At 44.1% G+C, this 131,789-nt stretch overlaps 3 protein-coding genes and 1 long non-coding RNA gene across 7 annotated transcripts in view; all 4 read right to left on the bottom strand.

Annotated features, from left to right (window-relative positions):
- The window catches only part of FAM219B (family with sequence similarity 219 member B), a 14,276-nt gene extending 9,055 nt beyond the window's left edge, over window positions 1-5,221 (bottom strand). For both annotated transcript variants that reach the window (XM_066592399.1, XM_066592400.1), the window contains exons 1-2: window positions 5,066-5,221; window positions 1,111-1,198 (exon numbers count right to left, since the gene is read on the bottom strand). In XM_066592399.1, coding sequence (XP_066448496.1) covers window positions 1,111-1,198; window positions 5,066-5,125 — 148 coding nt within the window. In that variant the 5' untranslated portion in view covers window positions 5,126-5,221. The remainder of the gene's footprint in view (window positions 1-1,110; window positions 1,199-5,065) is intronic.
- An 8,007-nt stretch (window positions 5,222-13,228) lies between these two features.
- COX5A (cytochrome c oxidase subunit 5A) lies at window positions 13,229-35,821 on the bottom strand. Its single transcript, XM_066592407.1, has 5 exons — window positions 35,604-35,821; window positions 30,645-30,755; window positions 29,560-29,681; window positions 26,693-26,810; window positions 13,229-13,400 (listed from the first exon to the last, which is right to left on the bottom strand). The coding sequence occupies exons 1-4, from the start codon at window positions 35,686-35,688 to the stop codon at window positions 26,697-26,699; spliced, it is 432 nt and encodes a 143-aa protein (XP_066448504.1). The 5' UTR covers window positions 35,689-35,821; the 3' UTR covers window positions 13,229-13,400; window positions 26,693-26,696.
- Window positions 35,822-42,484: 6,663 nt separating this feature from the next.
- On the bottom strand, window positions 42,485-50,141 carry LOC136612205 (uncharacterized). Of its 3 annotated transcripts, none has more exons than XR_010790369.1 (5): window positions 50,112-50,141; window positions 49,136-49,163; window positions 44,663-44,700; window positions 43,379-43,538; window positions 42,485-42,747 (listed from the first exon to the last, which is right to left on the bottom strand). It is a non-coding gene; the product is annotated as an uncharacterized lncRNA (long non-coding RNA). The 3 variants fall into 3 exon arrangements; XR_010790370.1 differs by lacking the exon at window positions 42,485-42,747 and adding an exon at window positions 42,884-43,094; XR_010790368.1 differs by lacking the exon at window positions 42,485-42,747 and having other exon boundaries at window positions 43,113-43,538.
- An 806-nt stretch (window positions 50,142-50,947) lies between these two features.
- Window positions 50,948-61,731, bottom strand: RPP25 (ribonuclease P and MRP subunit p25). Its single transcript, XM_066592398.1, has 3 exons — window positions 61,441-61,731; window positions 60,069-60,583; window positions 50,948-51,308 (listed from the first exon to the last, which is right to left on the bottom strand). Exons 2-3 carry the CDS (start codon window positions 60,580-60,582, stop codon window positions 51,241-51,243), a joined length of 582 nt encoding a protein of 193 aa, XP_066448495.1. The 5' UTR covers window position 60,583; window positions 61,441-61,731; the 3' UTR covers window positions 50,948-51,240.
- Window positions 61,732-131,789: the final 70,058 nt, after the last annotated feature.

The raw sequence follows: 131,789 nt of genomic DNA, 5'->3' as shown, positions 1-131,789 counted from the left end.
GTCCCAAGCCCAAAACCCTTACCACAGGGTCTTAAGCCCAAAAGCCATCCGGTGTGGGTACTGCAGGTAAATGGAGCATGCTGCGATTTTTCATCCGCGAGTGGAAGCCACAATTGGTTTCCGCTCGTATTCGTGAAGAATCCTTTTTCCGTAGCATGCTATGGAGGGTTATTGCTGCAGAACCAAGAGGCAGACAAAAGCTCCAGATTCCGCAGGAAAAATCCACCAGTGTGCAGTCGGCCTTACAATTTTGTTCAGCCATTTCTTAGTGTTTATAGGGAAGCCGGGTGACAAACAAAATGGCCATTGTTACAGCTCCATGAGGGGTTGTCAACGGGCTTTCCCGCCCTCCTGAACAGCAAGCATGACCAATTACATCAAAAACAGAAAGGGAAAGGATCACTGCTTAAAAGTGCTTGCAGGCTGAAGACATTTATTCCCTATCCGCAGGTTGGATATAACTGCCCAACTGCTGGAGTCTGATGGCTGGAACCCCCTGCAATCCTGAAAATGGCACACCATGAAGGCCCCATATGAATAGCCTGGCGGCACACGTGTCCCCAGCATTCACATCTATGGGAGAGCGGGAGATCCTGGTGCTCTGCTACCTCCGTCAGTAACATAGAAGTGAATGGAGCAGCAGTCCAACTATTTATATGGGGTGTTTGTGGTGCAGCATTCTCAGAGTCACTGGAGACCCAGCAGTTGGACCCCAAGTGATAAGACATTTATCTCCCATGCACAGGATAGGGGATAAAGGTCTTTTGTGGATCACCAGTTCACTCGCTCGGCCAAAGAAGAATCTTGGGTTTCTCGTCCCGTGTAAAAGGGGCATAAGCTGGGTAACTAGTTCTGCTGGAGCCATATACAGCACATGGCCATTGTGGTGGTTACCCAGCTTTCCAAGGCACAGAAAACTACTACAACATCCAGTGGCTTTAATTAAATCTCATAGGTTTCAGCTCTGCAACGAATCTACCTGTGATCTCCAGAACTGCGATTGTTTATTAGTAACTACAACTTCGGACGTTCCCAGAGATCAGTAGATTTCATGCAGCTTTCTATACCCCAGCGGATAGCTTCCAGTCCACCGCGGCTCTAAATACGTACGTAGCTTGGCCTGGATGGTGGGCCCCTTGCTCATCAGATACGGCCCCTTCTTCTCCACGGCAGCTCCCTTGAACTCCATCGTCCATCCCTGTAAAGAGGATTATTAGTCACTAGGAATAGTAATTCCATCAATCTCATTAGTGGTAAGAAGCTCCTATAGACACAGCAGACACGACGCCTCCGTTGTCACAGCCCCTATACACAACGATTACCGTTCGGTCTCGCTGGATCGTGGGAGCCCCAATCGTTCAGTGTAGAGGTTTGGCAGCGACTCAACGGCCAACGATAATTAATTCCCTTTATGCAGGCATAAAAACTGAATAACGGTCGGGCCGTGGAAACAGACAGTTGTTCATCTATGAAGGTCTGCCTGTTTACTGTAGAGGCGGGTGGGCGACAAACTCCGGCATGCTCCACCTCCATTCACTGAGTGATGATCACTCCAGGTCCCTTCAGACCTGATTCGTTCATTGGCCCTTAGGCGACTTTCACACAGGAGTTTCTAAAAATGCCGCGTTTTTAAACTTGGCGTTTTATAGTGTTTCAGAACAGCGTTCTTAAACGTGTTCCACAGCCATTTTAATGCACCCATCATTACAATGGGTGACGAGGTGCATTAAAAAGCGCTGCAATGCATTAAAATAGAGCAGACAGCGTTCAAGAATCATGGCGTTAGAACGTTCGTCTGAGAAGCCTCATCAAAATCAATGGAGCCTCAGTACAGCGTTTTTAGTGGATGTTTTAAATATCCGCTAAAACACTATAACCCCCCTGTATGAGGTCACCCTCTCAGGCCATTTTTTACAGAGTTTAGCGCAGTTTCAAATGCCACACCAAACACTGTAAAACCCCTCCATTGACATCAACGCTGATTCTTGGCGATTAGGCGGGTCCGTGCAGGGCTGATTTCCAGTGGAACGCCTGCGGTGGGCATTCTGCTGCAGATCGACCTGCCTCCCAGCTTGCACCTTGTGGTGTGGGTGTCATCACGAATTCCTGTATGGAAGTCATCCCCCTCATTGAGAGTAAGCGAGTTCCACAGTGAAGACAGCGATAAAGTTGACATGTCGCGGATTTGAATTCCGGTTTCTGAAATCGGTTTCTGCACAAGTTATTTCTGTAGCTTGTGGATGAGATTTTCAAAATCCTGTCCACTTAGCAGCTGCTGCTGTAGATGCTGCGGAACCTCTGTGCAGAGGGTCCGAGCGGAAGTTCCACTCTGTGTGACCCTCATCTTAAAACGCAGCGTTTTATCAGACGCCTGTGTGAGAGCGGCCTTAGTAATACAATGCAGCTGTGTTATCAGTCTCCTTAGGACCCCTGCAGGCTGGAGCGGACCCCCGTGGGGCAGGACAGCTGATATGCAGCAGGTAATCCATCCTGCGATAACCATGTTTGTGCCCTTGGGATAAGAAACAAAGGTCATTGTGATCAGAAGAATCACTAGAATGAAAAGACATTTACCCAAGATTCTAAGGATTTGCTAGGGCCATGTACACGGGACAATCACCGCACAACATGGTTCACATGAAGGAATCTGCGTGATGGTAGTCGCTCCTGAACACACAGCCGTGGTGCGCCATTCGTGTACAGTTCGTTGGTCGCTCACTTTAAACCAGCATGGAAATCATTGCCAAACTGCCGCCTTCTTGCTGCGTGTAAACGCTCCTCGAGAACCCAGTGCTGATCTGCTTCTCTAAATGCTCTGCACAAGCGCCATCAACCAGCGGTGACGTCAGCGCTCGTGCAGAGCTGCCGTTTTGCCGCAGCTATGTGTGAGAGCGGCCGTAGACATGCATCATAGCAGTGATGATTGCGCAATCGCTAGTCTTTCTGCCAGAGCTTAGATCACAGAGGACAGACTGACCCCTGGTTACCTGAGGGGGGCGCACTGCCAACACTGATCTTCAGGTCAGCGTAACAATTACATCAACAATCCGCCACTTATCCCTCGGTGTTGGCAATCCACAATCATTGGGCACAATCAGTAAGGGTCATTCACCCGGGGATCACCTCCTGCATGTCGCCACACCTGCCCTCACACCTCGCTGGCGCAGTACGCCTTTTCAAAAAGTTGCAGCTTTCACTGTAATGTTGGAACAGCGCACCAATAACTGTACTGCGTGCACAGCCCCGACGGGGGCGCTCCGCTGAAGTGGATTTCACCACTGGAAGTGAATTCCAATTGAAGGCGTGAAATCTGCACAAAATCCCCGACAGATCGGCTACCTGCGAACCAGAGAGATAACTGGGGATCAGAAGCTTTTACGTAGGGCAGAAAACAATTGTGCTGATATACTTGTCAGCAGCTCCTCGGGGCTCATTCACACGGCCATGTGTTATGTGCGCGGGCCACAACAGACTAGACTCAGACTCCTCATCAGGCTGGTCAGACATGCCGTCGCTCATCACAGCAGGTCATGTCCTGGTCTGTCTACAGAGATCAGACGAGGCCATGAAATGTGAACACGTACCGGCACTTTAACCTCCGCAGCGCTTCTGCTCCATCCGCTGTTTTCGGACTGCCCCATATAGCGCCCGAGCGCTGTCTGAGGTTTCATGCGGACAGAACATTGGCACGGCCATGTTACTGAAGCCTTAGGTCATACGAATGGCCAAGATACCGGGGTGGATCTGACCTCCATGGCCCAATACCCATTGGCAGCGAACTCTGCATGTCCGATTCTGGGCTGCGAATCACAGAATGACATTTTGCGGTTTTTTTATTATTATGCGGCCCAACAATCGCTCGTGTGACTAGCCGTTATTGGTAATAATGGGTCCAGGAAAGACATGAGCTGCACTCAGACCGCAAAACTGGCCATGTGAATGGGCTCCAAGTTAAGGGTGCCACCCCGATGACGGGCAGCCCCTCTGCACCTCTTGTTAATTCAAGACTTGTCCCCCAAAGTGACAATCACTAGCGGCCGCCATCACACCCCCTAACAAGGTGCGGCTTCCTCCTAGTCCTCATCCAGCAGCTGGGACCCTAGGGAAGCTGGGCGCCAAGCAGGTAACAGCAGGGCTGGGTATAACAGGACCAGGCAGTGCCCACCCGGCGTTGGGGTCAGTTCAGGGTTCCCTGCTACGTTTTAAGGCTCAGTTCACATGGGACGGATTTGCTACAGAATTTCCGTGCGGATCGTCCGCGGCTCCTAATCCCGGGATTAGCCAGCAAAGTGGACGAGATTTTGCAATAATCTCATCCACACGCTGCGGCCAAGCCGTTGTGGAGAAACGGACATGCAGCGGAAATCAAAGCTGCAGCATGTCGATTTTTTTTCCGCAGCGGCCTCTCTCCTCTATATGGAGAGCAGAAATGCAGACGGTGAAGCCGCTCCAAAACCTGCAGCTGCAATTTTCCAGCGGAATTCTCGCAGATTTTTGGTGCGCCCAATCCATGAGAATTGCGCAGTAAGTCCGTACCGTGTGACCCCAGCCTTATAGGGAGAAACAGAAATATACCAAAATCGGCTTGTTCTACCATTAATTTCGATGGCGGTTTCAGTAAAACCAGAAGGCTTCAGCTGCTTCCGTTCCGCAGGGTTTGGGTTATTTGGCCCAGGACGCCGGCGCCGGCCGCAGGGTTATGTATCTGGCCCCAAAAAACGGAACAGAAGCAGATAGAAGCCTATGAGATCAGAGGGGGAACAGATCCGCCTTACTGCAGCTGCTCCAGAGCAGAAAGACCGAAACCCTGAAGTGACCCCAACAACAGTGGGACCCCCGCCGAGGAGGAGAGCTCCGGGGGCAGCCCACAGCTGACGGCACCTGTCACACCAGCCACAGGGACCGCCGGACGGCTCAGCAAGCAGCGGGACGGCCGCGGGCGCCACCAGCCACACACTACTAGTCAGCAGCGGCCATCACTGACACAAAATGACAAGGTTCAGCCGCCTGGCAGCGGTCCCCGCCGTGTGCTGCCGGCTCGGACATTACTAACTCCCTGTCTTACCTGCGCGCTGTCCCCGGCAGAGGAGAGCAGCTCGGGATCGCTCCCACCGCCAGCCTCCATCCGGCCGTCACAGACCGGCGGCTCACAGCACGGGAAATACTGGAGAGGAGAGGGGTCACGTGATCAACGGAAAAGGGCGGGGCCTAGGAGATACAGGAAGAGGTGCTGCTGACAGATAGCTGAGGCCAGAGAGGGGCCACGGGGAGCAGACTATGCGAGGGGGAGAGGGGCCACGGGGAACCGTCCGTCCGTGCGGGGGATAGGGGTCACGGGGGAGAAGTTTGTGTTGGGGATCAGTTAACGGCTAGGCTGCTCTCGCAGTGTAAAGCCGCCTCCATTGACTTCAGTGGGGCTTCTCAGACTAGCGTTAGAACGCGGCGTGTCTCGGGCGCTGGCTGTTCTATTTTCGGGCTATTAATAGTTTTTGAACGTGATGCGTCGCCCATTTAAATCAATGGGGAGTGTTTTAAACGCTGTCATTAACGCGATGGCGAGCTGTGTACGGTGTTTGTGAACGCAGCGTTCTCTGACACTGAGAGGGAAACTAAGTGCTGTGTGCGGGATAAAACCATTCAGGCTCCCGTCACAAACACATTAATGTATCCATATAGGGGGAGGTTACAAAAATCACTACAACTGCTTTCATATTTCAAGCACTATTTAGAACATTTTTACAAAATTTCTCACCCTCAAATTTTCTAAATGACATCAGTTTTTCCCTCTGATTTGCTGCTGTTTGCACTGTTTCAGGTCTGTGAGTTCTGATTTTCAGGTTGGCTCCTCAAACTTTCTGTTGCTCTGCTGTTTGCAATCCATTTTCAGGGAGAGGGCGTGTAGCAAGCCTAGCAATCCACCAGTAGTTCACTGTCTTGCACTTCCTTGCCCTTACTTCCCATACTGCATTGCTGGTCCAATCATCAGACAGGCAGTATCTCAATGCTCACCCCTCTGCTTTCAAGGGACGATCATACATTTAGAGACATTTGGTCCAGTGGTTAGTAAACCCACTATGATATGTGTGTAATGTGTAAACAACAAGAGAGGTTAGCACAGTGTCTGCTGATCTGTCAATCTGCAGCCTGTGAGTGCAGGAGAGCCAACTGTGAAGATAGGCCCCTCCCCTGTTGCAACACAAACCTCCCATTGTCCTTGTTACTACAGAAGCTCTGTGCCTAACGTCAGAGAGTAGATCACAGAGAAGCTGGAAGGGAGACCCCTGGTAACAGCCACTTCAAACTTGATTTATGGTGGTAAAGCAACAACATTTTTAAAGCAAGTATATTACAGAAATGATGAGACCACCACAAGCTAGATGAGCAGAAGTTGTCTGAAAAGTTAGTGCCGCTCTAAACATTGACATTTTCAAAGTGCTAACGACCATTTGTCCATGAGTTATATGCTGCACCCCCGATCATATGATGGTGATGTCATCGCAGGTCCTAAAACATGTAGAGCCTAACAGCAGCCTTGTGCTGACAGTACCTATGATAATGTCACCATCATGTGATCACTCACCTCCACCCCTTTCATGATGTCACTCACCAACTCTTTGCTCCATCCCTTATTACATGACCATGACCTCATCACGAATCCTAAAGCAGCAAAGGCAGATGACAAATGTATGTAGCAGAGCTGTGTGTGCTTTGTGTGACACGTGCATGTAGCAGAGCCGTGTGAGGTCTAGTGTGTGTGTCACATGCGCATGTAGCAGAGCTGTTTGTAGAGTGTGTGTCACACGCACATGTAGCACAGCTGTGTGTGGTGTTTGTCACATGCAGCAAAGCTGTGTATGTGTGACACGGATGTAGCAGGGCTTCATGTTTAGATGTAATGGTTATCACGCACTTTTGTTTGTTTGAGCTACAATCATTAGATGCAAATGGGCCTTTACAGACTAATATGGCTGATCTGGACAGTGTGCATGCAGGTCCGTCTAATTGTTTTTTTTGAATGATTGTTTGTGCACTGAATGCTAATTAATCTACCTATGAACGACAATCATTTCATAAAGTTCTGTTTGTGATAGTTCACTGGAAAAGATAAATAGTTTGAGCACAATGTAAAGGCTCTTGTACATGCAAAGATAATTTTTCAAATAACTGAAAGATTTTGCGACCTATTTGCATAAAGTATTAATGGCCATTAACACTTTGGGTAAATGCCCACGAACGGAAATCCACAGCTATTAGGTTCTATTGATCCTAATAACTTTGTCTGCCAATGCTCACATACGGAATTCTACTGCGGATTTCCGCAGAGGGAAATAAATCGCGGCATGTTCTATTTGCCGCGGGAGGTCTCCATTAATATAGCGGTAATGGAGACCGCAGAATTCTGCGATCACCAGTAGGCACTTTGTTTTTAATCACAGGACTGCTGCGGCATGTATCCGCAATGCTCGTGGGCATGAGCCCTTAATCATCTTCATTTGCATGTAAAAGAACCTCCAGGAGTTGTTTGCAGAGCTCAGTTTGTATTTAAACACACACCCAGCTGTGTAAACAGCCGCCTGCAGACGAGCGGAAATCCCGCGGCGGGAGTTCCGCTGCTCAAAGCCTGCATAGGATTGCGTTAAACGCAATCCTATGCAGACGGCCGCGGTTTGGCCGTGCGAAATCTCGCGCGGCAAACAAACCGCGGCATGTCCTATTTTTGTGCGGGGCTCAAACGTCACTCACGCAGCCGGCGGCTCTGGTCTGCGCATGCGCCGGCACATGAAAGAGCCGGGGCCGCCGGGTGCGGGTGAGTACGCGCTCGTCTCTGCAGGCGCTCGGGTCGGGTCCCGCGGCGAGAATTCTCGCCGCCGGATCCGACCTGCTCGTCTGCAGGCGGCCATACCCATGGTTAGTGTAAACATGCCATGAGGAGAACATCCTGCAGTCTATTGAAAGATGAGTGAAATATATTCAAGTGGAATTATTTTGCTCAGTCTTTCAGCTGCTGAAAGATGGATTTTAAGTTTAACTAAAATCCATCATTCAAACAAAAAGTGCATGCCCACATTTACATGTAAAGATTATGGCTGATTTTCATCCATTTAACGAATTTTGAGCTGTAATCGTTGCGGCTTGGCTGCAGCATGTGGATGAGATTTGTGCAAAATCTCGTCTACTTTGCTGGCTAATCCCAGGATTAGGAGCCACGCGTGGAGTCGCCACACAGACTTTCCACACGGAAATTCCGCCCCGTGTGAACCCACCCAGCCTTAGGGAGGGACAATGGCTGAAAGGACTTTACATTCAAAAGGTCTTATCATCGTTGGCCACAACATCTCATCTATAGTGTTTAGAAAAAGTGTAGATATTTTCCTATGTGGCCGCCCTGCCAATCTGTTTTTCAAAGGGCTATGCTCTTTTGGCCTAGGAAGCCAAGACTGCTCTGAGAACTGGTCTGTTCTTAGAAGAATATGCTTCTAGAACGGCCAGTTGGATCCAACAAGGAATGGAACTTTCGACTACTTTTTTTGCCTTGAGCTGAATATATTTGTAACAATTATCTAACTCATCATAGCTTCTATATACTGTAAAACTTTCCTTCTGACATCCAGGCTATGAAATTTCCTTGATCATTTTTTTGGACCATCATAAAAGTACAATTTTGAGATTCTAGGAAGGAATCAAATTTTTAAATTTGAGGTCTAATTCTTACAGAAGCCCTTAGGAATTAGCAAACCAGCTAATAGACTATAGTATCATAGTGCACTCAGCTGCAATCTTGACAGCGTGCTCTGAGCAAGACTCTTGTCCGGGCCAACCTGCAAGAATTCAAGTACAGATGGGTCCCCTACTTGCGAACAGGTTCCGTTCCAGGAACCTATTCACAAGTACATTTGTTCGTATGTCCGAACAAATGTTTGTACAGAGCGGGATCGCGGGTCGATCCCGCTCAATACAACATCGGGTGCCGGCTGTTCTTACAGTGGACACCAAGCAGCAGTTCCGACGAGCGGCGCGGGGCTCGTCGGAACTGCTGCCGCCGGGTACCGGCTGTAAGAAACAGCCGGCACACGACGTTCAGGGGGCCCGTACAGTGTCCCGCGATATGACCGCAGTACGCTGTGCGGTTGCTAGGCAGCTGGGGGCCTTCTTCTGAAAGGCACTCTGCATAGCAGCCCTGGGGTCTATCAGGTGCACAGCTTGATAGGCGCTCTGCATAGGCAGCCCTAGGGCCTTTCAGAAGGCCCCCGGCTGCCTAACAACTGCACAGTGTCCCGCGATCTAACTGGACAGGCCTCTATCAGGCTTGATAGAAGCCTGTCCGGTCTCTGCACAGTATGATGTAATGCTATAGCATTACATCATACTGTGCAGGACAGATTGTTCGTAACTCGAACGTTTGCAAGTAGGGGACTATCTGTATAGAGAGGAGGTTTAGCTTTGCTAGGTCTATAGTGAAGCCCGTCTCCCCCTCCCAGGATTTGAATTTTCTCCATAAGTTAAAATACATTTTTAAAGTCGTAAACTTTTTCCCGATAGGCGCTTTTCTAGGAGGAGGAGCTTCTCAGTATCCATGCTGATAATTGTTCGGTCTTGAGGTTCTCATAGCTAAAAGGACCCTGCATCAGCTGTATTATGGGTAGAAGTACTGGGTCTTGGATATTCATTTTTAGAGGAAAACCAGCTCCTCTTGGGCCATGCAAGTGTTTCCTGAACTACAGCACAGATCCACACAGCAGACATATCATTATCAGTACTTTATGCTGCCCTGAGGTGGGTGGGTGCAAAAAGATGGTGACAATTTTAAAACTTCACAAGATTCATAAAAAAGTATATCAAGTTCAAAATGGAAGCTTTAAAATTAGCAGTAAGGTTGATAAACAGAGGAGCCATAACAGTCACAATGGATTTTAGAGAGGCTTACTACTATGTAGGGGCAAGGACCATCGTGTTTTAATCAAAGAATCCCTGTGGCAGTATTTGCCAAAACAGCGGTACAGGCAGCTAATTGGATAGACACTGCAGTAACAGCTGCAAGAAAACTGGTTGCATGTTAAAAAGGGAAGCGATTCCAGAATCTGGTCTGTAGGAGTCTTGGTGTGGAGGTGTAACGCTAAGGCTGGGTTCACACGGGGTGGAGATGTCATGCAGATTTTCTGCACAGAAATTCTGCCAGCAATTTTTATCCCAGAATAAAGCAGCAAAATGGACAAGATTTGGAAAAAGCTCACCCACACACTGCGGCCAAGCCGCGATGAAACGGACATGCTGTGTGGAATTCAGGGAGTTGGAGGTTTGGCTTACTGACTCTACAGCCCTGGGCACAACAGACTTCGAGATGGAAGTCCCAATCGAGACTCTTTTCCATCAGAGAGGTAATGCCTCTTAAGACGCCAGGGAATGAAAAAACTTTCAGCTAAGCGAATTCTATCAGGTTCGTGCTACCTGAACCGCAGGCAACATGAGCCCATGGCAGCCATGGGCGTTTTATTCTGAAGTGTTATGGCTTTTCTGAATACATTTTGAAGTTTGACTCTGAGGTGAGCGGCAAATCATAGGTGACGGGAAGAGTCTGGTATGGTTCAGCTCCAAGTCAAATGTCATATATACTATATTTTATTTTTAGATTAGGTCCCCATGGCAAAAATAAACCAGCTACTACCCCTCTCCCAGCAAGTCCCATCTGCAGCTCTGTTTCTCCCCATGTGATGTATTGTTTACAAGCTACATCAGCCAATCACAGAGCTCAGAACAATGACTTTGTAGGAGTTCACCTTTTTGTGTAATATTGCCAAGTTGAACCTGATCTGCCAGCATAATTTCCTATTTAAAGGTGTGAAGAGTCACCATATGTAGGCATGTAAATTGTGTTGTAGTAACGCATACAAAACATGATGCATAACATTGCTGGCAACCACTCCTAAGGAGATCCACCATGCTGACAAACATGTAAAGTGTGTCAATCCAGCTTTGCCAATTTATGTGTTAACCCAAAGAAAAAACACAAAGCAAAAACATGTAGTGCCTTTTGCCATCCCTAAATTATAACGAAATGACAAAGCTATTCAACCCCTTAGTGACAAAGCCTGTTTGCTCCTTAGTGATGGAGCCAAATTTTGGAAATCTGACGTGTCACTAACATAGAATAACACTGTAAAGGTTTTGCATATCCAAGTAATTCTGACATTGTTTTTTCACCACATTGTCCTTCATTTAGGTGGTAAAAATAGACAGAATATAATCTGTAGATTTATTAAGTGCCAAAATTGGAAAAAATTAAAAAAATGTAATTTTCAAATTTTCAATAGCAATCTCAAATATGTGCAAATATCCTATAGTAATTTTTGTTATATAGGTTTGCTTCTGTTTACTTTATTCTGGACGCACATTTGAAAACGTTTTAACCATTTAAGAACTGCATAATTTTAACATTGACATTTCAAGGAACATTGTTTCCCTACACGAGGCCAAGATTGCCAAGGATCATAGGTGTCAGAATGACCACAAATGACCCCATTTTAAAAACTATACTCTTAATATATTCACTGAGGAGTGTCATGAGTATTTTGAACCCAAAGTTTTTGCTCAGAATTTAAAGCAATTTAGGGGAGAAAAAAAAATACAATTTGATATTTTTGCAAATATGTCATTTTAAAGACAGTTTTTTTCTATAGTACACATGAAAATGAGGATTTGCAACCCAAAAAGGATACCCGTTTGTCTTGTGCCCAAAAACCTACCCATTGTGGCCCTAATAGTAGGTCTGTATGCACAACGGGGCCCAAATCGAAAGGAGCAGCCGGTGGCTTTCAGAACATTTTGCATGAAGGCGATTTAGGCCCCATTGCACACTTGTAGAGCCCTTGAGCAGCCAAAACGAGAGAACCTTTACATATGACCCCATTTTGAAAACTAGACCCCTTAAATTCATTGAGTGTACTGTGTATTTTGACCCCACAGTTTTTGAATGAATTTAAGCAAAGCAGAAGGAAGGGGGGGGGGGGAGGGAATTTAAAAAAAAATAAAAATTGATTCTTTTTGGCAATTGAGTCTTTTAAAAAAAGTATAATTTGTACAGCATATATATGAATGAAGACTTGCACCCCAAAATGAATACCTGTTTGTCCTGTGTTCATAAACATATCCATTGTGGTCCTAATCTTATGTCTGTGTGCACAGTGGGGCTCAAACCGAAAGGAGCATTAAACTTCAACTGTTTAACTTGTATGTGATGGCCATTATCCGTTGGCGACAGGCACGCACAAGCCACGGTAAGGCCCCCACATTTATCCGTGGACCTTAGGTACATAATTTCATCTTTCCTCACAGATAGGATTCAGCTACCAAAGTAATTTTTGCTGTGTTTTCTGACATAGAACTTTTTTTTTTTTTAGTATTTCACTGACTTGCTGTGTTTTCTGACATAGAACTTTTTTTTTTTTTTAGTATTTCACTGACTTGTTTTTTTAGTTTTATTGGGAGTAAAAGTCTAAAAAGTGATTTTTTTTAAACATAGTTTTTTTAAATTAGTATATTTACGCTAAAATAAAGCATTGGAATGGGTTCCTCATTTTGTTTCAGATGTTTTGATATATAATATGTATGGTTTTGGGTTACAGGGCGTATATGGCGACGTTTTTTTTCCCAAAAGATCAGGATCTGCTAGGACCCTGTAGCTCTGCTGTGCCAGGGGATTCCGGTCACGTGACCACCAGCTCGCATAAGGCAGAAGGGGTTAAAAAAACTCCTGCTTTCTCCTTGGGGTTCCCAGCTGTGACTAACATCTGATTGATTGCAGAAGCAGGGGCTTTAATCCCCCACCGTATTTTTACAATCGCCTGGGATTAAAAGCCCAGGACCAAGAACCGTAAATTTACAGTGGGTTAATGGAACAGAGTGAACAATAGCCCTATAAATAAACACAAGAACAGTCCTTCGAACACTAAATCGCTTTAGCGACCATTTCAAATGGCTATTCAGACACTAGTTGTCCAGTGTAGAGCCACCCTACGAAGGCATACAGAGGAAACAATGGATTTTCAAGGTATGCATGCATTGTACACCAGTGGAGTAAATGACCCAGATGTCTTGCAGATGTTTATTGCCATAAGGAGAAAAATAAGCACATATCCTCAGCTGATCTGAGCATGTATGTGTATGGAGAAGGCGACAGCTGCAGGCTGATCTAAACACAATGCGAATCTTAATAAAAACAGAAAATCAGCAGTGAGATCAAACAACATCCCTTTATTAGGTCCAACATAATATTACACAGACTGGTTCTCAATAAAAGAACAGTGTTGCATTTTTCTCCAAATAAAGGTAATACGTTAACATCTTTGTATTTCTGGATGGCTGTGTACAATCAAGTAGCATTGCTGAGGAAACATTTGGATAATCTGTGGGAAAAAAGAACAAAGAACATTTTCAAAAAATATTTACCACGCAGGTAAAATGCCATAAACAACTTAAAGTGCAATACAAAACCCCTTTTACCAACATAGGAGCACAGCTAAATGCAAACGCACGCCAATGCTTTCTGGCAAAACCGCCTCCCATAACTTCTGTGAAGTAGCGATCATCCAGGACAGCTTTCAAGCACGTTTGGGAAACACTTGCCGATCCTGTTTTCAATGGGAAACTTCACATTGCATGGCGTACGATATGTTTTACTGTCCCACTGAAAACAATGGCCGATGCATTCCGAGGAATGTGGAAAAATAAAACATACCACGATTTTCTCCTGGACTGCGATGCAGGAAAAAAATCATCGCTCATGTATATGATTATATTCAAAAGGACTGGGGTTCATATTCGCACAAGTTTTGCAAGTCTCGCAATACTTTAAATTCGCACAAGATTGTAACCGGCCTAAAGGTACATCCAAAGGGTAGAATTCACTGTGGAAGTATTCCACTTAAATTCCGCCCTTAAAATATACATCTTTTTGGGGGGCGTGGCTAGCCAGCAGCGGGAGCACACGCTGAATCCAGAGCTCCTGGCAGCATCATCACGCCGGCGGCTTTCTCGCTCGTCCAAGGGCCCCCACGGAGCCGAAAACACCACCGCTGACACCTCCGGCCCTAGACCAACAAAAAGAGACCTTCCGCGGGTCTCTAGCCGGAACCGCGATTTTGCGGCCTACACTTCCGGCCGCATCCCCGGACTAAATTTCTGGACGCGGCCGACCGGAAGTGAGGGCCGGCCGCGGAAGACAGCACCAAACCCCTGCTAGAGAGCAGCAGGACCGGGGGAACAGCTGCAGAGACCCAGAACACGTCGGGGAACGGGCAGAAGAGGCAGGAGAGAAGGCGGCAGACTCCTAAAAGTAAGTGCTGCCCAGTGCAGACCCCTGGAAGCCTGCACCAATCCTGTGCTGGGGAGCAGAGAGATAAAGTGAGCCCTGTAGCTCAAGCAAACAGAGGAGATACCCCAGGAGTCTGCCCCCAGAACCCCCCCCCCCTTCTCTGAAGTGAAGCAGCCTGCAAGAGGCCCAGAGCCAGCACAGCATAAAGTCTGCCTGCACACCTCCCCTGCAGCCCCAGACCTGCAGCACCAGCCACTCATAAAATCTGCACCCTGAACCTGCAGAAGCTAACCACACAACAACTGCTATAAAAGGCATCCTACAAACGGCCACAAACGCAAGCATATATTTAAGAATATTCACAAAAGACTTCCGCTGACCTGCAACCCCCCCACAGGAAAAGGGTCATACGCAGTTAGTGGAATGACTACGGCCTACCCATGAGCTGCGCTCTGACCCCGTCCCTCTCTTCAGAACAGAAGCAACTTTTAACACCAAACTAGAAGACCTCACAATCTGAAACATCTATAATGTCCAGGAGGACCAACAGACAAAGCAAGGGCCAGCCTACAACATCACAGTGTACATTACCAGAACTGTTCTCGGGCAACCAATATACCCCATTAACGCAGATGGAGCAATCACCCCACAACTCCGAAAACGGAGACATCCCAAGCACCGGCCAGAACATCGACCCACCAAGTATGCACCAAGCTTCTGATCTCTCCTCCTCAGACTCGAAGCTCCTTACACACATCAAGAAACTGTTCCGAGAGGAGCTACAGGCAGCGGTGCACGACATATCCAGACAAATTAACGATCTAGGCCAGCGAACCAACGATCTTGAACACAAAACGGACGACATCATAGACGCGCTGGACCATGAAAGAGCGAGATGGGATGACTGTGCTGAAAGAGTAGAAGCGCTTGAACTAAAATGTGAGGACCTCGAAAACCGGAGTAGGAGAGCTAACATACGCATCCGAGGCCTTCCAGAGTCTATCATCAACCTGAAAGAGGCCGCTACGAATCTGTTCTCCGCTCTCCTCCCCCAAGTAGCGCAGGAATCCCTACGGATAGACAGAATACATCGTGCCCTCTCAAGACCGACCAATACTGACTTACCAAGAGATACTATCCTGAAGCTCCATTACTCAGAGATGAGAGATCAACTCCTAACGGCTGCACGCAACCTAGACTCGCTGCCGGGGGTCCCCACCTCAGTCCAAATGTTTGCAGACATTGCTCCGTCCACTCTTGCAAAAAGAAGAGCTTTGAGGCCCATAACCCTAGCCCTGCAGCAAGCGAATATAAGATACCGCTGGAACTTTCCATTTGCCTTGTTGGTCCGCATCAACCAAAGGTCGTACTCAATAAGAAACTTGGAAGAAGGAAAACGCATCTTAGAGGAGGAACACATCCCCTATGTGAGCGAACCGAGCAGATCCCCTAGACAACAACGACCAACGCGTTCCTGGACAACAGCGGGAAATCCACGCCGCAGAATGAACATCAACGAAAACCGAACCCAGAGCGCCTGATTCAGATATGTATCATTTAACTAGTAGTGCTTGTTGGCCCCGACGGGGCTGGCCCCCCCCAGGCCCTCCACAGGGGGGCGTGGGGTGGCTCAGCTACCACATGACTACTCCCCAACATCCACTAGACACTACCTACTGAAAAGGGACCTTCCCTGTGATACACATGGACAAACGAAGGTGGACTTGAGCGATGCCAATAGACAAAGGCACTACACCCACGGCGAGACCTGGCAACCCACCTACAACCCATGAGTGGCTTGTCCGCCTGGGGCCCCCGCATTCTATAAAATATACATAATTGACCCCCTCCCCCCCCCGTAACGGGTTGAGGAGACGTAAGCTTAACACCAACACAGGTGGTGTGCGGGCCCCACGTGGATAGGCACAAGGAAACTTAAAAACTGTTTCCTCCGGAGTCAAAAGGTCAAAATGACCTGGTAAACCAGATTGAATTGTTTAATTGTTTCTGTTAAATGTTATGATAAATTTTCGCATTGGGACGGGGCGGAGAAACTTGACGCCCAATCCTCACCAGACTTTGAGTGTCCCCTTTTGATGTTCTTAAGGGAACACTCAGTTTGGGATTTCTTGGGTTCCGAAAGAGACCCAAACCCGTTCGAAACCTTGATATTTGTTTTAACTGTTATTTCTACAATGCCATTGTATGTACTGAAAGGTAATTCCACACACCACCTGCCTAACGACTACCACCACATTACTACCCAAAAACACCAGTTACACTCTAGAAACACTCAGCCTCCTCCTACCCCCCCAACAGGGCCACACCCCAGAAATATTCAGCCTTCTTCTACCGCCCCAACATGGCTACCATAATCTCACACAACGTTAAGGGATTCAACTCCCCACTCAAGAGAAGGAAGGCATTTACACAATACCTTAAAGTCAAACCCGACATCATTTGCCTTCAAGAAACCCATTTTTCCACCACCTCTGCCCCTAGCTACCTACACCCACAATACACCAGAGTCTTCTCGTCGGTTGCATCCAAAAAACACCAAGGAGTTACAACTCTCCTACATAATTCCTTCCCCCTCGTAATAGACAAAACAGAAATAGACTCACAAGGGAGATATGTCATACTACACGGTAAGCTCAGGGAACATAAATTAGTAATAGTAAATTCATACGCCCCCGTGAACAATCCTTGCAAACTATTTACTCAAATCGCCAGAAAACTAAGAGAGATACCGAAAGCTTCTATATATTGGATGGGAGACTTCAACATGGCCCTCTCCCCGGCCCTAGACCGTTCCTCCCAAAGTCCAGACAAATTAAGCCCTTCACAAAGAATTTCAATAAACAATACACTGAAAGACTTAGCAATAGCAGACTGTTGGAGGGAGATGCACGGCACGAGCAGAGGCTACACCTTTTTTTCGGCCCCGCACAAAACATACTCGCGCATCGATTGGGCCCTGGTATCGACCCATATACTCCCCATACTTGCCCAGGCTAGACACATCCCATGCGCCTGGTCAGATCATGACATAGTCCTCACCCAATTTATAAATACTACCCCGCAGCCTCTACCAAGAAAATGGAGACTCAATGAGTCCATACTGAAAGACCCCATAACGTTGGCACAAACAACAGAGCAACTGACGGAATTCCTAGCAACAAACGACAATAATACGTCCGAACCTGTCTGGGTATGGCTGGCTCATAAAGCCTTCATGAGAGGCCAAATTTCCAGAATTTCTGCTACCAAAAAGAAGGAAAAAACACAAGCTCTACAAGCACTAGAAAGACGCCTCGCCCTGCTAGAAATAGCAAACCAGCAACGCCCTAGTATAGCCCTGACGAAAAACATCCGAGATACCAAACTACAAATCGACCTTCTATATACAAACCAGGCAGAAAGGGCCCTCCAATGGACTCAATCAGTGTACTTCAAACTGGCCAATAAACCTGACAAACTACTGGCATCACGCCTTAGAGCGAAAGAAAAAATTAACATAGTCCACTCCATTAGAACACAAAATGGATCATGCTCAGCGGACCCCGATAAAATTGCTAACACGTTCCTTGACTTTTACAACAAATTATATACATATAAACCCCAAAAATCGCCTTCTGCCCCCCAAGAGTTTCTAAATAATCTAATGCTCCCACAGCTCTCAGATCACCAAAATGACCACCTCAACCAACACATCTCGGTAGAAGAAGTGGAAGAGACTATCAAACTACTGAAACCAGGTAAGGCCCCAGGCCCAGACGGCCTTACCGCCTTGTACTATAAAAAATTTAGCACCGTCCTCTCACAGCCCCTAACGCGCTTCTATAATGACATTCTATTAGGAAAAACTGTTCCAGACGAATTCCTTAAAGCCCATATAACTGTCATCCCCAAACCTAATAAAGACCATACCTCCCCAAAAAACTACAGACCAATTTCACTATTAAATATAGACTATAAGATCCTGACCAGCATATTAGCGAAACGACTAAACACATTTCTCCCCTCACTGATCCACAAAGATCAAGTAGGCTTTATTCCTTCCCGTCAGGCATCAGACAACATTAGAAAAGTCCTTAACCTCATACACATATCAAACACTAATAAAACACCACAACTAACCCTATCCCTAGACATCGAAAAAGCTTTTGATAGCTTATCCTGGGATTACCTATTCGCTGTCCTTAAAAAAGCAGGTATCCAAGGGAACTTCATTACGGCACTACACGCCCTATACTCAACCCCCTCCGCGGAATTAAAACTTCCCACCTCAACAGTAAATAAAATATTAGTTCAGAGGGGAACCAGACAGGGATGCCCCTTATCCCCAGCCCTCTTCGCTCTGGCGATGGAACCCCTTGCACAAATTATTAGAAATAACCCAAACATAACGGGGGTGACCGCAGGAAGCAAAGAATATAAAGCTAGCCTATTCGCGGACGATATCCTGCTCACTCTAACTAAACCCCTCACCTCACTACCAAACTTAATGAAAGTCTTAGACACCTTTGCTGAAGTCTCAGGACTGATAGTGAATATGGGCAAAACGGAAGCCTTATTCCACAATATCCCCTCACACTCACAAAAGCTCATTGAACTAAATTTTGGATTTAATGCATGCCAACATCATATCACATATCTCGGTATCAAACTCACCCCCAAACTAGACACCTTATACAAAAAGAACTACCCCCCCCTGTTCGCAGAGTTGAAAGCAGACTTAAAGAAATGGAACCACCCCTCCATTTCATGGATAGGACGCATCAACTCTATTAAAATGAACGTTCTGCCCCGTCTACTATACTTATTCAGATGCCTCCCCATTGGAATCCCCCCTAAAGACTTACAAGAAATGCAAAAGGCCATATTTCAATTTATCTGGAGGAACAAACGACCCAGAATCAAACAAAAGGTAATGCACTATCACAAGAGAACCGGAGGCCTATCAGTACCCAACCTGAAAAAATATTATATAGCAGCGCAACTATCACAAATCCCCCTAATGTTCGCCGGCAGGAAAAGACCCCTGTGGGCAGAGGTGGAAACTGCCCTTCTGGCCCCTTTGGACCTAGGTATCATATTCTGGGATAAAAACTGGAAACCCACAAACATACAACACCTAGCCCCACTAACCCACCACCAATTTTTGATTTGGAGAAAGAACAGATTTAAATATGCCATGATGTCACCCATCCCACAACTACTACCGGTGATCCCCAATCAGGCGTTCCCCCTTAGCCTACAAGAACAAAATTACCAATGGTGGCGAGCCAAACACATCACGACCCTACACCAGTTCATGCCCTGTGGGAAACTATCTATGCAACAACTGATAGATAAATACACAGTCCCAGAAAACCTATGGTTTGAACTAAGGCAAATATACAGCTTCCTACGCTCCCTACTGAACACTACTAATCCGCCAACCGCCCCTACACCTTTCGAGAGAACCTGCTTACGGTCACCACTTCAATCGGGCGTAATATCTACACTCTACGCTTCCATGAATAAACCCCCAGAAGGCACAAAACTCCCCTTTATGACACGCTGGGAGTCAGATCTGGGTGTTACCCTCTCTCTACCACGATGGCATCATTGCTGCACATTCGCAGCAAAAGGCAGTCATCAAGTAACCTTAGCAGAAACCGCAGTAAAAATACTCCACAGAGCATATCTAGTCCCCACAACGATAAATAAGTACTCCCCTACCACCTCCCCGAACTGTTTCAGGGGATGCAATAACCTAGGTACAATCCTACATACATGGTGGACCTGCCCCATAGTGGCCGCCCTCTGGAGAAGAGTAACCAACCTCATATCTAGAGTACTGGGTAAGACATTCCCCCTCACTCCATCTGTATGCCTCCTGGCTGACAAACCCATGGGATACAATAACCAACAACACAAACTAGCACAGCAGATCTGTATGGCAACCAAAATCTACATCGCATTCCAATGGATGAAACCCACCCTTCATATAGAACCAATCATAACTAGAATATCAAGAATGATGCTTTATGAAAAACTGTCGGCCATGAGGGATGACAAAATGGACCTATTTCTCAAGACCTGGACGCCCTGGGCCATCTCATTAGATATACCAGGCTTAACCAGACCCCTTAGTTCATAAGCTACTAAACCGATAGAAGAACAAATAAAGACTGATAACAGGAGGGGGAAGGATGTGGAAAAGAGGAGTGGGGCGGGGGAGAGGGATATCAAAGGCAACACACAATGGTGGAATTAAGGGACACAGAAGAGGAGAAAAACTTGAACACTTAAACCAGTCCATTGCCTACATTAAGAACATGGTGGAATCCGAACAGGAAAAAAAAAAAAAAAAATAAAATAAAAATGTTATGTTATTGTTATATGCTTTTCAACATTATTGCACCCCCTGCGTGGGGACTCAAATAAGCTTAATGCAAATGTTATCCGATACTTCAATAAAACCTTTTGGAACTAAAATATACATCTTTTTGATGCAGAATTTACCTAGTCACTGAGCAAAATTCCAACATGAAAACGAACAGTTATGCATGAAAACTGGATTCTTATCGTTAATTTCTTTTCCATGAGTTCATCATGGAAGCACACAGAGAGGTTGCCCCTCCTGAGCTCGTTGGTACAAGGCGTTCTTAAGACCACCTCCTTCCACCATCCATTTCCAGTGACTTCAAATAATTACAATGGATACATGGCTCAATCTTTTATTGTTGCTGAAAAAAAAACACCACAACGTTACGTTTATATGCACAATATACATTTACAAGGGTGGGTAAGCATGTGCTGTCATAAGGGACTCATGGAAAAGGAATTAACGGTAAGAATAATTCCAGTTTTACCATAACGTCCATCCTGACAGCACACATGGAGGCAATACCAGATCACTAAGTTTTTAGGAGGGGGACACAACACTGCCTGGAGGACCTTCCAACCGAAGGCCAGCTCTCTATTGGAATGGAGATTCAAATGATAGTGCTTTGAGAAAGTATGAACACTAGACCATGTCATGGCCCTACCAATCTGCTCCGCCAAAGCTCCCCCGTGTTCAGCCCATAAAGCAGCAAGAGCCCTTGTGGAATGTACTCTTATCCCCTCCGGGGACGACAGGCTCCTAGAGTTGTAGGCTTCCTGCACGGCTATACTAATCCACCTTGCTATGGTGTCCTTTGACGCTGCCTTCCCTTTGTTGCATCCCTGGAACTGAAGGGGGGGGAAGAGAGAAAAATCAGACTTCCTAAACGCTTGAGACCCACAAGTACGACAGGACTGCTCGACGTACATCTCGATTGTGTAGGTGCCGTTCTTTATCGTTTTTAAAGTTTTGACAGAAGGCAGGCAGAACTATTTCTTGCTCCATATGAAAGGATACAACCTTGGGAAAAAAGGAAGGGCCTATCCTAAATACTACACGATCCTCCAATACCTTCAAGTAGGGCTCTCTACATGATAGTGCCCATAATTCGCCAATCCTTTTGGCGAATGTTATAACTACTAAAAAGGCTACTTGTATGGATCAAGTTTTAAGTGAGATCTCGTGAATTGGCTCAAAAAGAGGTTCACACAAAAAACTTTCTAGCACCACATTGAGGTCCAAGTGGGAAATTATTTCTTCACAAAAGGCTTAAGTCTATCTGCCCCTTGCAGAAACCTTTTCACCCATCTGTTCTTTATGAGACAGACATCAAAAAGGGAACTGAGAGCCGCTACCTGCAGTCGCTAGGTTCTAGGGCTAAGCCTCTTGTCTAGACCCTCCTAAAGGAAATCTAGGATTTCTGGCATTTTGAATTTGTTCTTGCGAACAAATCTATTTGGGGGTTGACCCCACTGGGATATAAGACGACGAAACACTGCTATATTCAGGGCCCATTCTCCAGGGTTTTTCTGCTCAGAAACTCCATATAGTTCAGTGACCCTTTTGGTGTATAGCGGATAAGGACGCTACGTTCTCTGCCCAAGAGAATATTTTTTTCGCGACACGTTGCAGATGATACCGGGTGCTGCCCTCGTGACGAATGAAAGGTACGGTTCTCATATCTGATAGTATCCTTGCAGTACATCTTCCGCCTGAATTCAAGTCTCCCAGACCGCCCCAAGCTCTCTATAGTTGGAAGACTAAGAACTGACATTCTGCCCAGGAGCCCTGTAAAAAAACTTTACCCGCTACCTGAGCCCCCCCAGCCAGATTCGCTAGCATCAGTAGTAACTTATGCATGGGGACAGAGATCACTGGACTCCTTTTCTAAGTCTCGGTGACAACCACCAATTAAAGCCTGGTTTAGACAGAACGATTATCGCTCAAAAAAAAGTCTTTTCAGCGACTTCTCAGCAATAATCGTTGTGTGCATTCAGTGCAAGGCGATCTCTCAAACGTTGAGCGATCACTTTACGCTCTGAGTGGAAGATGCAGAAGACAAGCGGCCGCTTATCTTCTGCATCCAGCTGTTCTCTGCTCGGAGCGCCTGGCTGTTATACAGCTGAGCGCACTGAGCAGGGTATGCAGAACACAGCTGGACCGCTGTGCTCTTCATATCCCGGCTGTGTTCAGGGAACAAGATACAGCTGAAACAATAGTATCAACTGTATTCCGCTGTAAATTCCTGATAAGGCTGATCGTCCTCTTTCAGCATGCTAAAAGAACGATCAGCGATCCCTTAACGAAAACTGGACGATGTCAGTGCAGCTAGACAATGATTATCGCTCAAAAGACTGCTTTGAGTGAAAAAAAGTGTCTGAACCAGCCTTTAGGGACCTTTTCACAGAGTATGATATTTTAAATTTCCTATCTATGGAGGATTGTTTTCTATCCCAAATAGATAAGATAGTTTGCTGCAGGGGTCTACAATGAACTGTGCCTATGGCACCATGGGGGCAAACAAGCTGTCATTTGCCCAAGGACCCTCATTGCCTCTCTTGTGGAGACTGTTTTTCCTTTTAAATTTCTCAGTTAAATAGATATATGCGCTATTTTAGATTCTGGTAGGAAGGAACAGCCTTTTGCGGAGTCTAAAAGAACCCCCAAGATGACTTTCCTGGTATCCGGATTTAGGCTGGACTTCTCATAATTAATAATCCAACCTAAATTCAAAAGGAGATTAAGAGTCTGCTCCCGATGGCGCTCCATAGACCCAATATCTTTTGTGATAATTAAAAGGTCACCCAGATAGGGAATTATGTTGACGCCTATTCCTCTAAGGAACCCAAGGGGGTGGGGGGTGGGGGTGAGATGAAAACTATTTTATACCCCGATGCAATCACCCTCAGTACATGGGGACTCTCAGAAATCTGGTCCCATCTCCCCGAGTACTGGGAGAGTCTATCCCATACCAAACTTTTCGTTTTATCTAGATTTGGGCCTAGGGGTAAAACTGGAAGCTTTACCCTTGCCTCTTTTTGAGTATGACCAGCTACCCGTTATTCCCTTCTCCCTCTGGGTTTGTACGTTTCTTTCCAGATGGACGAAGATTTCCTTGGCAAATCTGTCAGAAACCCCCTTTTCCTATCTGCTGCCTTCTCCAGGATCTTGTCTAGAATCGGGCCAAACAGATATTCAGCCTGAAAGGGGATTGAACATAATTTGTTTTTTGACATTGTCTCCGGACCAGGCACTGAGCCACAATGTCTGTCTGGCGGAGTTTCCTAGCCCTGCATTCTAGCAGCGAATCTCAGACTGCACTGATGCGTCAGCTAGGAAGCTTTCTTAACTAAGGGAATACATTCCAGAATTTCCTCCCTAGACGTCTTCTGTTGTCGTTTAAACTCCAGCTGAGCAAGCCATAAACATGGACCTTGCTACCAATGTAGCCGCTATGTTGGATTCTATCACAGTAGCTGCTGACTCCCATGCTTCTTTAAGGAGCCCCTTTATTTTTCCAACCATTGGGTCCTTTACTTGAGATGCGTCCTCAAATGGCAAAAAAGGCTTTAACAATGTCTACTTTTGGGACTGCGTCCTCTAGTGCGAACAGGAGCCTATCGTTATCCTTGAATTCCCTAGGAATGGATAGTTCCCTTTTTGCTCTATGCCCTTCTTCCGTAATGAGCTTTTTAGAATTCTCATTTACTGGAAAACACTTTACACGCCGGGATATTAGACCCCCAAACATTTAGTCTTGTATTGATCTGGGTTGCTGGACCTCAATCACTTCCATAGTATTGCGTACCTCTGTAACCCCTCAAGACCCTCGTTGAAGAAACAAGATTTCTTCTCATTATCCTTCATTCTAGTAGAAGTTGAAAAAAAAATCAGACGATTCCGCTTCAGAATAATCTTCATCAGAACTGTCTGAGAGAGACACATAATCCCGAGTATGGGCTCTTTTAGCCTGTCTGGAAGGTCCTGGCTGGGGTTTGGAGATTTGCTCCGACCGCATCGCCTGAACTTCTTCCCTCACCATTAGACGGATGCCTTGCAGCAAATTTTGTTCATCTTTTACAATCTTTGCTGTACAATCGGAGCATATTGGCTTTTTTGTATGGTCATACAGCCTTATTGTACATAAAGCGCATCTCTATTTTTTTTAATCATTTTTGTTTTTAATGCTTCCTCCTAAACTAGGAGAAGCCATTATACCAACATACAATAGTCATTCCCTTCCTGGATTTGTCCAAGTGGACTACTTATAGCTGGCACCCATCCCCTTGTCATCATCCTCGCTGTTTATGGCGTTCTGGAGGTGAGGTGGAACTTGAATCCCGCAGGAAAGCTCTCTGGGATTCACATTTGGTGCCTTTTGACGGTCCAACGCTGCTGGCAGCGTGTGTCTGACGTCATCATGCAGCGCTATCACAGGGAGCCAACTGCCGCTAGATGCTGAAACCTAAGTGCAAGATGCAGAAGCACTTGCCGTGACCTCCTGACCGCCTGCCGTTTCTCCACCGCTGCCGCTCTCCCGAGCAGGCCGGATGCTGAATTCCTGGTGGTGAGTAAAAACCCTTGTCAATCCTTCTGCGTCCATTGGGACAGGAAGAAAACACTGGAGATGGATGGTGGGAGGTGGCCTTAAGAACTCTCCTCTTCCTGTCCCAACGAGCTCAGGCGGGGAAACCTCCATGTGTGCTGGCAGGATGGACGCTATGGTAAATAGTGATATGATCTTCTGCATCAGAATTCCGCACTCAAATTTTGCCCACTGATGGGGCAAGAGCTGCATCTAAAACCCCGACACACTAAAAATTGTTCAGACATTGACTTTGCCTTTAAATTCCCTGATCCCCATTCGATTCAAAAAAGGCCTCTGCTCACAACCTCCAGGACTTAAAGGGAACCTGTCACCTGTTTAAGGCTAACTTCACACGGATGAGTGTGAAATTGAGCCACGATTTCCCAGCGGATGTGAGTTTTTATATCAAAACTGCCTCGCATCACTTCTGGGAAGTAGCGATCCTCAGCTGCAGCTGTTCTCAATTGGGAAACCTCACATCGCACAATGAATCTCTGATACGCATGACCCCATTTGAAAGAATGGGGTTCATATTCGTACGTCTCAACGCACAAATCTCTTGCGATTTCGTCAGCCATGTCTAAACTGTCTAAAGCACCGTAAACTAGCCTATGTTGCTGTTAGGGGAGGTGACAAGGAGCCGGGTGCTTTTTTTCCCCTCTATACGGATCCACTTTTTGCTGCAGTCCACACATCAGACGAAAATCTGAGTCTTCAGAGTCTCATGTGCACGCGGTCCTATACAAGCCTATGAAATGTGAAGATTTTCATGCAGTGTGCAGACTTTTGTGGCAGGCACCATGTGAACCAGGAAGCAAGAGAGTAAAGAAATAAAAATACATCACTCTGCTCCCAGTCACCTTGCCTAGAAGTACCACAAGTTAGTTTATGGTGTTTTAGACAAGTGACAGATTCCCGCTAAAAGACCTGCAGCTGCTCCCATTGTGTCAGATACCAGAGAACACGTTTACAGCTCTTGTGGAGTGAATGCCTTGAAAGGTTAGCACTGTTTTGGTGGCACAACAGGCACCTACACGATATTAGGCCTTTGGTTTTAATGTTGTGCCTAAATCGATGAGTGCCTTATCATTAAGAACATTTAGTAGAGATACAATATTTTTTCCAGACAAGTTTCACAATGCCAACAATATCTGAGAACTCAGCAAAACTAGGGAGAGATGGCTCAACTATGAACGGTCTTTTTTAATATAATTGGTGGATACAAGTATGAATGCATCTCATACACCATTAGCATTCAAAGACCAGGCGGCTCCTCATGCATCATTCCTTCTCACAAATGGTCTGTTTAGCAGAGAGTACCCAATGTTATTTTTCAAATTAAAAGCTGAACTGATTGCTATGGAGAAGAGGGCTGCTTCCAAGATAGTTTTGATATAAGGCTCAATGTGTTACAACTTGCCTTTTCATGCTTTATCCAAGCCCAGCTCTTCTGGGGTGGAAATACCAAGCTCATCTAAAGTTGGTCTGAGTTCCTGAATGACGTAGGGATAGATTTCCTTATGAGGTCCGGCTTTATCCTGGGAAAGAAAAAGAAAATGCAGACAAATGATAAAACCATTTCGCCAAGGAGGTCAAAGAAGCAACCAATAGTAATGTGGAACTATGTTCAACCACTATAGTTTTCACACATGGTTGTAAGTCACAATAGTTGATTATATTGTTTTCCAGTTTAGTCTACAAATGGGATCTACAAATATAAAAAAAAAACAAAAAAAAAAAAAAACACATGAAGTAAGGTTTTTTTTTTTGTAAGTCGCAGACAATTGGGAATCCAGCAGAAAGAAATCCTCCTTCCTTTAGATTTCCAATTCTTCCCACTTTTAGCTTGGAAAACTGCAAGTGCAATTCCAGACCGGACTAGGGAGGCATTTAACCCCTTAAGGACGCAACAATTTTTAAAACTTATTTTCATCTCCAGCTTTCAAAAGCCATCATTTTTATTTTTCCAACAGCTCATTGTGTCGCAAGCTGTACTTTTTATTGCAACCCTTTTGGGGTATATATATAATATACTGCCATAACATTTTATTTTAGAGGGCAGGGTGAGAAAAAAAAACAAAAAAAAAAACCAAATTCTGCCATTGATTTTTTTTTTGCACTGCATTCACCATGCAGTATAAAGGACTAAAAAAAAATTCTGTGCATTAGTACGTTTATGACAAGAGATTTTTTTTAACATTTTTCTACTCTTGCATCGCTGTCTTCAAAAACCCAAGGAGAAATGAAGGGGGTGGAATTTTTTGTGTTTTTCTTACACTTTATATCCCTATAGGAGACCTGAACCTGCGAACTTTGCTCAGATGATATTCTGCAGTACTTCTGTACTGCTACGTATCACTATTCATTAAGACTGCAAGCCATGGCAGACCTGAAGGCCACTGCTGAGCCTTTCGCCTTCTGTTAACACCATATTTTCCACATCTGTGATCTATATTGATCACAGCATGTAAGAGGTCAATGGGAGTAGGGGAAAAGCAATATTTTTGCCGATCCCTGACATTGTTAATCTTTCCATCCCAAATAAAGGACAAACCACATTGTTAATGAAAAAAACCTTACAACTATTTGCAGACGGCCCAACCATCATTGACTGAGTAGAGATGAGCGAGCACCAAAATGCTTAAGTCCTCGTTATTCGAGTCGAGCTTTCGTAAAATTCTAGAGCTCTATTTGAGTAACAAACCCCATTGACTTTAATGGGAGACTCAAGCATTTTTGTATGTGACCCATCGGTTGCCAAGCCCCCCCCCCCCCCCACACCTAATAGACAGAAACCCTAACAGAGGCTGGCTGGACAGCGTGATAATCTTGACTGCACTTCTCCCTACGTCAAAATATGGTAAAATAGGGAACAGTACAATTCTGGATCATGCTGCTGTACATGTGAAGCTATCATTAAGCAACCTACCTCATGGAATGAATGAATCACTATTAGGTACGGAGCCGCATATTCAGCAAATAAAGGACGATCCTCCAAACCTTATTCCATATAAATTGCATTGCTGACACCAGTCACCCACTGTTGTAGGAAACCCATAAAGCCTACATAAGGGGAATTTTTTATTGGCCCGGGCTCAAGGGTTAAAAACGTTAAGACAATGGCCGCCTGTATTGTGATAGCATAACAGCAGCAAAAACCTACACTCACTTGACTTATTTATCATATGAATAAAATACTTTTCCATGCGAAGCTCATGGCCATACAACTTTAAAGTTAGCCAATTTGAAAGAGTGTGGAATTCCTCGATCACTTTCATAAGTGTCCCTAAACTAAACTATTATGTACACCTCTAAAACGAAAATGCAATCTCCCCACCCCCCCAAAAAATACACACTAATAGATCTATAAAAGTTTTCAAAGAAAAAAAAAACAAAGGCTTTAAAGGGGTTGTCCCGCGCCGAAACGGGGTTTTTTTTTAACCCCCCCCCCCCCCCCCGTTCGGCGCGAGACAACCCCGATGCAGGGGTTAAAAAAACAAACCGGAGAGTGCTTACCTGAATACCTGGTCCCTCCGTGGACCGCAGCCCTTCTGTGCGGTCCATTGCCGATTCCAGCCTCCTGATTGGCTGGAAACGGCACGTGACGGGGGCGGAGCTACACGGAGCCGGCTTCTGCACGAGCGGCTCCATTGAATACAGCAGAAGACCCGGACTGCGCAAGCGCGGCTAATTTGGTCATCGGAGGCCGAAAATTAGTCGGCACCATGGAGACGAGGACGCCAGCAACGGAGCAGGTAAGTATAAAACTTTTGATAACTTCTGTATGGCTCATAATTAATGCACAATGTACATTACAAAGTGCATTAATATGGCCATACAGAAGTGTATAGACCCACTTGCTGCCGCGGGACAACCCCTTTAACTGTTACAAGGGGATTCAAAATCCATGTTTTTTATTACAACGACCTCTAGAAAATAAAGAAAACAAGAAAAAAAGATCAATCTTAGGCTGCCTGTTGTCCTTGCGTTATCTGCAGCGATAATCCGGCCGTGGGTAACGCAGCGAATGCTTTCCATAGGCTTACTATGGAAAGCACAGCCCGACGTCCACAGAGAATCATAACGATTCTCTGCTCGCGTGATTCAAATTTAGCGGCATGCTGTGATTTTATGCGGTGAGTTTATCTGTTAGATAGGCTCACTGTGGAGACCTGTCAGTTCGCTCCTGCTCCGTCATGGTGGAATATCACTAGCAATATTCCGCTTTGGCCGTGGACAGGCAGCCTAAGACTCACAGTATCTACATGACAAAGTTATTCTACTCACCTTCACAGCTTCCAAAATACGGACTGTACTTGCAAAGTCATTTAACCGTCTGCAAGCACGCAGTGCAGCGTCAATGATTTTTGGTTCTGGGACTAAATCATAAGTAACGAGTGTGTTCACACCTGGTTCAAAAGGAGAGAAAAAAAAATGTATATATCTCCAAGATACTGAAACACATTTTCGCAAAATTTTATACCCCTTCTACCTTATACCCTCTGCCAAAAACAATATAGTTGTAATATACTCAACATGACGCCGGACCACCATTTCAGCTTCGTGGCATCTGACACCTGTTGTCAGCCGGGCAGAAGGTCTGGTGACGGCCCACAAACCTGTCACGTGGACTTCTAATGTAAAAGCCTCCTAGCAGGTTAACAGGACATCATTGATAAGGTCTCTTCTGGCCTCCTATTGGCTGCAACAGTCACGTGGGTAAGCAGCCCAAAGTAAATAGGAGACCAGAGCAGTGGCAGCCACACCACAGGAGACATTATAAATTATCTATATAATGTGTCAATTATAATCTCTCCCGTTGCTGCTTGCCACTGCTTCATACGCCCCCGCCACCTATGTATAGAAATTGGACTAACAGGACAGAGTTTATCAATCTAAAACAATTATAGAAAAGTTGCAAACATTTAGCCCCTTACATTTACAACAGTTTTTTTTTTTATGGGCCATTTACATGACACGATTATTGCTCAAATTGGTTCAAAAGAAGTCCTTTGAGCGATAATCGTGCAGTGCAAATGCATGAAAAAAAAACTCACAGGCTATCATCGCTACAGCATAAAAACCATTGTTTGCTAGTGCTTGTTTTTCAGTGTAAACCCCCCCACTTCACTTAGAAGGTAAAACGCTGAGCGAGAAGGCCACAAACCAGCAGTGAAGTCTGTCAGTGTAAACACTCTGTTTGAGCGCTAACAACCTCAGCGGTAACGTCAGCGCCTGTGCAGTCATTTACCTGACTGTCAGCCCATGTAAAAAGTCCATTAGATGCAACAAATTGAGATCACAATGGAAGTGATTTTTCTCTCTATACTTTCCTTGATCACATCAGTTGTAGCACCCCTTAAACCACTTACCTCTTCGCAGCTCCCAGGCATCAATATCTGGCTTATTGAAATAAGTCACCCAACGAGCATCAAACTCCTCATCGGATTCCTGCTTGCCATGAGAATAGCAACGAGCAGCAACTGCAACAATGACAGAAGAATACATGTGAAATCAAACAAAACGGAGCTCCTTATGTCATTCTATTAGCAAAACATTCAGTGTCCACTGCAGATATTTCCCGGCTGAGAGACGTTCCCTGTGCACAGCAAGAATTCTAGAGCGTAAAATTAAAGGAGATGGAAGGAGATACAACGCTTGACAAGTCTCTGAAGCTGGCTATGAGAATTCTTATTGTATTGTCAAAATAGTTCCAAGAGTGGTCTAAAGACCCATTTACATGGCACGATAATCACCTGAGCTGACGTTCCCAATTATTGCCCAGTGTAAACACGTCCAGTAGTCTAATAAGTCGCTCATTTGTTATTGACCACATCTGTTGTGCAGACATAAAACAATTGCTGCGTTTACTGAGGTTTCAGCAGCGCTGTCATGCATTTTGTCAGCGTTTTCAGCACAGCTGAAAATGCAGCCAAGGAAGCTGAATGCCAGAACTGTGAGAGGAAGGCCTTTATACTCACCTAGCAGGCGCCGTCCGGGTCCCTCCTGCTTCCGGGCACTTGTCATCACCGACAGAACATTTCTTGATGATAACGGGGTTTGAAGACCCTGCCTCCAGCAAGAGATTGCTCTGATTAGCTGAGCCGTAGGTGGCCTGCGGCTCAGCTAATCTGTGCCAGCACTTGATGCACCAATCACAGCCATTCGAGTGCTGGTTCTGATTGGTTCATCGAGCGCTGGTTCAACCAATCAAAATAATCTCTTGCTGGAGCCGGGTTCTTCAAACCCCATTACTATCAAGAGATGCTCTGTCAGCGATAAGTGCCCGGAAGCGTGCCCAGAGCTCCGAGAGCAGCAGGAGAAACCTGGACGGCGCCTTCTGAGTTTTTTTTTTCTTTTTTTCCCATGTAGTGTATGTACCTTTTGGGGTAGAGCTTATATTTCAAGCACCCTCCTCCCCCCTGAAAGTCAGGGTAGCAACCTGCGTTAACGCTGCCAAAAACACGGTACCAACTTGTGCTGTGTTTTCAGCAGCACTGAAAACGATGCCCATTCATTTCAATGGGCGACGCAGAGCTAAAAACGGCCAAAAATAGAACATACATTGCTTTCAAAATGCAGGGTTGAAAATGCTACATTTTGACGCTTGTGTAAGCAGCCCTATTGAAATGAATGGGAGCGTTGTATATTGTTTAGCGCAGCACTAAGCGTCTGTGAGGGAGACCTTGGTGTAAACAGGACAGACTGTTAGATTTCACAGCAGATCAGGCAAAATTTACAACATTGTCAAATTTCCAAGCAAAATTTTTCCACTACAGATGGCTTTCCAAAACCCCATATACATGTATTGCACAAAGCCGTGGAATTACAGTGCCACAGATCTGTGGCCTTATAGAAAACTATCAGCAGGTCGACATGCGCCACCTGCCCCGTGCCCCCCTACCATACATTGAGTGGCATTGCAGAAGGTATCCTATTTGTTCTTTGTAACAGCACGGAGATCTGTGGTATCCTCTAGTTGACAAACCCGTTAACATGCAGCCAGACGACGTCCTCACCTTGTACATTTATACTAGAGATTCAGAGAGTAACTACTTAAATGCAATTTGCCATGGTGCTGTTAGAAAAAGGTGACGGGTAGCTGGGTGATGCATTTTTTTTATACTCACCCGCTCCCAGCGGCGCACGACGATCTGATTCTTTCAAGAGAGTCCCATGTGTGCTCCCCCATGGTCTCATGTGCCAATGAGACTGCAGAGGTGAACAGCGTTGGATGGTGGGAGCAGACGAGAATAGAAATACATCACCTGCACCCTGTACGTCCTCCGACAGCACCATAACTTAGTTCACAGTGCTGTTGGGATGTGACAGGTTCCCTTTAAAGGGGGAATCCAATCTCAGCCAGACAAAAAGAAAACATTGCTTTGGTGGCTGGGATGTGCTACGCCGTTTCCCTCACACCCAGTCACTTTAGTGGGAGTTACAGAAACAGGGTAAGGCTATGTTCACATCTGCATTAGGCGATTGCTTTCTCCTGCTCCATTGACTATAGTGGGGTCCGTTCAGCTGCCCTGACAGTTTACTGAATGAAAAAGTCCCGCATGTAGCAGGGAGGCTCCGGACACTTATGTGGACATAGTCTAAAGCGGTCGCCTCGGTCGTTTCTGTAACACCTAGTGAGATGCTGGGAACCAGCCGTAGGGTTCTCATCACAGCTAGGAGATGCCAAGATGGGGCAACCCTAAAAAAAAACAAAAACAAAAAAAAACAAAAACACACAAGTCTAATCATGGGGAAACCTTTCCCGGAGGACACCGTACTTCCTGCAGGACAGCGGTCAGTACGGACATAGGAGCACTGTATAGGAATAAACTGGTTTCTTTACTATACATATTGAACAATTGCACAGACTAGGTGAACAGTTCTTCTCTCAGTCTCTTAGAAAAGCTTACAATTCATCCTCAGGAGAAAGTTATAATAAACATTTATAATGCTCTCACTGCGGAGGGCACGGCCCGAGGGTTACCACTTCCTTTTCCTTAAATTGATTTTATTAAGGAATAAACTGATAACGTGTGCAGTACATTGTGATATACACCGCATTACTCTGCAGCCCCCCTGGCAGATGCACACATGCTGCAACCAACTGTCACTTTCTGTCCAATAGCTCTCCAGTCTGCAGTGGGCACAGATCTGACTGCGCTGCGGGGTCCTAATGCCTGCCTCTGTCCATCAGCTATACTCTATATAGGCAGTGTCACCCCATTACACACTGGCTAAGGGATTTTAGGCCGGGCTCACACAGGCGAATTCCAATTGCAGAATCCACAATCCGTGTCAAAACGCAGGCATTGAGAAGCATGTACTTTCACTTTTTCGTTCACAGCCGTGGATACGATTTGTATATCCACAAGTGGAAGAACCACCGCAGCAAGCTCCAGATTTAGCGGCTCCTGTTTACACGGGGTGAGAAGCCGCTCAGTAGTCGTTCCTGTTTACACGGCCCGGCAGACGCTGGGTTTGTAGTTCTGCTGAAAGCCAAGTGACCGATAGGTAAGCAATTTCTCGCTCAGCGCCCTGTCGGCAGCCGCGTTAAACAAGGGACGATTATGCTTGAAAGAGCTACAGAATAAATTGGCGCCATACAAAGATAATTATCACCACCTGAATTTGCTATTTCCAGAGATAATTTGGCCGATAGTCACCCCTTAGGCCGGCTGCACACGGCCGTGACGGGCTCCGCCGCGGAATATTCCGCGGCGAAGCCCGTCACGGCGCCCCCCAGAGACCCCATACTTACCGGCGGATTCGGCGCTCTGGGTCCCGCATGACGCTGCGGCGTGACTCGCCGCAGCGTCATGTGACACGCCGGCCACGTCACAAGACACGCCCACAGCATCACATGACACGGTCGGCCGTGTCATATGATGCGACGGCCACGTCATGACGCGGTGGCGGTGGGCGGAGAGGCGATTCCACGCTATCTTCCGCTGTGTTACAACGGAAGATAGCGTGAGCGGACGGCTTCCATTGACTGCAATGGAAGCCGTCTGCGCGTACACCCGCGGCAAATAGAGCATGCCACGGGTGAGGATGGGACATTTCACGGTGCGGAATTCCGCGATGGAATTCCGCACCGTGAGCATTGAGCTATTAGGTTCAATAGAACCTAATAGCTTCAGGCAACGCGGCGGAAATCAGTCCGTGGGAAGGAGGCCTTAAGGGCTCACACCCACTTACGTTTTTTTAACGCGATTGTCAATGGGACTTTTTAATGTTAAAATTACATCACAAGTTTGTGCTTTGCAATTTATGCATTTTTAACATTAGAAAGTCCCATTGACAATCGTGTAAAACAAAAGCAGCGATATTGCAGCGTAAAAAAAAAACGCACAAGAAAAACGTAAGTGTGCAGGAGCCCTGAGGCCACTCACAGGCGCTTTTTTGTTTACAGCATTTGAAATGCCCGCTAAAAATGTACCGAGCCGCAATTGATTTCAATGGGGCTCCTCATAGCAGCGTTTTGGCGCAGCATTCCTAATGTATGATAAATTGAACGTTGCTCTATTTCAGTGCGTTGTGGCGCTTTGTAACGCGCCGCATCCCCCGTTGCAATGATGGGGTGCGTTAAAAACTATTTAGAACGGGTTTAAATGTGCCATTCTAAAGCGCCACATTTAAAGACATGGTGTAATTACAAACGCCGGCGTGAGACGGGTCTAACAGCAATGGCCCACAATTAGAGGGGAAAAAAGTCTGCGGACTCCCCAAGACCACAAGTGTAGAGCGGCTGCAGCAGACGGACCGGTCTCCCTGCAGCCCAACATACTATGCAGACAGTGGAACAAGGTGACATTGCCCCTCACCCCCAGCACCAGAGGCGGTGCTGGGACTGATGTGGCCAGATCAGTCAGCCCTGTGCTGGACATCCTGTAAGGACCAACACGGGGACTACAAGGACCAGCCAGGCTTTATGCCCAGGATAGGGGAGGTGACCATCATCTCAGTGCACAGCAATGTCACCTTGCCTGCAGGCTGTCCTGCCCCACTAGCCGCTGTACCCCGGGCAATAGCCTGGAGGCTGAGCACACATTACCCCGCACAGGGGCAGTTACTGCTTCCTGCAGCCGGCCAGTCATTGCCACAAGCCCGTACACCCGCCTCTCCAGCCATACAGGAGCTAGCAGCAGCTGATGGCTGCAGTACACGGCGGCAGGAGGACCCAGCAGAGAGCACCGGACAGGCAGTGCGGCGCAGGTCACCACAAGGACACACCGCACAGGGCAGCAGGGAGCCGCTATGGCCGCTGCCGTGCTCTCCCCGCTGCCTCACACGTCAAGGACACAATGGCGAAGAGTTAGCGCGCTCACCCTGGGAGCAGGCCGGCTGCAGACGGCAGCGAGGGAGACTGCGGAGACCAGAGGTTACACAGCGCCGGAGAGCGGAACCCAACATGGCGGCAGCCCAGCGGTGTGTGAGGAGACTCAGAGGTGGCGGAGGGTCCGGACCGGAAGAGAGAGAGGCGCGCGCACACCACACGCTCAATCACAGGCCGGCACAGTGAGCAGGACACACAAGGGGAAATGGGGGCGTGTCCTGGACGTCGGCGTACCATAGAGGCGCGCGTAGAAGTTAAAACTAGCGCCACCTGCTGGTGAGGCGTGCACATGTACATTTTATGCCTGCCTTGTAAAGATCTGTCTGCATCACAGTTTCAGGCTTCATTCACACGGGCGCATAAATGGCAAAGTTTTTATGGCCGACCAATATACATGACCGTCTGAGGCATTGGTCTCTAATGTATTCGTTCTCACGGGCTAATATACGGCGCATAAAAAATGTGCACCATGAAAAATGGAAAATTTGTGACAGAAATACGCACCAATGCATATACAGTGGGCAAAAAGATAGTTCTGGAACTATCTTTTGCCCGATATATGGCGGCAGCTCCCATAGACTCCTATGGGAGCTGGGCAAAGAAAGGGAGGGCGAGGCATTTTAGCAACATCCAATGCTGCAAAAAGCTTATAGGCATTGGAAGGCATCCCGAAGATTTTCCGAGGTGCAACATATTTTTTCTCTAAAAACGTCGCTCCTGATCATGTGAATGGACGAGAAAACGCTGCCTGTGATAACAGAAAAAATGTCCGTTCATGTAATTGTATGGCGTGGACAAGAAAACGTAAAAACGTATATGGCCGTGTGAAAGAGCCCTTATTCACACGAGCGTATATTGGCCCCATTTTCACGGCCGGCCGATATACGCTACTATCTGAAGCATTGGCTTCCAATGCCTCAGTTCAGATGGCCGTTTTTGCGGTGCATAAAAACAGCCGGCTGCTAAAGATAGCACATACTGCGCGCATTCCGGTTGGCTGTTTTTACGCCGGCCTAAAAAGATAGTTCTGGAACTATCTTTCGGCCATAATATGGCAGCCGGTCCATTAGGCTCCTATGAAAGCTGCTGAAAAAGGGATGGGGTGGGAGATTAGCACACTAGCTCCCGCCCCCTCCGTTTGCAGACAGCCGGCAAGGGGCAGAGAGGGGGAGGGAGTTTAGCAGAGCTAAACTCTCTCCCTTCGCCCAACGGTATTCCTGGTGCGGCGTATACACACTTGGCCATCTGAACGGGCGCATAAACGGGAGATGCAGCCATGGCTTGGTCACGGCTGCCTCTCATTCATGTGATTTTCGTTTGCGCTGTGGCCGTGACATGGACGGCTGAAAATCACAGCATCTGTGTGAAAGAGCCCTCAGGGCGGATTGACACAACCATTTGCGCAAATACGCTCGAGGCAGCACAGCGTATTTGCGCATGAATGAGGTGTGGAGAGGGCTATAATCAGGGTCTGATTCCCCGCCTCCAGGAAGTGCCGGCTGTGATTGGTTAATTGAGCGCTGGCTCTGATTGTCTGAGCCACAGCGCTCGAGAACCAATCACAGCCAGAACTTCCTGGAGGCGGGGAATTGAATCCCTGACCAGGAAGCGCTGAGAGAATACTACCATCAAGTGCTGTGGACCTGCAGAGAAGACGCGGCAGAGTGAACAGTGGCTGTGATGTATTTGTTTTGGGTTTTTTAAAATTTTTGTATGCAGCTAGGGCTTATTTTTGGGGTATGGCTTATATTTTAAGCCCACCCCTCCACCCTGAAAATCCCAGCAAAAGAGCGCGATTTTGTAGCGACACACAAAAACAATATCGCCGCGATACCGCACAGACCACTGATGCGATTTTCTCGGAGCGATATAGCGTCGCCATGTGAAAGAGGCCTGATTTTTAGGGCAAGTTCACTCTCGTGTGTGATAGACCCTTTCCGTGGAATTGAATAGTATCAAAGTCTTATAAGGGCCAGCGTTTTTTTTCTGCATTTTGCGCAGTCACACCCTTACCCTCGTGCATTTGTGCACCTGCCATAGACTTCAATATTTGCTGCACAGAAAGATAGAGCAGGTCTTACTTTTTTGCGAGCGCACAAAACACGCGTAAAAGAATAAACCCATTGAAAGTAATGGGCTCTATTCTCAGTGTTTAGCGCACACAGATTTTGCGTGCGCAAACCCACTCGAGTAAAGGAGCCCTCGGGGCTTTACCATGTTTGTGTAGATATAAATCTGTGCACGCAACATGGGTTCTCATGCGTGCATTTTGTGTGCACAGAAAAAAGTAGGACCCATTTTATCTTCCTGCGTATTGTGCAGCAAAATCCCCAAAGAAGTCTATGAGAGGTGCGCAAATACGTAAGGGGAAGGGTGTGACACTGCGCAAAACACAGTGAAAAGAACACATCTGGACCTTATTAGGCTAATTAGCATTTTAATCCACGGAAAGGGTGTACTGTGTGCGTGTGTACTGGCGCTGTGTGCGTAAAATGTACAGTCATATGCGCAGACAACCTTAAAAACATCATTCATGCGCAAACCCGTTGTGCTGCGGCAAGCGTTTTTGCGCATACGGTCTTGTGAATAAGCCCTTAATGTACGGTTCACATAAACGTGTGAACTGGGTTCACATCAGCATTTTGTTTTTTGTTCCATCCTAAAGGCACCTTGGCACTGTACAACCGTCAGGTGCATAAACGCCCAACAGTCGTACCAGCGACTACCGCTCCAGCCCACCTCCATTCACTGTAAACAGGTAGTCACTCATTGATTCTGCAGCTCCTGAGCGAAAAGCCGCTCTGCGGTTGTTCCTTTTCAGTGAGCTGAACAGAAGACTAACGATATCTCTCTCACTCTCCCCCTGGATGCTGCTCGGGCGAGTACACAGTTACTCGATAAGACTGCTACTCGATCGAGCAGCAACCTTAAACGAGCGTGATCGCTCATCTCTAGAAAGGACACAAACAGAAACTATTCTGTTTGTATTCTGCTTCTCGTGCACAATTGTAAAATAAAGCTACATTTCAAACAAAGAATATCTGTTAAAAAATTATCATAATGGATGTCTAATTGATGCAAAACAAACTATCCAATTTTTTTACAGATCCGTTTTCTTAAATTAGATATGTTTTTTGTTTTAAAAAAGAAATATATGGATCTACTTTTTGCAATAAAAACCGTTGTGAGTGATCTACTTCCGTCAGAAAAGCTTTGGAACAAGACCTAATTGTTCCATGTTGCATTCTTGTGTGCACCGTACAGACATTTGGGTATACCTGGTTAATGAGGCTTTGGTACCTCTTAAGTATCACCTAAATTAAGGGATTACTTCAACATTTCTGGTGGAGAATGTGGGCAGTTGGAATGTTCCAAGGTCCGTCAAGGTCTCTGGACCGTGGACACCAGGCAATTACAAATCCACACCGTAAGGGAAGACCATTGTTTCTCATGTGTGTTTGTTTGTCTGCTGTCTTTGGAAGGTACGGTTTTCAGTTTTTATGTCGCTTGTCATATAACCAACCAGTTTATATTGTGTGCATGAGTTAGCTGTGTGCACAGTGTGTTTACAGTGTGAGATTGTGATACAAAGACAGACCTGAGCTGAAATATAGTGGCTGATCTCAGTAACCCTGTGTGCCCTCACAGAAACACTAGAATAGGGAGAAATCTCTTTTGTCTGGTGAATCTGGGTGATAACACATAGAGCCTATGCTTGAGGTAGACTAATCAGACTTGTTTGTAATGGTAAAGAAGACATGTGAATAATCTGAACAAATAAATGTAGATGTACATTGTGTCGAAGTTTCGGTTTCATACTGGTAATTTTGTGTTTATTCAGTCTAATGGCTACCTGATTGCCAGATTGCTATAATCGGAATCTGGGATTCCAGACCAATGGATTAAAATACTTCAGGGAAGTGTCCATTATGCAGTCATTCGGCATTGCAGCAGGGATTCTGAATTAGCGCAATACCGGTTTAACAAATTAAATGATTTTATTAAGTAATTAATCATTGGGGGAATGAAATTTGCATCTGCAGCTTGTCTGCAGAGAGTAAATAAGTGTCCGAAGGAGAAAGAAGATGACCCAGTGGAGGTGAAGCTCAGTTATTCTTGGAAAAGTGCACTCCAGTAGTGCCAAAAGATGTGTCTGCCAAAGCCTGGATGTTTGGATATGGATAGATAGAGAATATTTTTCAAGTGACTGTAAAGGCAGAATGAAAGGCTTCATATAGAAGTCCCTGCTTGGAAAAATGTGAGATTATGGTCAGAGCATGTAGAAATGAGGAGAAAAACATTGAAATCCATTACTTGCCTAGAAAGAGTCAATTATTTTTTCAATGTCTTCAAGAGATAAGGTATATTTCAGTGGGAGGGGTGCGTTCCAGCCAGAGAGCAGAGTGTGGTTCAGAGAAACTGTACACTGAGAACCTGTGAGATTGCTGCACAACAGATAGGATATCATTTTTGTTCAATCTGATCTTGTTATTTGATCACTACTAATGCAGATTTGTTATTTTTGTGAATTTGTGTGTGTGAAGGGCCCATATATGTGTCGTTTGTTATCTGTCTGTATAAGTTATATGGTTCATGTATACCATTGGATGGCTGGGCATGGACTGGGAGAGACACGCCCAAACAGTTAGCCAGACCACAAGGGGTGGAGCTAAGTAATGTAAGGTGAGGATGGAAAAACAGGTAGGATTTCTCTGACATGAAGCCTATTTACATTTGAGTGGAATATATATATGTAGACACTGACCCCTTTCTTGTAGTAGTGCCAGTACCTTTCTGCTGCTAGGCTCACTAAATACAAGGGTGCTCTCCTAATCCTATCTAATCTCACCATTAGGAAATGTTTTGTGTTCAACCCACCTATATGGGTTAAAAAAAACTGTGTGGGAAGGAAAGGGGAAGAAGCAAGGAGTAAGCAGAAAGATAGTTACGACTACACCTGCCTTTAGCTTATGAAATCAGAAAATGAATAAATGTTAAAGAGAATTCAATTATGTTTAAGTTTTTTGTAGATAGCTTCAGATATTGCAAAGATGGGTCATGCAAGACTGGATGTGCACTCGCCTTGCAACTTGAAGTACTACTATGACAACCACTCCTACCTAGGATGTCAGCCCAGGAGGTAGAGCTGAAGGCACTCACTGAGGCATGTAAGATGGCTGGAGGTAAGACTGTAAGCTACACACAAGGTCCAAGTACTCTTTGAGCATTTCCAGCAATTATGGGCCAATTGGCATAGTAGAAGCTTTGTGGGGTCCACGGGCAAACCAAACAGAAATGCAGAAGCTGTATTAAACTTGCTGTCGGCACTAATTCTACCCAAACAGGTAGCCATCTTCAAAGTCCAAGCTCATACGAAGGAAACAAGTTCTGAGGCCATAGAGAACTGGAGAGCAGACGCAGCAGCCAAAACAGGGGCTTGACTTCCCTTCAATGAGGTTACTGTCATTAACCTGGTTACAACCGAACCGGGCACGAATATCTCTTTGTTGTCTATATTGCAGGAACAGGGTTCAAAGAGAGAAAAAGAGGAGTGGCACAAAAAAGGTGCAAAGACTGATGAGAGTGAAGTCTGGAGGAAAGGTAAACACCTGTGTCTCCCCTGAACACTCTAATCTATGATGTCACATTTGAGCCACGGACCAAATCACCAATCAAAAGAAGTAATGTGTAGCATAGTATCTTCATTTTTTAGGTTGTAAACATAGCTACAGAAAAGAATATGGCTAAGTAGCTATTGTCTGAGGTAGTATGTCAATATGAAGTTCTCTGAGGTAATAGAGGGTAATAGGGACCACATTTTGTTAATAGATTTCTTGATGATTGTGCAAGTGTCTCACACTTCATATCAAACACAAAGTAGAGGTAAGGATAGACTCAATGGAGCCTCAACATTTAAGATTAGCAAGGCCAAAGAGGATAAACAGAAACCATGAAAAAATGTCTACTTATTAAATATACTCCATCAGAACCACATCTAATGAAAAGATGTCATTTAATCCTTTGAGATTTTTATTTGGCCGGGCCCCTGGTAAAGAGTTGTGCTCCACACAGGAGGCACAAACTGTGCACAGAAGAATGGTAAGAAGCACCTGCATTTGATGGTGATTTAAAGTCAAACTCTATAAAACTAAGTCAGGGGCATTGCTAGATGATTTTCATGGAATTATAACTTAGTTCACATATTGATAACAGCACGACTCTGCTTCACCGTTATTAAATTATTTATCAGATCATTCTGGAGATGCTCACGCAGGGCCTCCCACGGTACATCGGGGTTGGGAGAGGGATCTGGCTTTGGAGTTGCAGGACTCTCATTGGGAGAGGGCTTTCATGTTTGTGTACAAATTACCCTTGGCTTGTGTGGCACAAGAGAAAAACTTTAAGCTTCTTTCCAGGTGGTACAGATGTCCTGACCTGATAGATCGCGGGGATGAAGGTATCCTCTGCCATAGCTGTCACAGCTATGGCAGAAGTTTGCAATATACTCCCTATGTGTTCAGTGGGGATGCGCTGCTGCCGCCGGCCCCATTGACAACACTGAACAATATCGCAGAGTTTTCTCTGCACTGCGAAGAGCGAGGTTCTTTCAAGAAAAAATATCGCTAGTGGGTAGGCACCCTTATGGGTATTTGCTACAGATGTGCCTGAAGGACTGTTAAAGGATTTTATTGTTTTGATTGAGATGACACCAGCTTATTTGTAAAAACTTTCAAGTCTGCATTGCAGTCTTGTGCAACCCGCCATAGGTTGGCTTCTTCTTTTGTCTGTATGTATAAATATGTTAAATAATTTTATGTTTATTATTTTTTCATTAAGATTTTATCAGATGTATACTGAAAATATTTACAGCTTATGTTTCTTTTCATAGCAGTAGACCTATCAATTATGCCAGTCTGATACTTACAAGCACTTCTCCTCTTTGCAAGATGACTCATCTCTGACAAAGAGACACAGCCAAAATGTACTCCAGCCTAAGACAGACCTGAAGTGTGTCTGATATGGCAGTCTTATGGAGCAAAGTAGTCTTTTCCAATGGACAACTATAAGACCTTTATCTTCACTCACTGGAGGATGCGGATCATTAGGCCTCCCCTTACTTGTCAAAAGGTATGCAGCTGGAAGAATGATTGCACAAGGACTGAGACATTTATAAGAACTATAAGACGACAAAACAGTGCTTTTATGCTATATTTATTTCTGAATTCTATCCAATGCTTATGCGGATGTGGGATGAATTAGTAGAAGCCACTGATTCTACCTGACCAGATATTTGTAGCATTGGGATTAGTCAATGAAACTAATGTGGTAAAAGTCCAGTTTATTGTGGTAACCAATCAACATACCATAGTAATGCATTACCTTACAGCTGCTTAGGATGGGATGTGCTAAATTATAGGACCAACTTGCTATTATGCGAATCCTGAAGGTAATATTCAAGTTAAAGGTAGTGTGTAGATAGTGGCTGAAATGAGAGATAAATGATCTAAAGAACATAAGCAAAAGAAGAATACATGGTGGAGTGATACATTTGCAGTATTCAATCCCAGTAATTGGTTCAAATCAATCGGAGGATGTATTATGGGTATAGTTCAAGCTTTATGCCAAATATTATTACTATGCTTAGCTTGTTTATGTTGCATTTAAAACCTTAATGGTTTGTATACCTTATTTGCTTACAATGTGTCAAACAAATCAATGAGTTACCAAAGTTGTGCGCCCAAGGCATGCCCCTGTGAAGTTTCTCACCCCATCACAACTAATCTGTGTCATCCAGTGCTCACGGTTCCTCTAACCCAGAGGAGTTCTCAAATTGGGAAATGGAGTGAAGACAAGTTCTGCCTGCAGACAAGCTCCAGGAAGGTGAAGAACTGAAGTCCCCCTTCTGGTACTAGCCCATGGGATATACCTGGTTTGAGAATAAAAGTGTAATCAAAAGGGGGGAAGATGTGAAAGAATTAAGGTGATATGTTACACTTGTTGTTCAAAAGGTTAATCTGTATTCTAAAGCTTGTGAAAACAGTGTGTCCTTGATGCTTGGGAGGGAGGAAGGTTGAACGTTTCTTGTAGAACATATTTAGTCATAACCACATTTTTGTACTTATCAAAGTACCATCATATTACATATTCTCAAACTTTTTATAATAATTTAGTATTTTAAGACTGCAAAAAGGGATAACGTAGTTAATGATTAGTCTATTATAGACTTCTTTGTTCTACTTTTTTGCAATAAAAAAACAAACCATTGTGAGTGGGCTACTTACTTCAGAAGAGTTTTGGAACAAGACCTAATTGCTCCATGTTGTGCTCTTCTTCAGTGTACCATATAGATAATTAGGCATACCAGGTTGATGTGTCTTTAAAACCCCTTGCGTATACCCTAAATTAAGGGATTACTTCAATAGGGTTTTACAGACAATTACTATTTATGACCTATCCTCAGGATAGGTCAAAAGTATTTGATTGGTGGGGGTGTGCCGCCTGGGATCCCCGCCATTCAGCTGATCTTCTGACCTACTGTCAGTGCAGCGGAGCTGGTCGCATGCATTGGGGTCAGTGCTGGAAGTATAATAGAAAGGCATCAACAGTGGGGTGGATGGTTAGCTGATTGGCGAAGTGCCGAGGATAGTTCATCAATAGTAAATGCCCCTGAAAACACTTTTAACATATTAGACTGAGCATACACCATAATCTAGTATTTGCATCAAACTCGTCTCTATACACTTTATATTGATGGCTGATGAGGTGAACCTGTCACTTAGATAATCCATCATTGTCAGATCATTTGGGTCCAACTGCCAGAACAGTGATGGCCCTAACTGGGACTCCCCACCAATCAGGACTCACTTGGTTTTTCACATGGCAGCATTAACCCCTTCAAGTACACAGTCTATTTAAAACAGCTTTTTGATGGCTGCAATTCTTCTGAACAAGGCTGTAGTGTCCATAAGCTGTCCTTAGTAATGTGACAAAGAAGTGAAATAATTATGTGTTCTTTACTAAAATGACCAAAATGGTGCCAAATGTAAATACCTGGTTCCCCAAATTAAAAGCGATCATTTTTCTCCTTCCTATAAAATGAAAAATCATAAAATAAAAATTACAAAAGCTCTTCACCTCCAATGCAAATATGAAAAATATGGAAGGTGCTTCATGTACAGGATTGCCAATTATACGGAAATCATGTGACTTTGCAGGTTTAGTGAGATTAAGGCCTCATGTCCACGGGCAAATTCGGATTTTAAATCTGCAGTGTTTTTCCTGCACGCGGATCCGCGCCCCATAGGGATGCATTAGACACCCGCAGGTAGTTAAATACCTGCGGATGTCATTTTTCCCTGCAGGCGCAGGTCCCGCGTGCTGGAAAAAATCAGGAAATGCTCTATTTAGGTGCGGGTCTCCCGAGGGGACAGCTCCCGCAGGCTTCTATTGAAGCCTATGGAAGCTGTCCGGATCCGCAGGAGACCAGCGCCTGAATTAAATTCACCTGCTCCGGGCGATGCAGGTCTTCCTTCCTTCGTGGCCGGAAACTTCTTTCTTCGGCCTGGCGGATGTGCCGGGCGCATGCGCGCGGCACGCAGCCGACGTGCCGAGCACATCCGCCAGGCCGAAGAAAGATGATTTGGCCGCGAAGGAAGGAAGGAAGACACGCACGGACCGCAGCAGGTGAATTTATTCTTATTTTCAGCCCTCATGTCCGCGGGGCAGGAGGGACCCGCTACGGATTCTCCATGGAGAATCCGTAGCGGGCCTGATTTTCCCCATGGACAAGAGGCCTAAGGTTCTTTCAGCTGTGCAGATAGTGTAAGTTCAGTTGGACCACCAGATGAGTTGGCATTTCTAAAGGCACAGGACTTGTGTAAATATAAAGATTTATTTTTACTTTGTCAATGAATACAGCTCAGAGCCTGATTTATAAGCATTTTATTATCACTTACCTGACGAAGGATCAAGTCCCAATCCAAAATGGCAATGTATATTCTGAGCTTTGCTTGACAAAAAGAAAAAAATTCTTTACACTTTCCTGAGTCCTGTGCTTTCAGATGTGCTAATTCATCTGGTGATTCAAATGAACTTACAGCACCTTCCAGTGTGGACACATATTTATCATGCATTGCAGATAAATGCATGTAGCAACACTTCAACGCCACCAGCGCTCAACACGAAGCATTCACTACACACATCAGATCATCTTCCCCAAATTTCTTCAAACGTAATCAAATAGCTTCTTTTATGATACACCCTCCATTCCAAGGTTACAACCTCTCTTATCTTTGTGACTTCTGTCAGGGGTGAAAGCTGCATCCAACGCTGCAATGCTCTTTGAATTTCCAAAACAGTAAACCTATCAATAATATCGACAATATAGATTTTATTACTTATCCCTAGTACCCCATTCCAAAATTCACACAATTTTACACAATCGCAGACCATAAGCTTTCTATCTGCAGTATCCATGTAACATTTCTGACAGTCTGAGGTTAATCTAATACCCATGTTAAACAACTTCAATGTATTACGATAAGACAATAAATAGATAGACAATACATCATTCACATATGATGAGATACATTTCTCAATTTCTGCATTCTGCAATCCAACTATATCAGGTTATTGCCTTATCAAACCAGCTAAGGGCTCGATTGCCAAGGAAAAGAGAAGAGGGAACGGTGACACCACTGCCTTGTTCCTCTCTCTAACATCATCAGTCCCAAAATATGACCATTTACCCTCACTCATGCCCCTGGAATTGAATAGAGCTGTTAAACCCATGCCCAAATTATCTCACCAAAACGCCTCCTAGAACGAATTGCCGACAAGTAATTCCACTCGACACTGTCAAAAGCTTTAGCAATGTAAAACAGCCTTGTTCTCACAAACCCGATGATTCACCTGAAGATTCAGGTATGACCTCCATAATTAATAGCAGTTGATTTGTTTGGCATAAAGCAGGACTTTCATGTATTAAATTAGCCATTACTAAATGTAATCTATTTGCAAGTACCTTCGTCAAGATTTTAACATCATTGGTCAACAGAGATATTGGACAATAGGAATCAGGAAGAGACAAAATCTTTCGCAGTTTAGGCATTAAGACAAACATAACATCTCTCATTGATGGTGGAAGTATGACTTCATGCAATGATTCATTTAACACCATCAATAAAATTGGCAGATGTATATCCTGGTAGTGCTTAAAAAATTAATTTGAAAGGCCATCCAACCCAGGCGACTTTTCATTAGGAAGTGTTGCTACTGCATTTCTTAACTCATTCAGTGTCAAAGAACTCTCGGATCATCAGACAAAATTGTCAATTGCACCCGAGCCAAAGGAAAATAGATCAAAAATATCTATGGTCCCGCGACCTACTCAAAAGATACTGCTATAAAGACTATAACAAATGTGGAAGCCCCTTTGCACATCTCCTTCATACTAGTAGGGGCCACGGCTTTATACCCTCCATAAACGAGAAATTGGGGCCTAAAATGTATTACCCAATTAAAATAGCGGACACCTTTCGAGTCTATTGGGAGCTATATCAAATTAAAGGCCAATTTGATGATATAGCACCAGAAGCCCTGCGCGCACGTTTCCAATCTTACAGGCAAAAAATTGCCCTCCCCCCGATTCCTGAATAATATGTGGTCTCTTGGAAAGAGAAATATCTAAAGAAGAGGTAGAGGAAGTCATTAAAGGATCCCCAGCGGGTAAATCCCGCGGCTCTGATGGATTCTTTAAACAATTTCGTGAGCTGCTCTCTCCCTTCCTGACATCAATGTTTAATTGAATGTCCATAGCTTTTCCATTACCACATCAGTCGTTAATGGCCCATATCACAATGATCCCCAAGCCAATAAAGGATATACTGATATGTGGAAATTATCGCCCCATCTCATTGATTAATATTGATGTCAAATAGTTTTCCAAAATTCTGACAAAGAGGTTGGGTCATCTTCTACCCTCGATCTTCCACAATGATGAAGTGGGTTTCCTTACAGGCAGGGATGCCAAGGATAACACCAAAAAACCTGCTGTTATCGAGAGCCTCAAACATAAAGCAACTGCTATGTTTGCTCTCTGTTGATGCTGAAAAGGCATTTTATCAGGTGCACTGGGATTTCCTACACTCTGTCATCTAGAGCAAGTTGGCTTAGACCCAAGGTTCCTGGGTAAAGTTATGGCCCTATATTCTGACCCCACAGCACAGGTAAAGACCAACGGCCTTTTATTTGAACCATTTTCCTTTTAAAAAACAGAACTCTACAGGTCTGCCTACCTTCTCTGATGTTATACACAATCGTTATGGAACATTTGGCCATAGCTTTTCAGAATAACCCAAACAGTCATCCCTCAAAACATTATTTTGGATACAATCCTTCCATCTTTTCTGGTATCCCCACCAGTCACAAATTATTTCTCCTTAGTCTGTTTTCCAGATCATCTATTTTAGATTGCAAAGTACGGACAGACTGCTCGCATTTACTAGTTGTATCATGCATAGGAAGAATTTTGTCTTCCATTTCATTAATACATGTCTCTGTTTTAGACAGTCTCTCAGTAACTTTCTGCAAATCATGTCTCATAAATCCAATATCCTCTTTCTGGCTACCAACCTGAGCAGACAGGGAAGCCAAAACAGTATTGCTTTTAGTCACAGGTAGAAATACATAATCTAGGGTAGGTTCACTTTGTGTAGCATTTTGCATATCGCACTGGGTTGTGCTAAAATGGCCTGCATAAGAGTATTTGCAGAGGCAGATGAAGCATATAAAGCAGGGCCATGTTTATCCTCAATAACAGAGTGAGATAACATGTTAAAAGGCCCATCAGAGGAGGCAAATGTAATGTTTTATCAATATTTCTCACCAGGGTTGCAGGACGAGATGAATGAGCAAATTTCGCCAACATCTTTGCAGCATTGTGGCATCTCTCAGTAAAACAATCATAAATTGTCAAGATGTTGCGTGCATTCCGCACAATCACCACACTCAATACCCGCTTTTGCCTCCAATGTTGCGTGAGCAGCCTAACGGTACAAATTATTTCCAGTAGCATTCTCAGATACTGCACCTGAGCACCACAATGAAGCACACATACACCACTGTTTTCTTTCCTCCTCGTCTTTGCAACTCGGTTAAAGGACAGACAGGCCTCACAACAGACCAGCCTTAGCTATCACTGCTTTTCTGCTTCTCCGCTCTTCTGCTCCCCCACAGCAGGAACTGTGGTGCAACACAACCAAAGGCCCAGGGACCAACAAGGGTGCCAGCACAGTAGCATAATACGTGGGAGACCCAGATTTTTCTGCCTTATACATAATGCTATCTTATATGATACAATTAGCTGAGATTAGTTGTGACACTGCAACCAAGGCTTTATAAGTCTATAAACTTTCTCTGTCAATTCCATGAGGCCCCACATACCCCTGAAGATGCCATTATATTCTGCAAAACATGTCAGAGTGAGTTTGTGTACTATATATTGTAAAATAGTGGTCTGTTTACCTTATGATAAACCCATGAAAAACTGTAGCTGTGAATGAGAAGCGGAATAATTAAACACATCATCTGAGCTCCGTATTAAGAGAAAGAGCCATATAATAAAGTAAGATCTACATATAATCTATTACATTTATTACACTCAGAGCTACATATAGAATAAGCAAATATTGTATTTCACTTATTATTGCATTACACATTTTTTATAGAGGGATAAATAAAGGTTATGCTATATTTACAAAATGACGTTTATTAGAAAATAGAATAATAGTTGCCTAATCGCAATTCTAGGTAAATAAATAGATGAGATTTGTTTCATAGTGGAATTGTTGCAGAATTTTGGCTGCACAATTCACGCTGAAATCCCACAACAAAGTACAGTACAAAGTAATAAATACAGTTTTAACAAATTACATTCACTCACAGATTTATAGTCATACTGCAAATTTCTAAATCTGCAGTATGCTCTGTCTTGACCGAATATCGTCAAACATCGACCGAACAGCGCACGAAAACATACTCACATGTGAACAAACCCATTGAAATCAATGGGTTCTATTCACTGCGTATATTACGCACGTAAAAATACGCTAATATGAATGAGCCCTTAGACTGTATTCACACGGACAAACTGAAACCAATATATCGCTGGTAAATGTGATTCTCCATGTGAGAAGAATGTGTTTGCAAGAAAGACACATCCCATCGAAGAACATGCAATCGCGTGTTATTTCAATAGGAGAAATTAAAAATCACAGCAAACGTCTATGTAAATAAACACATTACAAATAATGGGCATGTGAATACAGCCTGAGTGTATGCTCACACGGGCAGAATATCAGCTGCGCAAAATTCCATGGCAAATTCTGCAACATTTCCGCACGAAGACCCATGTCAAAGTCTACACCATAGGTGCGGATTTTGACCAGGAATCAGCTGTGGAAGCCTTGCTGATTTTAGTATTTACAGCGTTCCCCCTCACCTCGAAATACACGGCGCTGGCAGCACACTCGGTCGTGTGAGCGCAGCCTTGTGTGTGAGTAGTATTCAATGATCTGTTCAATATATTTATCAACGACCTGATAGAGGGGCTGCACAGTAAAATATCAATATTTGCAGACGATACAAAATTATACAAGATATATGCAATGGATTGATGCAATGGAGGACAAGGTGCGGCTACAAACGGACCTAGATAAGATGGGGGCTTGGGCAGAAAAATGGCAAATAAAGTTCAATGTTGATAAATGTAAGGTTATGTACATGGGCAGCAAAAACGGATGTTACCAATATACACTAAATGGGGTACTGCTAGGGAGAAGTGATATGGAAAAAGACCTGGGGGTACTAGTAGATTGTAGATTAAACTGGAGTAACCAATGCCAGTCAGCTGCTGCAAAAGCCAATAGAGTCTTGGGGTGCATTAAAAGAGGTATAGGGGTGAGGGATGAGAACATTATCCTCCCACTATATAAGGCACTTGTCAGGCCCCACATGGAGTACTGTGTAGAGTTCTGGACATCGGTGCTCAGGAAAGATGTTGCAGTGCTTGAGGGGGTTCAAAGAAGGGCAACTAAATTAATACATGAAATGGAAGGACTGGAATACCCAGAGAGGCTATCAAAATTGGGATTATTTACCCTGGAAAAAAGACGGCTAAGGGGGCGACCAAATAACTATGTATAAATACATTAGGGGACAATACAAGGATCTCTCCCATGATCTGTTTATACCCAGGACTGTGACGGTAACAAGAGGGCATCCTCTACATCTAGAAGAAAGCAGGTTTCATCACCAACACAGAAAAGGGTTCTTTACTGTAAGAGCAGTGAGACCTCTGCCCGAGGACGTGGTGATGGCAAAATCCATAGAGGAATTTAAGAGGGTGCTAGATGTCTTTCTAGAGCGGAAGGATATTACAGGATATGAATTTTAGGTGACCAGCAGATTGTTGATCCGGGTCTTACAGACAGGTAGGAACTATAAAAGCAGGCTGAACTAGATGAACGTTGTCTTCATTCGGCCTAACATACTATGTTACTTTGTTACTATGATATAAAATATGTACATATCTTCCCACACACCCCCTGTTGTCTACAGCCACGTCCTGATTATGTCCAGCTGACAGTGGAGCAGTCAAGGGGTTCCTCCACTTCTTCTGCCTCCTCTTCTTGGTAACCTACAGACAGTACAAGAGGGGAAGATAGAAGGTTAGCAAGACACGCCTACAAGATCAGACTGTACACGGATTTTAGTTGTAGTCTGTAATCATGGAGACACATAAGTTTGTGTAGATGCTATATGCACGTTTTATTTTTTAATCAAGATAGGTTACAAGGTTGCTTTTTCATTCGAGGTGCATTGACATGACGTATTAACAAAGGAGCAGTTGCAAAGCGTGATTAAAATCCCTAGATCAGATGGTTTCACAACTGCATTAGAACCTCCGTTTAGAGGTTCTGGCTCAAAGTGCTGCATGCAGTGGTTTTTCTCCTGGCTAAAAGCCAGGCAGCTGAGCGGAAACTGAACAGACCCTATTATAGTCAATGAGGTCCGTTCCGCGATGTTCGGTTACGTCCTAAGACTGAGCCGTTTGGCTGTGGGGATTCCCCTTTCCTGCTCCCCAAATGGCGCAGAAAAACAGAACCCTGGGCGCAGGTGTAAAACTACCCTAACAGTGAGCACAAAAAAAAACACGTCTCCTCTAAATACAGATTGATTGCTTTGCAATAAAAATGAAAAAACACAGAAAATGCAAATTTTACAGTACTTTTACAGTAGTTAATTCTTATTTGACAGCACTAATATCATCCCAGAATTCTGACAATCAATACAAAGGTTTAATGTGATCCTTACTGGCTATAAAATATTGGAAGTCCTAAAGGAATTCCAGTATAATCTGTGTTATGCAGCTCGTTCTATCTTCATTCTTCGAAGACATTGAGATATTGTATGCCTGCAATGTCCTTCGGGGCTTGGCACACAATAAAACGCAGGGGCTGATCAGGAATCGGATTAAAATCTCTATCCTCCTATCTCTGTATTGCAGCTGTGAACTGGGAAACATTCTCCAATAGTCAATTGTCTTCTGGTGTAATAATCCGGTTTTTGTAATCTCTTATCTTTATTTCCTGAAAAATGCACTTCTTACAGTTTTATGGAAAGAAGAAGCAAAAACAGAACGATTTTGCAGAAAAGCTCCATCAAGATGGTATTTACAGAACATGGTGCATTTAATATAGATGCCTCCTATCTTTTATACAATCACAGTCATTGTCTGCATATTCAGATTTTCAGTCACCGTAAACTGGTATTTGAATAATTGCAAGATGATGGAACTGTGATTGTGCTTTTGTTTTCATACGCATTGAAAGAGCTGAAGCAAAAATAACCTTACAGAAAAAAAAACACTCTCCTGATTGCCGTTTTCTAGCTTTCATTTCATAGGCATATACCGATGCTTAAAATGCCGGAATGGACTTCTTTCTATAAAGGCTGATCATTTCAATTTAGAGGTTGTTACAGTTTTCCTTATTATTAAAAACAGCATTGCAGTATTGGCTAAATTAATAGCATAATATTAGATTTTGTGTTGATATACAGTGGGCCTCATTTGTCTAAACGGCAGCAACCAATCACAACGCAGCTTTCGTTTCACCAGAGCAATTTCAGAAATGAAAGCTGAGCTACTCTGACGCCTCTGCCCTGTGCCATTCACTGCACTGGCTGCCCATCAAATATAGAATTCAATTCAAACTCACTACCCTCATCCACATAGCTCTACATAGCACCGTGCCGCCCTACATTGCCTCCATCATCTTAATCCACCACCCAGCCCGCGCCCTCCACTCCGCTAACAAAATTAGATTAAGTGCACCTTTAACTCGAATCTCTCATTCCCGCCTCCAAGACTTCCCCAGAGCAGCACCTGTGCTCTGGAACGCGCTACCCCAAACTATCTGGGCAATCCTTGACTCACCCAACTTCAGGCATGCTCTAAAAATGCGCCACTTCAGGGTGGCAGACCACTGCTCCTAAACTAAACCCCTCTTTACTCTGCCTGATAACATTCTCCTGTCCTACTGACGGCATCCCCTATAGTTACGCCCCTGACTCTGGTCCTTGAGGAGTTAAACTACCAAGCTTCAGACAGGCACATCTCTATCCTGATGATTGAGAGCCACCCAGAATGGCATCACAGGCTGCATGTGAGCTGTGGACCACAAGTTGCGCACCTTTGCCTTAGGGCTTAGACAGACGGATGCATGTGTTAATATGCTTGCCGCTACAGAGCCTATTAGCGCATGTACTAGTGTTTTTGTTTTAACTATTCAAACTCCGCGCTATTGCGTGTGAGTTTGAAAAAAAGTGGGAAGATACGTCCTGCCCTATCTTTCTTGTAGAAAAACTATGTGCGAGAAAGATTGAGCAAGGCCTATCTTTTCTCGTGCGTAGTATTAACATGCGAGAATCCCGCTAGTAAAAATGAAACCATTACAATCAATGGTGATTTTCACGGCCACAAAACGGACAAAATCACTGTCGTCTAAAGAAGCGCTTAGGGCTCATTCACACAAACGTGATTTCTGCGCATATTACACCCATGAGATACAGCCAAATTGAGTTAATGAAGGTAAATGGACTTTCATGGATCCGTTCACATTAGCGTGTAAACACTCCATGTGGATATACGTGAGAAATAGATCACAGCATGCTCTATTTTTCGGCGTACTTTGCAGACCTTCAGGTATTGTATTTTTGGCTTTTTCAGTGAATATGTGTTATTTTTCGGCGTACCAAGCAGCATGATCCCTATACTTTGGTATGAGCAGTGTATGCAATGCTGCCCATACGCAATATATTGCACATGAGCAGCAATTCATATGCAAGCCCGCTATGAAACAAAGAGGGGAATATTAAAAAACACTGAGTCATACTGCACAGTGCACTCGCTGCCATACGGGGTCTCTGCCGTCTTTCTGCCTGCAGAGCCAGCATCACACCGACCATTAAAGCACTGTGGGACACGCATACGCTCATGTGAATGAGGCCTTAAGGTTATGGCTAATTTTGTTGTAGTTGAAAGATGTTAAATAACAATTGAAAACTTGTACATTTTGTGTACTATTTATCTTATCTGCTGTAAACGCAATTGTGATTCCAAACACACAAGTGTGCACCCAGTCTGGAGCCTCGTGTGCACAGTTAGGCCTCATGTCCACTTGCACGCATGGATTTCACTGCTGAATCCCGCAGTGGAATCCATGCGTACCCGCGGCCATGAAGAGGAAAAATACATTTTTCTTACCTCTCCGGACGCTGCTGGGCTCTCCTCTCTGCAGGCTGGGTCTTCTTTCTCCCGGCCGGCGGATGTGCTCGGCATGCCGGCAGCGTGCTGCGTTCATGCGCCATGCACAGCTTTTTTTTAAAAAAATCTCCTGCTCTCCCGCGTATCCGTGGCACAGCACAAAAACAGCTGTGGCTGCGCCGTGGACACGGAAGGCTTCCATTGGCTTCAATGAAAGCCGCGGGAGCCATACATGCGGCAGATCCGCAGGAAATTGGAGCATGCTGCGATTTCTTCCCGTGCGTGCGACCCGCACGCCGGGAAGAAATCCCATCCGCATGCTTTTAGCTGCCCTACGGATGCTAATGCATCCCTATGGGCAGCAAGATGCACTGATCTTCCGTGTGGGGGCCACGTGTGGATTTTATAAATAAAATCTGCACGTGGACATTGGGCCTTACTGTAGCCCTATATACAGTACTGTTCAAATGTTTTAGGCAGGTGTGGGAAAAATGCTGCAAAGTAAGGCCTCCCGCACATGGGCGGGTCGGACCCCGCATTCGGGATTCCCGCAGTAGAGTTCGACCCGGTGCCTGGCCAGTGACCCCTGCGTACCTGTCCGATGTCTTCTGTTCAGCGCTGCAGATGTGCTGGCCGGCACTCCGTCGTGCATGTGCAGTAGCCACTGGCACTCTGTGATGAGGCGGATCTCGCGGTACTTCCTCAGTGCTCACTGCGGACATCCCGCTGCATGGACGGCTTCCATTGAAGCCAGCCGTGCGTAGCCCGCACAAAATCACAAAATGCTTTGATTTCTCACCCACAAGTGGAAAATTGCAATCGGTTTCCTCTCAATGGCAGGAAATTGTGGATTGTCATTGCATGCTATAGGCTGGATTTGCTGCAGAATCCGGAGGTGGAATCCTGCTCCAGATTTCACAATGCAAATCCTTTGTGTGCAGGAGGCCTAAGAATGCTTAAATAATAGAAGTGTTAGTTTTTTTTGTCAAATAACAAAATGTAAAGTAAATGAACAAAAGAGAAATCAAAATCAAATTAGTATTTGGTGTGACCACCCTTTACCTTCAAAATAGCATCAATTCTAGGTATACTTGCACACAGTTTTTGAAGGATTCTCGACAGGGAGGTTGTTCCAACATCTTGGAGAACTAACCACAGATCTGCTGTGGACGCAGCTTATTCAAATCTTTATGTCTCTTCATATACTCCCAGACAGACTGGATGATATTGAGATCAAAGTTCTGTGGGGGCCATATCATCACTTCCAGGACTTCTTGTTCTTCTTTATGCTGAAGATGGCGCTTAATGACATTGGCTGGATGCTTGGGGTTGTTGTCTTGCCGTAGAATGAATTTGAAGCGAATCAGATGCCCTCTATTTTTGAAAAAAAATTCTTACTTTGTAGCATTTTTCCCACATCTGCTTAAAAGCTTTGCACAGTACTGTACGCCTAAGGCCACCTGCAGACAGATCCCGCTGCGAGAATTTTTGCAGCGGGACCAGACCCGAGCCCCTGCAGGGACCAGCGCAGCACTGACCTCTCCGGCAGCTCCGGCTCTTTGATGTGCCGGCTGCTGTCCAGCGGGCGCGTGCACAGAGCGGAGCCAGCTGCCTGGGAGTGACATTTCATGCCGCAATTTGTTTTCCGCGCGTGATTTCGCGCGGACAAATCGCGGCCGTCTGCCTAGGATTACATTTTTCTAATGCAATCCTATGGCAGCGGCCAGGGGTGGAAATTCTGCGGGAAATCCCGCCGCAGAATTTCCGCCTGTGTGCAGGGGGCCTAAGGGTGCCCTCTTACTGCGCTGTACAACTCTGAGGTGGTATGGAGCGGTACTACAGCAATCTCTATGAGATCTTGTAACAATCTATGTACATGCAACAAATACATTTTCATTAATTCCTTACTATCTACTACACCCCAAATTTGCTTTCTATGCTTTCCTGTATACAGCCACATATTGTATATACTCCACCAGTATCATTGCCCGATTCATCCCAGTAAACCAGTTTTCCATTGCGTCCTTTCTGAAACTATTGTAAATGAGTGGGCTTCACTCGTCAGCCATGATCTGTGAGGCTGTTTACACTCCCAAAGCCCGAGTAGGAGGGTTAACTATAAATGTTGGTGGCCAGAGGGCAAGTTTAGCAAGCAAATCTGTGAGACAGAGTCCAACTGACACCATCATCAATAACACTGACAGAAGCTTTATCTCTGAGCTAGAAGTCACAGCTCCAGTAATAAAGTATTGCGGGCCACAGGCTCTTAGTGAACTCAAGCGTCTAATTCCTTGCACAGTTGTAATGATTGTAGCTTGAAAAGTACTTTTCCACTCTGAAAAAACCTTTTCAGCAACTAAGAAAGGTCAAGCTCAAATAGGATTTTGACAGTTATAGTATTCTCTCAATTTATTCATCTTCCACTCTGTTCAATGTTCAGGATTTATCTGATATTTAGTGTTTCACCCCGAGAAATGGACTTAAAGCGTAGAAAAAAAAAATCACAATCATGTTTTTTATGGCTGTATATCAGATGTAATGCAGCCAGAAGCGTAAGGTACTGAAAATATACTTTATAGCAGAGTACTCAACGAGCGGTCCAGGAGCTGAATGTGGACCTCAGCTGACAGCTATCTAGACCCCTCTTGTCCGGACCAGGAGAAGGAGACGCTAACAGTTCCCCTCTCCCCTTCACTAACTCCTTCAGTTGGATCTTACTAACAGAGACTGACGTTGCAGCTCATTTATATGTGGACTTGTGAAAGGAGGGAAGGTAGCATTTTACATGGGACTGTACATTGGACGGGACAGAAGATTGGATCCATGTTTTACGTAGACCTTCTAAAAGGAGTGCGAGAGATGTTTTACATGGGACTGTATGTTGGAGGAGTATATTGAAGGGCTGAAAGTAGGGGGCGCATTGAGTTTTTATTTGGGATTGGAAGAGGGGATGATTGGTGGAGAGTGGGGTGTTTTTATATCGGATTATTGGAATTGGAGGGAGAGGAGTGATCTTTCTTTGCATAGGACTGTATGATGGAGGAGATGAAGAGAAGGAATGTGTTTTGTACATGGGACTGGATGGTTGATTTAGTGGAGGAAGGATACTATAACCAAAGGGGCCACAGGGAATCACTATAATTATGAAGGGCCACGGATGGGGGGGGGAAGCATAACTAAAAGAGACCACAGGGAGTCAGCATAACTAAGAAGGCCACAGAGGGGCACGTTTTGCTATAGGGGAGTTACTGAGAGGTGTTGGGTGTAGCAGCAGGATAGGAAGAGTGTGCAGAGATGAGTTGTAGCTGATGAGAGTAGTCTGAACCCCGATAGATTAGAGACGCCACCAATCAGAGGAGACCTCACCTATGATCACTGGAGGTAACGCCACTGCAATCACTATTACTGTGTACAACTGATATCCTGGCTCATAAGCCTTCAAAAAGCTGTACGTACCCTAAAATGGAATAAATGAAAATATCAACATATTCTGCAAAGAACAGTTCTTACACAGCTCTGCTGGTAGAAAAATGGAAAGATGATATATGGTGAATTAGGTGTTCTATAGTGAAAAAAGGTAAGGAAAAATACTATACATATTTGGTACTCCCGTATTCATACCAAAATATATATATAATTATAATTCCGTGCCTTGTTTTAACCCTTTTTACTTGGGTTTGCGAGACCTTCACCTGACAGCAGACCTTGGTAATTGGACCTTTACAAAAACTAGTTGAGTACCCCACTATATAATGACTTGGGAGGTTATTAATTTACACAGGCAGTAAAAGGGGAATTACAGACTGCTACAAGATAAGACATCTGTCACTTTCCTTAATAAGATGTATTACAAAACTTCATATACTCACTTGTAATGTTGATTAATGACAAGAGATGCTTTAAAAATTGCAGTTTGGGAGTTAGGGGAGAGAATGTACTTTCCAACTGGATTCTCTAAATTAACCAACTCACTAAAGCTTAGTAAAGTACTATAGCTGATTTAATTCTGGTTCCACAATTCTGTACAATAAACAATGCTTGAAAATGCTTCGTTATCCTTAATGATGGACATCTACTGTATTTACAGATCAAGGTAAAGGAAAGGCTTTTGTAACCACCTCAAATTTAGAAGCAACTTAGTAGTTGTTGTGTGACATTATGTAAATTAGTTTATATAGTATTTTAGCAAGTGTCATTTTACACAGTAGATGCTAACAGTCCAATAGACCACCTTAAGGTGAATGGATCAGTCAGAGTTGGGCAGTGCTAAAGGCCCAACCTGTATATGAATAAGCTGTTAATGGTCAGGAATTCTATCTTTTCCCCTTAGGGAGAGCACCTAGAAGGTGAGTGAGGAGACTTATAAGGCCATTCATGCTCCTCTGGGTAATGTGCAAATAAGGGAGATGGGACAATATCTCTGCAATGCCACCTATTGGAAGGCAGCATTCCTGCAAGTCACTGTTATACTCTTTATGCAAGCCTTGTAACAATGCTTTCAATTCCCAGTGATTGTTATAAGGCTCGTATAAAGAGTCTAATATTGACTTGCAGGAATGCTGCCTTCCAATAGGCGGCGCTGCAGAGGTGTTGTTCCATCTCCCTTATAAGCTGTTCATTTAACAGGCAAAATGAAGATTAGTGACTATATTCAATAAAGCTAGTGTTATACATTAATTTGCACTTTGGCCATCCTCAGACCATTTTGGAAAATGCTTAGTCTACAGCATTAAAAAAAAAAAAACATTTATCCTGTCTGCAATCTCTAGCCATGCCAAATTCCATACATTCTTTAGCACGTGGCCCTTCGGCCCTTTACATATGGCTTTCTACCTATAGACAACTGCATTAATGTTAAAAGGGATGCCACTGCATTTTGGAAACCTTGCAGCACAATATGAAGAAAATTGCATTGCCATTTGAGATGGTAAAATTTGTGGTCTGACATATGTTCTCACATATAAATAATCCCTAAGAAATAAAACTTTTCATTTTTTTCAATAGTCATTTTGATTGAGTCTCCATTGTCAAGGAGCTTCAGAGTTTAATTTTCTAAGCCTACACTTGGATATTAATTGCTGTATTGTGCCTTACATACTCTATCATATTACAGTTAGGATTACACTCATATGCAAATGTCATCTAGATTAAGATTGTTTTTATGTAAATTTTACAGAGGAGAACTAGAACAAAATCAAATGATAAAACAAATGGTAGATACCAAGGAAAAACCTGAATTTTGTCTTTCTAGAATTACTGCATTGCTTACAACATTGTGTTTTTTTTGGAACTTGCATTAGTCACCAATGCAGCCCAGTGCATTCTAGTCCATTCTGGCAGTTTCCAGTTAAAGGGGTTGTACAGGATTAGAAAAACAAGATTCCACTCTTTCAGATTCAACATCTCACCAGGCCTTGGTTTGTATCTTGTATTGTAGTTCACATCTATTCATGTGAAAGGGGCCTAGATGCAATATCGCACACAACCTGTGGGCAGGTGTGGCATTGTTTTTGGAAGAAAGTAGACATGTTTTTCTAATCCTACACAATCCCTTTAAATCGGTATATAACAAAGAACTTCTTAAAATATTACTTTTACAAAAATGTTCTTGCAAGTTTCATCAACCTTCACCTTCATTACTGGCTTTTGTCTTTTGCCTTTTGGAATCTGTTGAACCATGTGATTCAAATGTCCTCTTTCCAGTTTCTCCTGTAGGAAGATTCTGAGGAGGTTGGTAGCCATCTTCTTGTGGATCCAAAGGATACTTGGACAGTAGTATATAGATGGAAGGGCAATTTTTGTAAACAGTTAAACAGGAGGCTGGGCTCTTAATGACTGGCCCCCTCTGCTCCCATACTTCCTGTAAAGTTTGGTACTGTATCTTGGTGATTTGGTGTAGACCACCTACTTGCCTCTTCAGTATTTCCGCACAGGTAATAGCTTTAGTAACAGCCTGACCATAGGCTCCAAATATAATCTGCACAGTTCCTTCTGACTCCATATAGGTTAATGCATATCTAACTAAATTTCTGATTTTACTGCCCTCCTTTACTCTCATCTGGGCTACATGTGGATGAAGGTCCTTGAATGGTAGAGCTTTTCCTTCATCTTCAACCACAATTCGCACCCGATGTAAGTTTTCCATTCTGTACAAGGAGACAGGATATATTTTGGAAGTCATTTCACAGAAAGAAATGAACTACAGCAGAAATAATTTATTTTAAAACAAAGAGGTCACCTTTTGATGGAATATCTACCTCAGCTGGAAGATGAATGACAGCTGCTAAGAAAACCCAGTGGGAATAAGAACTCTAGCTGCCAATGACAACACATGAATGCTAACCATTCTATGCAAATGCATGCATCATGTTCAAAAGACAACACAATGAATGTCCAGCCAAGTAAAACATGATAACTATCAAGAACGTGCAAAACCAAAGCAAGTAGCTATTGTATAGTAGCAGCAATAATGTTCAGAAGGCACATGAGACTGAAGATGAATATAAGGACTTCTACAATAATTATGGCCAATTGAGTTTTACATTTCTACTGTGTTGCATTGTTGTCTAACTTTAAGATTCTCCGGAGTTAATTTAAAAGCATGAATATAGAGCAGATTCATCTGCAAAAACGTATTTGCAGTTGGTTTGATATTGCAGTGTGTTGTTATTACCAGATTTAATTACTGCAAGACCAATAAAGCCTAGGAGGTGATCTATGGTAAATTGGTGGCTCAGTGGGTAGTACTGTCGCTATGCAGCACTGGGGTCCTGGGTTTGAATCTGACCAAGATAGCAGCTCCTTGATTTCCTCTAGTCTCGTTTCTTACACTACAATAATATATTTCTTTCGCTTCAAGTAAAATCGGCACAAGTATGTGAGTATGTCAACTTGTGCTATGTGAATGAGTCTCACGGGAGACATGGGCTGAAGTGAGTGCATTCTCTCTACAGCACCGCACAAATATCCACAATGCGTGATAAATAATAAAATAAGTACTTACTGGCTTCTTTTGGCTCCTTATGTTCCTCCGAAAAGCTTTCTTCTGTGAATTTCTGGCTGTCAGTAGAATGAGAAGGGACATATGACTTCACAGAAAGTTGCCTGGAGCGTTTCAAGTATTCAGAGCATTTCTGCCCTTTAATTTCTTAACTTCTGCTTTTCCTTAATGACTTCTCTGTGCATCCTCCTCTTTCCAGTCTCTATTGACTAGTGCTACCGAGCTGAGGGATTTGTGATCTTTCTGCTATCCTCCAGCATTATCAGCAAATGGGAGGTGTTGAGCTCCTGTCACTTCTCCTTCTGTGCTCCTCGCTCTGTGAACCACACTGCTGTGTCTGATGCACTTAGTGCAGACCCTCCTCCCTCTTCTTTCCTATACTGTTCTCTACAATAGTTTCTGCAAGGGGAAGAAGCATCAGGGCTGCTACTTCAATTCAACCACTTTCCTAGTGGAATGGAAGAGCATAGAGATTATTATCTTTAATTATACCCCTAGTATATAGACAGGCTTAGCAGAGCTGTATAATCATCTTGTCTAAGTTGCCTTTTCACTCCCTTACCTTCTTTTCAGCTTCGCTGTCTGCCTGTTTTATATTCTCCAACCTGCCTGTTCTTAAATCCACTCTTCCATCTCACAGCTAAATGACTCTCCTCTAATGCCGCCTTCGCCGTTTAAACATAGGACTTTCTGCACTTTCTTGATCATACCTCCCATTGCCCTATTCCTTCTGTATAAGCCTTTCTCTTATTTTTTTACATTGTCCTTATAAGTAAGCACAAAATGTTATTTCTATATGTGCTTCTTTATTGCTAGCCTAGTCAAGTTCCAATGTTAAGCAGATATTTGCATTATAAATATGGAGTATTATAATATTACACAGTCTCTGCTATTTTTAGGCATTATTGGGAAAAAAACATTATCACAGTAACCTAAAATGGACGTCTTATTTCTTACAGAATGCTGGAGGCTTATTTAGTATTATTTTTGCCTTTTGGTCTCATTCACATAACTCTAGTACTCAGTTTCAACCCCAATGCTTAATTGTCTACAATTGGTGAAGCCATCTGAAATGGGTGAAACCTCTTTATCACAAAAGTGTTCGAAATTAACACAAGAAGTGTTATAAATGATCCAACCAACCCAACATGCTATGTTTCTACAAGGTGGACCAGCAGACCATTGGTTTTAATTTCCTGACAGATAGAAGGGATAGCACCACCTAGGGGTCCAGTGACCCATGCAGCAGGTTTCTTTTAAAGGCAGAGGGAAATGATCCACGGCTTCATATATATGAATGAAGTCTTATTGCTTTTCAGTACATGCCTCATCGTTTTTAATTTATTTTTATTCATACAAATGTAATGTGGAGACTTTAATATAAAGATGCCTCAAGATTTAGTAAGCCTTCAACTGGGTATCGGCTGTGGTGTAACTTTGAAGCTCTTGTGCCCCAATTCAAAATTTGTATCAGCGTCTCCCATCTAATGTGCCATTTATAGTAGCTTCTTATATGGCATAGAGACCTTTGGGCTCCTGAAGCACCAGGGCCCAAGTCCACCTGCTGCCTCTGCATCCCTACACTACTAGACTTCCACACTTTATTTGAGACATTCAATACTTTTAAATAACTGATGTGGGCTTTATGCAAATAAACTCAACTATACAATGACGAATTATCTGTGAAATATCACAACTAATGGAGAGGTCTTTCTAAAAGTACTTCTAATTGACATCATTTATAATACATGTATCAGTTGTATCCAGACACAACTGTGCATATACTGTATTGGGTCAGGGAGACATCCTGAGAAAATTATGGGATCACTTGTGTTACCATTTTTTTCTGCCATTTTAATACTATGCCGAAGGGGAAAAAAATACCAGTGGACCATAGTGAAAGTAAATATGCCAGATTGCCCTTCATGTGAAACAAAAATAGAGAAAGGTATGAATCCTTTCAACAGTGAGAATTCTCCTTTGCCTTTATTCAACAACTTTATTCCATAACTTCTTTATTAGGCCATGCAGCAGCATGATATAGCCCCCAGTTCTTACCTATAAAGTTATATGACTGAAACCTGGATATTATTATTGACTTATATAGTACCATAAACCTTTGTAGAGCTTCACATAGCATAATAATGGAGTAACACATTGCAACTATTACAAAAGACATATAGTTTCAGACAAATTGAAATAATTGTCTGCAAGATACATCAGGTAGGTGCCCTGTTTATATGGGCTTACAATCTCTAAAGAATGGGGAGTAAATACAAGTGGTCAGGGAATAGAATAAGCAGCTCTAGACATGTTAAGCGGAAGCATTGTTGGAATACCAGTTGAGGGGCTCTTCGGTACAGGTTGTATGCTCGTTGAAAGAGGTGTGGTTTTTGTTAGTAGGATTGAATGGAATGAGGCAAGGAGTTTCCCATTCCAATGAATGGTGACCTGGCTTCCAATACCAAGCTGGGCCACTGCAGTCAGAATGGAGCTGTCTGCTTCCCCAAGAAATCAGCTCAGTACATGAGCGGACTGGCCCAGAGAACAGCTGATCTATGGGGCTCCCTGGCAATGGACCTTGCCAATCTACTAGTGAAGACTTATCCTGAGGATAAGCCATGAAAAATTTACAACTGGACAAGCCTTTTAAAGACCAAAAGAACTAGGACCTCAGTGAGCCAGAAACTCCCGACGTTCTTAGCGTAGATAAGAAGAGTGGTTTCATGAAACTATATGCTCCGATGAACCAGCTACTAAATAAAGGAAAGTGAGCATCCTCATATTCAAGAGGATCTAACCCTTTCCCTTGTATTTATGTAGTAGATGTGGGAATATATCAAAGGCAAGGTTAAAACACTGCAGTCACTGCTGTGTCTGAATGAAAAATCATTAATACCTTTTCACACAGGGAGAATTATGGAGTGAATATGTCTTTAGGATGTACAAAGTAGCGACTAAGGGCAGCACAACTTATAAATGCAGGTCTAGCCAGTTATGGCCCCTGCATTACTCACAAAGTTGTTGGCCTGGAAATTATTTATATTGCACATGTTCCCAATAGCAACTATTGATGGAATAAATTTCCTTGCACTAGAAGTAATTCAATTGCTTTGTTACCATGGATGCAAAGATTATAGACACAAAACCTTATTATCAACCATATGAACTAAATAATCTGCGTCTCTCACTGTCTTTTATTCTATTTCTATTGGAAGGGGTTTCATTGTGGTCTCCAATCAAATACTGTACAGACATTGTACAATATGATCTCCTGACATACAATGGGAAGAAGTATATAACAGTTGGGAATCTTTGATTGCCTTTCCGTATGACATTTAGGGATTTCATTTCTCATTTGGCTATTTTTGCTGTGTACAATCTCACATCTAATGCTATTGGGAATCTATTGAAACTGTCCATAAATGAATTGCTTGTTTTCTCTTGCACAGCGCTTTGTGACATGGACGGTTTTACAGCTCTGCTATGCAGTTTTCCTATAGACTATTCCATCCGTATAGAGTTTTCTTATATATACCAGACCCATGGGACTAGATGATAAAGCAAGAAGACTATTTCAAGCAGGTCCAAAATGCAGACACTGTATTAGCCTTTAACTCTGTCTTTCCTCTTCTTGCATTCACTCAAGGACACCCACTTTCTATTAAGCCTGCTGTATCAGCACAGCTATCTGACACAGCCCAGTAATTCTGCCTGTCCTGGCCCAGCAGAAGGCAATTTATTATACTGTCAGAACTCCTCCGAGCCTGTGTACACAGATTGTGACATATCCTAGTCTTGAGATGACACAGTAAGATGTATTTCGTTGTTCATACTTATAATATCCAATTTGAGGAATATTCCATTATTTTATACAAATTAACCAATTCACAAAACATCAAGCGGGAAACAGGATAAGCTTCAGAATCTAAAGTCATATCATCTAAAGCAGCAAGATCCTACATATAGCGTCTATTACTGTACACATCATGAACTTTCAGACCAGACGAAAACCGATCAACTTCACTAAAAATAAATGACAATTCATTAACTTGGATAAAATGGAAGATTATATTGAAAAAGATTTCTAACATTCTATTAGACTAGAAGTAAAATGGCAACATTCAGTGTCTAGAGCATATTGTAACCGTCATGTTGGGAAAGGGACATACATGCATGAGATGAAAACGCTGTGCTTAACTGAATAATGAGAATTCTTGAAAAGAAGGTTGATTTTTTGATGCAGCTTATAAAAGAGTTGAGGAAAGATAATGGGGGAGTTTTCTTAAAACTGGCATTTCGTACGCCATTCTAAGGCTGGATTCACATGAGCATAAGTGTATTTGTGCATGCAACAGCGTTTTTTACTGTAATTTTGGTGTGCGCAATAAAAATATGCACCGAAGCTCCCAGCAATTCAAATGGTCATATTATTTAATAAATGCCAGGTATGTTCTTTTCCTGTGCAAATGTGCTTTCCTGAGCAAAATATAACAACCTGTGGGTTTTTTGTACAACGCAATTGTGCGCGCAAAACATGTACTTGTGTATGAACCTATTGAAATCAATGGGTTCTATGTTCTTTGTATTGCATGTGCAAAAATTGAATGCGCAAATACACCGGTCTGAATCTGGCCTAAATTTGAATTACATTACAGTAAAATGTTCCAAAATTCTTAATAAGCGCACGCCTGTAAGAAGGTCAGTACTTACTGTATGTATAGCCCTTGATCAATCCACTTACAGGGGCCCTACTGAAGATGGTGTCATAAGCTAGGCAGACACCAGCAGTAGAATAAGGCCTCCTTCACACGGGTGATATCGTACAGCTGGTTAGCGCTACAAAATCGCATGTCGTGCTACAAAGTCACGCAACTTTGTAGCACTACATCCACATGCAAGGATTTTCGGGAGCGGAGGGGATTGAAATACAAGACCTACCCCGAAAATATGCAGGAGCTGCAGGAAAAAAAAAAAAAGAGTATACATCACCTAGAAGCGCTGTCTGGGGCTCCGCTGCACCTTCTTCTCGGTCCTCGGCAGTCTTCTTCTTCATCTCTTCTGGACTGAGATTAAAAAATACCCGCCTCCTGGAAGCGCTGGCTGTGATTAGCTAAGCGTCAGTCAATCACAGCCAGCATTTCCAGGAGGCAGGGATTTTTCAATCCCTGTCACAAGAGATGAAGAGAAACAGTGTCGGGACTGAGAGGAAGCTTCAGCAGCATCGGACAGAGCTTCTAAGGTGATGCATATGTTTTTTTTTTCTTTTTCTTGCAGCTATGGCTTAGTTTAGTCTTTGACGGTAGGATTTCCTACTGTCAACGTTGCACCGCATGAAAATCGCGTTTTCGTGCGATGCAACAGAGAGTAAGGCTCCATAGGAAAACATGGGCTTCACATACATGCAATTTGTAGCATTGTCGCAACGCGACAAAATCGCTCGACTTTGTCGCCCATGTGAAAGAGGTCTAAATCTTTACTCCACAGGAGGCACAAAGCATAGTGGTTCCAGTCATAAGCTTGATAGCTACAAAGTGTATGTTAGGCATAGAGCTTAGCAGTGACAGTAATAGTATAAGTCTTGGCGTTTACAGACATGACTTGCCTTAAAGTCTCTTTTAGGCCTCCTTCACATGGATGGTTTTCTGCAGCAAAGTTACATGCGTCAAAAAATCGCGTCTAATAGAACCATGGAAACCTTCCGATAAACTATTTGTAGCCGCAACAGAAAAAAAATTGCACAAAAAAAAAATCAGCAGCGGGATTGAGTGACTGAAATTCCCTGCTGCATTAAAAAATTGGTTTTGACCTATCTTGTTGCAGAAAATCGCAGAGGCCCCTATAAACTGCTATGGAAGACTATGCAAGGCGGCGGGCGAAGGTTTATTAATCCCCCAACAGCAGTGAGACCAGGGTTTCCTGCAGGGAAGAAGAAGGAATCCGTGGCGAGAGAGGAGTTCCTGAGAGAATGAGCCCTTATAGAGAACTATTGAGAAGTATTGGGGATTTCTTAAAAGTGTACCAAAATATGGTCATTTGTTTAAAGAAAGTCTAATGTTTGTATACAAAAAGCTTAGATCTGTAGCAAATATGTCTGTCTGTGCAGATGTGGAGCCAGTAGAAATATCTATACAGTTGTTCTTGATTACTCAGGAACTTAGCACATTTGCATGCCTGTTATCAAAATTGTTTGAGCATAATTAAAGATGGCAGTTTCCATCACCCCCTGACTGGTAGTAAAATTAATGTTTAAATATACTTGACCTGTAGTAGTTCTAATATCATTTATATGTTAAGATGTCCATGTGGTAAAGGTTATGTAGGACAAACTACTAGAACAGTGAAGCAGAGACTTAATGAGCACCATTCTTCAATCAGAACGATGGAGAATGAACAGGGGAATACTCACGGTGAAATAGGGGTGGCACAACATTTTTTGAGATGCAGCGTAAAGTGTACGACCTGAAATGGATAATTCTGGAAGATATTAATGGGAATGATGAGGAAACAAGAAAAAAGAGGCTATTGTAGAACTAAGGCTATTTGTAGCCCCGAAAAAGAGGTTTGTACCTTTAGCTTGTCTTTATAAGAACTGATTTGAAGGGTTTGCTGCTTGATTATAATAATTTTACTATTAGCTCCTGCTGTTAGAGTAAATTAGGAATTTGCTCCTCAGTGTTTTCTATTTATTGTCTTAACGGATGTGTGATGGTGATGATGATGTTAAAGGGGTGGTCTCGCGAAACCAAGTGGGGTTATACACTTCCGTATGGCCATATTAATGCACTTTGTAATATACATCGTGCATTAAATATGAGCCATACAGAAGTTATTCACTTACCTGCTCCGTTGCTAGCGTCCTCGTCTCCATGGTTCCGTCTAAATTCGCCGGCAGCTTGCTTTTTTAGACGCGCTTGCGCAGTCCGGTCTTCTCCATTCAGCACGAGCCGCTTCAGTGTGCTCCCCGCTACAGCTCTTCTGCGCATGCGCAGACGAGCTGTCACTGCTCGGGAGCGCGCTGGAGCGGCCATTCTGTACCTTCCTCTGTTAGAGGAAGGTGCAGAAACTGGAGCTGCCCAGCGGAGAAGCCCAGCCCAGCCCAGCAGCCCCGAGAAGCGTCCCAGGTAAGTGATGGGTCGGGGGGGGCTGCCGCTGCGCCGGGGGAACTAGCACTGCGCCGGGGGGGGGCTGTCGCTGCGCCGGGGGGGGCTGCCGCTGTGATGGGGGAACTAGCGCTAGGCCGGGGGGGGCTGTCGCTGCGCCGGGGGGGCTGCCGATGTGATGGGGAACTAGCGCTAGGCCGGGGGGGCTGTCGCTGCGCCGGGGGGGCTGCCGCTGTGATGGGGGAACTAGCGCTAGGCCGGGGGGGCTGTCGCTGGGGGGGGGGGCTGCGCCGGTTACCTTCTGCCTGGCGGTGGGTGACTGGTCGGCGGCTGCGGGGCGTCCGGTCGGCGGCTGCTTGGCGTCCGGTTGCCATGGAGACACAGCTGGCAGCGTCTCGGGAGCGCGCACGTCGGGCTGCAGCGAGCGACGGGGAAAGAGCCGGCGGCCATCTTGGGGAAACTTTTATAAGTTGCTGAAACGCTGGAACGGTAAGTAGAAACCAGCTAGGAAAGTAATTTACAGGGGTAATTAGTAATGTATGTTTAATTAGGGGGACTGGGCAAAAAAAAAAAATCACTGCTTCCTCGAGACATCTCCTTTAAGTAAATTGGTGGTGGGTACACTGCATGCCTGAGGAAAGGGGTGTGGCTGACTAGTGCTTACACTATCTCTCCTGCCTTTCATACCTTGATCTGTGCTTTAGGCCAGCTTCACACGAGCATATGCGTATTTGAGTGCATGAGCACAGTGTATTTGTATAACTAACGTTGCATCTGCATGTTTTTATTTGAGTGTGATTCTTCCAGTTATTGAAATGGCTAATTAGTTTAATAAGTTTAAGATGTGTTCTTTTTTCCTGCGCAATAACGCAGTGTTTCACGCATTTCCTAGCATCTTATGCACACATTTCTGCATCCCCATTAACGTCTACTGGGACTTTAGGTGTGCAAAATAGACCAAGCTCTGTTCTTTTTTTCATCGCCCAAAATGCGCAGGAAAATATGTGCATGGGGGTGAATGAACTCATTGAAATCAATGGGTTCTATTCTCTGTGTATTGCATGCCCAAATGTCATGTACACAAATACGCCCCCTGCGAAGTTAGGGACTTTGTTCATGCTGGGGGGGGGGGGGGGGGGGGGCAGCTTGACTGTATTTATTAAAACAATTTGGATAAAGCATTACAATATTTGAAGATTATATGTTTATTGCACTATATTTCTTATGGTTATACAAGTGGATTTCGGGATCTAAGTGTGCAGCTGCATAGTTTCCAAGGTATGCTTTGGTGGCAAGTTTAACCCCTTAACACTGTAGGATGTACAGTGTCGTCCCGCATGTTCGGAGTATGTAGAAAGGGAGATCACAGGGTGATCTCGCTCCATACAATGCGGGTGCCAGCTGTTTCTTCCAGCCGACACCTACCCGCAACAGCTCCGATAAGCCGTGCCGCTCATGGGAGCTATTAACCCTATAAATGTCACTGTTAATTCTGATAGTGGCATTTAAATCCCCTGATCAATGTTCCAGGGTCCCGTACGCCCCCCCCCCCCCCCGCGCGCGCGCGCGCGATGAGTTTGCAGGTTGCCGTGCGGGTGTCATGGCAGCCAGGGGCTGTCATAGCAGAATGGCATGGCTTGATAGATTGCCTGTCGGATCGCTGTATAATGTAATGCTATGGCATTACATCATACTGCAGGAGCAATCAAAGCATCGCAAGTTTTTGTCCCCTCTGGGAAGTAAAAAAAGAGTAAAAATTAGTTTTAAAAAGTTTTACTAATTAATTATTAAAAAAATAAAAGGTAATAAAAAGTAAAAAAAAATTTTTCCTATATTTATAATAAAAGAACCTAAATAATAAAACAAAAACACATATATGGTATTGCTGCATCTGTATTAGTCCGATCTATCAAAATACTGCGTTATTTACCCCAAGGGGAGCCATATGTGGGACAGTAGCTTATGAACAACTGGGGAAGAGAAAGGGTGTTTGCCTAATAGTCAGGGAGTGTATGACGCAATGGCTGATGGTGCCCATGACAAAAGGAGCAGCCTTGCACTGCACAAAGTATTACCAAGTTGAAATGTGGAATGTCAGTGGCATGTCCCTTCACAAACTGTAAATTGTGAATCAGGAAATGATGAGAACTGACCCTGATATCCTTGTCACTAGTAAAGTACACTGGACTGGAAATGGTCAATTTCAATCAGATGATTTTGTGATATACTTTTCTGGAAATGAAGGAAGGGAGTCGCCTTTATTGTAAACAAGCGGGTGGCTGGATGCTTCGAAAATCACAGAGCATACAGCGATCGGGTAATATCCATTCGAATCCGTGGCCAACCACTTAACATCACCTTACTACAAGTCTATGCTCTAAATTCAGACGCAAGTGAAAATGAGATCAAACAATTTTACAGCGAAGTCCAAGGTGCAGTGAACCAAATGCCAAAGAAGAAGCTTCCGTACATTATGGGCAATTTCTATGCAAAAGTAGGTGAAGATGCAGGGATTGTAGGCAAGTTTGGGTTGGGTGAAAGGAATGTAGCTGGAGATTGTTTGGTGCAATTTTGTCAGGAGAATTGATTCAGGATTGCAGACACATGGTTCTTTCAGCCCAAGCAATGCTTGTACAAATGGACCTCGTCAAATGGACAACATCGGAACCAGATTGACAGGAAAACCTCCATTGCTGCTATGACAATGCTCCCTGGTGCTGACTGCAGCACAGACTATCAACTGTTAGTGGATGAGTTGAAGCTCAAACTGTGCAAGATCAAGAAAAGTACCAACCAAAAGAAATTCAGTGTTGACATCATATCTCACTGGGAAAGTGAGAGAAACTGTGCGCTGAAGTAAAACTGTATCGGAGTGCAAAAAAGGGACTGTGTAAGGCCGGGCTCACACGAGCAGGTCGGATTCCGTGTGCTGGAAGCTTGGCAGTGGATTCCACCTGCAAGCCCGGCTGATAAGCCTGTGTATTGCTGCGTAATATATTGCATATGACCGCGTACTCACGCAGGCAGTCATTCGCAGTACAGCTGTTTTTGTTTCTAATTGCATATGGGCTACAGGTATATCCACAACCCTAAAGCACAGTGGGCTTAATAGTTGCGGATTCCGCTGTAAAATACAAGCTGCGTTTAATTTTCTACAAGCGGATTATGTGAGCAGAATTGCGTAATCTAATCTATTTGATTAAACAGCATATTACTGCAGATTATATGATTGTGTAATCCGCAATTCAAATCTGTCCACGTGAGACCGGCCTAATAAATAGTTTTTGCTGTGGTTAGTTGCAATGACCAATCTCCTAAATTAGATAATAATAATCTTTATTTGTATAGCGCCAACATATTCCGCAGCGCTTAATGAATGGTTTAAATAAGTACTCTGGGGAAGTTTTTTTCATCCTTACCTCAGTGTGCAGTAAGATCAAGGTGCATGCTCTGTGCCAGTCCCCCCATGTCCCATGTAATCTCTGTTGTGACTTGCTGAATACTATGGCAGACTGGAAGTGACTTTCTCTATTCATTCCTATGAGACTCGCATTGCAGCTCTCATAGGCATGAATAAAGAAAGTGACTGTAGGATTCAGCAAGTCACAACAGAGGGATTGGGGACGGACAAGGAGTAGCTATTCATGAATACAATGATCCGTATGATACATGTATTAGATATAACTGCACTGCCATACACTTTACGCTTATTGCACACCAAAGAAATGATGAAAAATTGCCCCAGAGTGTTTCTTTACAGGAGGCTGATAACATATCTGTAATTCGTATCTTTATTTTCACTTCCTGTTATACACCCAATATCTGGCCGTGCTATGCATAGAAGGGACTACTTACTGAGCGCCTGCATTGCTTCACAGGCTATTCTGGGACTTGTAGAACCTCAGTGTTGCAGTGTGCATATAGTCACAGGCTTTGGGGGGAGAGGGAGGCAGCTTCTAATGACCAAGGAAATACCTGCCCGATCAGGCAGACATGGGTCCCGTTCCAACCATGGCACAACTCCTGTACTAGAGAATGATCCAGCTAGCAGACACTACATTAAAGGGCCACTCCGGCGAAAACACATTTTTCCATGCCTGCCCCCTCATCTCATTGCCTGTCACACTTTGGAGGTCTGCTTTGCATATTCAAGCACGTCCATGCACTGCAGCCTTCTGTGTGATGTTTATTAAGGCTGACATTTTTTACTTTCAGTTCCGCATCTATCCAATGATGCAGCCGCACAACATTAGCTGAGGCTATACCATTTTTGCCTGCTGGGGGGACAGTTGAATAATTATTACCTTCTATATTCACCTAGATAGGTTATGGACCATACGTATACAGTCAGAAGGATGAGTTGTGATCTCCTCTATTATAACTGTGTGACAGGAGCTGTGTGATCATTATCAGTTACTATGATAGGAGTGTTTATGTTCCTCTCTAGGCAGTTTCTGAGGGAAGGATCACGTAATGGCATCACACAAACTGAGAATTTGACTAGAAAATGATTGCATAACCCCAATCAATTCTGAGCTGGTCAGAATTGAGATCATATGACCATCTGAGGAAAAAGAGGCTGGAAGTTTCAGACAAAATAACTAACCAAAGTAACACTAGCTCAGTTCTATATACTGCTACATAATGAATGAATGAATTTTTAAAAAATCACTGGAGTGGCTCTTTAAAAATTTCCACATTTATTCCATGCGATTAAAAATACATCAACATATATTGCAGACCGCTGTTTGCTGGAACCTATAGTAGCTACGTGTTTCAGTGTGTACTTATTCATGACAAGGCAATGCTGGGAGTTGTAGTACTTCACCGTTCCAATGTCTAATTATTCTTTTCCAGGTTTCTTTCCTAAAAATAACTTACTGCTTGTATCTTCTTCATCTGTTTGGCTCTTCTTTTCTCCACCAACTTCAAACTGAGTAGGTTAGAAAGAAGATGGTGAGGGCTGCCACCAGTTGCACCTGCTCCATTCACGTGAGCAGCCAAAAAGGAGCAGGTAGCTGCATCTTTCACAGTAAGGTCATATGTACAAAGTCTTTTTTATGCTACAGCTGCTGTAATGGGAGTTACCTCTGGCCCGGAAAACCTCTTTAACCCTTTCCAATCCATTGTCTGACGTCTAAAGACATTCTGATTTGAAGGCTGTACAGCTCCGATGTCAGAAGACGTCCGGCACGGTATTCTTACTGTAGGTTACTGGCCACTCTGTTGTTGGGGGCCTCGCCAGTATGTCCCATACTGCAGTACTGGCTCTAGCCAGCGGATGGCGCCATTGTATAATGTCAGAAAGAGAAAGACCCCTAGGAAACCCTGAATCCAAAATTAGATTGCAAAGGGTTAAATTGGTTCCTGGAGTAGTGTAACGGAATCCAAAAAAACAAGAGTCCATGGTATTCTATCTCGCTCTATCCTATATAATTCAAATAAAAAATACGTATACCACCAAGATTCTTTCTTCAGATGAGAGTGCAGTATATTAAAAAACACTAAACCTCGAAACCAAGGCCTTGTCTTCATTGTAGACTGAGTGACTCAGTGAAAAACAGCTGGTCAACCCCTTTTACCAAACTCTCTAGCTAGCATTCACAGGAGGGCAAAGGAGAAAAGAACAAAGTGGATGCCTTTAGGGCTCCTAGAGCTTACCTTACCATTTCGTTTGTGATTTGAGACAGAACAAGAAAGAAGAATCAAGTATCATAGAAATCTGGATTTGATAGTCTTTATTTAGAATAAATGGTATTGGAATACTTCTTCAGTAGAGATGAGCGAAAGTACTCGTCCAAGCTTGATACTCGTTCGAGTACCACGCGATGTTCGAGTTACTTTCACTTTCATCTCTGAGACGTTAGCGCGCTTTTCTGGCCAATAGAAAGACAGGGAAGGCATTACAACTTCCCCCTGCGACGTTCAAGCCCTATACCACCCCCCTGCAGTGAGTGGCTGGGGAGATCAGGTGTCACCCGAGTATATAAATCGGCCCCTCCCGCGGCTCGCCACAGATGCATTCTGACAGAGATCAGGGAAAGTGCTGCTGGTGCCGGAGCTGCTATAGGGAGAGCGTTAGGAGTTATTTTAGGCTTCAAGAACCCCAACGGTCCTTCTTCGGGCCACATCTGACCGTGTGCAGTACTGTGGAGGCTGCTTTTAGCAGTGTTGCACAATTTTTTTTTTTGTATATCGGGCGTGCAGAGCATTGCGTCCGCAGTCTGCAGTCATTGTACAGAGTATAGGGCCAGTACTGGTGAGGCAGGGAAAGAGATATTCAGGCTATATAGGCAGTGGGCTTTTTCCAAAAAATTGGGGAAAAATACTATATTTGGGCAGCCTGTGACCGTCTTCAGTTTACTGCGTGTCTGCTGGGGGTAGTAGTCCTAATTAATACGCAGCTAAGCGTTACAGCATGCTTGTGCAAAATTGTTTCCTGGATCTGCTGTCTCTGTTACATGATCGCCGTCATCCCGCCAGAGGGAAAGGTATACATAATATTATACGCTGCCTACAGTATCTATCTGCTGGGGGTAGTAGTCCTAATTAATACGCAGCTAAGCGTTACAGCAGGCTTGCGCAAAATTGTTTCCTGGATCTGCTGTCTCTGTTACATCAGCGCCGTCATCCCGCCAGAGGGAAAGAGTATACATAATATTATACGCTGCCTACAGTATCTATCTGCTGGGGGTAGTAGTCCTAATTAATACGCAGCTAAGCGTTACAGCAGGCTTGCGCAAAATTGTTTCCTGGATCTGCTGTCTCTGTTACATCAGCGCTGTCATCCCACCAGAGGGAAAGAGTATACATAATATTATACGCTGCCTACAGTATCTGTCTGCTGTATCAGCTCAGCATTTTAAAAAAATAGAAGCAAAATACTTAAGGCCTACTACTGGCCTTTGGCCACTTGACTGCTTCTGCGCTGTGAATTCCACTAGCTCAGTCATACGCACCTACGTCTCACTACAGGCGTGTGCAAAATTGTTTCCTGGCTCTGCTGTGCGTTCCATAAGGGAAGTCAGCCTCCAACCACAGGCCAATAAGCGGCACATTTAATTACAGCGTTCTGTTTCTGCACTACTGGTAATACAGCATGCTGAGGGGTAGGGGTAGGCCTAGAGGACGTGGACGCGGGCGAGGACGCGGAGGCCCAAGTCAGGGTGTGGGCACAGGCCGAGCTCCTGATCCAGGTGTATCGCAGCCGACTGCTGCGGGATTAGGAGAGAGGCACGTTTCTGGCGTCCCCACATTCATCTCACAATTAATGGGTCCACGCGGTAGACCTTTATTAGAAAATGAGCAGTGTGAGCAGGTCCTGTCGTGGATGGCAGAAAGTGCATCCAGCAATCTATCGACCACCCAGAATTCTGCGCCGTCCACTGCTGCAACTCTGAATCCTCTGGCTGCTGCTCCTCCTTCCTCCCAGCCTCCTCACTCCATTACAATGACACATTCTGAGGAGCAGGCAGACTCCCAGGAACTGTTCTCGGGCCCCTGCCCAGAATGGGCAGCAATGGTTCCGAATCCTCTCCCACTGGAGGAGTTTGTCGTGACCGATGCCCAACCTTTGGAAAGTTCCCGGGGTCCGGGGGATGAGGCTGGGGACTTCCGGCAACTGTCTCAAGAGCTTTCAGTGGGTGAGGAGGACGATGACGATGAGACACAGTTGTCTATCACTCAGGTAATAGTAATTGGAGTAAGTCCGAGGGAGGAGCGCACAGAGGATTCGGAGGAAGAGCAGCAGGACGATGAGGTGACTGACCCCACCTGGTTTGCTACGCCTACTGAGGACAGGTCTTCAGAGGGGTAGGCAAGTGCAGCAGCAGGGCAGGTTGGAAGAGGCAGTGCGGTGGCCAGGGGTAGAGGCAGGGCCAGACCGAATAATCCACCAACTGTTTCCCAAAGCGCCCCCTCGTGCCATGCCACCCTGCAGAGGCCGAGGTGCTCAAAGGTCTGGCAGTTTTTCACTGAGAGTGCAGACGACCGACGAACAGTGGTGTGCAACCTTTGTCGCGCCAAGATCAGCCGGGGAGCCACCACCACCAGCCTCACCACCACCAGCATGCGCAGACATATGATGGCCAAGCACCCCACAAGGTGCCTGGCCCACGTCTTTAATTTGGTGGTTCAGCGCTTTCTGAAAAGCTACCCACGCTTGTCAGACCTGCTCGGAAAGGTGCGCCGGGTCAGCGCACATTTCCGCAAGTCCCACACGGACGCTGCCACCCTGCGCACCCTGCAACATCGGTTTCATCTGCCAGTGCACCGACTGCTGTGCGACGTGCCTACATGGTGGAACTCTACGCTCCACATGTTGGCCAGGCTCTATGAGCAGCGTAGAGCTATAGTGGAATACCAACTCCAACATGGGCGGCGCAGTGGGAGTCAGCCTCCTCAATTCTTTACAGAAGAGTGGGCCTGGTTGGCAGACATCTGCCAGGTCCTTGGAAACTTTGAGGAGTCTACCCAGATGGTGAGCGGCGATGCTGAAATCATTAGCGTCACCATTCCTCTGCTATGCCTCTTGAGAACTTCCCTGCAAAGCATAAAGGCAGAGGCTTTGCACTGGGAAACAGAGGCAAGGGAAGACAGTATGTCGCTGGATAGTCAGAGCACCCTCCTGTCTATATCTCAGCGCGTTGAGGAGGAGGAGGAGGAGCATGAGGAGGATGAGGAGGAGGGGGAAGAGACAGCTTGGCCCACTGCTGAGGGTACCCATGCTGCTTGCCTGTCATCCTTTCAGCGTATATGGCCTGAGGAGGAGGAGGAGGAGGATCCTGAAAGTGATCTTCCTAGTGAGGACAGCCATGTGTTGCGTACAGGTACCCTGGCACACATGGCTGACTTCATGTTAGGATGCCTTTCTCGTGACCCTTGCATTACACGCATTCTGGCCACTACGGATTACTGGGTGTACACACTGCTCGACCCACGGTATAAGGAGAACCTTTCCACTCTCATACCCGAAGAGGAAAGGGGTTCGAGAGTGATACTATACCACAGGACCCTGGCGGACAAACTGATGGTAAAATTCCCATCCGACAGCGCTAGTGGCCGAAGGCGCAGTTCCGAGGGCCAGGTAGCAGGGGAGGCGCAGAGATCAGGCAGCATATACAGCACAGGCAGGGGAACACTCTCTAAGGCCTTTGACAGCTTTCTGGCTCCCCAGCAAGACTGTGTCACCGCTCCCCAGTCAAGGCTGAGTCGGCGGGAGCACTGTAAAAGGATGGTGAGGGAGTACGTAGCCGATCGCACGACCGTCCTCCATGACGCTCTGCCCCCTACAACTACTGGGTGTCGAAGCTGGACACGTGGCCTGAACTCGCGCTGTATGCCCTGGAGGTGCTTGCTGGTCCTGCGACTAGCGTCTTGTCAGAGAGGGTGTTTAGTGCGGCTGGGGAAATCATCACAGATAAGCGTACCCGCCTGTCAACCGACAGTGCCGACAGGCTTACACTCATCAAGATGAACAAAGCCTGGATTTCCCCAGACTTCTCTTCTCCACCAGCGGACAGCAGCGATACCTAAACAATACGTAGGCTGCACCCGCGGATGGAAGTATTGTTCTCTATCACCATCAAAAACATGGACCTTTTAGCTTCATCAATCTGTGTATAATATTCATCCTCCTCCTCCTGCTCCTCCTCCTGAAACCTGACGTAATCACGCCGAACGGGCAATTTTTCTTAGGCCCACACGGCTCAGTCATATAATTTTTGTAAACAATTTTTATACGTTTCAATGCTCGTTAAAGCGTTGAAACTTGCACCTGAACCAATTTTTATTTTAACTGGGCTGCCTCCAGGCCTAGTTACAAATTAAGCCACATTAACCAAAGCGATTAATGGGTTTCACCTGCCCTCTTGGTTGGGCATGGGCAATTTTTCTGAGGTACATTAGTACTGTTGGTACACCAATTTTTTGGGGCCCTCGCCTACAGTGTAATCCAATTAATTTTTTGCCCACCTGCATTAAAGCTGACATTACATCAGCTGTGCTGGGCACTGCAATGGGATATATTTATGTACCGCCGGTGGGTTCCAGGGAGCCACCCATGCTGTGGGTCCACAGGGAGTTATAACTGCATGTGTCCACTTCTAAAGAACCCCAGTCTGACTGGGGCATACAGTGTGGGCCGAAGCCCACCTGCATTTAATCGGACGTTACCTCAGCTATGATGGGCACTGCAATGGGATACATTTATGTACAGCCGGTGGGTTCCAGGGAGCAACCCATGCTGTGGGTCCACAGGGAGTTGTAACTGCATGTGTCCACTTCTAAAGAACCCCAGTCTGACTGGGCCATGCAGTGTGGGCCGAAGCCCACCTGCATTAAACATGACATTACCTCAGCTGTGATGGGCAATGCAATGGGATATATTTATGTACCGCCGGTGGCTTCCTGGCACCCACCCATGCTGTGGGTCCACACGGACTTCACAATAGGGAGTTGTACCTGCCTGTGTCTATGAATTAAAAACCCCGGTCAGGTTGGGGCATGCAGTGTGGGCCGAAGCCCACCTGCATTTAATCGGACGTTACCTCAGCTGTGATGGGCACTGCAATGGGATACATTTATGTACAGCCGGTGGGTTCCAGGGAGCCACCCATGCTGTGGGTGCACACGGAATTCCCATTGCGGAGTTGTACCTGCCTGTGACTATTTATAAAAAAACCGCGGTCTGACTGGGGCATGCAGACACCTTGACAGAATGAATAGTGTGTGGCACATAGGTTCCCCATTGCTATGCCCATGTGTGCAGCTCCTGATGGCGGTGGCACAGGATTATATTTCTCATTGCTTCTGTACAGCATTGTGGGCTATCGCCCCGCCCCTTTTAAAGAGGGTCGCTGCCTAGCCGTGCCAACCGTCTGCAGTGTGTGCCTGCGGTTCCTCCTCATGGCAGACGCACTTATAAATAGACATGAGAGTGGTGTGGCATGAGTGCAGCTGAAGGCTGCGCAGGGACACTTTGGTGTGCGCTGTGGACACTGTGTCGTGCGGGGGGGGGGGGGGGGGCTTGGGCAGCATGTAACCCAGGAGAAGTGGCAGCGGAGTGTCATGCAGGCAGTGATTGTGCTTTGTTGGAGGTAGTGTGGTGCTTAGCTAAGGTATGCATTGCTAATGAGGGCTTTTCAGAAGTAAAAGTTGTTGGGGGGGGGGAGGCACTCTTGCCGCTATTGTGGCTTAATAGTGGGACCTGGGAACTTGAGATGCAGCCCAACATGTAGCCCCTCGCCTGCCCTATCCGTTGCTGTGTCGTTCCCATCACTTTCTTGAATTGCCCAGATTTTCACAAATGGAAACCTTAGCGAGCATCGGCGATATACAAAAATGCTCGAGTCGCCCATTGACTTCAATGGGGTTCGTTACTCGAAACAAACCCTCGAGCATCGCGAAAATTTCGTCCCGAGTAACGAGCACCCGAGCATTTTGGTGCTCGCTCATCCCTATTCTTCAGCTTTCCTTTTCTTACATGGTACTGTTCTTCTCCATGGGAGGAAAGTTGTTACTTTTGTTGATCTGGTATAGGAATATCTAGAAAACACTATCATGGGTCCCTGGTGATTATGTTTGTCTTTTTTGCCCCTGGGTACAACAGATGTACATTGCAACAGCTGCGGTGAATTCATTCGGAACAAAAAGACAACAAACAGCGGAATAAAATCCCGCAGGCAATGAGAAACAGCAAGAGAATAATGAATTTATGCACATAGTATCCTTAAATACTAAGCACTTCTTTTTGATGCATTCAATCTGTTTTGTCTTTGTCGACAGGAATGAGAAGTCATTCTCCATCTAGGCAAGAGATTGCAAATCCAGTTATGAAGAAAAAGATTTTTATCTTTCTGGAACACAATCCAAACAAATAAAATTTACATAGATATAAAATGTGTTTGCCGATGTTTTTTGCCAACAGAAAAAATATGTTATAGTGAAGTTACCAATTTGTGGTCCCAGGTGCATATTTTATCAAGATGTATCTATCCATGCAGAAATAAAGCAAATCGTTGCAATAAAATAGCAGAGCATGCGAGAATCCTAAAACACTGCATTCCTTAAAAGGGCTGTCCTGTTGTAAAATACTGATGGCCTATCTTCAGAATTAAACATCAGTATAAGTTTGATGGGGCTGCATTGTCAAGGACTCCCACTGACGGTCTGTTTCCCGAGCTGGGGCACTCATGCGCTGAGCTGATTTCTGCAGGAAGGAGACAGCTCTGATCCCCTTGCAGTGGCGTAGCTTGGTATTGCAGGACAAGTTCCCATTGAAATGGACGAGAGCTTGGCCTGCAATACCAAGCCAGGCCATTGCAGTAGGAACAGGGCATATTGTATTCTGCAGATATCAGATCAATGCATGGGCACCCCAGCCCATAAAACAGCTTGTCAGTGGGGCTAGCATTGAAAACTAGATCCCTATACAGGTCATAAAGGCTGGAGATCTGCAGTTCCCGGGATATGCTATCCAGAGTAGTCAGCCTAAAACCTGATTGTGATAGGTCAATTGAGCAACTTTATTATCACGAGTGCATTGCCCTCTGAAACACAAGAAGGAACTTATCCCTGTATTGTAAGGAGCTGCAAGACCTGCTCACATGTACAGACCACGGACAAATGCAAATCACACAGCAGGCCTATAAGACTCTTGGGTCATTCACATATTCCATGGCCAATGTTGTGTGCCTGATCCTGTGCAGGGAATGTCCTGTGTTGGGGGGCTTTATGTTGGGGAAACAGGACAAAAACTGAAAGCCAAAATGAGGTCTCATCGCCATACAATTAGAGAGAAAGACAGAATCACCAGTGGTGAAACATTTTTCTAAAGACGCAATAAATAGAACACATGAAAGTTATCATACTGAAAGGCATCTTCAAGTCGCAGCGTCACAGCTAAATTTGGGCGTATATATTTATGACCATTTTCAATATGCTCAAGAATGGAATGAATCTCAAAGGGGGCTTTTTGCATCAGGTGAGAATATAGGAAATCACAAGTAGAGATAACACGCTGGTCTGGTGACCCCCTAACACCAATTTAGAGAAAATAAAACTGTCACATCCCTTATCAGTGGACTAATTAAGTATTTATTTCTCTGCTCATCCTGTCTGTTATTGTTTTAAGTGCAAATTAATCATGCCATGTCTGTGCCTTTTCACATATATAGCTATATATATGCACCATCTAGATGTTTCATTAAGCCTGAAGGCTGATTTAGATACAACGATAATCGCTCAAAAGATGTCGCTGAAGCGACTTTTGAGCGATCATCGTTGTGTCATTTACAGCGCAAGATGATCGCTGAGCGATCACCTTGCGCTGCCAGCGGAGGCTGCAGAAGACAAGCGGGGTGTCCCCGCTTGTCTTCTGGATATAGCTGTTCCCCCGCTGCAGCGCCCGGCTGTTATACACCGGGCGCTTGGAGCGGAGGATGCAGAAGACAAGCGGGGTGTCCCCGCTTGTCTTCTGCATACACCTGTTTCCCTGCTCCAGCGTCTGGCTGTTAAAGAGCCTGGCGCTCCGTGCCAGGTATGGAGAACAGAGCTAGACCACTAGTATTAGCTGTATTCCGCTGTGAATTCCTGATAAGGCTCATCGTTGTCTTCTACGGCTTAACAAAATCTGCATCATGGGCGAACATTTACACACAACGATAATGGCTCAAAAGACAGCTTTGGAGTGAATTTTGAGTGGTAATGGTTGTGTCTTAATAGGCCTTGAGGAAGACCCCTAAGTAGGTTTGAAAGCTCACTATAACATCATTTATTTTTGTTAGCCATTAAAAGGTATTACATCTACAAGATTACTTGCTTTCTCTTATTGAGAACAATCACATTTTGCTCTACTGGCTAACATTGTACCAAACCTTTTTCGTTTTAGGACAATTACCCTGACACTAATGAAACAGCCTCTATTCCCTGAACTTCATAACTTGAATATATGGCTTCATCCTACACCTGATTCACTCACCTGCTACCACACTAGACAGCCTTTGCTATCAGCAGATGAGCATGACCTTTAACAGAATAACTGACCTACAAAAAATATATTGCCTCCAACTGGAAGTTGATCAGATACGGAGTCTGACACATTGAGTCCGGGGCCTTTGCCGTGCACTTTCAAACAAGAGACTACTCAAGGTCAAGTTGCTGTTGTACCTACTACTCAACCAGTAGCCTCCATGATAGACTCTCTGATAATCACAAAGACTTCCTTACATACTAGGGGATTTGGAAACCTTACTTTATGTTACATCCATAATCCTTTGGTCTGTAAGTGCAAAAAGTAGGACTCATTATGGCTCTACTGCAAGGTGACATGATCGCTTTGGCCTTCTCTTTACCCACCAACTCTTTTGAGCTGCCTTCAGCAGATGCTTTTTTTTCAGCATTGAGCATTTTTTACAATGACTCTCACCATGTCGCTGTAGCAGAAAGCAAAATCATGTCCTTATGTAAGGCTAGACGTACTACTGAGGAATATTGCACAGAATTTCAATGATAGGCAATCACCTCAGTGGAATGACCCTGGCCTTGATTGCCAGTTTCACTTGGGTCTATAAGAATCAATCAAGGACTATCTCCTGCATCTCTGGATTCTGACATGTCCCTGGCAGTTTGTTTGGATTAGTGCCTATGGGAATGCAGACGAGAGTGTGCTTCTATTCCTACATCTATGCCCAGGGTAAAAGCGTCCATTACTTCTCCAAAAGAACCCATGCAGATTGAGATTACACAGTCTCTATTCCAACAAAGGGCAATGCATTAGGTACCTGTGTGGTGCATAGTGTTAAGGCAGCAGTATGGCTTAAGCTCTCACTCATGACCTGAAGATTGCAGGTTAAATCCTTGCATTGCTCAAGTAGCCGGCTCAAGGTTGATTCATCCCTCTAAGGTCAGTAAAATGAGTACCCAGCTTGCTGGGGGGGGTAATACATTTTTAAAAAATTACCTGAAAGCACTGCAGAATAAGTTGGTACTATACAAATAACAAGTCCTCTCTACTAGGTCTTTGTTTTTTTCGTGGAGAATCTGGCCATGTGATCAGTGTCTACCCCAACCTTCTACTGCCAGAAAACGTCATTGTCTTGGTGAGTCCATGGATGCACAACAAGACACAGGTATTTCCTTCCGTTTCTTCTAAAATTCTGTTACCAGAGCTTTTGTTTTACCTAAAAAATTAATCTTGGCCTAGAGCCTTTGTTGATTGTTTGCAAGTGATTGTAAAGGATGGTCAATGATCATGGATACAGAAAGAAGGGCTTCGTATAGAAGTCCTTGCTTGGAAAGATTCAGAATTATGGTCAGAGTTTCTACTGTTATGGACAATCCTTAGTATGTATGAATATGGATATACACACATAGCAATCAAAAGAGGTGCAGTTGAAAGGCCTCTGTTTATATAGAAAGTCTAATCAAGCCTAGGGCAGATCCAAGGCAGGGAACTGGATCAGGGATAAGAGAACCAGGCTAAGGTCCATCAAGGGAGCTATCCAGAAGGTTTGATGGCTCAGCAGGGAGAGATTGCAGACTGGTGTACAGGAGGTCCTGGGTTTGATCCCTGACAGCACCCCCCTATCATCAAGTGATTTGCTATAGCATATATTTAGACCTTGTGTTACATAATTTTCTACTTTTATAATAAAACTTTCGAGTGTGAGCTACTTCCTTTCAGACCAGCTCTGGCACAAGACCTAATTGCTCCATGTTGTGTTCTGCTTTGGTACACTATACAGACAATTGTGCATACCTAGTTCATGAGTCTTTGATATTTTTATAGCATCACCTAAATTGAGGGATTACTGCAACATTACAGACCCAAGAGATTATGTGCTTTACCTTTAGGGAGGCAAGAATTAGGTTCTAAATTGATTGGACAATCATGGGCTCTTATGCAGTGGCAGTTCAAAAAATTATTTCCGCATAAGAGCCTATGATTGTTCAATAAGAGACAGAAAACATCAGGAAAATCTGCAAAACATTCAGGCTACCCATGTACAGAAGTAGTCACAGCATTAAGAGAAAATGACAGACATTTCTGATGACATTCAGCAAGCCACTGCACAATATGAACTAGTTGCTAATCAAGAACCAGGTTGTGTCAGTGTAACCAAGCCATGTCTTACACAACTGCTGTAGACAAGGAGTTAAGAACGTAAAAAAGAAATCAATCCTAGATGTATAGTTTCAACCAAGAGAGAAACTTGACAGGTAACATATTTTACCTTGCCCTGGGATAAAAGCGTATTGTCAATAGCAGTAACAAAAAGAGGTTGAGGTAGTTAAATCAGAAGTCTTTCACAACCTTGGAGTCAATAATGTTAATTACAGAGTTACAATCAACAAAGGCTCTAGGCCAAGATTAATTTTTTGGTTAAGACAAAAGGTCTGGTAACAGAATTTTAGAAGATACAGAAGGAAATACCTGTGTGCCTAGTTGTGCATCCATCGACTCACCTAGACGATGAAGTTTTCTGGCAGTAGAAGATTGGGGTACACACTGATCACATGTCCCGATTCCCCACAAAAAATCAAAGACCTATTTCCTAATGCTTGAGCCTTTGTTGGTATAGAGACTGGGTAACCTCGATATGCATGGGTTCTTTTGAAGAAGTAATGGATGGATGTAGGAACAGAAGCACACTCTCGTCTGCATTCCCATAGGCAGTAATCCAAACAAACTGCCAGGGACATGTCAGAATCCAGAGATGCAGAAGATAAGCCAGTATGTTCTTGATTGATTCTGATAGACCCAAGTGAAATAGGCAATCAAGGCCAGGGTCATTCCACTGAGGTAATTGCCTAGCATTGAAAAACATCCGCTGAAAGCAGCTCACAAGAGTCAGGGGTAAAGAGAAGGCCAAAGCGTGCATGTCACCTTGCAGTAAAGCCATAATGATTCCTATTTTCTGCACTTCCAGACCAAAGGATCATGGATGTAACATAAAGTAAGGTTTGCAAATCCCCTAGTATGTAAAGAAGTCTTTGTGATTCTCAGAGAGTCTATCATGGAGGCTCACTAAAGTTCTGGTTGAGTAGTAGGTACAGAAGTAACTTGACCTTGAGTAGTCTCTTGCTTGAAAGTGCACGGCAAAGGCCCCGGACTCAATGTGTCAGACTCCGTATCTGATCAACTTCCAGTTGGAGGCAATATATTTTTTGTACGGCCAGTTATTCTGTTTTAGGTCATGCTCATCTGCTTATGGCAAAGACTGTCAAGTGTGGTAGCAGGTAAGTGAATCAGGGGGAGGATGAAGCCATATATTCAAGTTATGAAGTTCAGGGACTAGAGTCTGTCTCATTAGTGTCAGGGTAATTGTCCTAAAACGAAAAAGGTTTGGTACCATGTTAGCCAGTAGAGCAAAATGTGATTGTTCTCAGTATGAGAAACTAAGTATACTTGTAGATATGATACCTTTTAATGGCTAACAAAAATAAATGATGTTATAGTGAGCTTTTAAACTTACTTAGGGCTCTTCCTCAGGCTTAATGAAACAGATCTGGATGGCGCATATATATATATATATAGATATACATATGAAAAGGCACAGACATGGCATGATTAATTTGCACTTAAAATAATAACAGTATGTATACCTCTGATAGTAAATTTATTTTGCGTGCTGTTGCCATTTTTGGTTTCTGCTTCTATTGTATGTTGCAGCCATGGTTTAATGTGCACCTATATATGTCTATTGAGATATATTTCCATTGGGTAGTGCTGACCTATTTTATCTTTTTTTTTGTAAAAATATTGTGAAGTTTTGGCCGCCTTCACTTGGTCGTGCACACCTGCTGCCCATTTACCTTCTGTCCCTACTACTGGAGCATTTGAATAGTACCCTATCTTCCCTGGTTTTATTTGTTGGCTTAGGCCCAAGAGAGGAACATTCTGAGAGGTAGAAACTCAGCTTTCCCAGGTTGAGATTTACCACCTGGTATTAGTGTTAGGACCCATCTGAGAGCTTGGTCACCTGGACGTTAGTAGATGGGCCAATATGATTCGATCGAATTATATACCGAAAACCTTGCATTATTTAATGTGGTTAGAGTATTGATTATAGGTATATATACCTCTGATAGTAAATTTATTTTGCGTGCTGTTGCCATTTTTGGTTTCTGCTTCTAGGGGATTTGTATCCTGTCCGTGGTCTGTACATGTGAGCAGGTCTTGCAGCTCCTTACATTACAGGGATTAGTTCCTTTTTGTGTTTTAGAGGGTAATGCACTCATGATAATAAAGTTCATTAATTGCCCAATTTTGCTCCACTAGAGCAAAATGTGATTGTTCCCAGCAAGAGAAACCAAGTAATCTTGTAGATATATATATTTTAATGGCTAACAAAAATACATGATGGTATAGCGAGCTTTCAAACCTCATCTCATGAAATAAATCCAAAGAGGCATGCATAATATATATATATATATATATATATATATATATATATATATATATATATACATACACATACACACACACATTTATACATGCACACATACTTATGACAAGGCACAGACATGGATGTGATTAATTTGCACTTAAAAGGATACCACAACAGGATGAGTAGAGAAATGAATAATACTTAAATAGTCCACTGATAAAGATCTGGAGGTTTTATGGTCCCTGAATTAGTGCTAGGAGGTCATCAGGCCAGCAGTGTTATCTGTGCTATAGATTTCTCATACTTCCCATTCACGCATGAATCCTCTTGAGTAATTTAACCCGCTGTTGAAAGTGTTAAAATTTGTTATAAATTTGTATTCCCAAATTCTATGGTTTTGTGATTTGAAATTGCCTTCAACTGTAGAATCCAGAAATGGCAGTTGCCTACATACAGTCCAAAAGTAACACAAGTGTTGTCCAATAATTTGTCCGCAACTGGGGGATAAATATGTGTCCGTCTGGCATCGGCATATTTTAACTGGCAGGCCATCTTTCAATTTACAACCCATGTGCACATGTGAGGCTATTTACCGAGGGCCCCCTACTTAAATATCTCCAGCGTGTTTGGAACCATAATGTAGGTAATGCATCTTTAGACGTTTGTTGGGTGTATCTTGTTTCGCTGAGTTGCGAACAATGTGAATCCCTTGTAGTAGTCTCTCTAGCTGTAGTCCCTGCAACCTTGTTCTATCAGCAACATTGGTTCTGGTGTTTTATGGTGCTGCGCTTCTCAAACACTACCTGCAACTGTCCATCTCTAACAGGCACAGATTCTCTGGGACACGTCTCACACGACTATACAAGCCAACTCCTCACTACTTTGATAGCTCTCTCTTACAGCAATGAAGTCTCTTTTAAGGCTCAATACCACTGGAATTGCTCTCTAGTTTGCATCTGTCTATGATCTCACGTTCTCCAGATCTCCCACCTGTCATCTGCAGCTAATGGGAAGTGACATACAACACTCCATTGAGAAATACTCAAACTGCGTAATGTATGATGACCAGTAGAGATTGCCCTTACACCATCCACATTACATAACTATAGGAACCATAACAGAGCTCATTACAGCACAAACTTGAACCTGGGCTCTCTTCTTACAATATCACAGCCTGCTAATTTAATGACATAATGCCACCACGTATTCTCAATATGCAGTTGTTACCAGAATACAGCTTCTTGAACTATGATCTGCTCTCTGGATAGAGTATGCTCCTCCCAATTAAATGTACCTTATGTTTTGAAATATTGAGAAGTTAACTCTATGCAGGTAAGTAAATTGTGTAACAAATTTTACATTATTTTTTCTCATTTCTACATGCTCTGACCATAATTTTGCATCTTTCCAAGCAAGGACTTCTATACAAAGCCCTTCTTTCTGCATCCATGATCATTGAGCCATTCCTCCATCTATCCACATCAAAATATCCAGTCTTTGGCATTCCTACCTATTTAAAAACCTTTTGGCACTCCCAGAGTGACCACTTGTCAGATGAATAAGCATGACCTCCACAGCAGCTATCTCCTAGACCCATGGACATTTGCTGCTTTGATTGTCTATCCCTGATGAGCTACAGTGTCATTCCCTGAATGACTACTAACGGAAACTTTGAAGTCTTTTAATCTGCTACTCAGAAATCACTGACTTTAGTTACAATATCCTGGCGGTTGGGTAGCCCTTAGACTGAATAAAGACCAAGCTACCAGTATGAGACCGAAACCTTTGACACACTGTACATCTATCCGGCACAGATCATTCTTACAATGTGTTAGATTCATTTGTGCAGGTTATTTATGTGCAGTCCTCTCTAGTTACAAACAAGTCTAGTTATCCAACTTAGAGGGTATGCTCTATTTCTAATAACTTAATCAAGATCTTTCCCTTGAGCACAGAAGAAAAGAACAGCATGCACATTCACCAGACAAAATAGATCATAGACGTGTAAAGCTGGAAGGGACCTCCAGGGTCATCTGGTCCAAACAGGTGTCTGTCCAGCCTCTGTTTGAAGACTTCCATTGAAGGCGAACTCACCACATCCCGTGGCAACCTGTTCCAATCATTGATTGCCCTCACTGTCAGAAAGTTTTTTCTAATATCTGCTCTGTGTCTCCTCCCTTTCAGTTTCATCCCATTGCTTCTAGTATTTCCTTGTGCAAATTAGAATAGAGCTGATTCCTCTGCACTGTGACAGCCCTTCAGATATTTGTAGACAGCTATTAAGTCTCCTCTCAGCCTTCTTTTTTGCAAGCTAAACATTCCTCATAGGACATGATTTGCAGACTGCTCACCATCTTGATAACTTTTCTCTGAACTTGCTACAGTTTGTCTATGTCTTTTTGAAAGTGGGGTGCCCAGAATTGGACACAGTATTCTACCTGAGGTATGACTAAGGAAGAGTAGAGGGAGATAATTGCCTCACGTGATCTAGACTCTATGCTTCTCTTAATGCATCCCAGAATTGTGTTTGCCTTTTTGGCTGCTGCATCACATTGTTGACTTATGTTCAGTCTATGATCTATTGGTATACCCAAGTGTTTTTGCATGTACTGCTACTTAGCCCAATTCCTCCCATTCTGTATGTGATTCTTTTTTATTTTTCTTGCCCAGATGTAGAACTTTGCATTTCTCCTTGTTAAACACCAGTCAGTTAGTCGCCACCCACTGTTCCAGATTTTCTAGATCTTTTTGAATCCTCTCTCTCTCTCTCTCTGTTCCCTACTGTTAGCTATCCCTCCTAGCTTTGTGTCATCGGCAAATTTGATCAATTTCCCATCAATTCCCTCCTCCAGATCATTTATAAAAATGTTGAACAACACTGGGCCTAGGATAGAGCCTTGTGGTACCTCACTTGATACATTCTTCTACTTGGATATGCAGCCATTTATGAGTACTCTGAGTACGATCACTAAGCCAGTTGTGAATCCACCTAAAAGTTTCCTTGTCAATTCCATATTTGGTAATTTTTTCAATAAGTATGGTCAAATACTTTACTAAAGTCAAGATATACTATGTCCACCGCATTTCCCTGATCAACCCAGTCAGTGATTCTGTCATAGAAGGAAATTTGATTCGTCTGGCATGACCTGATTAGAATTTGTGAAGGGGATGAATGGAAGACCACATTTAATACCCCGTTCGGACATTTTGAATGTTTAGTAATGCTGTTTGGATTATGCTATGCTCCGGCCATTTTTCAGGGCTTCATGAACGTCATTTTTCACGATATCTCTGGGGTCTTCATGGTGGTATATTTGGATGACATATTAATTCTCTCTCCCGATTGGAAATCTCATGTGAGTCATTTACATGTTGTGCTTTTGCACCTACGGGACAATAAATTGTTTGCCAAATTGGAGAAATGTCAGTTCGGGGTGCAGAAGGTGTCATTTTTGGGCTACGTGATAACTCCTTCCGCCATACAGATGGATTCCGATAAGGTTTGTGCCATAACTGAATGGCGCCAACTGACCAGTCTTAAGGCACTGCAGCGCTTTCTTGATTTCGCAAATTTTTATCGTAAGTTTATCAAGAACTTTTCTGTGGTCGCCAAACCGTTGACTGACCTAACCAAGAAGGACGCTGATTTGGTTAACTGGTCACCTGAGGCGATAGAGGCTTTTGTAAGTTTGAAGAAGGCATTATCGTCAGCTCCTGTACTGGTACAACCCAATCTTAACTTGCCCTTTGTGGTGGAGATAGATGCGCCCGAACATGTTGTGGGGGCAGTTGTGTCGCAGGGTTCCGCCTCCCTGGCAAAGTTGTAACCATTTGCCTTTCCAGGAAGTTAGGTCCTGCAGAGAGAAACTATGATATTGGCAATAGAGAATTATTGGCGTTTGAGGAGTGGAGACATTTTCTGGAGGGGGCTGAGCATCAAGTTACAGTATTTACTGATCATAAAAATGTAATATATTTAGAGTCTGCCAAACATCTAAAGGCCTGGTGGGCTTTGTTCTTTTCACACTTTAATTTTGTCGTATTAATTTCCAGGTTCTAAGAATGTTAGAGCTCATGCCTTATCCCATAGTTTTGGAGCCCCTGAGTCGGAAGATTCCCATTCTGAGGGGATCCTGTTGTCTGGGATAGTGGTGGCGGCCTTGACGTCAAACATATCCAATCAGATTTTGGCAGCCCAGGCTGAGGCCCAAGTTTCTCTTCCCGAAGGGAAGCTTTTTGTACCCAGTACCTGGCGGTTGCAGGTACTGGAGGAGGTCCATACATTGGTCTTAGCAGGATACCTGGGAATCCATAGTTCGTTAGAATTATGCAAACGTTTGTACTGGTGGCCGCGGATGGCCCGGAAGGTCAGGAGTTTTGTGGAAGCCTGTACCACCTGCGCTCGTGGAAAGAGTGTCAGGAGACGTCCCGAGGGGCCCATTATGCCACTGGCTGTTCCATCTAGACCATGGTCGCACTTATCCATGGATTTTATTACCGATTTGCCCGTCTCCCAAGGGTATTCGGTAATATGGGTGGTAGTTAACCGTTTTTCTAAGATGACTCATTTTGTACCATTTAAGAAGTTACTGTCGGCCCCTGAATTGGCATCCATTTTTATTAAGGAAGTTGTATGGTTGCATGGCATCCCTGATGATGTTGTGTCAAATCGGGGGGTACAATTTGTGGCCCGTTTTTGGCGTGCGTTCTGTGAGAACTTGGGAATGGGGTTGTCGTTCTCCACAGCCTTTAACCCAGAATTCAATGGGAAGACGGAACACATGAACCAAGAACTTATTCAGTATCTCAGGCTTTATGTAAGCGATCAGCAACAGCAGTGGGCTGAATTTTTGGCGTTGGCAGAATTTGTCATTAATAATCATTGCAATTCCGCGTCCGGTACCTCGCCGTTTTTCTGTAATGTGGGTTGTCACCCCAGATGTTCTTTGGGGGTTTCTTCGGTTTCCGAGAATCCCACAGCTGATGCTAGTATTGCCAAGCTTGAAGAGGTTTGAGGTGAGGTCCGACTGAATTTAAAACAGGCCAGGAGAGGCATGTTAAGGGGTGGTGCCAACAGACACACCATCTCGGATTCCTTCTCAGTTGGTCAGTTGGTGTATCTTTCCTCCAAGAATTTGAGATTAAAGGTTCCTGCAATAAAATTAGCCCCACGTTTTGTGGGACCTTTCCCCGTTACCAGAGTCATCAATCCGGTGGCTTTTGAGTTGGCGTTACCAGAGTCATGGAGGATTCATAATGTTTTTCATAAATCTTTGTTGAAGAAATACATCCCTCCTGTGGATTCAGAAAGGGTGTGCGCTCCCTCTGTAACATCATCAGATTGTCGTGGCTTGGGTTGCGGCTTATTTTGTCCCATGTGAAAGGTCCCTTACGGTACAGCACACAATCATCAATATTACAGTCTACGATATAAATTTCTCCTCTAAAAGTCTGCAAATAAAGTTTATGTTAGGAGAGCAAGGACCTAGAATAGTGCATTACATTGGCAGTAGCAACAAATGGAGAATGTGCCAACAGTCAACTATTTACAGTTTAAGGTCAGTGATGGGCAGTTGGCTGCATCATTCACCTTGCAGTTCCGAATTGTTAGGGACTGAAGCCATGGCGCTGGAGGGGGCATTATTAAAAAGGTGAGTATGGCTTTTTTCTTCATTTTTCACTATTATTTGTCTTTTTTTTTTTTTTAAATCTCAGAAAACCACTTTAAACTAGATGCCTGGATTTAAGGACATTGCGAATGGAAAATACAAGTCAGGGAAGGGATCTGTATTGCTGAGGTACAGATGAGGTCAGATAAATTAATCTGGCAGAAGCAATTAGTGTGACATGGAAGGGGATAGACAGCTAAATGTCATGCCAGCTTGAAAGGGGCATACATTAAAGCACTGAAAGCATTTCACAGTACTGTAGTCCTCCAATTACTGTTAATTTGTAGTCAAACATACTCTCTAGGAAGCTGAGCAGAGCTGAAAGCATGAGTAAAATCTGCATATTTTTCTATTAATAACACTATATGTGAAAACTGTAAACCATGTTGACTTTTTTCTTAGTTCAGTGTACGGGAATTGTGTTATCACATATATAAATTATGGTCAAATCAATGATGATCATCCATAGCTATTGTGCTGGCCTCAAATAGTGTGACTTTAGGAAAGAGCCACTCATCACATCCCTACTGTTTCAAAACACTTCCACACATAAGCGGCATTGTCTGACCAGCGGCGCTGCATTCACTAGAGGCTGCCAGGCACCAAATGCAAGGCTGCGCTGACAGTGAGAAGAATTGGGAGGTGAAGAGAGCGCTGTATCTGCCAAAATCAGCTGCAGATACAAAGTTGATTTCGAGTAAAAATACGCACCAATGCTGTAGACTTTGACTCTGTTTTGGATGCAGAAATGCTGCGGAGTTTGCTACGAAATTTTGCGCTACGGAACTTCTGCAGCATTTCTGCCCTGTGTTAACATACCCTGAGACAGTCTTTGTAGATGTTCTCTGCTGAGGCTCTGGAGGTGGTTCTGTTGAAATATTTTTCTATACCAAAAACGAGAGAATCCCTTCAATAAAAGATTTATGTTAGACATAAAAACTAGTCAAATCCCATTCTAATGATAAATCTGAATTGATTGCAATATCTCTATATGTAATTAACAATTAGTAGCAATCTGTGTAGATGCTGAGAAGGTGCAAATCAACATTTCACATTACAGCATTACTGCTTCCCATACTTGTCATCTTGGTGCATGGCGCTGCTATCCCTGAAGCGCCCTGTCCCCTCCTCACAATACACTTTGCATCATAAATCCATACACATCACATTGTTTGCTAATTGTAAATCGCATCATTTACTAGCTAACATATACGGCTACCCTAAATATGGTGTCACCACCCTTCGGGGAGATACTCCCCCAGTCGCAACTGTCAGCCATAGTCACTGTCCTTAGTGTGCACATTACTGTTGTTGGACCGGTCTCTAATTTAGGGAGCAAGTTCCCTGCTGGAAGCGAGACTCCCTCTTCTTCCACACGGTGCTGTTTTCTCCCACAGTCATCCAGGCTCTTTCCATGGCCTTTCAGTATGGGGACAGTGCCCAGGCTGCTCTCTATCCTGTGCGGCAGCCACCACGTCTGCTGACTGTAATGATGCTGGCCACTGCACACAATCTGGGCCCCTCTTGTGAGCTGCTGTTCATACTCCCTCTGGCTCTGTCTGCCATGATACAAGATACAAACCTTGTCAGTAGAAATAGGAAAGTCCCGCAGCACACCTAACACATGCACTTCAGTGCAGAGGTTCCAGTCTGTATATGCCAAGCCACCTGTGGGGTCATGAACCCAACCCCAAATAAATGCAATGGTATCCAAGGAGGCGGCAGCATCAACGGTGTAGAGATTATAAAAAAAGGGTTTTATTGCTCCATAAAATGGCGACGTTTCGACTTAATCTAAGGCTTGAAAAAGACTTAGATTAAGTCGAAACGTCGCCATTTTATGGAGCTATAAAACCCTTTTTTTATAATCTCTACACCGTTGATGCTGCCGCCTCCTTGGATACCATTACAAGATACAAACCTTTTATAGGCAGCACCTATGAGGCCAATGCATCCTGAGCTCCAGAGGCTGGGGTCTCTTCTGAGCATTGACAAAATATTATCATGACCACCAACATCATCACTGGGGTGGAACTCCTCCTCTTTAGCCTCCTAGGGGCTTCAAGAAAATGGTGCCCTCCTGCGGTTCTTACATGGTGTCCTGCACCTCTCACTGCTTGTCCTCCCCAGCCATGGCTCAGTCGAGCAGGGGGAAGCTCCCAGCACTGCACTGCCCTGTTCCTCAGGTCCCCTATTTCTTCCCTGCCTCTCCTCTTGGCTTGGCACTGAATCGGAAGGGAAAGAGCTAGCACGACCATCAGCCGCACTAGGCAGCAGCCGCAATCCGCTATGATGAAAGAGGTAGGGCGGCAGCAACACTACCCCCTTACACGTTTGGATGTAGCTCATTTTGGTGCGGAACTGCGCCAAAATCCACTGCATATTTTGCACTGTGTGCAAATCCGCACCAAAATATGTGTCAAAATCCACACTATTTGGTGCAGATTTTCACACGGTTCTTGCTGCAGATCCGCAGCAGATTTCACTCTTTCAATGAAAGTCTGCTGCAGATCCGAGGCAAATGTCCGCAACAAAGTCCACAACAGGTTTTAACGCAAATTTGCTGTGGATTTTGGGGCAGATTTCCACTTTGGAAATTCCCATCAATTCCGCTACGTACCCTTAGCTATATTTTAGAAGTATTTTCTATCTATTGCTCTTCTATAGTAATACCCATGGGGCTGAGCAGCTCTCATATCTAGCATCCTACTCCTTCTTGTTCTCTTGTAGGGTTCATTCAGTCCCCCATCACTCCCCGCCTCCCCTTCGCTGGCTTGATCTCTGTCTCTGCAGTTGCACTTGTAATAGATTTCATTATTAGCATCTCTATTGCTAATTACCATCCAGAGCTATTCGTTAAGCTGTCAGATTCTTAGCTCGAGGAAATCATACAACGCTGTCTGCATTTGCTTAACCACTTCATTGCATCATGATTGTTTCTTTACCCAACGTAGTTGAGATCAGCACCGTGTAACCATTTAGATGCTGAAAACATAGCTTTTAAATGTTTTCCTTGAGTGATCACATTTCTATAATGAATATGCTGTAGAATTGTTGGGGACGTGTTACAGAGTACGTGTTACTTATACTGGGAGTTTTACGGGACTCGTACATTTTTGCACAATTCACAATGCCTCAAGTTCCTTTCACATATTCTACTAAAACAACAGTTGACCAGCGTCCACATGTAAGGGGAAGGAAAAGGTAACCCCGTGAATTTAAGAAAGATTTCATGTTTAATAGGGTTTAGTTGGGAAACTGTCTAGAATGTTACTGTTGATAGGAAAATGCCATAAGTCCAATATTTTATTAGATTAAAAGTCAGTAATGCTACAAATACGGTGTGTTTACCCGGGAAACTGTAACATGTGTATGATGCCTTCACACTGGCGATAAAATCGCGCAAAGAGTGAGTGAGAACACATAATTATGAAACCATGGCGGTGGAATCCCTTCATCCCAGTGAGGATAAAGAGATTCCCTGTAGTGATGTGAAGCTATTTTAACATGAAAATGTCTTGCATCCAAAGGGCTTTTACATAGTGGAAAGTGCAATATCTGGCCATGATTCATGGCCCAATATTGCTCTTGCCAGTGTGAAGGAGCCCTTAGAATAAAGCCAGTTGCACCCATATGGATTTGCATTGCAGAATCTGCAGGCTCTGCCCACACCGCAGATCCGCAGTAAATACCATTCGGAGCATGCTCGTAAAATCTCTTTTTCCTACACACTCGCGGAAGACCATCTGCGTTTTCCACGAGTGGAGGAAAAGTCGCAGCATGTTCTATTTTAGTGCGGATTCCACACGGACTGATTTCACTGAATTCTATGGAAGCTGTTCGACCTGCGGCCCTTGTGCAATTGACATTGCGGATAGGTTGCAGGTACCCGTGTCATCACCTAGCGCCGGCGCTAGAAAAAGAGCGCATGTCCCATAGCGTCTCACCGCAGCCATCCACAGTGCAGATAAAGAAGAAAAGTGACAGACGCGCAGACTCCAGCTGCAGTCAGTGTCAGATTCCGCTGCGGGCTCCTGCATGTGGAATCGGACCCGTTCGTGTGCAGCCGGCCTTAGGGCAAATTCAGATGAGCGTGGTTTTGTCCCCCTATATGGCCGTGATAATCACCGCAGTATAACAGGACAAAATGAAACAGGTGATCTCTACGGGATTTCAGTGGTTTCGGTTTCACCATCTCTTTTGCCGCCTGTGATTTGTATGGCCGGGAAATGATAGGACCTGCTCTGGAGGGAAATGCCTTAAATAAATAACAAAATCTTCACTGTACAAAAGGTAAATTAGCAAATGTAGTACAATTAACCTGACTGATTAATGCAGGGCTCACATGCCCGGGTCAGATTCTGCATGCAGGAGGCTCGCAGTGGATTTCAAATATGAAGTAATTGTATTGTGTATGACTGTTTTTTTTTCCTGTATTTCCCGCACCGTCACTTAGCAATGATGCTGAACCCGCAGCCCATACACAATGTAATTGTGTATATGAGCTGCGGGGATATCTGTGACCATAGAGCATGCTGTGACTTTTCTTCCGCTTGCAGAATCCGCAATTTGTACCCACAAGTGCGAAGGAAAATTCAAGCTACATGCCTTTCAATGCCCATATATTATCGCGGAGAGTCCTCGTGGATGGCGATCGCGGAATCCACAATTCAAATCCAGTCGCGTGAGAACCGGCCTAAAAGAAATGACATCTGTTTTATTCATACTCACAAATATAGGTGACAAAATCTCCAGTTTTGCCTGAACTTGCTTCTTCTAGAGCAATAACAATTAAAAGCCTCATCTGGCACAAAGTGTTAGGGCAGCAGAAATGCAGTCCTAAGCTCTTGCTCGCGACCTGAAGGTTGCAGGTTCAATCGCCGCTTGGTTCAGGTTGACTCAGCCTTCCATCCTTCCAAGGTCAGTAAAATTAGTACTTATTTGGGGGGTAAAAGATGACTGGGGAAGGCAATGGCAAACGACTATGCAAAAACAGACTGCCAAGAAAATGTCATGATGTGATGTCACCCTAGGAGTCAATCATGACTTGGTGCTTGCACCAGTGACTTTACCTTTACACAATTGCAAGTTACCCCCTATCTTACTGTTGAGACCCCCAAACTTGAGAATGTGGGTCTTGTGTCCCCCATCATCTTCACTTTGGGAGTTACTGCACCCCACCTTCCCCAATGAGGAGAAGACACTAATGGAGCACATCTTGTAGAGAGGGGATAACTAAGAATTGTAGTACAACACCTTTAAGATTTCTGATTGCGCCACTCAAATTATTTCTAAAAATTAGCATTCCTTTCCTGCATGGACTGAGTGTAGACTGCTATTCTCAAAGAATGAAAATGTAAAAACGCCATCGCCGTATATCCGCTCGTGGGAAAAAGCCCTTACTTATATTTATTCACATCTTTACTTAAATCTTCAGATTATTTATTCTGCTCTATAAGATTGCCTATAGCAGGGTTTTTGTAAAGATTCACTTATCTGGGTCTGCTGTCAGGTAAAGGTTCGGCAAACCTAGGTAATAAAAATTAAAACAAAGCACCTTATTATAATTACGTATGAATTACTGCATGATTATGATGATACCAATTATGTAAAGGATTTTTAAAAAATACTTTTGCACTATAGAACACTTGCTAAAACTGCTATTTCATGTGATGCGATGCAACACAAAGGAAGGCTCCATAGGCTACATGGGCTACAAAACATAGCTAATGTGAATGAGCCCATTGGAAAGCATGAGCTTCACATACATGTGACTTGTAGCACTATCGTATCGCAAGAAAATCACATGATTTTGTCGCCCGTGTGAAAGCGGCCTAAGGGCTTCTACCCACTAGCGTTTTGTTTTTTTTAATGCTGCGATATCACTGCATTTTTTTCAATGGGACTCTCTAATGTTAAAATCGCATTGCACGAAAATCGCAAGTTTGTGCTTTCGCGATTTTTGTGCAATGCGATTTTAACATTAGAAAGTCTCATTGAAAAAAACGCAACGATATTGCAGAGTAAAAATAAAATGATTAAAAAGTTTTATGTACCAATAGAACCTACAGCTCACCCTGCAAAAACAAACCTTGAAACAGCTCTGTCATCGGAAAAATAATAAATTCATGGATCTCACAATACGGCAACACTGAACAATTTTTTTAGGTTTTTTATTTTGTAGAGTAGTAGTAGTAAAAAATAACAAAAACTATACAAATTTGGTATTGCCATAATTGTACTAACACACAGCATACAGTTAGGCCGGCTGCACACAGCCGTGACGGGCTCCGCCGCGAAATTCCGCGGCGGAGCCCGTCGCGGCGCCCCCCAGGAGACCCCATACTTACCTGCGGATCCGGCGTCCTCGCTCCCGCATGACGCTTCCCCGCCCACCTCCACCGCGTCATGTGACACGCCCACTGCGTCACATGATGCGGCCGGCCACGTCATATGACGCGGCGGCAGTGGGCAGGGGAAGCGTTTTCATGCTATCTTCCGCTGTGCTACAGCGGAAGATAGCGTGAACGGATGGCTTCCATTGACTGCAATGGAAGCCGTCCGCGCGTACACCCGCGGCAAATAGAGAATGCCGCGGGTGAGGACGGGTGAATTCACAGTGCAGAATTCCGTGGTGGAATTCCGCACCGTGAGCCCTAAGCTATTAGGTTCAATAGATCCTAATAGCTGCGGGCAACGCGGCGGATTTCCGCCGTGAATTACGAGGCGGAAATCCGTTCGTGGGAAGGAGGCCTTAAAGGCGGCTTCACACGAACATATGTGCAATTGCGCACGTACGTCTCAGCACAATGTTTTTGTGCAGCGAACAAGGTAGATTTTCTGTGTATTAGTGCATAGTACTGTACTTTTTGCACACGCAGGGGCTGTTCACACACACACTAGACCCCCTCACCCTGATTTAAAATGCTATTTAGCCTAATGAAGTCCCGATGTGTTCTGTTTTTCAATGAATTGCGTAGTGTATTGGCCATTTGCGTGTGTATTTGCACACCTCCCGTAGACTTTTTTTGGGGCCTCTGCTGTATAAAGCCTCATGTCCATGGGCAGGCACGGATTTCTCATGGTGAATCCCCAATGGAATCTGCCCGTGCCCGCAGCTGGCGACCATGCCTACGTGTTCATGTCTTGAAGTTCTGAAGTTCATGTGCAGTACAGATTTTTTTCAAACTCCTGCTTTTCCTGCGGAAGCCGCCCATGAGGGAACGGCAGTAAAATGGAGCATGCTGCGATGTTTCATCCACGAGCAGAAACCGCAATTGGTTTGCGCTCGTGAGCATGAAAAATCATTTTTCTATAGCATGCTATGGAGGGTTATTGCGGCGGAATCCGGAGCAGAAGCCTTCTCCGGATTCCGCAGAAAAAATCCGCCCGTGGACATCAGGCCTAATACACAGAAAAATTAGAGCAGGACCTATACTTTTGAACGTGCACGAAATGCGCATGCAAAAAAAACGTTCATGAGAATGAACCTATTGATATCAATGGGTTCTATTCTCTGCCCAATGCACGAATGTATTTCATGTGCACACAAATAAGGCCATCTGAACCCTGCCTATTGTGTCATGTTTACCAAACACTGACTGTTATAAAAATGAAACCCAGAATAAAATGGTGAAATTGCTTTTTCTTTTTCCAGTCTACCCACAATATTTCTTAGGTTTCTTTATATATATGTTATATTACATGGTTCCATTAAAAATACAACTAATCTCACAAAATACAAGCCCTCACACAGCTATGTTGATGGAAAAATGAAGGTGCGGGATGAAAAAAACGAAAAAACAAAAACTAAAACTGTCTGTGACACCAAAGGGTTAAACTAGACAGGACAGTTCAATTTTGTCTCTAAAGTACTTCCAAAGCAATGCCCAAACTTCACTTGCAATATCTATAACTGCTGTTTCAAACCTAAGCACACAATGCACTGTGGTACAAACGAAATTGTATTCAAATGGAAACTATTTCTTTATCAACTTCCCAATGTAATCGTTGGATCTCTGAAAGGCAATGGTGCCCCCTGTGGGTCATTTACAAGAAATTCAAACTGCCTTCAGTTTTTCAACAAAGAGTTCCTACCTCAAATATCAGGACGTTCCGTGTTACATTGTAGAAGCTCAGCATTCAGCATTAACTCGATGAGATTTTAGAAAGTCTTTTATACTTTGCAGTGAAAGTAAAGCAGAAGCTCGGACACACCGCAGCCATCAGTACACATCTTCCCTGCTGTAGCATATCCTGTAGAAACAGCACAATGGACATCTCCTCGGACTGCTTCTTGAAAGAAAAAAAATGCAAGTAAGGCAGAAGACAATAAGGCTGGCTTCACACAGGCGAGAACATCGTGAGAGATTTGTGCGTTGCAAGACACACAAATCTCGCACAAATATATAAATCCCATTCTTTTGAATGGGTTCATACACATGAGCGACGTTGTCCCGCATGGCACCGCAATGCATTTCTATGCAGAAAACAAATCACGGCATGTTCTATCTGGCTGCATGATCTTGCATCGCAGCCCCATTGTTTTCAATGCGAGAAACTCTGTGATCCCTGCAGCCCCGAAGTGATGTGAGGCTGTTTTCATAGGAACAGCCTCACATACATGGGGATTTCACATGGTGGGGATCAGGATATGGGGGTGGGATTCATGGCTACATATCGCGCACACCCCTGTGAAGCTAGCCTAAGGCAGCAGCCTCTAGTAATGTGCCTTTTTTCAATGCTTAACCTAAGGCTTCATGCCTATAGCAAAGTCATGTGTTCTGATGTTGGAAGACGTCCGTTGGGGTTCTCTTACTGTATATTGCCAGCCTCTCCGCTTTTGGAGCCTATCCAACAGGCCACCTCATGCAGTATTGGCTTTAGCCAGCATATAGCGCCATTGTATAACGGCAGAAAAAGAGTAAGCCCCCTAGGAAAACCAGGATACAAATTGGATTCGAAAGGGTTAAACACTTATTTGTTTCTTTTATTGAACAAATTGAGTATACACCCACAATGCAGGAAGAAATGGTAAGTGAACCTCTATATTAATGATTTCTCCCAGAGTTAATTGGCAAAAAGTGTTTTAATTAAGGAGGTAAGGTAGGAAGCGTGACTTTCACATGTTTTGCCCATTAAATAAAGGCACACAAAGCCTGGTTACTAACAAATTTGCTTTATTGTGAGCCATGCCTGGATGCAAACAACTTTCAGAAGACCTCAGGAGGCATCTGTCTAGGGTAATATATAGTTCATCAAGGCCTCTTTCACACGGCTGTAGACATTTTTACGTGTGCCTGCCGGCGCAAGTAAAAACGTGTGAACGGGCGCACAAATCTACATTTGTGCGCCCATTTAGATGGCATGGGCCCGGTGCATATACGGCTCACCTTCTCTCTCCACCTTCTCTAGTCACACTGCTAAACTTCCTTCCACCTCCCTTTTACAGTCGCTCTCAGCTCTCATTGGCTCCCATAGAAACCCCTGCAGCGGCCAACATATTCTGTCCAGAAAGATAGTTCCAGGACTACTTTTTCGGACTGACATAAGAGTGCCCAAGGCTATATTGGCTGGGCGCTTTTATGCCGCGGTTATACAGCCATGTAATCTGATGCATTGGAATCCAATGCATCAGATCGTAGCGTATATAAGCCGGCCGTGAAAAGAGCCCTGAGGAAGAGATGGAACACATATTGCAGTCACATCAAACAGTTTACTTTGGTAGGCAGATTCTGGGAAGTACATAAGAACAATATAGGCAATACAACCTTGCCCATGGGGATCACACAAAACTGTCTCCACAGAAAGCAAATTCAGGCTTGGTGTGCCTCCTGGTTACTGCAGCATCAGTACTTGCAAGCTGTCTCTCACTGCAAGAATCCAGAGTGCTCTCTTTAAGCTATCTGGCTAGGTCACACTAATCACAGAACTAGCGCCCTATGGCTGGGCTCACACGAGCGTATAGCAATTGTGGATTCCACAAGCAATTGATTCGGGGTAATACGTGGATCAAACAAATGCATTAGATTATGCAGTTCTGCTCACATTAACGGGTTGGAATTGCATAATACGCTCACGTAAAATAGAATGCAGCATGTTCTATTTTACCGCAAAATCTGCAACATAGAGCCCATTGTGCTTTATGGTCGCGGATATACCCGTTGCCCATATGCAATTATACTGCATATGGGGTACGGGTATCCGCGTCAACGTTTAATGACGATGCGGGAAATGTAAACAATTTTATAAAAAAAAGGTGTGCTGTGCATGACTGACTGCGTGAGTATGTGGCCATGCGCAGTACATTATGCGACCATATGCAGAGTCACTGCCAGGCTCACAGCTGGAATCCGTTGTGGGCCTCCGCAAGCGGATTCTGCATATGGCCGTGTGAGCGCTGCCTATGACTGGGAAGCTTGATTCTTCTTAACCTCCACTCTTTAACAGTGCAGTATTCATGAGAACACATTGCATGCCAAACGTTTCAATCCCTAACGATTCCTCCTCCCAAGTGCCAGGCCTTCATTCATCTTTATGAACATTCATCTCTCCGTAGTTCGGTAACTGGTTATTTCAACTTCACTGATCACCACATCAAGATCGGGACCCATTCACACTGCACTCCAGCAAACCACAGCAGAGCCTATCACAAACAGCATAATATTAATCATTTTAAAACACTACACATAAGGGAGGGAAAGACTTATTTCACCTCCCCTACACATGTTCTAGAGCTACATGAAGCTACAAAAAGCTACAAAAACATTGTTTAAGACCTGAATGAATTCCATCAAAGGTTTGACAAATTATAAACAAGGGGATAAAATTCAGGACTGTTGCTTCTCTCGTTAGGAGCTGGCATCATGTTATGGTCACTTCAAGAGCACAATTGACAATCCTGAGAAGTGAGAAAGAACCCAAGGATAACCACAAAAGACCAACAGAAGACTCTACAAACTGCATAAAACTCTGTTTAAGTATCAATATTAGAAAAACACTGAACAAGAGTGGTATTCATGGAAAAGCACCATACAGGAAACCCTTGCTGTCCAAAAAGTCCATTGTGGCCCTTGTCAAGCTTGCCTGTGACCACCTGAATGTTCCACAATACTTGTGGGAAAATGTTCTTTGGATAAATGAGACAGAAGTAGAGCTTTTTAACACAAAACCACAATGTTTGTTGGAAAAAGAACACTGAATAACCAAAACCTCATCCCAACTATGAAGCATAGTAGAGAGAGCATCATGGTTTAGGGCTACTTTGCAGCTTCAGGGTCTTGACGCTTTGTGATCATTGAAGGAACAATGAATTCTAAAGTGTATCAAAACATTTTACAGGAGAATGTAAGGACAGCAGTCCATGACTACAAGTTGAAGAGATATTGGGTGAGACAAGGCAATAACCCAAAACACACAAGTAAATCACTAAAGAATCATTGAAAAAATGATTCCGCCCCTGGTAATGTCATCGCTCCGGCCCCTTCATGACGCTATCGAAGGTCCTACAACATATATAAAGCACTGAGTCTGACCGACAGAAGAACAACACAGTTGGGACTCTTGGAACAGGAGGATAAAAATGGCACACTGAGAATACAACTAAGCTGTTATTATCTCAGAAGACACAACTCAGCGGTCCTGACAGAACACACTGACCTACCACCACCACAGAGATCCAGTGGGCTAAAAGACCTGTGGTGATGTCACTGCTGTGAGAGGAGCCAAGCTGTGTGTGTGATGTGTGGAATGTAGTAGAGCTGTGTGTGCATGTACCAAGTAGCAGAGCTGTGTGGTGCATTGTGCCATCGGAAACACTGGTACTATAATTTCCTACACAACTCAGTAGTCCTTACAGAACACATTGACCTACCACAGAGATCCAGTGGGCTAAAGGGCATGTGGTGATGTCACTGCTGTGGGAGGAGCCAAGTTGTGTTTGTCTTTTGTGGTAATCAAGCTACTGTGAGTGTGATGTGCCACCAGAAACACTGGGACTATAATGTCCTAATAATTACTAGTCAAAGATATAAGCAACATAAGACTAAAGAGAAGTGAAGAAACATATCAAAGCAGGAATCAAAGAAATAAGCAACAAAAGAGTAAAGAAAAGCAAAGAAACATACCTAAAAAGATTTCCTCCCTGATTTCCTGCGGTACTTGGCCTCAGGTACGGCTCTCTGTAAGGTCCAGCAGTAGTCGGACAACATTGCGGGATTCCATTTGCCTTGATAACGCTTTTCCATTTGAGAAATGTCCTGGTGGAACCATTTTGGCAAATGACGCAACAGAACATGTTTGTACATGTTCGAGCATGACTCATGAGCAATGTTGCCAAACCTCCCTTATTTCCTGGTGGTGGCTTTCTAAACTAAGGGTTTTGTATTGTAATTCCTAGTATATTTCAATTGTTTTTCAACAATTACAACTGCTGAATTAAATTAAGCCACAGCAGAATACCAAAATGCAGCGTTTTCAAGGATTTTTTAAAAAGGGTAGTATGTCAAAAAAAACTGAGCCCGATAGGCAAAAACTGATTTCATTTTCAAATTCAGCACCCTTGAATTAGCTAAGGACAGCATTCACATTCTTTGTAACAAAATGCTGTTTATCAGTGAATTATTTGGGGGGTGGTAGTTCCAGATTTAAGAGTGTCCTAAATGGTGTTACAGCTAAAACATTTAATAGGCTGGGATGCCAAACCAATAAAACATATTTGTTTATCCTCTAATTTGTGCTAATATATAGTGCATGGTATTTTTTTACAAACTTTAGATTTTTATTGAAAGTTTGTTTTACATATATTGAAGTAACAGGACAATATGTAACGTGGTTACAGAGCTTTGGTTATAGTTAACTGAAAAGGTTGCACAAAGACTCTGTATCCAATTAAGTATATAAAAAACAAAGAATTCAAAACAAGAAAAATAAAAGAGATAAAGGCTTAGTCGATATAACAATATTATAAAGCATATCAAAGAGATGTGGAGGCGGGAATGAAGTTGTAGGTACTTCAGAGCCAGACATCCCCATCCATCTTGGATTTGTATTTTTTCTTAAGAGCACATGCTCATATATTTAAACCAGCTATTATTATTAAAGGATTTAATTAAATTAGAAATAGAGGGAAAGGAATTGCTGTTCCAATATTGGGCTACATTCATTTTAGCAGCAATTAAAATGTGTAATAGGGGAATGTGTAAGGTACTAGGAAATTATTCCATGTCTAGATTTAACCCTCTCCAATCCAGTGTCAGACCTTGTCTGACACTGAGATTTCCCTGCATAGATCCCATGTCAGGCGACATCTGACACATGTTTCTAACACTATGCAGAAAAGAGGCCCACAATCAGAGTTCTTTTCTGCATATGTATATTACAGTATGCAGGAGAGAGGTCCATCATTCAACCTATCTTCTGCGTATGTATATTACAGCGATGTACTTATGTAATATACATATTAACTAAAAAAAAATTGCTAATAAAATCATTATGACAGGTCATTTTTATGTTTTTCTGTTCAGTAATTCCAAGAAATCCAGAACCTGCTTTCCCACTCAAAATAAATAAGAGCTGGGAAGTGTGGCAGGAAAAATGAATGTGAAAGGGTTAACAAAGCTAAAGCGGGTTTAGAGTGGATTTGTATATTACTGAGATTAGACATCAATTGGAAAACCTGGCTCCACAGACCAACAACATATGAACAATGCCAGCATAGGTGAAACAATGTACTATCCAATGAACCACCTTTCCGACAGCAATTGGAAAATCTAGGTGATATTTTATTAAGAGTTTGAGGAGTAAGATACCATCTATAGAGGACTATATGAGAATTTTCTAAACAGATTGTACATCTAGATGCCTAGAAAACTGATGGGAGTATTCCCTGTCATAGATGATCTGAAATTAGGATTTGTAAATCGCTTTCCCATTTCTTTTTAAGAGTTACCATTGGGTCTAGTGGTTGAGAGTTTAGAAAGACCTTTATTGTTACCTTGGGTAGAAGAAAGCCACGCATCTAATTTGGAGGGGATATTAATTCTAGAGAAAGGTGGGAAATGTTTAAGTAAATAGCGAATTTGAAAATATTTGAAAAAAGGTCTGTTTTAGGAATCTGAAAATGAGAGATGACTGTAAATAACACAACCTTTTCATTGTGTCAAAGTTGGTGGATTTGAGATAAGCCCAAAGCCTTCCAATTAAAAACACAGAGGTTCTCTATTGCCATCTCAAGTAATTCTGTTTGTTTTATAGAGAGAAAGAGAAATCAAATTTTTCTTGTTTGCCACAGCCATTCATTGAGAACAGAGAGCCGGTTAGCGCTTCTAGGTGATTTTTTTTCCTGCACCTAGGGCTTATTTAAGGGCTTTGACAGTAGGATTTCCTACTGTCAAAGTTGCATTGCATACCACAAAAAGTGCGTTTTCATGCGATACAATGGAGAGGTAGGCTACGCTTTAAAAAACGCTGTCCTATCTTTTGCAGGGGCGAATTTTAAGTGCTTCTGAAAAACAGACCGCTTCCATTGAAAATCATTGGTTCTAATAGATCCGTTTTTTAAATGCGCCTATATATGCGTGAAAATTTTGCTCATCTGACTGAGCCCTTATAATAACTTGTAATGCACACAATTTCATAGAGAGTTTGTAGTTGAAAAAGAATTAAGCTAGTAACTGGAATTTTTGTGGGTATTATCCTAAAAGGAAATATACAAATGGGATCCAAGCTTTGGCTGTTACAGTACTAGTGGGCGCGGGGCTCCCTGATTCTCACCCACGCCAATGTCCCTTCCTGGAGATAGCCCCAAAGGTGGACACGTCTAGGCCGCCAACTCTGACCCTACGCTGCCTAGTGGCAGGACAGAAAGGAACCGCCGTACCTATGCAGGTGACTACTCACTAGTACTGACAGGCTAGGCAGATGGAATAACCAGCAGAAAAGAAAACCACAGAACACAGGCAGAGCTGGATCGGGACAGGGTAACTTCCACTGGAGCAGGACCGAGGCCAAACACACAGGGAACGGAACGAATAATTGGCAACTGCTATCAGTAGCTGCCAGACTATATTCAGGAGTCTCCGATCCTCGGGCGGAGACCAATCAAGCTGGCTGACCGGATTTCCCAGCCAGCCACTATAACTCACAGAGATAGAGCGCATGTGCCTCTCACAGCAGGCACACGCGCATGCCACATGCAGTGCACACACACCGGAGCATGGCGCCCAAGATGCCGTGGTGAACCGCACCACTGCCACCCAGGGTCCCTGACCAGCCTCATGGTACCATTGGCTAAATTGTTAAGCCAGATAGATCTGAGCTGGTCTTAAATGGTAGCTTGATAGTATTAAATAACGGAAGGGCAGTTTAGACCTCTACTTTTTTATGTTGGAATAGGATATCGGATTTGATTCTGAATTTTGTTTTCCTCCATATAAAAGATTGCAGAAGAGATTGGATATTTTTAATATATGAAATTGGCAGATAGATAGGGACATTATGAAAGAAATATAGAATTTTAGGAAAAATTAACATCTTAACTACTGAGATTCTACCCACCCAGGAAATCCCATAAGTTCTTACTTTTTCTAGTTCAGTTTAACCTGTTTAGGACCAGCCACAGTAAATTTACGGTGGCTGGTCCTGGGCTTAGAGCACCACCGATAGTAAAATTACCTTAAGTGACAGCTGATAACCCGGAGCAGAAGGCAGGAGGGGTTTTTAACCCTTCCTGCCTTCTGCTTCCCCGATATACAGTGCTCAATGAGCACTGTATGGGGAAAGTGAAAGTAACATGTATTTTCACTACGGGAGCCTCGGGGGGGGGGGGGGGGGGGGTCATGTGACCCCTTGGGATTCCCTGCTACGGCAGAGCTGGAGGGTCAGACTAGACCCTGGCAGCTCTGCAGGTGACTAATGTCACCACAGGGGTTGCTTTCCCCTATAATTAGGGCTCCTATGGACGCCCCAACTACAGTGGGAAAATGTCAAATAAAGGGAAAAAAAAAAAATGTGAATGTCCCCCAGAGGTCTTACATGACGTCATGGGGGACATAGATAGTCAAAAACACAATTACATACATAAGTAAAACAAAATAACAGAATAAAACAACAATACATACATAAGAAAGAGAATAACACAAAGCAGACGCCAACAAAAACTGTCGCCGTATGTGCCCTGTAAACCAAAACCATACATACTATATATCAAAATGTTCGAAACAAATAGAGGAACCCATTCCCATACTTTATTTTAGTGTAAATATAAAAATAATTTAAAAAAAACTTATAAATGTTAAAAAAATGATTTTTTTTAGCTTCTTACCCACAATAAAACTAAAAAACGGAAAAAAAATTCAGTAAAAAATATATAAAATAATAGTCTTATATGTCACGGAAAAAAAAACCGCAGCAAAAATAATTTTGGTAGCTAAAGGAAAAAAATAGAGCAGTAAAACCGCCACATGGGTAAAATCCCTAAAAAGTGTCTGGTCCTTAAGGTACAAAGCAGCTCGGTCCTTAAGGGGTTAATAGATGAAATAAGGAGTTTGAAGTTTGCATCAAATAATTTTGAGGATGAAGTTGTTACGAATATTCCCAAATAGGGAAGAGCATCTTCGACTCAATTATATTTAAAAGTATTGGTTAGAAAGGATATTGTGGGTTTCTTGATTAAGAACTTGAGATTTTGATATATTGTTATAATAACAAAATTCAGCAAATTTTTTACTATATTAAACTACAGGTAGTGAGGGGGCTGGGTTCGGCAGTGATAAGATGACATCATCAGCAAATAAGCTTATTCTGTGATCTGTATTCCCCACCTTGATCCCAGAGATATTTTAGGCGGATCTTATGTATTCTGTGAAAGGTTTCATAATTAAAGCAATAATTAACGGGGACATTTGGCATCCTTGTCTAGTGCCATTGCTAATATTGAAAGTCTTACATATAACACCTGAGGAATAAACAGAAGCATAGGGGTTAGAATATAAAGACATAGCTGCTAATAAGAAGTTTCCTCAGAACCCAAATTTTTTGATAATGATAACAGAGTGTAAGTATCCCCAATGAAGTTAATGAAACGCCTAGTAGCATCCGATGACTGTCTATTTTTTGATAAATCCTACTTGATCATTTTGACTTAGATTTGGAAGAATATTTGCCAAGTTCAGAAGCCAGAAGCATGGCATGCAAATATTGGAATTAAGTAGTGAGATGGGTCTAAAATTTGCAGGAGATGTGTGTGAATTGCTCCGCCTTACAAAAGCGTGATGATTAAAGCATACAACATTTCAGAAGAGAAGGAACAGCGTGGTTAAAAACATTTAAGAGGTATGGAGCAACAATATTAACAAATTTTTTATAATATTCATTTGTGAAACCATTAGGTCTAGGAGATCTATTAATTTTCAAAGAGGCAATAGTATCTAAAATAGAAAATTCTTTATTTGGACACCAGAAAGGGAGGGGAGATAAATATATTTTAAAAATGTGTCAATAAGTTATGAGAGGGAGAATATTTATATAATCTTTCCGGTTGTAAAGCTACTGTTACGATCATGTGGGCAACTAAGCACGGGGCCCATACGATCGTGACCAAAGAATACACACGGGTTTTAGACAACTGGCCCTGAACTACAGGGAGGATGACATGGCCCTACCTAAGCGGGGACATCGCCCCAATAAAGGGCAGCCCAACGGTCTTCGGATTTGGGCCCTAGCTGCTCCTAGGAGCCACGCCACCAGAACAGGACACATAAACATGCCACATGACAGAGACAAGTGGACAGAACAAGAAGACACACAGAGCCAGAAAACACAGCATACAGCAGCCAAAATGCAAACACTAATAGGAGATAGTAAAGCTGAATATAAGTTGACATTTTGATCAAAATGTATTAGTATTAGTTGACATTTTGTATTAGTATTAGGTATAAGTTGACATTTTGATCAAAACATGGAAGCTAGCGGGCCACTTCACGGCTCCTGGAAATACTGCTAGTCCCTACACTAACCAGGAGTCCAGCGGCTCCGGACACAGTTCGCACCGCAAGCTGCAACAGGACAGACAACAGGACTCAAGTCACACTGCAAGCTGCAACAGGACAGACAACAGGACACAAGTCATACCGCAGGCTGTACAGGACAGACAACAGGACACAAGTCAACAGCAAGCTGTACAGGACAGACAGCAGGACACAAGTCACACAGCAAGCTGTACAGGACAGACAACAGGACACAAGTCACACAGCAAGCAGAAGTGACATGACTGCTCACCCTGAACACCAAACAAACACTGACAGGAGCTAGGTTTATATGTGCTGTAGACTAAAGGAGAGAATACCACACCCAGCCAGCCAGCTCAATTAACTCCAGCCTGTGAAGGTATGCTTCTGGAACCCTGTAGTACAACAGATCCCAGCAGCACATCATGACAGTGAGCTATAGTATTTGACAAATTGGCAGAAATCTCACAAGCATTCATAATATTATTATTGTGGGATTCTAGTTCTAGTTTCTTTGGATTTAATTCTGTTGGCAAGAAGTTTAGAAGCTTTAGTCCCTTGCATATAAGGAATAAGCTTCCCTTTGCGGAGATGTAGATCATATTTATTTTGCATTAGATTATAAAGCTTAAAGCAAGCTTTTTTAATTTTTAACAAAATATTGTCAGAAAAGTGTTTTTATTCTGATCTTCAAGGTGCTTAATGTTTTTAAAATATCATCAATCTCCATCAGTCTTTTTCTTTATTCATAAGCAGCTTTTGTTGCATAAAAGTGACCTCTCAAAACAGCCTTCTGTGCATTCCAAAAAGATGTAATCGCTGTCTTGTCAATGCTATTTAAAATAAAGCATTCCTCAAGAGTTTTCTGCATTTTTTTCAGTGAAATTCAAATCATTGAGAAGATGGTTATTAAGTCTCTATGGAGAAGATGGAGATAACCTATAATTTTCTTTCATACTAATGGAGATAGGGGCATGGTCAGACCAAGTCATAAGGTCCATATGGGAGGACATAATTCTCTGTAATAGCCATCTATCAAAAAGAAATCGATACGAGAATATAATTTATAAGGGTTTTCACTGAAGTTGGTACAACATTGGGTTCTAACAGCTGCAAAGCAATAATTCACTTAAGGGACTATACACGAAAAATAATCTCAAGATGAGTAAATTGCTCTGACAAAGAGACTCCTAGCATAAAAGATAACCCAACATCCTCCAATAAAATAATGGCTGGGGACCCCAATCCAATAGTTTTTCAGTTATGACACAAGTGTTGTAATTGTCTTGGAAGGACTTTAAGAAACACTGTAAAAAAGCTTTAAGTACAGACTATAAGAACTAATGGTACAATCCTTGCCATGAAATGCAGGGCCATGCCTTAAAAGTATATAATTGGACCTCCGATTACTATTGCATGTTATATATATTTAAAAGCTAATATATCTCAAAGGGTTTGAGAAGAATGAGAAATTGCATTCGTTAACATGTTGTAATCTCAATACATCATATGGACCTTCTTAAAAATGAAATCTTGCATGTTGTGAGTTTTACCCGTGAGAGATGTAACATTTCTATCCAAGGAAGAGTTAGGTACTATATTAATATTACCAATGACATCACTGAATGGCTGTGATTGGTTTATTGAGCGCCGGCTGTGATTGTCCGGCGCTCGATCCAATCACAGCGCTGACGGCGGGGATTTCAAAAGCAAGCCAGGGAGAAGACAGCGGGGAGAAGACTGCAGCAGCTTGCCGCACCGCCGGGGAGAGCTTTGCGCCGGGGACACAGGCACCGGCTGATAGGTGAGTATTGAGGTTTTTTTTACCTCAATCGAGTATAAGCCGAGTCGGGCTTTTTCAGCACATTTTTTTGTGCTGAAAAACTCAGCTTATACTCGAGTATATACGGTATAACGCCTTAGTGACCAAGCTTTTTTTTTCATTTTCATTTTTTCCTACCTCCTTTTAAAAAATTGTAACTCCTTATTTATCCATCAACGTGGCTGTATGAGGGCTTGTTTTTTGTGAGACGAATTGTATTTTTTAATGCTACTATTTAATGTACCATATAATGTACTGAGAAACTTTTTAAAAAATCTAAGAGGAGAAAAATGGGGAAAAAAATGAAATTCCACTACCTTTTGGTGCGACTTGTTTCTATGGCGCACAAACTGCAACACAAATAACATCATAACTTTATTGTATGGGTCAGTATGATTACTACAATACCAAACTTATATAGTTTTTTTTTTTGCTATACTACTTGTATTTTTTCAAAGATATTTAATTTTTAAAAATTATTTTCTGCCGCCATCTTCTGTGCGCAACAACTTTTTTAGTTTTTCATTGACATAGTTGTGCGAAGGCTCATTGTTTATGGGACGTCCTGTAGTGCGCTAGTACCATTTTGGAATACATATGACTTTTGATTGCTTTTTGTTGCAGTTTTGGCTGGAGACAGGGTGACCATTTCTGGCGTTCTTTTTTTTCTGATGACGTTCATCGTGCGGGGTAAATAAGGCATTACTTTTATAGACCGGACTTTTATGGATATACCAAATATGTATTTTTGCTTTATTATTTAGATTGTTTTATTATAGATGGCAAAAGCATTTTTTTTTCTTTTATTACTTTTCTAAATAATTAGTAAAACTTTATTGATCTTATTTTTACTTTTTTTTAGTCCCCAAAGGGGACATCAACTTTGATTGCTCCTGCAGTATGATGTAATGGCAAAGCATTACATCATACAGGGATCAAGCAGGCAGTCTATCAAGCCACAGCATGGCTTGATAGGCATTCTGCCTTGACAGCCCTGAGGCCTTTCAGAAGGCATGACACCTGCACGGCTCACTGCGATCCCATCGGGGGGGGGGGGGGGGGCGTACAAGACCCCCGAATGTCGTTCGGGGGGTTTAAATGCTGCTATCAGAACTGACAGCGGCATTTAGAGGGACAACAGCTCTGATGGTACCATTAGGTTACCATGACCAAAAATATAATTTTGTAGTTAGAAAACAAAAGAAACATAACATAAGTAAGACTGGAGATTAATCCGACTTCAAACAGACATGCATGTAAATTATATTCAGAAAGGCTAGTAGTATATGTGAAAGAGAGGGAAAATTTTGAACAAACATTCAGAGTTCCAGTAGGAGCTGGGGGAGAGTTACTTTGGACCAATCCTGATTACATTTTCTTAGGTGATGTTTTGGATTCTCCTTGACCACGGACCAATTGGTAAACAGACTTTCTGCTTCCTTAGGAGAGGAGATATTATGAATAACATCATTTTTGAAAATTTGCAGTTTTACAAGGAAACCCATTTTAGGGGATTTTCTCTTCTCTCAAAATTTTTGTATACTTAGCAAATTCTCTTCTTTTTGCCAGGGTAGTGGGTAAGAGTTTGGAGAAAAGCGAAATTTGTTGACAATGATCTGGAAGGCTTTTGGCTTGTGAGGAAGCCCTTAAGAGTGTGTCCTTAAAATGATTGAAATGTACTCTAGCAATTACATCTCTGGTGTCTCCTGCTGGTATGCTTTTAGGTTTAGGAACTCCGTGGGCTCTATCAATCAAACGATCGTACTCACAGGCATCAGGGATAGTAGCCACAAAGAGATGGGCGAGAAAGTCTATGGGTTGAGAGTCACTGATAGTTTCTGAGATGTTTCTGAATCTAATATTCTTACTCCTCGACCTGTCCTCTAGGTCTGCTAATTTCATTTTTATCACTGTAATATCATCTTCCACATCGTTGTGGGCATCCATTAAAGAATTATGGCTACTACATACTCCTACATTTTTTCCTCCAGATGAGATGTGCGATCGTCTATTGCAATAATCTGTGTGGATAGATGAAACAGCTTCTCTGATATTTTTTTGGATTGTTTCTTTTAAATCTTGGAACATGGCTTTTAGTGCTTCAGGTGAAAGATAAACAGTCTTTATTCGGAAGACAAGCTGGAGGAGCGATGCTTGGTGACATCTCATAATGTAGTGGAGAGGAGTTACATTTAGTAGAGGGAGTTGCGTATACATCTTGTAGATGATGAAAGGAGGTAATAGGTCCTTGAATGGAGTTTTCATGTTTTAGAGTAGAATGTAAAAAACCATTGACAGTCGTAGATGGGGTTTGAAGAGAAGAGTTATGGGAAATTATTGATTTTTCGCTAGCATTAGTACTTATAGTATTTGAGACAAAGTGAAGTGGATACAGAAATATGTGCCTTTGTTCAGGATGATTAAGGTCACAATGCCCTTAAGTGAGAAATTCAGCTCATATATATATTTTTTAAACTCTTTTTATTGTAAAAAAATTTCAGAAATCAGGCAATTAAACATTGCCAACATACACTGCAATACAAAGGTTTGCTGACCAGGTTACATTTACATCTCAAATACATGAACAGAATTAGACTCTAGTATTTTCAAAGATAAGCTTCAGCGCAAATGTAGCAATTTAGGTCATATTAAATATGAACTTTACAAAATATTGGGCCAACAATCGTGAGCATATTGAATAGCAAGAAAATTAATAAATTAGTTAAATGGGACTATTAATATGGTTTCTAGAAGATTTTCTTTCAAAATCTGTTTATTGATTTTCCACTCTGCATATCACATCTGTATATATTAAGCATAAACAAGTGCAGAACATAATTTTTATGTAAAACAATAAGAATAGCCGACTCGGCAGGAACATTGATCCCAGTAAGAAAAGAGGAGGAGAGGAGGGAGAGGAAAGCGGGGGGGGGGGGGGGGGGGGGGGGGGAGAGTGAGCTTTCACCTGTGTCTGAACAACGAGTTGATAGTTGGGGCGAAGTAGACTAGGGTGGCGGGTTTCAGCCCCTCACGGCTCTCGTCCTGTTTCTTCGTCGCTTTCTACACGGATCCGCCGACGAGCCACCGAAGGAGAGATGGTGAGCTCCGGAGGTCCACCCAGGGCGCCCGTGTGTCCCTTGTGCCCCGGTTAGACTCGGTCTCAGAACTCCGAAGGTCCTCCATGTATTTAATGTGATCTACTGCCTCCACCCATTTCGTCCTCGGGATCGCCCCCTTCTGTCTCCAGTGCTGTGAAATGATATGGCGCATAGCCATGAGGAAGTGTCTGAGAAGCCCTTTTTTGACTTTAGAGATGGGGCCGGGCACCATGGAGAGGAGGGCGATCTCGTGAGTCATTACAACCTGTGACATGCTCAACTTTCCATGAACTCTGGCGATGTCCCCCCCATAGGGGAGCGATTAGCAGACAGGACCACCATAGGTGAAGCATAGTTCCCACCTCTGCACAGCACCTCCAGCATTCGTCCGTGGTGTCAGGGAAGATTCTGTGGAGTCTGTCTGGAGTTCTATACCAATGTGTGACAATTTTGTAGTTAAGTTCTTGTGCCCTGATAGAGATAGACAGCTTGTGAGTTAACAGGTAAGACTTGCTCCAGAGCTCCCCGGAGATCTGCCTGCCCAGTGATTCTTCCCATCGCGTCTCCCATGGCAAGCGAGTCTCCCCCGTCCGCTCGTCGAGCAGCAACCCGTACATCAGAGATATTGTGTGAGGAGGAGCTGAGGACGCGTCGCACAGCCTCTCAAACGGTGTGAGGGCTGCACTAAGCGGTCCCGGTTCCCCTAGTGAGCCTAGGTAGTCCCTCACCTGGAAGTATTGCAACCAGGCTCCCGGTCTCAGTCTGTGACCCCCAGCGAGGTCGCTCAGCGGGCGTATACCTCCCGTTCCCCACACCTCCCTTATTTGGGGCCTGTGTCTGTCTGGGAGGATTGCAAGCTTAGAGACTGTCCGTGTAGAGGGTAGTTGGGGGTTTCCCGTGAATGGGGTTAGGGGGCCTGGTATATTTGCCGTCTTACCGCTCTGAGTTACGCGCCTCCATGCCCCTAGCAAGTGAATTGCTAGGGGAGATGTCCCCAGCTCCCCCCAGTCTACCTTTCCTGGGACCCAGAAGGCCCCTCCCAGGTTTAAGTTGTTCTGTTCGGTTTCTAAAGATACCCAAGCTTTTTTGTTTGAGTTGTGTATTATGTCCAAGATGCATTTCCCTATTGCCGCCTTATGGTAGAGCTCTAAATCTGGCAATCCTGCTCCTCCTGTCCGCCTAGACCTGGTTAGGGTCTTGTAACTTATTCGGGGTGCGCGACCTCTCCAGACAAACCTGATTGAGGCTCTCTGTAACAGGTTGAAGAAACTTTTGGGGATGTCGTAGGGCACTGTTTGAAAAATGTAGAGGATTCTTCGGAAGATGTTCATCTTCAAGGAATTTATTCTGCCAAACCACGAGAGATGCAATTTCGACCATCCGTCTAGTTCTGATTCAAATATGGATAATAAAGGTCTGTAGTTTAGGTCGAAGGTGTCTGAGGGGTTGGCCGGGATGTGTGTACCAAGGTACTTTAGTGAGTCTGTCTTCCAAGTTAAGGGATAAGACTCTTCTAATGAGGTGGCCATCGATGGCGGTAAGGTTATGTTTAGGATTTCCGATTTTTGAGGGTTTATTTTGAAGTTACTAAGCGACCCATATTTGGTTAGCTCTTTTATGATCTCAGGGAGCGATGTGTCAGGATTTGTGATGTATAGTAATAGGTCGTCTGCGAAAATTGAGATTTTGTGTTCGCCGCTTGTCCCTGTGATCCCTTGTATGGCTGGGTTTCCTCTCAAGGCTGATGCCAGGGGCTCCATTGCCAATATATATAAGAGGGGAGAAAGAGGGCAACCTTGTCTGGTGCCGTTTCGGATCTGGAGGGGCGCTGATAGCAGTCCGTTGACTCTGATGCGAGCCGAGGGTGAGCTGTATAAAGCCATTATCCTAGACAGGGTTTTCGGTCCCAGGCCCGCCTCCCTCAGTGTCAACTCCAGAAAAGACCATTTTACCCTGTCAAATGCCTTCTCGGCATCTATCGCGAGAAGGCACATGGGGACGTGAGAGCTTCGGGCCTTGTTGATCAGGGATAGAGTTTTGATCGTATTGTCCCTGGCTTCTCTGCCGGGGACAAAACCTACTTGATCCACGTGTATCAGGGACGGGATATGGGGGTTTAACCTGTTTGCCAGAATTTTTGAAAATATTTTGAGGTCGCTAATTATGAGGGAGATCGGTCTGTAACTCTGGCATAGGAGAGGGTCCTTTCCTGGCTTCAATATCACTGCTATGTTAGCCTGCAATGCCTGGGGGGGGGAAGGGGCTCCCCTGAGAGACCGCGTTAAACGCTGTCAGCATGACTTCTGATAGTTGGGTCCCAAAAGTTTTGTAAAATCTTGGTGTGAACCCGTCTGGGCCAGGACTTTTCCCTAATTTAAGGTCCTGTAGGACTTGTGATAGCTCCGTGGGAGTGAAATCTTCCTCGAGAGCTTCTATGTCGGCCGGCGGAATAGTAGCGTGTGTGTTGTGGTGTAGATATCATCGGATTTGTTCATTTAGGTTGGGGTCATCTGCCTCCTCTGGGCATGGAATGTTGTATAATTGGACGTAGTAGGACCTGAAGGTTTCTAGTATCTCGCTCGGTGTGTGTACCTCCTTTCCTGAGGGGTCGAGTATAGACTGGATGTTCGTCTGGGGGCCCTAGGTCGTAGGTAGTTCGCCAGCCACTTCCCACTTTTGTTGCCGTATTTGTAATGTCCTGCTCGTAATCTGTCTCTGATGTGTAGGGTTTTTTGGTCCAGGATAGCTAATATCTCGTGTCTAATGTTAATTATTTCCAGTAATAATGTCTCTGATCTCAGGGTTTTATTAGCCGACTCACGTGCCTCTAAGTCCTGGAATAGCTTTTTGAGTTTGTGTGTTCTTTCCTTCTTGAGTCTTGCGCCGTGGGCTATGAAGACCCCTCTCAGGGTGCATTTTAGTGCTTCCCATTTTATTGGCGCTGGGGTCGGGTCGGGTCTGTGTACTTCTAGAAAGGTCTCTATTGTCTTGTCTATGTCAGCTTTACAGGTAGGATCTTTAAGTAAGTTGTCGTTAAGTCTCCAGTTGAACCCTCTGCAGTCTTGTGTCGCTGGGTTTATTTCCCCTAGGATTGGAGCGTGGTCTGACCATGTGAAGTTTCCCATGGAGCACTTAGGAGCTCCATCTAACAATCTATGTGAGACAAAAATATAATCTATTCTGCTGTACGTGTTGTGTGCCTGCGAGTGACAGCTGAAGTCCTTGACGGCCGGGTGGAGGAACCTCTACAGGTCAACAAGGTGGAGACTTACCAACATTTTCTGTAGCTTGCCTATGGTCGAGCGAGGGGTCGAGGATTTCCCGGATGAGGTGTCCAGGCGAGGGTCCATCGTGACGTTAAAGTCCCCACTGGCAATGATGGTTGTGTTTCCCGCGAATTCTGACAGCCTCCGGAGAGCTCTGGAGCCAAAGGAAGCCTGGCCCTGGTTAGGGAAGTAGAAGTTAGCGAGGTTAGTGTAAGTAACATTTGACAGTTTTAACTTCAGGAATAGGTACCTTCCCTCGTCTTCCCTTTCGTGGTCTATGATCTGCGGTTTTAGGGATCTATGGAAGGCTATGGAGACCACTCCGACTTTACGGTTGGGGTGGGGGGCATGGTACCAGTATGGATAATACCTGTTGTGACAACTAGGAGTGCTAGCCGTGGTGAAGTGGGTTTCCTGAAGAAAGGTTATCAGCACCTTCTTTTTGTGGAAGTGATATAGGATTTGATTTGTTTTCCAAGGGCTGTTCAGGCCTCTGGCGTTAAAAGAACTTATTGTTAGGGGGGCCATCACTCATGGTCCGGGGGAACATCGTCCAGAGTATCTAGGTGGAAGCTCTGTGTCTTGGGGTATGAGTGCCCCGGGGTACTTGGATTTGGGGGAGAGGGGTGACAAGAGGGTGGGAGATAGAAAAAAAGAAAGAGAGAGACAAAACATGCTATAATGATAATAAACATTTAGGGACGCTGTCTTAGGCCAAGAAGACCTCGTTCCCTGATTAAATGTTCACGTGGCAACCGGCCACAGAGTAAGAAGTTTAACTAAATTGCAGCAACACGTGCTGCTGGCCTAGTTGGGGGGGAACTGTACCGAAACGCGGGCAGCAGCTCCCCCCAAACCCCTGCAACTGGGACTGAACCCAAATACGGGTATGTTGCAAGGCATCCACGGACTTAGATTGGAGGAATTTCAGTGGTCGCGGTCGACCAGGGCCTGACAGGAGTATGGCCACACAGGGAAGGTGCCACGTCCCATCAAGGTTAGCGTGTCCCTGTTGGGCCGAACAGGTGCCATTCTTCTCTCGGGGGTAGTGGGTCTGGAGCTTCGACTTTAGGCCAATCCGGAATTGCGATCATCGGAAGTTCTAGTTTGGCCAAGAACTTTGGGAGGTCGCCGAGACCTCTAAAAATAGCAGTGGACCCGTCTTTTCCTGCCTGCAGCTGGAAGGGGTATCCCCAACGATAGGGAATGTTCTTTTCTTTTAGCGCCGAAGTAACAGGTCTCAGTGCTTTCCGGAGTTGAAGAGTCCTCCTTGATAAGTCAGGTAGCACCAGGAGGGTAGAGTCCTCATAGGTTAGTGGGCCTTTCTCGTGGATTTTCCTCAGTAGTTCCTCTTTTTCTTTGTAGAAGTGCACTCTACAGACGACATCACGGGGATCAGAACTTTTGGGGCCGAGTGCTCTATGAATCCTGTCAATTAGCACTGGATTGTCAGCAGGGCGGTTGAGAATGTCGCCGAAGCACTTTGTGGCCTATTTTTCTAGGCGTGCTGGTTCCACGTCTTCGCTTAGGCCTCTTATGCGGACGTTATTTCTCCTGTTACGGTTCTCTAAATCGTCCAGTTGGGTTAGGATATTAGTTATTTGTAATGCATGGTCATGGAGGATATGGTGGTGTTCGGTGAGTTGTGAATGGAGTTGGCTCTGCGTTTCCTCTGATTCGGCGACTCTGTGCCCTATGTGCTTTATTTCCACCTGCAACATTTCTATTGCTTGCATTTGTGTACTAGTGGCTTTAGTTAGCAGGGCGTCTATTTCGTTTCTTGTGGGAATGCTTTTGAGGTGCGCTTTCCAATCCCATGTGTCACTTTCGTCTTCATCAGGATCTGGGGTAGCGGCGCCTAGAGTGCTTGCGCTTTTATTAGATTTGGAACTTTTTCTCGGCGGTGAGGGGGTTAGAGCATAGTTGGCGCTGTGAGGACTGTATGTGGACTCATCTGGGTCTGTGAAGCCCTGGGAGTCTCTGGGGATCTCTCCCTCCACACTTGCTGGGGACATAGGCCTGCTGTGTGTCCCTTCTCCTTCTGCTGCCCTATCAGGGGCCTGACCGTTGCCCCCCTTCTCTTCTACAGCCCCTGGGTTTTTGCTCACCCGGCCTGGGTGTTCTGCTGCCAGGTAGTGGTCTTCTGTTGGCCCCGGGGTCACCGCGGCCGCGGTGCTCATTTCGGGGGGTGTTATCAGCTCCTGTGGGGTTCGTTAGGTCTCCCCTGGGGCCGCGGGTGGTGGCCGGTCTCTTAATAATGGCGCCGGCGGCGGTGGGCGGGGCCTGGCGCAGGAGGCTTTTGCACTTCTGACCTGCCTCTGGCGCTGGGGAGATAGATGTCCTCGTTCTCGGGGCTCCGGTGGACTGGTTCGGGGCGCCGGGAGCATAATTGGGAGCGCTGCTGCCTTCACAGGGGCTCTGGCTCAGGTCGAGGAGGAAGCTCCGCCCCCTTTCCTGAGCGGCAGCGCCATATTGGAGCCCTCCGGAGCTGCCAGCCGCCGCGGGAGATGGTCGATGTATGTGTCCAGCGGTCCTGAATCTTCGCTTCCTGGCGTCCCCCGGTCTCCTGGCTTCCTGATGCATCCCATAGGGCAAGGTAGGCGTCCGTGGATGCGGGTATGCTGCTTGCTGGCCGGGGTTCAGCGGGAGCGCTCGGGAGATGCGTCCTACTGCCTCATGGATCAGGCCACGCCCCCCAGTTTCTAGAAGATTTTAATTCTATATGATGCAACACCTGAGGATTTCACAAAACAGAGATAAAAGTTATCAGGGTTTTTTTTCTTTTTTTCCCTATATGGGGATATAAATGGACTATATACACCATTTGAATACAAATCATTTTAGGATAGGGCTACATGGCTAGATATCACTGTGTAGCCCTGCAATGTTGCACCGTTGTACTGTGACCCTATTGATTTTAATGATAGTGCAAAGGTCACAGTACTGCACAGCAGTCGTTGGTCACACAACCCTTGTTGTGGCCAAAGTCACCATGTAGCCCCGCCCTTGGCAACAGGAAGTTTTGCCTTTAATTAATTGATTTTTAAATTCTCTTAAAGAGAATCTGTCGCTAGAGTTTTGATGTTTGAACCAATGGCACGATGTTACAGTGCTTGTTAATAATGTTCTAAACATGCCACTGTTTAAAATAACCATTTTACAAAAAGGGAGAAACATAAGATAAAAATAAACGCACTGTATGTAAAACACTCACCAAACGTCATCTGGGCAATGCTGGTATTGTGAAAAGTTTCAATGTCCTGGCTGTTAGCATGTTCGTTCTTCCTACATTGACATCCCACTAGCTGTACCAAGTGAGAAGTCAATTTATGAAGAATAAGAGTGCTAACAACCAGGACACCATGACTCTCCACCACACCAGCACTGCCTGCCTACATGACTCTTCATGAGCGTTTTAGTTACAGCATGCTTATTTATTTTTTTAAACTCGATTTATTGAAAGTTTAACAACATACAAAAGTATAAAAACGCTATAGCACACATTAGGTCGAATGCACACAGCCGGGTCGGATTCCGCATGCAAGATCCCATAGCGGAATCCGACCCTGTGTCCAGCCGGTGACCCCTGTGTACCTCTCCGGATTCTTCATAATCTGTAATGCGGATGTACTGGTGCACATGTGCAGTACAGATTATGTTGCGTTGTCGCTAGGCGATGATGCGGATTCCGCAACCTTTCCGCAATGATGATTGCAGAAGGGCTGCGGATCAGATGGCTTCCATTGACTTTAATGGAAGCCGTATATGTGGAATCTGCGCTGGAATAGAATACTCGTATGCTACGATTTTCCGTCTGCGAGCGGAAAATCGCAATTAATTTCCACTCGTGGACATGGAAAAGTGATTTTCCATAGCATGTTTATGGGAAGTATTTGCTGTGGAATCAGGAGGCGCATTACAGCTCCAGATTCTGCAATGCAAATACCCCAATGTGCATTGGGCCTTACATGACAAATTAGCGTATAAATGAAACAATAAGGAAGTGTAACCCTCTTAATATTGAAGGACAGGATATAATAATTAAAGGTAGTAAACTAATTTCAGGAGATTACACCCCGAAGACTCACCCATCGACAAGCGCCCTTCTGGAGCGTTGATACACATGAGGAGAGCAGTAATGTCCCTTATAGACTATTGTCACGTTACAGCCAGCACACTGTCAAGTCCCTGCCAGCAGACCTTTGCTACTGTGGGTTCTATCCTGACTACCTAAGGTTAATATCTCCTGTGCTTACTAATTCAGGTTAATTAGTCCTGCAGCTATTAGCTGAGGTAGTAGCTGGTGATTAACAGTTCTGTCAGCCAATCAGCTTCTCCTCTTTCTCTATATAATCCAGCTCTTCATGGCTGGGAGTTGCCAGTTATATTTTAGTGTTCCCTATCAAGTAAGCTTGCTCAGTGCTCCTGTCTGTTGTCTAGCTCCTGTGTTCTGATTTGTCCCCATGTTTTTGTTTGTCTTGCATTCTGTGCTCTTGTCTTTTATTTATCGTCAGTTTCTGTTTGTTCCTGGTTTACAGTACTCTAGTTACCATCTGACCGTGGACCTGTCCTCGTAAATGTAGTGGGGTCGTCCCTTTCGGGATGGGTGCAGGCTACGAGGTGGATTCTGTCGGAGGGGTTCAGAGTGCCCCTGCAGCAGTTTCAGGCATGGAGTTTTTGCCTCATGTGTAATAGCCGCAGATCTGAAGAGTTGTCAGAGAAGAACCAGGAGTCAGCAACAGGAGGTCTCGGTTTGCAGTACAGATAGATGAGGCGGGTGGCATAGTCAGAAGGGAAGCCAGGGTTGGTATCATTAGGTCTTGTAGCAATAGCAGAAGAGCAGGCAGAAGTGGAGCTTGACCAATCATGCAAGGAAGGAGTGTCAGGGCCAGGCTTTTATAGGAAGTCTTAATCATGAACAGGAGAGCTACAACAGGGGCTGGATATTAGGATCTGGAAACAAGGTCAAGGTATGCAGAGGAACTTGTCCAAAGGCCTGGATGGCTCAGCAGGAAGAGCTGCTGCTCTAAGAGCAAGAGGTCCCAGGTTCGAGTGCTGATAGCCCTGCTCTGATCGCTAACTCTTGTTTATGTTTGTTCCTGTGTCTAGCCTGTGTCTCGCTGCTGGAGAAACAAATAAAGGAGATGCCAATAATTCTTGAAAAGTATCATCGGTTATTGTTGGTATTAATGTCCCTCATTTTAATAAAGCAGGAGGTTTTGTCTGAGAGATTTTTAATAATATCAAAAGGGAATATAATGCAGATATGAGGCCTTGGGGGGCTTTGAGATCGTAGAATGACAATTAAGCAAGCAAACGCATGAGTCCTGACTGCTCCAGTACCAAGTCAACTCAGGGTTTTGTTAGCAGTCCAGAACGAATATAAAGCTATATAGTTATATGGTACAATTGAGTTTTTAAAAAAAAGAAATTAATATTTAACTATTGCTCACCCGGCAGTCTTCTTACCAGATCTTCTCCTCTCTGATCTTCTCCTGGCTCCTCCAGTTCCCCGGGTGATTTCCACTCCAGCCGACCAGATCCTCTTCTTCCTGTTATGGAGTGTACATTCACAGGCATTCTCCTTCCTGCAGGTTAATGTATGTTACGTAGCATTCACTATGTTGCAGGGAATGGTGAATCCTATGCCGGGCTTTTGCTGAGACTGTGCATGCACGATGTTTCTCTGTGTGTATTCATATACTATTGATGCAAGACGGCGCATATGCGCAGTCTCGGAAATAGCTTGGCATTTCCTGATAGGCAGTGAACATTATGCCACTAGTGACTTAGCGCTAATTGACCTGCAAGAAGGAGAATGCCTGTGAATGGACGTAACGTCACAGGAAGACGAGGATCAAGACGGCTGGAAGTGGCCCGGGGAACTGCAGGAGCCAGAAGAAATCAGTGGGTAGAAGATGCAGTAAGAAGACTGACGGGGGAAGAATAGGTAAGTATGGATTGTTTTTTAATGAGAGAGCCCCTTTAACTCATTTCCTACACATAGATAGAGAGGGATCTTTACGATCCATCCATCGCAATACTATCACTTTTCTAGCTAAGAATTTATGTTTCCCTCAGGAATATTCTGATATGATATTGCCAATTCTCCTCATCTAGTATCCCAAATAGACAAACTTCAGGACATGTAGGAATTGGAACTCCCAGTATTCAAGAAAGGAGACCCGTGACCTCTAACCAAAAGTCCTGAATTACTGGACAGTCCCAGATCATGTGCCAGAAATCAGAGTAAGGCCGCCTGCAGATGGCCAGGTCGGATCCCCCTGCAAGACCTGCACAGAAATAGAACATGCCGCGATTTGTTTTACGCGTGTGATTTCATGCGGACAAATCGTGGCTGTCTGCCTAGGATTGCGTTTTCTAATGCAATCCTATGGCAGCGGCCACGGGCAGAAATTCTGTGGGAAATCCCGCCGCAGAATTTCTGCCCGTGTGCAGGGGGCCTTTTTGTAGGTGCATCTGATACAATTAGTTGATCATATTCTACCTATCCTCTGTAACCTTGCTGGACTAAGATAACATTGATGTATAATGTACAGCTGTATAATTTTATTGTTCGCTGCTGGAGAAACAAATAAAGGAGATGCTAATAATTCTTGAAAAGTGTCATCTGTTATTGTTGGTATTAATGTCCTCCATTTTAATAAAGCAGGAGGTTTTGTCTAAGAGATTTTTAATAATATCAAAAGGGAATATAATGCAGATATGAGGCCTTGGGGGGCTTTGAGATCGCAGAATGACAATTAAGAGGTAATGTGATATGCACAGACCTGTGGATGGCAATTGTGTTTGTAATCATGTCTAACCTATAAGAATTTGTAGAAGTGGTTACAGGGTTATTTGTATTTAACTTGTAATTGCTCAAAAGAGTCTAAAATATTAAGAGAAAATAGGTCGCCCAGAGTCCGTATACCATATCGTTCCCATACATGAGCATCCTGTAAGATAAACGAGATGACTGGGGTTGCGCCACAGTGGTGTATCCACCACAATATCGGTGAATTTACTAACTGATTTAGATTGCCGCCAGATTTGTGAAGCCAACTTGTGTATAGGAAGCATTTTACTGGACTGGGTGGAGGGGGATTCCAGCACAGGCCATAGACTAGAGGTTTTTAGGAAACATGTCAAGTGTGACTCTGATTTCGGAAGGGGTTCACCTCCCATCCAGCATGTCAGGTGAACCAGCTGACTACGATATAGTACATGAATAGATCCAGGAGAGCAGCCCCCGCATCCTGCCCTCGGCCTATGGATAGTAGAAATCCAAAGCTTTGGGTGAATACTTCCCCATACAAAGGAGGACACTAGGGAGTTTACTGACCCGAGAAAATGACACAGAACTGATGTTGGGATATGTTATAGGATGTAGAGACACTTTGGTAGTACTATTATCAAACTACTGACGACCATGCGTCCGTCCAATCTGTGTGTGTGTGTGATGTGTGAGTAACATGCAGAGCCTGACAGCACCTGTGATGATGCCAGTTATTACCGACTCTTAGATCCGCCCCCTGATCATATGACGGTGACATCATCACATATCCTTTATCCGCCTTCTGCAGTGAATGAGGAATTATGGGCAGACTACATCCCCCACAAACCCCTTCGGCCTCAGTTGCTATGGATACAGAACTACTCAGTCTGCCAGATTGTACCTGGTTGTCAGACTGCTGCGCATCTCCAATAAATGACCCCTCACAAATTTACACCTACCGGCTCTTAGCTCCGCCCCTCATCACATGACGGTGATGTCATCACAGGTCCTTTACACACACATAGCTGGCAGTGCATATTGACCAACAACATTGAAGCATAATCCTTCACCACCATCTTCACATCTCCTGAATGTGAAATCATGTCATCTCAAGTGCTGATGCCGCCAACACGAGTGCAGCCTTCATCTAATAGTCAACCGTTGTCCAGTGTTAAAACTAACCGTCACTATGTGCAAACATGTCACCACAGAGGGTTCAACGCCGCCGTGAGGCTAATGCAGCTTACATGACACAGCGACAAACCACAATGTCACCTCAGCCACCAGCTGAAGTTTGTAAAACACATGTAGGTCATATGCGAAAGCTACGTAGCAAAGCTGTGTGTGTGTGACATGCATGTAGCAGAGCTGTGTGGCGCATTGCGCCACCAGAAACACTGGTACAATAATTTCCTAATAATTACTAGTCGAACTACTAATGACCACTTGTCCGTCCAATTTGTGTGTGTGTGACATGTGAGTTACATGCAGAGCCTGACAGCACCTGTGATGATGTCAGTTATTGCCGGCTCTTAGCTCCACCACCTGATCACATGAAGGTGATGTCATCACAGGTCCTTTATCCTCCTTCTGCAGTGAATGAGGAATTATGGGAAGACTACATCTGAAAGCAATGGGACAGGATCAAAGCTGTGGCAGAGGAGCACAATGCTATCCCATTGCTTCTGCCGCCCCATTGAAAGCAATTTGATGAAGGAAAGATTTTGGGGGGAGGGGCTTGCAATATAAGCCCTACCCCGAAAAAAAAAATATATACATCACCTAGAAGTGCTCCCTGGGTCACTGGCTCTTCTTCTTCTTCATGTTCTTCTGTCTAGGGATTGAAAAATCCCCATCTCCTGGAAGCGCTGCCTCTGATTGGCTGAGCGCTTTGACCAAACACAGCCATTCGGAAATTCGGCTGTGATTTTCAATCCCCGGCCAGAAGAACATGAAGAAGAAGAGCTGGGGACCCAGGAGGGAGACACGCCGGAGCTGACAGTGCTTCTATGTGATGTATTAATATTTTTTTCTTGCAGCTAGGGCTCATTTAAGGGCTTTAACAGTAGGATTTCATACTGTCAAAGTTGCATTGATTCGCACGAAAACTGCGTTTTTGTGCAAATTGAAAAATGCTGTCCTATTTTTTTCCCAGAGCGAATTTTAAACGCGTGTAAAAACAGAAATAGATCTATTTAAAAACGCACCTATACATGAATTTGCTTGTCTGACTGAGCCCTCATGGTAAAACGGACAATTTAAAAAAGGGCAAATTTAGAACATTATCAACAGACAATATGATATCAAGGAATCAGTTAAAACACCAAAATTGTAGTGATAGGTTGTCTTTTACACAGATAAATGAAGAATTTGCTAATAAGGATTTTTTTCTACAATATTTGCAGATTAGACAGCTATAACTGCATAAATTACACTTGGTGGTTCTAGGAATAAAGACTCTTGTGTATGATACAGAATATTGGTGCAGATATGATTCATATGTTCTAAGGATGACCCAAACTTCTCAGATACCAGAATGATGTAAGAAATATAAGAAAAAAAATAATGAATTCCTGTGGATGTAAGTACCTGTATCATAAGTGAAAATTGTGCTATTTCATGCTTTCAAAAAAAAAATAATTAATGCTTAGAACCTTCTTTTGGGCCAGAAAATTATTACTCATAATTGGGAAAAAGTGTTTGACCATCTGTACCAGCTTGGCTACATTTTATGACAAAAGAAGCTGCAAGGAAAAAAACATACTTTAATTCAGGAGGGAAGGAACTGCATACATACTGAAAGAGCTAGTTGGAAAAATTTGTGTTAACCTCTCTCCATTTCTTCTTTTTTAAGCCTTTAGACCTCTCTCACATAGGCGTCTGTTAAAACAGGGCATTTTAAAGTGTTTTTGAATGGCGTTTTCAAACGCGTTCAACAGCTTGTTTTAAGGCACCCCATCACTGCAATTAGTAATGAGGTGCGTTAAAAATTGCTAAAAACCCACTTAGACCTTGTTCACACGAGCATTATTTTGCACGCGCGTATGTGTGTGCAAAACAGCGCTGCACAGTTTTGCAAAAAAAGCTCATGAACGAAGCTGTGTGCCCATTGCTTTTCATGGGACTGACACTGCTGGTGGTCCCATGGAAAGCAATTAGCTACAGGCAACCACTGCACTTTAAATATAAGCCCTTACCTAAAAAATCATTCTTAGCTTGTGTAAGAAAAAAAAAAAAAAAAAAAAAAAAATATATATATACTCACCTCTCCGCCGCTTTCGGTGCTCGGCACCTCCAGCCACTTGGCTCACTGGAACTGTACTGAAGCTCTTTCAGCAAGTTGGGATTTAAAATACCCGCCAGCTAAAAAGGCTGCGTCCGACTGGCTGAGCGCTCAACCAATCACAGGCAGCGCTCAGCCATTCATTGAATGACATCTGAGTGCTGCCTAGGATTGGTCACAGCGCTCAGCTAATCAGAGGCAGTGCTCAGCCATGCATTAAATTCAATGAATGGCTGTGCGCTGCCTGTGATTGGCTGAGCGCTCAGCCAATCAGACGCAGCCCTTTCAGGAGGTGGGGATTTTAAGTCCCTGTCTGCTGAAAGAGCTTCAGTACAGTGCTGGTGAGCCAAGCGGCTAGATGTGCTAAGCCATGACAGCGGCGGAGAGGTGAGTATACATTTTTTTTTCACACAAGCTAGGGATGATTTTCAGGAAAGGGCTTATATTTAAAGCCCTTCCCTGAAAATCACTGCAGTGGTTGCCTGCAGCCCATTGCTTTCAATGGGGCCTCCGGGAGCAGCGGTGGCCCCATTGTTTAGTTCCCGCAGGGAGTCCCCTTGTCCCTGAACATTGTGACAGTGCTGTCACAGTGTTCAGTGATGAGGGGATTCCCCAAGGGGAATATTTACATGCAGCACGGACCTATGTGGTGCATGCAAGTCCTATCTTTTGCAGGTGTACAAATTTGCACGCCTGTAAAACATGAACATGTGAACACACCATAGGAAAACAATGGTTCTAATAGACATGTGGTCTATAAAAAAGAATTACTGCGATACATGCATTTATTCCACAATTTATTTTCCTATGGATTCCATATGAATCTGTGAGGGAAAATCTTTGTATGTCTCCATATGAACTCTGAGGCTTATGGAGAACGAGTATGGGCCTGTGTCACATGGATCCATAATTATGCTGTTAAAAATGTTGCATATATTGTATATCTGCCATTACTATGTATACCGGGGTCTGGGAGAGAGTAAGCTTCCATCTTAGGTAACTTTCACACGCCAAAAATGGCACATGATTTATGCATTGTGAGATGCACAAATCTCGCACGAATATGAACTGCATTCTTTCCAATGGAGTCATACACATGAGCGATACAGTGCCGGAAAAAAAATCTCGTCATCTGCTATATTTTCGCCTTCCTCAGAACCCATTGCCCATTTTTTTCCATGGGACAGGAAAACACATTGCACAGTGTGTGGTATGAATGCGAGTGCGATGCGAGGTTTCCTATTGACAACAATGGTAAACACTTGCCGATCCTCCGACATGGCTGAAAGCTGGCCAAGTGTCGGTTTAAAGATCTATTTCTGGTTGCTGACTCTGTTTTTGCTGAAAGAGGCATGACCTGTGACCTCAGCAAAAACAATCCCAAGCTAAACACCTCACAATCCATGTAATGTAATAATTAAAGGGGTTGTCCCGCGCCGAAACGTTTTTTTTTTTTTTCAATAGCCCCCCCGTTCGGCGCGAGACAAACCCGATGCATGTGTTGAAAAAAAAAACCGGATAGTACTTACCCGAATCCCCGCGCTCCGGTGACTTCTTACTTACCTTGCGAAGATGGCCGCCGGGATCTTCACCCTCGGTGGACCGCAGGTCTTCTGTGCGGTCCATTGCCGATTCCAGCCTCCTGATTGGCTGGAATCGGCACACGTGACGGGGCGGAGCTACGAGGAACAGCTCTCCAGCACGAGCAGCCCCATTCAACACGGAGAAGACCGGACTGCGCAAGCGCGTCTAATCGGGCGATTAGACGCTGAAAATTAGACGGCACCATGGAGACGGGGACGCCAGCAACGGAACAGGTAAGTGAATAACTTCTGTATGGCTCATAATTAATGCACAATGTACATTACAAAGTGCATTAATATGGCCATACAGAAGTGTATACCCCAACTTTGTTTCGCGGGACAACCCCTTTAATAAGCTGCAAGACAAATGCAGAGCACAAAAAAGTAAGCTTTATTATCATACAGAAAATTTTTAAAATGAAACTACTGAGTGTAGCAGAATATAATTTGTGGTGTAGTGGCCCGAAGCACCTATTTTTGGCCCTTCAATAATTGTCATACATGTCATGTCTTCAATTTAGATGCACAATGCAAAGTGTCTTGTCTGGAAAAGTATCAATATCTGTCTGGTCACGTGATGTCTGCACCTTATAAATGTGAGTGATTGGGGTGTGGTAGAGGGTCTTTTATCATCTTCTAAGGTTGGAGTGGAGTGCCGGCCACATGGGGGTACCTTCAACACTCATGTGCTGAAGTGATGGAAGAAGAGGAGAGGTATCCTGAAGTCCTCTATGCCAAGAGCCACCTCTGAAGAGAGAGTGAAGTGGAGAGTCCGCCGTGCAGAGCTATCTTCAAGTACTGAGTGAGTGTCTGTGGAGTGGTCCTACCCCCATCCTCCTCCGAAGTATTCCCCTTTCCAGGAGCGGTACCTTACAGATAACTTAGCCTGTAGAACCCACGTCATCCTGTGTCTCCTCCCTGAACTCACATTCTCTGTCTTTCCTGCACTGGTGTGTAAAGCTATACTCTGCAAAGCTTCAAGTAAAGTTTACCGGTCACTGTCTGTTCCCAGTGACCGAGTTATCAAGTTTCAACTGTGTGTGTGGACTCTCTTCATTTAACTGCCAGGTACAAGCTATTGTGAGAAGGAACGGTGGCGTCACGTGTGACAACTTCACATCCCCAACACTTATACAGGTAACCGCTGTCCCAGCGTTGCCTAGAAGAGGCCTAGTGGTGCTTTGGCCAAGGTTCCATGTGTCCCTCTGGGGAGGAGTCTGGTAGAGCCACCGTGACAAGTAATAATTCTACCCTGCCAGCTCCTCGTGTGTTGGTTGCCACGGGACACAACACTGGAGGCACCATTTCACAGGCCGCTCGTATTTGTCTCTTCAGTTTACCAACATCACTAGGTGC

This window comes from Eleutherodactylus coqui, chromosome 2, assembly GCF_035609145.1.
Source record: "Eleutherodactylus coqui strain aEleCoq1 chromosome 2, aEleCoq1.hap1, whole genome shotgun sequence".
NCBI classification, from domain to species: Eukaryota; Metazoa; Chordata; class Amphibia; order Anura; family Eleutherodactylidae; genus Eleutherodactylus; species Eleutherodactylus coqui.
This window is presented reverse-complemented; position numbering and strand designations above follow the sequence as displayed.

Bases quoted from the DNA above. Each gene is read 5' to 3' on its own strand.
- COX5A (XM_066592407.1), bottom strand. From the start codon at position 35,688: ATGTTGGGTTCCGCTCTCCGGCGCTGTGTAACCTCTGGTCTCCGCAGT. The intron at 29,682-30,644 runs GTAAGTGGTTTA...CTTTTGAACCAG, and splicing joins TGCCTGGGAGCTGCGAAGAG to GTGTGAACACACTCGTTACT. The intron at 26,811-29,559 runs GTGAGTAGAATA...TTTCTTTCCCAG, and splicing joins GTATTTTGGAAGCTGTGAAG to GATAAAGCCGGACCTCATAA.
- RPP25 (XM_066592398.1), bottom strand. From the start codon at position 60,582: ATGGAAAACTTACATCGGGTGCGAATTGTGGTTGAAGATGAAGGAAAA. The intron at 51,309-60,068 runs GTGAAGGTTGAT...TACTGTCTGTAG, and splicing joins GACAAAAGCCAGTAATGAAG to GTTACCAAGAAGAGGAGGCA.